Below are 144179 nucleotides of genomic sequence, written 5' to 3' on the forward strand. Positions count from 1 at the left end.
GGTTATCCATGGGGTGCTGTGGGCCATCAGCAGCAGCAGAATTGTATCAACCACAATCTGCAACCTCATGGCCCGGAATATCCCCCACTCTACTGTTGCCACCAAGCCAGGGGAGCAACCCTGGCTCAATGAAGAGTGCAGGAGAGCATGCCAGGAACAACATCAGGCAGACCGAAAAATGAGGTGTCAACCTGGTGAAGCTAGAACACAGGATTACTTGCATGCCTAAGCATAAGCAGCAAGTGATAGAAGAGCTAAGCGAATCCACAACAAATGCATCAGAGCTAAGCTCTGTAGTCCTGCCACATTCAGCTATGAATGATGTTGAACAATCAAACAACTCACTGGAGGAGGAGGCTCCACAAGTATCCCCATCCTCAATGGTGGAGGAGCCCAGCACATATATGCAAAAGACAAGGCTGAGACAGTCACATCAATCTTCAGTCAGAAGTGCTGAGTGGACGATCCATCTCGGCCTCCTCCGGAGGTCGCCAGCATCACAGGTGTCAGTCTTCTGCCAATGTGATTTACTTCACAAGCATGGCGGCACAGTGGTTAGCACTGCTGCCTCACAGCTCCAGAGACCCAGGTTCAATTCCAGCCTTGGGACACTGTCTGTGTGGAGTTTGTACTTTCTCTCTATGCCTGCGTGGCTTTCCTCCGGGTTCTCCGGTTTCCTCCCACAGTCCAAAAATGTGCAGGTTCGGTGGATTGGCCGTGCTAAATTCCTCTTAGTGTCCAAAGGTTACTGGGCTATGGGGATAGGGTGGAGGTGTGGGCTTAAGTAGGGTACTCTTTCAAGGGCTGGTGTGGACTCGATGGGCCAAATGGCCTCGTTCTGCGCTTTAAATTCTATGATATCAAGAAATGGCTGAAGGCACTGGATACTGCAGAGGCTATGGGTCCTGGCAATATCTCAGCAATAGTACTGAAGATTTGTGCTCCAGAACTTGCCACACCCCTGGCCAAGCTGTTCCAGGACAGCTACAACACTGGCATCTACCCGGCAATGTGGAAAATTGCCCAGGTGTGTCCTCTACACAAGAAATAGGACAAATCCAACCTGGCCAATTGCCGCCCTATCAGTCCGCTCTCCATCATCAGCAAAGTGATGGAAGGAGTCATCAACAGTGCTATCAAGCGGCACTTACTCAGCAATGGATTCCGCCAGGGTCACTCAACTCCTGACCTCATTACAGCCTTGCTTCAACCATGGACAAAAGAGCTGAATGCCACAGGTGAGGTGAGAGTGACTGCCTTTGATATCAAGGCAGCATTTGACTAAATGTGGCATTAAGTCCATTTTGTGCTGCTGCAAAATAAATTAAGTTACCAAAAACAAAAGAAATACTGTATAAGTTGAAGGGAAAACATTGCAGGAGTATGGGGAAAGACTAGGGGAGTGGGACCATCTAGGAGCCAGTACAAGCATGATCTGCCAAATGGCTTCCTTCAGCGCTGTGCTGTGTTTTATACGGAAAATTTCTGGCGTTTTTATTTGGTGCATTTCATTTCTGGCCATTTAATTTTTTCCTGAAAACCAAAAATAAGTAATCTTGCAGCAATTAAACACAAAATCAAAAGTATCAGTAAACACCTCGCAAAGGTGTGCAAAAGCCGAATACTTCAGGTCTGAAAATCTGGAAAAGAAAACCCAGGACTGGATTTGCAACGCCCCCCCCCCCCCCCCCCCCCCCACCTCCGTCCTGTCTGGCCGCATGTTCTACGGCACTGGGGGCAGCCCGCCATTTGCCGTTGGTGGGTTTTCCCGGTCCCATCGCTCTAATGGGTTTCCTGTCGTTCGCATTCCTCGGCAGTAGGGAATTGCCGTCGGTGGGACTGAAAGATCTCGCCGGCCAGAGCAGCTGGAAAATCTTGACCAGTGGGTCTGGCAGTATCGTGGAAAGACAAATTGAGTTAAGATGTCAGGTCGATGAACGTTCATCAGAGCACTCCCAAAGGTATCTGCTGGAATTCTGGGCCCGGAACTTCATGTTAGCTTCTGAATGGAGACCTCGGGTGCGAGGTTTCATTTGCTGAAGGATATTCGTGATCTAGTCGGGTATTGTGCTAACCCTCACGAGGCCCCCCGGGGGATACCCTCATCGATCTCCTCCCACGGGCAACATGGAATACCAGCTTCCCCAGTCATGGGCGGAGGCTCAGCCATCTGGGGCTCGTTACCAGGCTATGTAAAAGCCGGCCCGGGCAGGGAACGGCGTTTTGGTAGTCCCGACGGGGACTGATTGTGTGTACGTCACCGTGGCGGCTGTCATAATATCCACTCATGTATATAATGAGATGCAGACAGGCAGTGATTGACACACAGGATAACCAATGAACACACATGACACATAACAATCAATCAACCAATCACCAGACAGGACACCACCAGTATAAAGCACACAGGGCATTAAGACTCTCTCTCTCTCTACAGGACACAGCTACTGTGATAGAAAGAGTGCACAAGCCAGTGAGCACTATCACCATGAGGTAGAGAGTTAGTCTGGTCAAGCCAGTAGGAGGTTATCAGTTAGATTGATGGAGTGTCAACTCACAGCAGACTATGTACAGCAATCAGGAAGTTCAATAAAACAGTGTTGGACCATCTCCTGTGTCAGAAGTCTGTTTCTAGTTTCACTGCATCCAGTTGCAGTCAACGTTGAACCAACTTACTTAACACATCATGGTACCAGAGTGCTATTAATCCTAACGAACCTACCTCGAGTGCATCTGCAACGACCAGCAAGCAGCCATCCAGCGGCATGGAAAGGATCCAGCCTCCTTCGCAACTCCGGATCTCCGGCAACCTCGGCGGCAACTGGAAAGTCTTCAAACTTACTTAACACATCAGCGGCCATGTTTTATAACTACAGTAACACTTGCGTCTATTCAGCTACAAGGGTGTCCTGGGTCTTCATAGATATGTTTAACAATTTTGTCAGGTTCCATGGCCATTTGCCTGGTGGTGACACACAAATTAGTAGGTTTATTAAATTCAGTTTTGTAATTTGCCTGATTGGGATTTGAAGGTTGGAACTTGTTGATTCTTAACAATAAGGATTATTATTGGTATAATATCCTAATCATTATTTGATATTTTACCAACTGGAAAAATATATTTGGATTATTGAATGAGCTGTGAATGTACATTTGAACCAAAACCGTACCTAATGGATAAAAGATTGAAGGGAAGGTGTCTGAAGCAAGATTGTGCAAATTGTACCTGGTTCCCTTGATTTAAGGAGCTTGGTGCTAATCCGATGTTATGCCCAGTGGGATCAGCTCAGTAAAATACGACTGACCCACTTTGGACCATTATAGCCGGCCCCAAAACCTTTAGGATTTATTGGCCTTGTACCACGTCCACATTCTTGAAGCTTATGTAGCTATGTGTAACAGTTAATGCTAGGACGTTCCTTAAAACCTACCTCTTTGAATAGGCATTTGGGCGGCAGACCTCAGAATGCTTGACATGGATCAGTGTCAATTTTTTTTTTATCACTCTCCTGTGAAGTATCTTGGGGACATTTTACTACATTATCCAGTGCTACATACTATTAAATATAAGTGATTGTTTGCGCCTGAATTTTAATCCTCAAGGCTTGTAGTGGGAGTTGGGAAAATTACCGGCCCGGCCCACCCACCTCAGGAGACAGTGCCCACAAAGGCGGGATCTTTATGGCCAGGGAGGGGAGAGGGTTGCAACGTGGCCAATGCAGCTGGGGTCAAGCAGTTGTTTGAAGGCAGCCACAGGGGCTCCTGTGTGTGGAGACAGGCTGTTAAAAAGGCTCACTGCAGCGCTGTGAGTCTTCATCCCAGTTTGAAATAGAAACACAAAGGCACTCCAGCCCTCCCCTCTTGCAACCCCTCACCCTCATCATCCATCATGGACCCTCATGTCCCTAATAATAATTATTGTCACAAGTAGGCTTACATTAATACTGCAATGAAGTTACTGTGAAAAGCCCCCAGTCGCTACATTCCGGTGCATGGAGGGAGAATTCAGAATCTAACAGCATGTCTTTTGGGACTTGTGGGAGGAAATCGGAGCTTCCGGAGGAAACCCACGCAGACACGGGGAGAACGTGCAGACTCCGCACAGATAGTGGCCCAAGCCGAGAATCGAACCTGGGACCCTGGTGCTGTGAAGAAACAGTGCTAACCACTGTGCTACAGTGCGACCCTAATGCCTAGCTATGGCACTTCCATGTCCATTGATCCACTGTACACTGTATAGAACCAATGAGCCCTATTTATGACAGTAGGATGTGTAAAAAGATTTTTTAAAGTAATTTCTACTATGTTGAAAAAAGGCACCTCACAAGAGAGCAATAGAAATATCAATCATTAAAGTATCAATAACAGAAACTGGAAGCCTTCAAAACCATTTAAAGAAATAAATAAATTTAGCGTACCCAATTCATTTTTTTCCAATTAAGGGGCAATTTAGCGTGGCCAACCACCTAGCCTGCACATCTTTGGGTTGTGGGGGCAAAACCCACGCAAACACGGGGAAAATGGGCAAACTCCACACGGACAGTGACCCAGAGCCGGAATCGAACCTGGGCCTCGGCGCCGTGAGGCAGCAGGGCTAACCCACTGTGCCACATCTTTCCTGACATCTCTTAGGTGCACCCAGCTAAGGGGTTGGCTCCTGGGTGTCAGGGGTTATCCACTGCAGTCATGGCAGATGACGCCCATCCAGAGGCCAAAGACAGACACGTGAACCCACTATAACGATGCCCATGCCGCGATCGGGTGTGTAATCGAGCGGTGCTTCGACATGCTAAAGATGTGGTTCAGGTGTCTGGAGGGACCCTCTGGTACAGCGCTAGGTGAGTCTCCCACATCGTGATGGCCTGCTGCGTCCACCACATCATGCAACAGAGGGCTGAAGGAGGAGAGATTGCGGTGTTCCGGCACCATCCCTGCGGCAGTCATCGGCATGGGCCACATCACCCTCTGCACCTGGCTCAGGTCAAGCAGCACCCGGACAATGCCAGCGACACCCTCAGCCATGCCCACTGTGACTGGGCCATGCTCTGAAATGCCGCTGCAATGTCCAGGTGGCCCTGGTACATGGCTACCTGTGGCAGGGCAGCTCTGACTTGTGCCGTTACCACTTCCTATACAGAGTGGCCCAGGCCTTGGACAGTCTGGCCGATACCTTTGCCCCAAACCTCCACCTTGGACGCCACCCTTGCAGTGTTGGCATGGGCAGCACAAATACTCGGCACCTCCTCCTGCCCCTGCAGGCAGTTGGGCTCCTCCACTGCACCTGCAGACGCCGGATGGTTGTTGACAACCTCTCATCTAATCCTTGGTCCTGTGACTGCATCTCCACTATCAATGGGACAACCCTTTCCAGAAGCCCAAAACCAGTGCAGACGGCAGAGAGTCCCTGGGATTGGGCCACCCTCCGATCGTCCGCCCCTCGGGGGTTCCTAACTCCACCTGATGTACCGCAGCACGTGTGTGGTGTGCACCAGATAGTGCCCCGGAGCCTCTTCGCTAAAATGTCTCTTCGATGGTGGAGGGTGTTGGAGACAGGTATGTCGGGAAGTCAGTGCCGTCCCCGGGGTGTCGTGGGCTGTGGTTCGAGGGGGTCTCGTCGCTGTTCGTTTCCACTTCCTCCCAGCAATCCGCTCGAGTTTGGGGTTGGGGGCGCACAGCGTTAGGAAGTCGGACACATGCAGCACAGGGGTGGGTAGTGGGTGGCCTCCGTGGTGGCCGGGGCACCCGGCCATGGTGGCTGGTATGGGTGCTGGCATGTGGTGGAGGGTGGGGTGTGTACCCACCTTCATCCCAGAGTACTTCAGGAAGTGGCCTTAGAAATAGTAGATCCATTGGTGGTCATTTTCCAAAATTCTTTGGAATGGTTCCTATAGGTTGGAGGGAAGTCAATGTAACCCCACTATTCAAAAAGGGAGGTGGAGAGAAAACAGGGAACTCTAGACCAGTGAGCCTAACGTCGGTAAGTAAATAAACAAATAAATAATCGCTTATTGTCACAAGTAGGCTTCAATGAAGTTACTGTAAAAAGCCCCAAGTCGCCACTTGGCACCTGTTCGGGGAGGCCGGTACGGGAATTAAACCTGCGCTGCTGGTATTGTTCTGCATTGCAAGCCAGCGATTTAGCCCACTGTGCTAAACCAGCCCCTGTAGGGAAGTTGCTGGAGTCCATTATCAAGGATTTCATAGCACAGTATTTAGAAAGCAGTGGTATAATCAATCAAAGTCAGCATGGATTTACAACAGAAAAATCATGCTTGACAAATCCACTAGAATTCTTTGAAGATTTTGTTCTTTTCTCGACAGATATATGAACGGGCGGGGAACAGAGGGAAGTAGATCCTTGGAAAATAAGCGATAGGTTTAGAGGCTGGTTTAGCACACTGGGCTAAATCGCTGGCTTTGAAAGCAGACCAAGGCAGGCCAGCAGCACGGTTCAATTCCCGTACCAGCCTCCCCGAACAGGTGCCGGAATGTGGTGGCTTTTCACAGTAACTTCATTTGAAGCCTACTTGTGACAATAAGCGATTTTCATTTTTCATTTCAGATAAAGGATCTGGATCGGCACAGGCTGGGAGGGCCGAGTGGCCTGTTCCTTGGTCTGCTATGTAACTAGTAGAATTGACCAAGGAGAACCGGTGGATGTGGTTTATTTAGACTTTCAGAAGGCTTTCAATAAGGTCTCACATAGCAGATTACTATGTAAAGTTAAAGCACATGGGATTGGGGGTAGTGTCTTGAGATGGATAGAAAGCTGGTTAGCAGACAGGAAGCAAAAAGTAGGAATAAATGGGTCTTCTGAATGGCAGGCAGCATTGACTACTGGGGTACCCACAGGGTTCTGTGCTAGGACCTCAACTGTTCACATTATATATTAATGATTTGGACGAGGGAACTAAATGTATTATCTCCAAATTTGCAGATGATGCAAAGTTGGGTGGGAAGGTGAGCTGTGAGGTGGATGCAGAGATGCTTCAGCGGGATTTGGACAGGCTGAGAGAGTGGGCATATGCATGGCAGATGCAGTATAATGTGGATAAATATGAGGTTATCTGCTTCGGTAGCAAAAATAGGAAGGCATGTTATTATTTAGTTGTGTGTAAATTGAGAGAGGTGGATACTCAGCGAGACCTTGGTGTCCTCGTACATCAGTCACTGAAAGCAAGTGCACAGGTACAGCAGGCAGTATACAAGGTAAATGGTATGTTGGCCTTCATAGCAAGAGTATTTGAGTATAAGAATAGAGATGTTGTACTGCAATTGTATACGGCATTGTTGAGGCCACACCTGGAGTATTGTGTGCAGATTTGGGGTCCTTATCTATTTATTATAAATTTAGAATACCCAATCCATTTTTTCCAATTAAGAGGCAATTTAGCATGGCCAATTCACCTACCCTGCACATCTTTGGGTTGTGGGGTGAAACCCACGTAAACATGGGGAGAATGAGCTAACTCCACACGGACAGTGACCCAGAGCCAGGAAAGAACCTGGGACCTTAGCACCATGAGGTAGCAGTGCTAACCACTGCACCACCATGCTGCCCCCTGGTGTCCTTATCTGAGGAAGGATGTCCTTTCTCTGGAGGGAGTGAAGCGAAGGTTTACCAGGCTGGTTCCTGGGATGGTGGGACTTCCATATGAGGGGAGACAAAGTCAGTTAGGATTACATTCACTGGAGTTTAGAAGAGTGAAAGGGGATCTTATAGAAACTTAAAGGATGTTTTCTAAGAGCAGCAGGGGAGTTGAGAGCAGCAGGGGAGTTCCCTCCAGTGTCCTGTCACTCAACCAGCATCACTAAAACAAGACATCACATTGTCTGTACAATATCTTATTGCTACATGTGGGATCAGCAAGGGCTGGTTTAGCTCAGTGGACTAGACAGCTGGTTTGTGATGCAGAATAAGGCCAGCAGCGTGGGTTCAATTCCCATACCAGCTTACCCAAACAGGTGCTGGAATGTGGCGACTAGGGGCTTTTCACAGTAACTTCATGCTTGTGACAATAAAAGGTTATATTACTATCTTGCTTTTTTTTTAAATGTGGGCTTCACTAGCTAGCACAGCATTTGCTGCCCAATCCCCAATTGCCTTTGAGAAGGTGGTGATGAGTTGCCTTCTGGACCGCTGCAGTCCATGTGGTGTAGATACACCCACAATGCTGTTAGGGAGCGAGTTCCAGGAATTTGACCCAGGCACAGTGAAGGAATGACAATATATTTGTAAAGTCAGGATGGTGAATGACTTGTAGGGGAACTTCCAGGTGGAGGTGTTCCCAGGTATCTGCTGCCTTGTCCTTCTAGATGGTAGTGGTCATGGGTTTGGAAGGTGCTGCCTGAGGAGCCTTGGTGAGTTCTTGCAGTGCATATTGTAGATGGTGCGCATGGCTGCCACTGTGCGTTGGTGGTGGAGGGAGTGAATGTTTGTGGAAGGGGTGCCAATCAACCGGACTGCTTTGTCCTGGATGGTGTCGAGCTTCGTGGATGTTGTTGGAGCTGCACTCATCCAGGCAAGTGGAGAGTATTCCATCACACTCCTGACTTGCGCCTTGTAGGTTGTGGACAGGCTTTGGGGGGTTCAGAAGGTGAGTTAGTCGCTGCATGATTTGTAGCCTCTCTTGTAGCCACAGTATTTATAAGACTACTGCAGTTCAGTTTCTGATTAATAGTAAGCCCCCAGGATGTTGATAGTGGAGGATTCAGTGATGGTAATGCCATTGAATGTCAAAGGTCTGTGTGCAAATTGGCTGCTATGTTTCCAATGTTAAAATGTGGTCACTATTGTATGAGTATTTCATTGGCAATGAAGCATCCTGGGGTCACAAAAGGAATATAATTGCAAGTCTAAGTAATAGTACAAAGCAAGTCATTTAAAACTATCCTTTTAGCAATGCCACCGCAGAGCTTCTTTCCAGAACTCAGCTTTTATACCCTGTATTAATTCACAGAAATGAATTAATTTAGATTTCTGTGGGTAATTGACCACCACAATCTGGTGTGACTCTAAATGCCCACCTGGCACGAGGTCCAAAGTGCTTTCAAACCCACATTTGGCCACAGCAGTATAGATCAGAATGCATAAAGTGCCTGGGATCCTCAGGCAGGTCATTCCCAATTCTTCATTGACTTTTAAAATAAATTTGGAGTACCCAATTATTTTTTTTCCCCCAATTAAGGGGCAATTTAGCGTGGCCAATCCACCTAACCTGCACATCTTTTCAGGTTGTGGGGGTGAGACCCCACGCAGACACGGGGAGAATGTGCAAACTCCAGTTACCCGGGATCGGGATTGTTACTGGAACTTTGTCAAGGTCCATAACCTTTGCAGTATCCAGGGCCTTGGCCGTTTCTTGACATCACATGGAGTGAATCGAATTAGCTGAAGTGTAGCATCTGCAATGCTGGGACCACAGGAGGCTAGGGTCGATCATTCACTCTTCACTTGTGGCTGAAAATGGTTGCAAATGCTTTAGCTTTGTCTTTTGCACTAACGTTCTAGGTGCTCCGGTCAATTCAAGATGGGTACTTTGGGGCCTCCTTCTTCTGCTAGTTGTTTAACTGTCCACCACCATTCATGACGGGATGTTGCAAGACTGCAAAGTTTTAAACTGATCCATTGGTTGTTGTAGCACAATCAATCACTCACGAGATGAGATGAGAAGGAGTCAAACGATGGCTTTATTATGCAGACTTGTTCCCCAGCAGCACAGTTACAGAATGCGGCTGCTGGGAGAACCTGGGCTCTTATACTCCGCCTTACTGGGTGGAGCCAGAAGACGGCTGATCCAATCGGGACCCAGCGTCTATCCACCAATAGCCTCTCGGCATCAAAGGGTACCGTAATACCCCTAATACACACCACCACATTCACCCCTTGTTAAAAAAGAACCCGGCGGGTGCAGTGGGCCGTATGGTGGTACGGGTTACAGAGTCGGTACTTAGGATGCCGCTAACACGGCGGCTATGCTCCGATATCAACTACCAGTACTATTTACAATGCCACTTTTACTGGGCAACTGAATTATTTACAGAGGCATTTCTTGCTTTGTTATACGGATTTGATGAGTCGAATGGGTGCCTCGCCGATCGTCTCAGCCCCGGTGGTGATGCAGGTGCTGGTTCGGGCACCGTCATCTCTGGGAGCGTAGCGATGCCTCTTCCTGCTCCACTACCCCTAGGCGGGGCCGGGGGAAGGACCGATCCACCCGGGAAGGGGGTGATTGGTGTTGGGGGGGGGGGGGGTGTGGAGCTCTGGAGGGGAAGGCTGTGGGGTGCGCCGGTGGGAGGGAGGGGGTGATTGGTGTTGGGGGGGGGTGGAGCTCCGGCGGGCGCCAGGTCCCACAGGGAGACCGTGTCCTGTCGGCCGTCAGGGTACGCCACGTAGGTGTATTGAGGGTTCGCGTGGAGGAGATGAACCCTCTCGACCAACGGGTCCGATTTGTGCGTCCGCACATGCTTTCAGAGCAGGATGGGTCCCGGGGCTGCCAGCCAGGTCGGAAGTGACGTTCCGGAGGAGGACTTCATAGGGAAGACAAGGAGGCGTTCGTGAGGCGTTTGATTGGTCAGAGCAGAGACCGGATTGAGGGCATCCGGGAGGACTTCCTGCCAGCGGGAAACTGGGAGACTTCTGGACCGTACGGCCAGCAGGACGGTCTTCCAGACCGTTCTGTTCTCCCTCTCTACCTGACCGTTCCCCCGGGGGTTGGAACTGGTCGTCCTGCTCGAGGCAATGCCTTTGCTGAACAGGAATTGACGCAGTTCGTCGTTCATGAAGAGGACCCCCAACGCTATGTATGTAGGCGGGGAAAGCGAACAGTGTAAAGATGGTGCCGAGGGCTCTAATGACCGTGGCCACAGTCATGTCGGGGCAGGGGATGGCGAAAGGGAACCGGGAGTATTTGTCAATCACGTTCAGGAAGTACGTGTTGCGATCGGTGGAAGGGAGGGGGCCTTTGAAGTCCAGACTGAGGCGCTCAAAGGGACGGGAAGCCTTTATCAGGTGCACTTTATCTGGCCTGTAGAAATGCGGCTTGCACTCTGCGCAGATTTAGCAGTTCCTGGTGACTGTCCTGACCTCCTCGATGGAGTAGGGCAGGTTGCGGGTCTTTACGCAGTGATAGAACCGAGTGACCCCCGGGTGGCAGAGGTCCTCGTGGAGGGTACGGAGATGGTCCACTTGTGCGTTGGCACGTGCCGCGGGATAGGGCATCGGAAGGCTCGTTCAGCTTTCTGGGACGATACAAGATCTCATAGTTATAGGTGGAGAGTTCTATCCTCCACCGCAAGATCTTGTCGTTCTTGATCTTGCCCCGCTGTGCATTATCGAACATGAAGGCAACCGACCGTTGGTCAGTGAGAAGAGTGAATCGCCTACCCCAGGTAATGCCGCCAATGTCGCACAGCTTCCACTGTGGCCTGGGCCTCCTTTTCCACTGAGGAGTGGCGGATTTCTGAAGCGTGGAGGGTGCGTGAAAAAAAAAGGCCACGGGTCTTCCCACTTGGTTGAGGGTGGCCGCCAGAGCTACGTCGGACGCGTTGCTCTCAACTTGGAAGGGAAGGGACTCGTTGATCGCATGCATCGTGGCCTTTGCGATATCCGCTTTGATGCGGCTGAAGGCCTGGCGAGCCTCTGTCGACAGGGGAAAGACCGTGGACTGAATTAGCGGACGGGCCTTGTCCGCGTAGTTGGGGACCCACTGGGCGTAATAAGAGAAAAAGCCCAGGCAGCGTTTCAGGGCCTTGGAGCAGTGAGGGAGGGGGAACTACATGAGGGGGCGCATGCGTTCAGGGTCTGGGCCTATAACTCCATTTCGCACTACGTAGCCGAGGATGGCTAGACGGTCGGTGCTAAACACGCATTTCTCCCTGTTGTATGTGAGATTCAGGGCGTTTGCGGTCTGGAGGAATTTGCGGAGGTTGGCATCGTGGCTGCAGATGGTGACGTTTTCGAGGTACGGAAACGTGGCCCGCAAACAGTACCGGTCAGCCATTCGGTCCATCTCCCGTTGGAAGACTGAGACCCCGTTAGTGACGCCGAATGGAACCCTTAAAATGTGATGAGCCGCCCATCTGCTTCAAAAGTAGTGTATTTGCAGTCGCTCGGGCGGATGGGGAGCTGGTGATAGGCGGACTTAAGGTCCACCGTGGAAAATACTTTGTACTGTGCAATCCGATTGACCATGTTGGATATGCGGGGAAGAGGGTACGCATCCAGCTGCGTGTACCTATTAATGGTTTGACTATAGTCTATGACCATCCTCTGCTTCTCCCCGGTCTTCTCCCCTGCTGGGTGGAGCCAGTAGGCGGCTGATCCAATCGGAACCCAGCATCTATCCACCAATAGCTTCTCGGCATCACAGGGTACCGTAATACCCCTCATACCACCACAATTGTTGTGTCATTTAGCTCTGTCCACCACGTACAGCGTGGCCCGGGGAGTTACAGCTCGCCTATTCTGAGAACTAGGTTTCAATTTCGTTTTTCTTCTGTTGCAGCTAAGTTGTCCGGTGTGGTGGTAATAGGGGTAATACGGTACACCAGGAATGCCGAGGAGCTAATGGAGGACAGATGCTGGATCCCGATTGGATCCTCCACCTACTGGGCTCCACCCAGATAGGAGGGGTATAAGAACCTGGGTTTAATCCCCGCAGCTGCATTCTGTGACTGAGCTGCTGGGGAACGAGTCTGAACAAGTCTGCTCAATAAAGCCTCGATTGAAGTTCTTTACGTCTCGCCTCGTGTGTGATCGATGGTGCTACATCTGGATGGAAATGGAAATTGAATACAGAAATTTTTGACCAATCTTGATGATTACATTTAAATCAATGCGGTAATAGGAGAGGGGGAGGGATTGCAGGGCAGGGGAGGGGGGTGGGCATTATTCAAAAATTATGACTGGTCCCAAACTCAAGAGGTGGGGACTTTCAGTGATTTCATGCTTCACATCCAAACAGAAACTTTGAATGGAACCAAAGTACAAACCTGTCAAATACCCTATCTCCATGGCGCAGACAGCTGCAAGGTCTATACTTAGCATCTGGTCTTCAACATTAAAAGGTAAAATGGCTCTCTGGCAGAGTGTTCATCTGTCTCTTTTGCTTAGAAGATGAATTGAAAGCTTTTCTGATCACCAAAGTTTCAGTGGATAGTAACATGAATGCATGGCAGACGTCAGTGGCCAACAAGAGTTCCCAAATCTAGTTGGTATTTTTTAATAAACTCATTAAGTTGAAAAGAGCACATCAAGAATCTAAACATCAATACTATTCCATCTCGGGCAGGATCACAAGATTAGGAATCTGTAAAGTGGCAATCTTAACCTTTAATACATTGCAGAGCTTTCCAGAAGAAAATTATCTTCTCGTCAAAACCATGTCAATCAGAAGCATGGCACTGCTTCATGAAATAAATCTCAACTTTTTATAATGGCGGCAGTAAGTTTGAGCTAAGCAGGTTAGGTGGATTGGGGGGGGGGGGGGTGAAAGCAGCCTTGTGCCTCTTTTTGTACTGTCACTTGAACTGTCTCACTCATTTCTTAGTACTGAGAATTCAGTGTGTTCGGACACAGTACTATGGCCAGAGCAATACAGAATTTTATAATTTCCTCCTCTGAACTGCATTCTATGGGTTTGGATGTCGTTGAACAACCTTAATCGCCATTGCTACGTTTAGCATCAAATTTACTAAACCTCTGGGTCGTTTCCAACTTCATCCTTATCCATTTAATTTGTGCATTCCATAAGACCACAAGACATAGGAGCAGATTCAATCGTGGCTGATATTTTCTCATCCCCATTCTCCTGCCTTCTCCCCAATTTATTTTTTTCTACCTGTGTCACATTTGACAATTGTTGACAATAAGTAGCACCCCCAATTGCTCTGCCCACTTGCCCAAATTATTCTATAGTTTCTGCGCTGCCTCCTTGCTTGGTATAATATGTAAATACTGAACATTCTGCATTGAGTTTTCTGAATGCAGGTCATTGATGAAAATTTAAAATATTGATTTCCCCTTACTAAGCCTCAAGGGACACCCACTCAGTAACCCCCCCCCTTACTCTGACATAACTCTTCATGAGTACCCTGTTTCTTGCCTCTCGTCATGAGGTTCCCAAAACTCAAGATGGAGCGAGAAAGAAAAATGCATTACTTGCCAAGTTCCAATTTTGTAAGAATGCCACAGTGACATCCTTCGACGGGAGTAAAATAGATTATGATCATTTAAAATAACCAGACAGCAACAAAAGCTCTGCTTAGTTCAGGTGGCTGAACTGCAGACAACCCAGGAACTAAACTGCTCAGAACAGTTGATGGACATTAGATGCAACGATTACTACAACAATCAGAAGTGGGCAATGTATCATTCTATTACACTAATTTGCTTTTCACATGTGCAAAGCCACTTAGAGTGGAGGCACAGAAACAACGCAGAACGGTGAAAGCTGACTGGAGTTTGGCGGCTGGATTAACGTACAAAAGTTCAGTTTATTTGCTGACTGCATGTCCAGTTTTATTCCATTCAAGAAATAAAAAACCTTAAGTGTTACATATATAAGATGCATCCACCACTACTAACGTCTAGGCATGCAGCTACAAGATAATACTTTCAATGTTAGACAAGGTGAAGCAACATCAGACACAACATTGACTAAAATCCAGCTGAGTCTCATCATAGAGAAGAACTTTAAAGCCTTTATAATTAAAACAAATCTAGTTGCGCTTTCCCCATGAGAAATATTGGCGTCACAAAACTATAACAAAGGTGAGCAATTTATAAGCGCCCATGGGATCGATTCTGGAACCGGTGATGTTCTGTAGGAGACTGGTACGATATGGTTGATATGTACCTTGTCTCAGTGCTTTTTGCTGCTCTTTGGTATTCAGGAAAGATCAGTTTAGTGAACATTTGACATGCTCTTTCTCCAAAATTATAGTTCAATGCATTTACAACCAATGTTGAGTCAGAGATTCATTTAATTTAGTGTTGAAGAGTTGGAAAATTCAAGTAAGAAAGTACTGGAACACGAGGAGGTTGTTTCTCTCATGAAGCCTCCTCACCTCGGATATAATCTATTCTACCATTGAACGGGAGCCAATCCCTTAAAGTAAACTCTGTACAAATACTGCCCGATCTTCAAAGGTAATTAAGCAAAACACCCGAGGTGTATCATTGTCACATCATTCAATTCAAGCCTGCCAGATAACAAGCCCCCCACTCAATTCACTCCTCAAATTCATTCTTCCAAGGGTGGCATGGTGGCACAGTGGTTAGCACTGCTGCCTCACGGCAACGAGCACCTGGGTCACTGTCCGTGTGGAGTTTGCACATTCTCCCCCGTGTCTGCGTGGGTCTCACCCCCCACAACCCAAAGATGTGCAAGGTAAGTGGATTGGCCATGCTAAATTGCCCCTTTATTGGAAAAAACGTCTTAAAAATTAATTCTTCCATCCCATCGCTGGCTTATCTGTGCAGGTCCTTGGGTTTCAGTGAAATTATTTACCGGCCTGCGCCAAATCACTATAGGCATCTAGAGGACTGGTCCCAATGATTCAAAGCAGCGCTGCTCCTTGCCAATCTCACTCTGCTTACTGTAACTGGCGTTTTAATCTGTGAAGCTGGGAAGGGGTTTATACAGATCTCTAGAAGCCTTAAATGAATGATATATGAAGTTTTTTAAATAAATACAGTCACAAACATAGGAGATCATCCAAATACTGATCAGTAAACAGTAAATATATTAATAGAGTTACCTCTCTGTTAATACCACCAGAAAAATAAACGCATGGTATGTTGATCCACTCTCAAAACCACGCATGGGGGCTGTGGGTGGTGGAATGAAAAATTTACAGCAAGATCTGTTTGCAGCAACCCTCTGTTCACACTAACAGGAAGTGACACAATTTATTCACATGCAAAGAGTGGGCATGTGGTGAAATGAGACTTAAAATCATCACACAGATAAGCCTCAAGATCAATCTCACTGTAATAGAAGCACTGATCTGACAATCTTGTCAAGCGTGCGGAATTTTGTCGACTTAGTGCGGGACCACGCAAGCCAGACAGGACTTTGAGGTCTTGCCTCTTTTTCTTTCTTTTTTTTTTACAACCCCCACACCCCACCATGCCCAATGTAAGAAAAACATAACATTTGGAAAAACAAATCAAAATGAAGAGTTGGTGTTTCTTTGGACAACTGTATGTATCTCTGGAAGTTGAAATCTAACTCACTAATGGTTCCATCAGTATTCTCATACGAAAGTGCTGTGAAGGAGCAAAACACAGCCTAGTGCCCGACTACTATGCATCATCTCCAAACACATCATTCTGTTTGCGCTTCATGTTCTCAAAGTCGAAGTCTGTGCCTGTCATTCGCTTGTAAATGCTTTTTATGTCGTCACAAGTTGTCTCAAAATGGGTAGTGGCATCGTAAGAACTTGAGATAAAAATCTGTAAGTAAAATCCAAGAACAAACATTTAGAGGAAGCATTCTTTGGTATTCCCCTCCTCTCCCCACCCCAAGTTCTCTTTTTATAATACAAGTTGTACTCCAGCTTCATGCTCTAGATTCCAAAGTTCAGACAGCAACCTGGCTCGTAAGCCAACAGTGAAATATGTGCATTAACACATTCCGGCACCTGTTCGGGGAGGCTGGTACAGGAATTGAACCATGCTGGCTGGAATTGAACCTTGGTCTGCTTTAAAAGCCAGCGGTTTAGCCTTGTGCTAAACCAGCCCCGTGTGAATAACGTGGAAGTACCTTTCCACGAGGAAAAGTCTGACCTGTAGTCCGCACTTCTGCTAGAAAACGTCATAAAATGCTGCTGTGAAGAGTCTTGATCATCAATTCACAGCTAATCTTTCAAAATTTGCTTAAATCTTGTTTTCAAAGTATTTTGCATGACTTAAATCAGTTTCCTTTTAACAGCAGGCCATTAGAGAGCTGCAAATTTTCCTCCTTAAAGGATATTAATGAACCAGACAGGTCTCCACGACAATTGGCGATGGTTTAATTAGACTTTTAATTCCGGATTTTTATTGGATTAAAATTTCACCATCTGCCCTGGTGGGATTTGAATCGTTTCTCAGAGCATTACCCTGGATCTCTGGTCTAGCGACAATACCATTGTGCCACAGCCTCCTGCTGTGCAGCCATATTTTGTTTTGATTTAATATCCTATCATGGCCACAATTTGAAGCAAGGTTTTTCATGGATGAGGTGGCACGGTAGCGCAGTGGTTAGCACTGCTGCCTCACCCCGCTGAGGACCTGGGAAGCTGTGCTCCGAAAGCTAGCAATTCCAAAAAAAACTGTTGGACTTTAACCTGGTGTTGTAAGACTTCTTACTGTCCTCAGTGGTAATAAGAGTCGGATTGCCACTCTGCTCCAAGCTTTTTTTTTGAAAACCGGAAATCGTTTTGGATCCTATCCCGTCCGACCTTGCAATTCAGGCTGGGCGAGGTCGAGGCAGAGCATCATGTCCCTGGGTCTGGTGTCAAACAGCAGCAGGTCAAGCCCCCTTTTTATGACACTAGTTGTCATAAATCAGATAGGTTTAAAGGTCCAGATGAGTTTAAATGTTCTTGAGTGGCCATGGAGAACGTAAGGGTATAAGGTAAGTAGGACTTGGGGTGAGTCTGGGTTTGTGCAATGGTCACCCAGACCCTCTAACATTTTCGGAGTAACTATTGTTCGAACCCAGTCAGAACCATCCGAGCTTTGTGATGTAAATCGCATTTTTGGATGGTTCCCAGTGCAGGCCAATGGCCCAGGAGAAGTTTGTGCTTTTGGGCAATTGCTGTGCAAATCTGACTTCTGAACTTTCGAAAGGATTTCCCCAACGTATCTTTGGGGTAACCCCTCCCCCAATACAACACCATGGAGCTTGGAAGTTACGGCCCATTACTGAAAGCATGTGGCCAGATATCCCAGTGAACTGTCAACTGACAGTTCTAGTTCCAAAATTGACAGTCTCCCTGTCTCATCTGAACAATTTTTGATGGATATTGGCTGGATATATTAAAATCCTTTTGGCAGATAAACACAATGCCATTCATGTAATTATCAGTCCGTACCTGACTTGTTTTTCCATCATCCGTTGGTTTGTACAAATCACTGATTGAAACAAACCTGGAAAAGCGGACAAGACAAGTTTTCACTATTTAATTAAGAAATAAAACTTTAGGAGACCAGAATGTACAAGAAATAAAAACAGAAAAAGCTGGAACAACTCAGCACATCAGGCAGCACCTGAGGAGAGAAAAGCAGAGTTAACAGGTGGTGCCCCCCCCCCCACCGGATTGGCCATGCTAAATTGCCCCTTAATTGGAAAAAATGAATTGGGTACTTTAAATTTATAGAAAAAAAAAGATGAATGGCCTGATTCTGTACTATATATACTGTGATGCTTTGGAAAAGTGACCTTAAGTATGCATTCATCCTCATATGTATCAAATAATTATATATATATATATATATATATGATATAGAAAGTATCTTACGATTTGTCAATTGGCTCTAGGAGCTCTAATGCTGGCTGAACCTCCTTCTCGGGACTATTCGTCTCCACAGTGGTGCTGACAATGGCAATATATTTTCCTTCTGCTGCCACATTGTGTGTGTAGGACATGATGCAAACATAGATGTCTGAAAGAATAATTTATTTGTTTACATGTTTCAAGAAAACAAGCTCAGCAAAATTGCATCATTAGCACTCCCCAATGGCTGTGGTCACCCCTTTCTGCCTTCCCTTTTGTACGATTTACCACTCTGCTGGAGCACAAATCTCCCGGAGCTGGCAGTCCTGCGACTCGATCAAGTGGCCAATCCTCATGTGTGAGGATAGGGAAGGAGCAATGTGTGGCTGTTCAACTGTGGTGAAGGTGGCATGGGTGGAAGGACTAAATATGCTGTTCTTGTCCAAAATCCACTCACACCAACATTCTAGCATGGGTGGCTGAAAAGCCATCAGGAAAGAACCCCGTCGCTATATTTAACCTTTGCTAACCTGGGCCACAAGTCAGTTTTGGAACCCAGCCTTTCCTTGGCAGAGATCAGTTACTTCAACAAAGTCAGGTCATTGTGGCACACAAAGAGGCCATTCAGCCAACCACAGAAGATAGTAGGCACCCTGCAATGTATTCCGTCAAAGGAAGTTTTCGCTGCACTTTTTTTTTGAGGTTTCTTTTTTAAAATTTAGTGTACCCAATTCATTTTTTCCAATTAAGGGGCAATTTAGCGTGACCAATCCACCTAGCCTGCACATCTTTGGGTTGTGGGGGTGAAACCCATGCAAACACGGGGAGAATCTGCTAATTCCACACGGACTGTGAGCCAGAGCTGGGATCAAACCTGGGACCTCGGCGCCATGAGACTACAGGGCTAACCCACTGCGCCACCGTGCTGCCCTTGCTGCACTTTCAACGATGTTGATACTCGTTTAACATCCATTTGTGGTGCCAATATCTCTACCTGATCGACACAATTCCCTCTCCCTCATACAAGATTTAATGCATGTTACTTTAAAAATCATGCGCATTACCCGACTTCCTGTTGACTTGCATCTGTGGAATGATGATCTGGCAGGAATTACAATCATTCGTGCTTTTGATTGGATGGCTGAGGATGCAGATAACCCTTATGACCTTCCCAACCTTCTTTACCTTGCTGGGTACATAGCTGGGATCACAAATCAGCTGCTTGCAACGAGCTGTCTGCAAATGTAAAAGAAAAAAAACATAAAGACCTGAATTAATGATTTGCCAGTTAGTGGTCCACAAATAGGCCGCGAACCAGTTGCCCCAATAAACAAACATTAAGTTTTCATGAAAAGGTTACAAGAGGGGGCGGCATGGTCGCACAGTGGTTAGCACTGCTGCTTCACAGCGCTAGGGACCCGAGTTAGATTCCCGGCTTGGGTCACTGTCTGTGCGGAGTCTGCACGTTCTCCTCGTGTCTGCGTGGGTTTCTTGTGGGTGCTCTGGTTTCCTCCCACAAGTCCCGAAAGACATGCTTGTTAGGAGAATTGGACATTCTGAATTCTCCCTCAGTGTACCCGAACAGGCGCCGCAGTGTGGCGACTAGGAGATTTTCACATTGCAGTGTTAATGTAAGCTTACTTGTGACACGAATAAAGGTTATTATTATATGAAACAAGAAAAAACTAAACATTATTTGAGGATGATCCGACAGTGCTTTTCACCCCACAATCAAAAATTAAAAGAATGTAAATCCCACCTCCCTGAAAAGGAGTGATTCAACCCGGCACAGGATTGTTTGCCACAGAACAGGACACACTAAGTAAAAAAATAAAATACCGCAAATGCTGGAAATCTGAAATACAAAGAGAAAATGCTGGAAGTATGCAGCGAATCAGACATCTGTGCAATGAGAAACAGAGTTCATGTTTCAGGTATGTGACCTTATTTCAGAACTGGGACAAATTAGAAATGTTTTAAGTTGAAGGTGGAGGGTGGAAATATAGAATGCATGTTCATTGTTTGCGATTTCACCATTTGCGAAGTTTCTGTGACAATGCAAGTTCATTCGATAGGTTGCAGCCATGCTAAAACCTGTATAAAGGACCAAAGACAATGAAAACTATGTTTTTAATGAACTTGAAGATGAACTTACTGGCAAAATTGTTTTTGTTTTATTTATTTTCGACGGTAGTCAATACTTCATGGACACCTTCGTTTTTTATGTGCAAATTTCATTTAGGCGTTTTTTTTTCTTTTTACCGCATTTTCTAAAGTCGGTTTCTACTTTTTAATTTTTAAAACCGCGGATTAGCCAACATCTGGGCAAGGTGTACAAAGACTTTTACGCAGATAAGTGAATTTCCGGAAAAGCAAGTTCAACGATAGGCTGGAAGTCAGGAGAGATTAAATGGCAAAAGATGGGAGTTGCGCAGGGTCAAAGGAAATGGTCGTGGGACAAGCAAACCAATAAAAGATCTGTTTTGAGGAGGTATGAATGGTAGTCTAAGGAACAGCCGGCATCCAAAAGAAATATTGCAGGAAAAGCAAGGCGAAAACCAAAATCCGTGAAGATAAAAAGGGCACAAAATGAGTACAGAGATAACTGCCATATCTAATTGAAGTCAACGTCGAAAGCGAAGTTGCAGAGTGTTTAATTGAAAGGTAAGACGCTGTCACCAAGCTGACGTTGAATTTTATTGTTCTCTGCGTCTATCGAAGGGGTCAGCATGAGAGAAAGGGGCCAAATTAAAATGACGAATGATCAGAAGCTAAATCATGCTTTCAATTTAGTATTCTGTATTCGCTGTTCAAGTTATAATAATAATCTTTATTGTCACAAGTAGGCTTACATCAACACTGCAATGAAGTCACTGTGAAAATCCCCTAGTCGCCACATTCCGGCGCCTGTTCGTGTACACAGAGGGAGAATTCAGAATGTCGAATTCACCTAACAAGCACGTCTTTCGGGACTTGTGGGAGGAAACCGGAGCACCCGGAGGAAACCCATGCAGATACAGGGAGAACGTGCAGACTCCACACAGACAGTGGTCCAAGCTGGGAATCGAACCTGGGACCCTGGAGCTGTGAAGCAACAGTGCTAATCATTGTGCTAATGATTTGCTTGGCACTGCAGAGACTAAACACAGATTGGCTGACTGCCTTATGAAACACATCTACTCAAGTCTGCGTAAACCTGCGTTTCCAGTTACCGCCCTTCCCCCTTTCGCTTGTTTCACATTTCAAATTCTTCCCAGATGCTTTTAGAATGAGAAAGTGGAGGCGATCTCCTCTGGAAGCAACAGAAGCAGACTGTTGATTCATTCAAATGCCAATTAGCTAGATTTTTCTGTTGAATATTTCCATGCGGTCCATGACAATTTGAAACATCTTTGCAATTTTCTACATTTACAACGGTGACCACAGTTCAAAAATATTTAAATGACTGTAAAATACTCTGGGACGTTTCAAGGTAGTAAAGATGCTACAGGCTGTTCCACAGGGCACATGCAACTTGCTCAGGAGGAACAGATAACTTGGACCTATGGTTCCCAAAGCTCTCCACCATTGAGGATTTTACTTACCACAGGTAAGACTCTGTTGTAGTCTAATTGATAGATAGATATCGATTGCTTTGAAGAGTGAACAGTTCAATTAATCATATTGTGCAACTAACAGAATGACAGAAGGCAACCAGATGGATCTAGATTTTTTTTATTGTCATCAATTTGACGAACTGGGTGGGGCTGGTTCAGCACAGTGGGCTAAACAGCTGGCTTGTAATGCAGAACAATACCAGCAGCGCGGATTCAATTCCCGTACCGGCCTCCCCGAGCAGGCACCGGAATGTGGCGACTAGGGGCTTTTCACAGTTACTTCATTGAAGGCTACTTGTGACAATAAGCGATTATTATTTATCTATCAAGTTGCCCGGAGGGGCGTACACCAGCAATAAACTGCGCTGTTGCGGTCAATCGAGGCACTTCAACCTAAGAAGAAACGATTGGGAGAGAAATAACAATCCATACGGCACTCGCACATTTTCTTGCAACAGAATCCTGGAAAAGATTCTCTGGAGAAGAGATCAATTTACAGCAGAGATTATTTTAAAAGGTTTGGGGTAAGATGCAGGTTTTAAAATGTTTGGAATTGCTTTTTAAAAAATGATAATCTACATGGTTAAAATAGTGAAGGGTGTGCTTGAAGTACAAACCAAAACTCGAGGCTTTACTCACTCCAGAGTGGGATTTGAACCGAAAACCTTCTGATTCAGAAGAGTGGTAGCACTCAGCCAATCCAGCTGTTAAGAACACCACTTTGTGTCAGCTCTCTGGGGTGATAAAGCCAATCACATTCTTCTTCTCTTCTGGTTTGCCTTCAAGCTTCACATCTCATGTTTTGCTCCAAATTCATTTTTTTTCTTTACTCATCTTGCATAGAGTTTATAGCAGAGAAACAAGCCATTTCACCCAACTGCTTTATACCCTGCTGTACATGAGTCTCCACCCACCTGACTTCATTTTAATCCTGCCCACATATCCTTCAATTATTTTCTTCCCCAAATGTTCTTATTTAGTTCCCCCTTCAAGACATCTATGCTATTCTGGAAGATTAGGTTGGTAAGATTTGATGAAGATGGAGGCTGGGAGGAAAAATATGTTTTTCACCACCTCAGGACATCCCAAAATGCCCCATAGCCGAGGAAGCATCCCAAAGTGTCATTACTGTTGTAGTATGGGAGGCTCATGAGGAGCATACGTAGGCAGTGTTGGGTTGAACAGTCTGTTTCTGTGTTGCATTCTATGTACTGGCCTCAACTACTCCCATGTGGTTTCACATTCTAACCACTCTGAGTAAAGAGGTTTCTCCAGAATTCCTTATTTTATTGGGTTTATTATTGACTCTTATGTTTATGATCCCAAAATCTTGCTAATCTTGTCTTTAACGAGTTCTTCGTTCCATACCGAGAATTTACATAGACTATATACATACAAGCCAGACTTACCTCTCCTTCTGACTTGACACCCACCACATGACCCTTCGCAAACACAATTTCATCCACCGATTTATTCAGCATGTAAGTGCCCCCATATATAGCGCTCAGCCTGGTAAAGAAAGCATGAGGAACAAAGAAGCATCAGAACCGAGACACCGGGCAATAGCTCACTCGTGTTGTCCAACAGACCAAGCACAGGATTATCCACAAACATCCGGATACCTAGCTCTATGGTCTCGGATGTTGTACCAATATCTGCATTGGATGGTACAACCTCCATTTTGCCCTACCATTTGACATCAGTGAATATCCAGCAATGAATAATGGCACGGAAATCTCCACATTCTGGCATTCTGGTTCCCTCTCAAGAGTTGCACGTCGAAGCACCTTGGACAATGTTGACTAGGTATGACTGGGCGAGGAATCCGCTACACAGAGCAGTACATAATTGACCGGATCAAGGTATTAAATTATCAAATACCACTAACTTTAAAAAAATAGAAGTGTCATACTCCTCGCAAGAATATTCTTGAAGTTGGACTCAAATATTATTAGAACAGTACATGGAAAACTTTCTAAGTTCATTAAAGTTGTTATACTAGACCCAGTCTGCTGAGCGCCAATACTTCTAGGTGCTAGAAGTGGAAGAGTTGTTCCAATCTGCAACAGAAAAACTCGACCAAAGAAAAGTTGAAGAAATATGAATGAGGCTATTATTTAAAATAAGACAAGCGAATTCTGCACTGTGGCTGGTGATGGAAGATCGGAGCAGACCGGTTTTGCCATTGAATTGCTTAATGTGGGAGCTGGCAGATCCCATTGCGAGCTGCAGCGACCACATCTGCAGTAAGTGTTGGCTGCTTGAAGAGCTCCGGCTCAGAGTTGATGAGCTGGAGTCTGAGCTTCAAACACTGAGGCACATCCGGGAGGGGGAGACTTACCTGGACACTGTGTTTCAGGAGGCAGTCACACCTGTCAGAGTAAGTAGTTTAAATACTGCCAGTGGCCAGGGACAGCAGGGTGTGACTGCAAGTCAGGCAGGTAAAGGGAACCAGCAGTCAGGAACTCAGGAGCCTCAGCCCTTGACTCTGTCCAACAGGTATGAGGCACTTGCTCCCTGTGTGGATGGCGAACAGGGCTGCAGGAAGGATGAGTCAGCTGACCAAGGCACCATGGTTCAGCAGGCCATTCAAGGGGAGGGAGTAAATAGGCAAGTTGTAGTTGTAGGGGATTCTATTATCAGGGAGATAGATAGTATCCTTTGTGAGCAGGATAAAGAGTCCCGCATGGTATGTTGCCTGCCCGGTGCTAGGGTGCAGGACATCTCTGACCGGCTTGAAAGGATACTGGAGAGGGAGGGGGAGGATCCAGTTGTTGTGGTCCATGTCGGTACCAACAACATAGGCAAGTCTAGGAAAGAGGACCTGTTTAGAGATTATAAAGAGCTAGGATTCAAATTAAAAAACAGGTCCTCAAGGGTCATAATCTCCGGATTACTGCCCGAGCCACGTGCAAATTGGCATAGGGAGGCAAGAATAAGGGAAGTTAACACGTGGCTGAAAGAGTGGTGTGGGAAAGAGGGGTTCCTTTTCATGGGTCACTGGCATCAGTTTTGGGACAGGGGGGACCTATACCGTTGGGATGGTCTCCACCTGAACCGAGCTGGGACCAGTGTTCTGGAGAAAAGAATAAATAGGGTGGTCAATAGGACTTTAAACTAAAGATTGGGGGGGGAAGGGAAGGTCAAGGAACCAAGAGATGAAGTAATCAGTGGGAAGCGTAGCTGCTTAGGAATACAAAAAAGCACGAAAAGACAAAACTCAGGAGAGGTTACGATAGTCCCCATCCCACAACATATGACACAGTGTATGGAAAGGCTCAGTAAACCAAGGTCCACCACACTAAGAAAACAAAAAGGGACGGTCAATAGAGAATTAAAGGTGCTATATTTAAATGCGCGCAGTGTACGGAACAAGGTAGATGAGCTTGTGGCCCAGATTGTGACTGGCAGGTATGATGTGGTAGGCATCACAGAGATGTGGTTGCAGGGGGTTCAGGACTGGCATTTAAACATCCAGGGATTCACAACCTATCGAAAAGACAGGGAGGTGGGCAGAGGGGGCGGGGTTGCCTTGTTAATTAGGAATGAAATTAAATCAATAGCATTAAATGACATAGGGTCAGATGATGTGGAGTCTGTGTGGGTAGAGTTGAGGAACCACAAAGGCAAAAAAACCATAATGGGAGTTATGTACAGGCCTCCTAACAGTGGTCAGGACCGGGGGCACAAAATGCACCACGAAATAGAAAGTGCATGTCAGAAAGGCAAGGTCACAGTGATCATGGGGGACTTCAATATGCAGGTGGACTGGGTAAATAATGCTGCCAGTGGACCTAAGGAAAGGGAATTCATTGAATGTTTACAGGAGGGCTTTTTGGAACAGCTTGTGATGGAGCCCACGAGGGAACAGGCCATTCTGGACTTAGTGTTATGTAATGAGCCAGACTTGATTAAAGATCTTAAAGTAAGGGAGCACTTAGGAGGCAGTGATCATAATATGGTAGAATTCAATCTCCAATTTGAAAGAAAGGTAGAATCAGATGTAAAGGTGTTACAGTTAAATAAAGGTAACTACAGGGGCATGAGGGAGGAACTGACGAAAATCGACTGGGAGCAGAGCCTAGTGGGAAAGACAGTAGAACAGCAATGGCAGGAGTTTCTGGGAGTAATTGAGGACACAGTACAGAGGTTCATCCCAAAGAAAAGAAAGGTTATCAGAGGGGGGATTAGGCAGCCATGGCTGACAAAGGAAGTTAGGGAATGCATCAAAGCAAAAGAGAAAGCCTATAATGTGGCAAAGAGTAGTGGGAAGTCAGAAGATTGGGAAGGCTACAAAAACAAACAGAGGATAACAAAAAGAGAAATAAGGAAAGAGAGGATCAAATATGAAGGTAGGCTAGCCAGTAACATTAGGAATGATAGTAAAAGTTTCTTTAAATACATTAAAAACAAACGGGAGGCAAAAGTTGACATTGGGCCGCTCCAAAATGACGCTGGTAATTTTGTGATGGGAGACAAGGAAATAGCTGAGGAACTAAATAAGTACTTTGCGTCAGTCTTCACAGTAGAAGACATGAGTAATATCCCAACAATTCCGGAGAGTCAGGGGGCAGAGTTGAATATGGTAGCCGTCACAAAGGAGAAAGTGCTAGCGAAACTAAGAGGTCTAAAAATTGATAAATCTCCGGGCCCAGATGGACTACATCCTAGAGTTCTAAAGGAGATAGCTGAAGAAATAGTGGAGGCGTTAGTTATGATCTTTCAAAAGTCACTGGAGTCAGGGAAAGTCCCAGAGGATTGGAAAATCACTGTTGTAACCCCCCTGTTCAAGAAGGGAACAAGGAAAAAGATGGAAAATTATAGGCCAATTAGCCTAACCTCGGTTGTTGGCAAGATTCTAGAATACATTGTTAAGGATGAGATTTCTAAATTCTTGGAAGTGCAGGGTCAGATTAGGACAAGTCAGCATGGATTTAGTAAGGGGAGGTCGTGCCTGACAAACCTGTTAGAGTTCTTTGAAGAGATAACAAATAGGTTAGACCAAGGAGAGCCAATGGATGTTATCTATCTTGACTTCCAAAAGGCCTTTGATAAGGTGCCTCACGGGAGACTGCTGAGTAAAATAAGGGCCCATGGTATTCGAGGCAAGGTACTAACATGGATTGACGATTGGCTGTCAGGCAGAAGGCAGAGAGTTGGGATAAAAGGTTCTTTTTCGGAATGGCAACCGGTGACGAGTGGTGTCCCGCAGGGTTCAGTGTTGGGGCCACAGCTGTTCTCTTTATATATTAACGATCTAGATGATGGGACTGGGGGCATTCTGGCTAAGTTTGCCGATGATACAAAGATAGGTGGAGGGGCAGGTCGTATGGAGGAGGTGGGGAGGCTGCAGAAAGATTTAGACAGTTTAGGAGAGTGGTCCAAGAAATGGCTGATGAAATTCAACGTAGGCAAGTGCGAGGTCTTGCACTTTGGAAAAAGGAATAGAGGCATGGACTATTTTCTAAACGGTGACAAAATTCATAATTGGGAAGTCCTAGTCCAGGATTTACCTCTAAAGGTAAACTTGCAGGTTGAGTCCGTAATTAAGAAAGCAAATGCAATGTTGTCATTCATCTCAAGAGGCTTGGAATATAAAAGCAGGGATGTACTTCTGAAGCTTTATAAAGCATTAGTTAGGCCCCATTTAGAATACTGTGAGCAATTTTGGGCCCCACACCTCAGGAAGGACATACTGGCACTGGAGCGGGTCCAGCGGAGATTCTCACGGATGATCCCAGGAATGGTAGGCCTAACATACGATGAACGTCTGAGGATCCTGGGATTATACACATTGGAGTTTAGGAGGTTGAGGGGAGATCTAACAGAAACTTACAAGATAATGAATGGCTTAGATAGGGTGGATGTAGGGAAGTTGTTTCCATTAGCAGGGGAGACTAGGACCCGGGGGCACAGCCTTAGAATAAAAGGGAGTCACTTTAGAACAGAGATGAGGAGAAATTTCTTCAGCCAGAGAGTGGTGGGTCTGTGGAATTCATTGCCACAGAGGGCGGTGTAGGACGGGACGTTGAGTGTCTTTAAGACAGAAGTTGATAAATTCTTGATTTCTCAAGGAATTAAGGGCTATGGAGAGAGAGAGCGGGTAAATGGAGTTGAAATCAGCCATGATTGAATGGTGGAGTGGACTCGATGGGCCGAATGGCCTTACTTCCGCTCCTATGTCTTATGGTCTTATGGATAGCAATCTTGTGGCTATAGGATTGGAGGGGGTTGGTAATACCATCCGGTGGCAGAAGCATGTAATTACAGGAGCGATGATCACAGTGCGGTGATGCCCATATAGAGGAATGAACAACTTGGGCAGCAAATCTAATGCATTATACAGAGGCGTCAGTTACCTAGCAAAGCCTTGTGGCAGCTCTCCAAGTCCATAGAGTGGATAGAGGTAGGGACTCTTGCTGTACCGTGCCAATGACTCACTGTACAATTTAATGCGATTGATGGCATCCAGACATGGTTGGTCCAAGTAACTGAGAACAATAAAGAACACGTCAGATACCTTTCCAAATCTCAAATATCCTTTCAAAAATCAAACAGTTTGCACCATTAATAAGTTGGTGGTTCAATGTAATATGTAGCAAGATACAAACAGACCAGAAGGATCCCAGGCACAGACCCAGAGCAGTGCAGACTTAAGTCAGTACGCTTTAATCGATGCTGAAGCTCCCACATCTTTGGTTGTTGGTTGAGGGAGAATGCTGGCCAGAACATTAGAACTCCCTGCTCTGGTAAGGAAAGTGCTGTTGGAGCGGAGCGGGTCGGGGTGGGGGGGGGGTTAGCCCTGCCGAACTTTACGCACTGTTACTGGGCGGCAAATGTAGCCACGATCAGGAAGTGGGTAGTGGGGGAGGGGTCAGTATGGGAGCGGGTGGAGGGAGTGTCAGTATGGGCTCCAATCTGTGGATGGGGGGTTTCGGAGGTGGCAGAGAGCAGATATTGAGAGGCTGGGGAATCTGTTTATCGACGGGAGCTTTCCTTGTTTGGAGGATTGAGGAGGAGAAGTTTGAATTGCCGGTGGGAATGTGTTTCGTTATCTGCAGGTGAGGGACTTTGTTCAAAGGCAGGTTTCGATCTCTCCGCTTCTACCGCCACAGGGGATACAGGATAAGGTAGTTTCAAAAACAGGGGTGGGGGGAGGGGAAGGTCTCGGATATTTAAATGAGCTTATGGAGTGGGAGGGAACCCAGATAGGGGAGGTGAAGCGCAAGTGGGAAGATGAGCTGGGTAAAGAGCGAGAGGCGGGTCTGTGGGAGGATGCTCTGAGTAGAGTCAACACGTCCTCTTCATGTGCTCGGATCAACCTGATACAATTCAAGATGGTTCACCGGGCACATATGATGGTGGCCCGGATGGGGTAGAGGACAGATGTGTGAGGTGTGTAGGAGGGCCCACAATTCATGTCCACATGTTTTGGGCATGTCTGAAGCTAAGGGGATTCTGGCAGGGATTTGCCGATGTCATGTCCACGGTTTTAAAGAGAAGGGTGGCACCGAGTCCAGAGGTGGCGATTTTTGGAGTGTCGGTAGACCCACGAGTCCAGGGGGCGAGAGAGGCTGACGTTTTGACCTTTGCCTCTTGGTACCCCGGAGACAGATCTTATTACAGTGGAGGGACTCGGAGCCCCCAAAATCAGGGGTATGGGTTAGCGACATGGCTGGGTTTCTCAGGCTTGAGAAAATGAGGTTCACCCTGAGAGGATCGATGTTAGGGTTCGTTCGGAGATGGCAGCCATTTAACGACTTCTTTGGGGAAAACAAAACTGTTAGCAGATACAATAAGGGGGGAGGAGTTAGTTTAGTTTAGGCGGGAGCAGCGAGAGGGGACGGAGGGATGTTGACTGGGTATGGTTGTTGGTTGGGGTGGTGTTACGTACTGAATTATGTTTACACATTTGCATTTGTATCTTTTGTTGTTATAAAACCATAAATGCCTTAATAAAATGTTTGTTAAAAAAAAAGAACTCCCTGCTCTGTAATATGTGTTGTGTGACCATTCACAACCATTGAAATAGGCAGACCACGCATTAGTTTAATGTCCTTCCGGTGGACAACGTGTTTCAGAAATGCATCACTGCGTCCAGTATGTCACGGGGAGGACAAGCCTATATTAGGTGTTCAAACTCCTGGTATAGAACTCCGGTTATTCATGAAAACCTGCCTTCTCAACCTTGCCCTTTACCAGAGGTGTGGTGACTTTCGGCTAAATCACCACCTGTTAGCTCTTCCCCTCACAGGGGAAAGCAGCCTATGGTCATCTGGGACTTTCACAGGGCTCAAACTTCTGGTACAGTGCTCAAACGTTCAGGCCTTCTCTCTCAGTACAATGTACATCAACAGTACATCACAATAATGAATTATCGTCACACTTGAACCATGTGAAACGTTTGCACAATTGCCATTGTCCATTATACTAAATTATACTAAAGGGCGACACGGTAGCACAGTGGTTAGCACTGTTGTTTCAGAGTGCCAGGGACCCGGGTTAGACTCTCGGCTTGGGTCACTGTCTGTGCAGAGTCTGCACGTTCTCCCCGTGTCTGCGTGGGTTTCCTCCGGGTGCTCTGGTTTCCTCCCACAAATCCCGAAAGACGTGCTTGTTAGGTGAATTGGACATTCTGAATTCTCCCCAGTGTACCCAAACAGTTGCCGGAATTTGGCGATTAGGGAATTTTCACAGTAACTTCATTGCAATGTTAATGTAAGCCTACTTGTGACACTAGTAAAGATTATCTCAGGAAAAAAGTCAGTTCCTCAAATTTAACTTTGTAGTCAGCATCGGCCAGAAGTAAGATCTTAACCAAAGAAGTTAGGAAAACAAAGGAAAGAGCAACCAAAAGAGTAGGAAGTGCTGCAGCAACTGTACAAGGCATCGGGGAGACCACACTTGGAGTACTGTGCACAGTTTTATCCCCCCTTATTTGAGGAGGGATGTAGTTGTATTAGAGGCAATTCAGAGGAGATTCACTAGATTGATTCCAGAGAGGAGGTAAAAGCAAATTACTGTGGATGCTGGAATCTGAAAACAAAGAGGAGGAAATGCTGGAAAATCTCAGCAGGTCTGGCAGCATCTGTAGGGAGAGAAAAGATCTAACGTTTCGAGTCCAGGTGCCCCTTTGTCAAAGCTAACAGAGAAAGTGGGAAATATTTATACTGTGGAGTGAGAATGAAAGATGAGTCATAGCCACAGAAACCCAGGGAAACCGGGTGCTAATGGCCACAGAAACCAAGGGGAAAGAGTGCTAATTGCAGTCCCCAGAGAGGACAAAAGATGTGAAAAGTCAAACAGCAGGGAAACTAACATCAGAGGATGATCTGTAGATGTGGGGGGAGGGGAAGGGGGAAGGATGGGGGTGGGGGGGGGGGGGGTTAAATATATATTAAGAAAGACAAGAGAGAAAGAAATGGTAAAAGGCAGTTAAAATGAAATGGGATGCAAACAAATGGCTCGAAGTGGGGTAAAGCTAATCATCTGAAGTTGTTGATTTTGATGTTGAGGCCAGAAGGCTGTAGTGTGCCTAACCGGAAGATGAGATGTTGTTCCTCCAATTTGTGTTGAGTTTCACTGGAACATTGCAGCAGACCAAGGACAGATATGTGGGCATGGGAGCAAGGTCTTGTGTTAAAATGGCAAGCAACAGGAAGGTCAGAACCCTGAATGCACACAGACTGAAGGTGCTGAGCAAAGCGATCACCCAGTCTGCGTTTGGTCTGTCCAATATAGAGACGACCACATTGGGAGCAGCAAATGCAATAGACCCGGAAATGAGGGGGTTGTCTTATGAAGAGAGTTTGAGCAGTTTAGGCTTATACTCTCTTAAGAGTTTAGAAGAATGAGAGAAAATCTTATTGAGGTAGATAGATGATAAAATGTATTGACAAAGCAGACATAGAGCAATATAGAACGTATTACGATCCCAAATCAGATCCCAGCAGTGGCGAGGATACTTGGCCGAAACCCCAATATTTTATTTTAATTTTGTAAGACTTTGAGGAAAGGTTACTTCGCTCCAGGAGTGATTGAACAAAGAAGCAGGGACTTGGTATTTGAAAACAGAACTTTATTACTAACACAGTATTAAAATCCTTAACCTCACATTCAAAAATAGCTTACAATTACCCCTTTAACAACACTACACAGTGAATACAACACCCTTACTTGTCATCTTTATTGCCATTTGAACAACAAGAAAATAGACCATCCCAGCTCTCAATCCACCCTAAATACCGATGGCACAGAAGAATACTAACTTCACAGAGTTATTCTTTGAGAAAGAGATCTTTTGACACTGCTTTACAGAACAGTTCTGACTCCAATCGAAACCCCTGCGGAAACTCTGGCTGAATGTCTTCAAAAGCTGTTACAACTGGCTTGTTTTGGCTCCCCTTTGTCCTTGGACAAGTCTGCACTGCTTTATATACAGTTAATCTCTTTTAACTAACCTCCAGTGAAAACAAACTGCCTTACTTGGTCGCCGCTTCAGCCAAATCAGAACTCAATTGAAAATGCTTGATGTCTTCACTCCACCCAGCAATTATATAATTTCACCAAGCTGAAATCTAAGTAACTCCCCAGGGAATCCCCTTAATCAAAACAAAATTGCATTAGCCAAGCTTTTACTTTTTTTTTTGCACCTCAGATTCCTAAAACCTTTGTTGTCTTTCAAACCAAGATTCTTTTTTAAAACTATGGCTTCAGCAGTCAAACACACTCTAACCCTGGCTTTTAATCCTTACTTCACCAAATACTTATAATCCTATGTAATACTTAAAATCCGACATTCATCACAAACGAGAGGTCACAGTTTTAGGATAAAGAGTGGTAGATTTAAAACTGCTAGTCTGCACGTTCTCCGTGTCTGCGTGGCTTTCCTCTGGGTACTCCGGATTTCTTCCACAGTCCAAAGATGGGCAGGTTAGGTGCATTGGTCATGCTAAATTGCCCTTTAGTGTCCAAAAAGGTTAGGTGGGGTTACTGGGTTAGGGTGGGTTACGGGGTTAGGGTGGAGGTGCAGGCTTGGGTAGGGATGCTCTTTCCAAGGGCAAGTGCAGACTCGATGGGCCGAATGGCCTCCTTCTGCACTGTAGATTCTACAGTTCTATGGGATGGTGGTGGCCATTCAGCTCATCCAAGCCAATTGAAGATTTGGTACAGTGTCTTGACCGTAAGACCACAGCCCTGACAGTAGACACTTGCGCCATCCTTCAAAGTGCTCATTATGTACGACACTAAAGCACCTCCCCAAATTGTAGAATCATAGTAATCAAGCACAGAAGGAAACCATTTGGCCAATAGTTAGTTTGTAGCATGGAACTTGAATGCTGCTGGAAAGATACCTTTTTTTTGGTTGAAATTTTCAACGTGCACTCATCAGGTCAGTTCGCAAGAATACCAATGTCAGAGGAAATAACAAATATATACTGTATCAGAAGAGAGTGCTGATTGATAGGCAAGTGGATTCTGATTGATAGAGGTGTTGCCATGGGGAATGCATTAGTTGATGATGACCAACAGTTAACTGCCAAGCATTGTGAGAAATGTAATACCAGACAGTTTGCTTCTGATTGGTCAAGGCATTGTCCTGAGGAATGAACCAGTGAATGGCTCTCAATTTCTTTGTTTAGCTGAAACAAAATCTTTTTGTCAGGGTCCTGTGTATTAATATGTAGCTTCCAGTACATGCAAATACACCACACTGTGAGCCCAATTTCATAATCTTATGCAGGTTATTAGCTTAATGCCTCGTACATTGAGGATTATTTAAGCAAATGTTGTCCAATCGTGACATCACATCTAATGTTGGACACTGTGTTTCGAGTTCTGCAAATATGGACTTTGAGGTACCGTCTGTAACTCGCCCATTGCAAACAGTGGAAGGGACATGCTATTTGGTATGAACCGCCAGTCTTTAGAACATATGGCCTATCTACCGAGCATCACACTGGCACTGAAATCCATATACCACATTACTCATTTGTGTGACAGGCAAAACATCCTTTTGGCTTGATGACAATATCCTGTTAGTGGTGAATATCACTCTTGTTGCCACTGCATAATGACAGCATGAAACAGCTACCTGTTGCTCCATTTCTTTATATACCTTGCCTTCCGGGGTAATCAGAGGTAGACTGGGCACTTTTCAGAGCTCAATGTGGCTGCCTTAGGCCCCTGGACCAACCTACAAAATGTCAACCAAACCAACCTGAAGTTGATGTTTCCTCTTATCCACTTCTTAATTATCATGCAACTACTTCTTTGTTCAAACCCAATACTTGTATTGTTCCCATCCTGTGCTCACTGTCCCAGCTGGCTCCTGGTCAAGCAACGTCTTGATTTTAAAATTCTCATCCCAATTTTAAAAATCCTCCAAGGTCTTTTCCCTCCCCATCTCGTCCAAACCCACAATCCCTGACCTCTAAGTCTAGCCTCTAGTGCATTCCCAAATTTAATTGCTCCACCATTGGTGGCCATGCACCAAGATACATCGGCCATACAGCTCTGGAATTCCCTCCCTACACCTGGCTTTACTCCTTGAAGATGCTTCGTATAAAACTACCTCTTTGACCAAGCTTTTGGCAATCTGGTGTAATATGTGGCTCAGTGTCATACTTCATTGTATAATGGTTGTGTGAATTGCCTTGGAATGTTTCATCGCACTAAAGATGCAGTTTAAGCTGTTTGTTGTACAATGTAGTGCATAAAGCTCAAAAAGTGACATACTCATCTGTTCTGTATAGAGCCAAAGCATGTCCTGTGAAATCAATGACATCTTGCCCAAGGTCAAATTTCTTGTAGACTTCTCGCATGGTGGTCTTTTTGGGCTCGATGCCGTGGTTTGTTTTCGGGTCATGCTCATCAAAGCCAACAACAAACATTAAAAATTTCCGGAAACGGCGTTTTTCAAACATGCCCATTAGATCTGAGGGGAAAAGGGAAAATTATGAATATTTATTGCCACCATTCACCTTTCCTCTCTCCCCTACACAATCATGTTGTTTGACAGCGTCCTGCTCCATTTATTGCACTTGCCATGCTTGGCTGAAGAACCCCCAGCTCATCTGTTCTCATGCTTTGAAACCCACCATTTAGTCTGGATAATATCTAATTGGTGCAGTATTCAGGGCTTGACCACCTGGCACCTATTCAAGATGCTAATAGCCCTTCAGGTATAGGCATTGAAAGCAGAAAAATGGTGTCACAAAGTAGTCAAACAACATGTCTCTAAAACCAGTTCACAGACACATCATTAGACGTGCATGCATTGTGGAAAGATGAAGGGAGACCAAATCATAACAATTCATAGGTTTCAGAAGTTTATTAAGAGCTGGGGTGTATCCAAATGAAGACAGTAAAAAAAAGGATCACGTCCGTTTTTTGCTCAGTTCTCAGCTGTCCGCCGGATCAAGTCATTTTCCTCAATTCACACAAAGTAAAGCTGATAGCACTATTCCCCAGTATCAAGTCATCAATTATTCCAGAAATAAATTAAAACGTTCTGATGAAAGGTCACAGATTTGCGATGTTAAGTCTGCTTCCCTCAGATATAGCCAGACCTGCTGAGTGTTTCTGGGTTTTTTTCAGGATTCCTTTATCCGCAGTGTTGGGTTTTAGAACAAAGACTCTGTTGCGCAGATTCCTTTTGATAGCCATATGGAATTCTGACGTGGACCAGATTCCATGGAAAATAAATATCCTGCCTTTCTCAAGACACTTTCAATGTTGAAATCCAGATCGATTGCACCATCTCCTCTTGTTTTCACATCAGTCCAAGGATTGACTTGCTGCAAACCCAAGCTTGGTGTTACCGAACCATACTCGCCTTTCCGCATTGCTGACCTAAATTACAGATACTAGTTTTTCACACTTATTGGTCAATGTTAAGACAACATTTGAAAAACACATTTCTGCTCATTTTCCAGGGGTGCAATTTTAATGTATGGGAAAGCGAAATTCAGACAGTAGCACTTGGAGCCAAGTAACATCAGACAGAGCAGCTTTTAAGTGACCAGAGGCATGGAAAAGGTAAACATTCAGCCTCAAATCAACTTGCAGGATAAAATAATTATGCAGTCATTTTTTGTAGCTGAGCGCACTTTACAAATCTTAACCCTCTCAAATTCCACCATAGTTGAAAGATAGAAAAAAAAAATCTCAAAACCTGCAAAACAACAGAGTGTGTGTCAAACAGTAAGTTATACTGATGATTTCTGTGTCTAAGATTTGCTGATCTTATACAAAAAACATCTGACCAGATGCAACGTAGTACTGGTAATTCACAGGCGATGAGCATGTAACGTGGAAATTATTTCTTACATGCAGACATTCAAGTCCGGAGATCCTTACACATTATCATATCTGACTGTAAGTAGAATAGCTACAGAAGTTTGAGGTTTTGGAGGGAAAATCAGTTCGGAGGGTGGGGTGAGCGAGGGAATGGGTGATGAAAATCACTTCACAAGTCCAAGAGCAAGCAGAAGACCTGGGCTCCCAGTCTCTGGTCTCAAAGTGGTTTGCAGCATCTAAAAATATCCAGAGCTAGGAGATGAGCTAGAGTGTTGCTTAGCCTGCACATGCACCTCCAGACTGCAAAAAACCAATGATCAAATAAACAACTCAATTAGAGGAAAAGGACATTTAAAAAGGCATGTTTCAGCATTTCAAATCATTTATGTGGACATATACAACAATTCAAACAGATTCACGTCTCAGCACTTCACTGAAGAGCCAACGCGATGACACATTCAGATCTCTGGATTTGGTTTGAACCCATGAGCTTGCGGCAACTGAGAGAAAAGTGTACTGGTCCCAAAATCAAGACCATCAATAGCATAGGCCACGGACATTTCAGTCCAAATGCATTAAAGTGCCACTGATACAATATCATCAGAGATGGGAATTAAATAATTTAAAATATTCAAGTAGAAACCTTCATAGGAAAATAAAACTAAATACCTGAGAAAAGAAATACAACCAAGATGATTACAATTCAGGTGTTTTTTTTACTCACCTGAAGCTAAAGCTTCAGTCTCTGTAGATGGAACTTTGTGGATTTTCCCTGCTTTGTACACAAAACTTCCTTCGACCACCTTGAAGTCGAGGTAACGGGTGACTTCTGTGTAAAGCAACATCTTAACAAGCTGGCCTGGAAGACAATTATCAACAGCCCTATTAAATATACACAATATCCCAGCAGCACACTGAAAATAAAAAAGCTAGGGCAGCACAGTGACGCAGCAAATACACAGTTATCACTGATGGAAAAGACAAGTTTATAGTAGATTGGTGTCATTAAAGGCAACTTAATCCTGCTAAATTTGAAACGGAAAAGGCAGGTTAATCATGGGTTTCTACGACTTTCTTCCCCATCACTTTGATATTACGGAGTATATCTTTAATTGTTTATCTTTCTAGGGGAGGCTCACCTTGGTGAAATAAACATGGTTTTCATTGGGAATGCTGCTGTCCTAGTAGGGCAGCATTAGAGGCAGCATAGAAGCAGAGTATGGTTAGAGCACAGGAGAAAGCCATTTGCACTATTGCGTCCGTGCCAGTGATCTGTGTCATGTGAGAGTACCTTTAAGAAATGGGTGTTTATGAAATGTACCTTTAAGAAATCGGTGTCTATCAGTGATGTCAGAGTGTGGGTGGAACTGGGCTGTCTGTCAGCTTCTAACTTTTGTTTTAGGCTGTTTGCTGCAGGGTGAGCTTTAGTTTCGTTTTTAGTGTTGGAGCTGAAGCCAGATCAGGTGTATTGTTGATCTCTCTGCCATGAAAAGACTATCTCTTGATCATTTGGTGAATTCAGAATTATAAATGTTCTCAGTAGTGAACGTAAACCTAATGTGCTTCTGCTAAAATGTGTTTATTTTGTCTTCTGGATGTTGTTTGGGAAGTTATTAAGGATTACTTAGTGTTGTATTCTTTGGGGGTTGTATTTGAATTGATGGTTGTTAAGATGTTCACTGTATGTTTTAAAAAGGTTAACTTGAGTTCATAGAATAAACATTGTTTTGCTTTAAAAAATACTTCTCCATTTCTGCTGTATCACACCTGGACAGTGGGTCGTGTGCTCCCCATACCACAATCTATTAAAAGTTGTGGGTCAGGTGAACTCCATGATACACTTTGGGGTTCTCTAAACCCTGGCCCATAACATCTGCAAGAGCAATTCAGCTGGTCCCACTCCCCAGTCTTTCGTCGATAGCCCTGAAAAATTGGCTCCAAAGAAGAGCTGCTGTTAGGGGCAAGCCAGTAGTTATTACACTGCAGTCAGGAATTGTCATCAACCAAAAGGGATTGAAAGTCACTTCTTTTTTTTTTTCAAATGCATATTATTCAAACTTGTATCAAAGTAGGTTACACCATATACACACCCCAGGAAACATTCTTCCCAACAATCATCTATACAGTTTGTACAGATTTTTCTCCTTTTTCACCCCCCCCCCCCCCCACCCCCCCCACGATGAACAGCTCCTCAAACACGATCACAAACATCCCCCACCTTTTCTCAAACTCCCCTGCTCAACACCTTAACTCATACTTTATCTTCTCTAACCGCAGGAAGTCATACAGGTCACGCAACCACGCTGCTACCCCCGGTTGCGATGCCGACCGCCAATGCAGCAAAATTCGTCGCCGTGCAATCAGAGAGGCGAAGACCAAGACATCGGCCTTCCTCTTCTCCATGAGCTCCTGCTTCTCTGAAACCCCAAATATCGCCACCAAAGGGTCCGGGTCCACTCCCCCCTCCACTATCCTGGCTAAGACCGCGAACTCTCCCACCCAGAATCTTCCCAATTTTCACAACCCCAAAACATGTGCGCATGATTCGCTGGCCCCCGCCCACACCTCTCACACTCATCTGCTACCCCATGAAAGAACCCACTCATTCTCGCCCGAGTCATATGCACCCTGTGCACCACCTTAAACTGTATCAGGCTCATCCTTGCACAAGAGGCGGTCCCGTTTACCCTTCGCAGTGCCTCACTCCATACTCCCCAATTGATCTCCATTCCCAACTCCGCTTCCCATTTCTCCTTGATCTTCACCACCCGCTCGCCTCCCTGTTCCCCCAGCTGAAAGTCACTCCCAGCATTCTCCTGCAACTTTCAAAAGCAAAACTGTGTGACCGTTAATATTTAAAAATAAATAAATTTAGAGTATCTAATTCATTTTTTCCAATTAAGGGGCAATTTAGCGTGGCCAATCCACCTAACCAGCACATCTTTGGGTTGCGGGGGCAAAACCCACGCAAACACGGGGCGAACGTGCAAACTCTACACGGACAGTGACCCAGAGCCGGGATCGAACCTGGGACCTCGGCGCCGTGAGGCAGCAGGGCTAATCCACTGCGCCACCGCAGATGTCAATAGCGGGGAAGGAAATATATTCTTTAAACATCTTTCTTGTGTTCAGCAGCACCTTCAACCACTCTCATAACGCATACCCTAGGCACAGAGTGAAATGCCAACCGTTCTCCAAATCTGGATGTCTTCTCCTATCATGAGATGACTACTGTCATCTCCTACACCATCCAAATTGTGGCCTTCATGTGAGATTATAGATAATATCGTGCAGTGTCCTCAATACGATAAAATTAGACTAATGTCGTGCATTTGAAAATTGGGTCTTCTAACACGTTAGTCTGGACAAAATTCGAGATACAGAAAGATAAACTACCATAGATTCATTTCCAGATGATGACATCCTTTAAGACATCCCAAATATAACATGTAAAATTAATTACTTTGAAATGCTGTATTAACATAATGGATCATTTTGCACACAGTACATTCCTATAAACAAACAATAAACTGACAAATGAATAGTAAATTATTACTCAGTGGTTTTAGCTGAGGAAGAACCACACCTGAAAAATTCTCTGCTTTTCAAATAGTGTCATCGGATTTTTAACATCCATCTGAATTGGCAGAAGCGGTCTTGGTTTAATATTTTAACCAAAACAGCAGCACTTCCTTGGGATTGTACTGGAGCATCAGCTTAAATGTGGGCTATGGGCAGCCTGTTGGCGCAGTGGTTAGTACTGCTGTCTCACAGCGCCGAGGACCCGGGTTCGATCCCTGTCCCGGGTCACTGTCCGTGGGGAGTTTGCACATTCTCCCCGTGCCTGGTTTCCCACCCCCACAACCCAAAGATGTGCAGGGTAGGTGGATTGGCCACACTAGTTGCCCCTTAATTGGGGAAAAAAATGAATTGGGTACTCTAAATTTATAAATAAAAGCTTCGATATGGGCTGACGTGCTGGTGTGGCACTTGATCCCTCAGACTCACAAACAAGTGTATATGACAGCAAAGTTACAAGTCTATCCTCATGGTTGGAATGATTTTTAATTCCAGCCGTGACTTTCCAGTTGCATGTATTTTAAAATAAAATATGCCATTCATTACCATTTGCCATAAGGAATTTAGGTATCAGATCTACATTCCAGTCCCTGCCTCTTCCCATCGATTCTGGAGGGCACCCGCCAACCTTGAACCTTTTAAACAGCTAAAGGAAAAGGAAAAGATATTTAGTCTCATTTTCTCAAGTGTATTTTTAAAATGACCCATAGCAGTGTTGCTTGCTTTTTTTTTTAATTCAGAGCCCCAAGCCCAACTTGAGATCCACTTCACTTGAAGAACCTGAAGAACTTGGACATATGTGGCATCTTCCATAACCTCAGATCATCCCAAAGAGCTTTACAGTTAACCAAATATTAACACTATTTTAATGTTAGAAATACAGCAACCAGCTTGGTGTACACATGGTCCCACAAACAGCAATTGTGATAATGATCAGTTTTTTGTGACACTGATTGAAGGATAATTGTTGGGCAAGACACTGGGAGAACTCCCTTGCTGCTCTTCAAACACGCACCATGTGATCTTTTATGCCCACCAAGAGGACAGACAGGGCTTTCATTTAACATCTCATCCAAATGATAGTGCAGGGCTCCATCAGTACAGTACTGCAGTGTCAGCCCAGATTCTGTGCTCTGGAGTGGTTCTTGAACCCACAGCTTTTGACTCAAGTGTGCCATAACTGACATCTCAGTGGACTGCAATTCGTAATAGCAATATCAAATTTCAATTGTACCATTGTGTGCTGAATGAAGACGGGGCACTTCCCAATGGAAGGGCAAAGAGAAATAACAGTTCTATAAGACACAGATTTGCTTTAGCAACACCTGTTCCAGTTGTCTGAATCACGGCCCTTGTAAAGTTCCACGGTTGGAAGGACTGACCATGTCATCACCCTGTAACATATAAAAATATGGGACGGCACGGTAGCACAGTGGTTAGCACTGTTGCTTCACAGCGCCAGGGGTCCCAGGTTCGATTCCCGACTTGGGTCACTATCTGTGTGGAGTCTGCACGTTCTCTCTGTGTCTGCGTGGGTTTCCTCCGGGTGCTCCGGTTTCCTCCCACAAGTCCCGAAAGATGCGCTTGTTAGGTGAATTGGACAGTCTGAATTTTCCCTGAGTACCCGAACAGGCACCGATATGTGGCGATTAGGGACTTTTCACAGTGACTTAATTGCAGTGTTAATGTTAGCCTACTTGTGACAATAAAGATTATGATTATTATTTAATAAAAATCTATAGGTGCAAATATCCTGTCTGCAGCAATGTTATCCCAGTTCTCAGTTGATATTGAAATGGGTATTTGGAAGTGATCCTACATTACGGGTTCACCCTGATGACTCTGCGGAGATGTATTGCATGTTGTGCAACTGAAGCACAGGCCGAGAGGATTTCCGCCCCTACTCTATGCCGAGTTAGTTGTCGGCTACTCTCAGGCAGCCAGATCATGTTTCAGCACCTCTTGGACATTGTATGCTTTACTCCACTGAGTCAGAAGTAGCAATTGCACCAATAGAAACAAAAAAATAAATCCTACAATTATATCTTGACCAAAAAACAAGAGAAATAAGCGCAACAGACTGCGATCAATGTACAAAGAACAAAGAAAAGTCCAGCACAGGAACAGGACCTTCGGCCTTCCAAGTCTGCGCCGACCATGCTGCCCGTCTAAGCTAAAATCTTCTACACTTCCGGGGTCCATATCCCTCTACGTCCATCCTATTCATGCATTTGTCAAGATGCCCCTTAAACGTCACTATCATCCCTGCTTCCACCACCTCCTCCGTCAGGGAGTTCCAGGCACCCACTACCCTGTGTAAAAAAACTTGCCTTGTACACCTCCTCTAAACCTTGCCCTTTGCATCTTAAACCTATGCCCCCTAGCAATTGACCCCTCTATCCTGGGAAAAAGTCTCTGACTATCCACTCTGTCTATGCCCCTCATAATTTTGCAGACCTCTATCAGGTTGCCCCTCAACCTCCTTCGTTCCAATGAGAACAAACCAAGTTTATTCAACCTCTCCTGATAGCTAATGCCCTCCATACCAGGCAACATCCTGGTAAATCTCTTCTGCACCCTCTCTAAAGCCTCCATATGCTTTTGGTAGTGCAGCGACCAGAATTGTTCACTATACTCCAAGTGTGGCCTAACTAAGGTTCTATATAGCTGCAACATGACTTGCCAATTTTTATACTCAATGCCCCGGCCAATGAAGGCAAGCATGCCGTATGCCTTCTTGACTACCTTCTCCACCTGTGTTGCCCCTTTCAGTGACCTGTAGACCTGTGCACCTAGATCTCTCTGACTGTCAATACTCTTTAGGGTTCTACCATTCACTGTATATTCCTTACCTGCATTAGACCTTCCAAAATGCATTACCTCACATTTGTCCGGATTAAACTCCATCTGCCATCTCTCCACCCAAGTCTCCAAACAATCTAAATCCTGCTGTATCCTCTGGCAGTCCTCATCGCTATCTGCAATTCCACCAACCTTTGTATCGTCCGCAAACTTACGAATCAGACCAGTTACATTTTCCTCCAAATCATTTATCTCTACTACGAACTGCAAATGTCCCAGCACTGATCCCTGCGGAACACCACTAGTAACAGCTCTCCAATCAGAAAAGCACCCTTCAATTGCTACTCTCTGCCTTCTATGACCTGGCCAGTTCTGTATCCATCTTACCAGCTCACCTCTGATCCCGTGTGACTTCACCTTTTGTACCAGTCTGCCATGACGGACCTTGTCAAAGGCCTTACTGAAGTCCATATAGACAATATCCACTGCCCTACCTGCATCAATCATCTTTGTGACCTCTTCGAAAAACTCGATCAAGTTCGTGAGACACAACCTCCCCTTCACAAAATAGTGCTGCCTCTCGCTAATACGTCCACTTGCTTCCAAATGGGAGTAGATCCTGTCTCAAAGAATTCTCTCCAGTAATTTCCCTACCATTGACATAAGGCTCACCGGCCTGTAGTTCCCTGGATTATCCTTGCTACACTTCTTAAACACAGGAACAATATTGGCTATTCTCCAGTCCCCCGGGACATCACCTCAAGACAGTGAGAATCCAAAGATTTCTGTCAAGGCCTCAGCAATTTCCTCTCTTGCCTGCTTCAGTATTCTGGGGTAGATCCCATCAGGCCCTGGGGACTTATCCACCTTAATATTTTTCAAGACGCCCAACACCTCATCTTTTTGGATCTCAATGCGACCCAGGCTATCTACACACTTCTCCAGACTCAACATCCACCAATTCCTTCTCTTTGGTGAATACTGATGCAAAGTATTCATTTAGTACCTCACCCATTTCCTCTGGCGCCACACATAGATTCCCGCCCCTGTCCTTCAGTGGGCCAACCCTTTCCCTGGCTACCCTCTTGCTTTTTATGTACGTGTAAAAAACCTTGGCATTTTCCTTAACCCTATTTGCCAATGACTTTTCGTGACCCCTTTTATCCCTCCTGACTCCTTGCTTAAGTTCCTTCCTACTTTCCTTATATTCCACACAGACTTTGTCTGTTCCCAGTCTTCTAGCCCTGCAAATGCCTCCTTTTTCCTTTTGAGGCCTACAATATCTCTCGTTATCCAGTTTCCAGAAATTTGCCATATTTATCCTTCTTCCTCACAGGAACATGTCGGTCCTGAATTCCTTTAAACTGACATTTGAAAGCCTCCCACAAGTCAGATGTTGATTTACCCTCAAACATCCGCCCCCAATCTATGTTCTTCAGTTCCCGCCTAATATTGCATAATTAGTCTTCCCCCAATTTAGCTCATTCACCCTTGGACCACTCTTATCCTTGTCCACCAGAATTTTAAAACTTACTGAATTGTGGTCACTGTTCCCGAAATGCTCACCTAATGAAACTTCTACCACCTGGCCGGGCTCATTCCCCAATACCAGTTCCAGTACAGCCCCTTCCCTAGCTGGACTATCTACATATTGTTTTAAGAAGCCCTCCTGGAGACTCCTTACAAACTCTGCCCCATCCAAGCCCCTAGCACTAAGTGAGTCCCAGTCAATATTGGGGAAGTTAAAGGCTCCCATCACAACAACCCTGTTGCTTTAATTCCTTTCCAAAATCTTAATACCTATCTGTTCCTCTATCTCCCGCTGGCTGTTGGGAGGTCTATAGTAAACCCCCAACATTGTGACTGCACCCTTCTTATTCCGGATTAGCACAGGGCTAAATCGCTGGCTTTGAAAGCAGACCAAGGCAGGCCAGCAGCACGGTTCGATTCCCGTAACAGCCTCCCCAAACAGGCGCCGGAATGTGGCGACTAGGGGCTTTTCACAGTAACTTCATTTGAAGCCTACTTGTGACAATAAGCGATTTTCATTTCATTTTCATTTTATCACTGCCCTCTGAGGTGTCCTCCGCAGTACAGCTGTGATATTCTCCCTAACCAGTAGCGCAACTCTTTCACCCCTTTTACATCCCCCTCTATCTCGCCTGAAACATCTAAATCCTGGAACGTTTAGCTGCCAATCCTGTCCTTCCCGCGATCAGGTCTCTGTAATGGCAACAACATCATAGTTCCAAATACTAATCCAAGCTCTAAGTTCATCTGCCTTACCTGTTATACGTCTTGCATTAAAACATATGCACTTCAAGCCACCAGTCCAGCTGTTTTCGGTAACATCTCCCTGTCTGCTGTTTCTCAGAGCCATACTGGCCCTATTTCCTAGTTCTCCCTCAATTTTTCCACCTTCTGACCTATAGCTCCGGTACCCACCCCCCTGGTATACGTGTTTAAACCCTCCCATGTGAGACTAGCAAACCTCGCAGCCAGGATATTTATGCCTTTCCAGTTTAGATGCAACCCGTCCTTCTTGTACAAGTCACAACTGCCCCGGAAGAGCTCCCAGTGGTCCAGATAACTGAAGTCCTCCCTCCTACACCAGCTGTTTCGCCACTTGTTTAGCTGCTCTATCTTCCTATTTCTAGCCTCACTGGCACGTGGCACAGGGAGTAATCCCGAGATTACAGCCCTCGAGGTCCTGTCTTTTAACTTTCTGCCAAGCTCCCTGAACTCCTGCTGCAGGAACTTATCCTTCTTCCTGCCTATGTCGTTAGTACCAATATGTACCACAACCTCTGCCTGTTTGCCCTCCCCCTTCAAGATGTCCGCTACCCGTCCTGAGACATCATGGACCCTGGCACCAGGAAGACAACTTACCACCCTGAAGTCTCTTTCACGTCCACAGAAGCGCCTATCTGTGCCTCTGACTACAGAGTTCCCTATGATTATTCCTCTTCTGCACTTTGACCCTCCCTGCCGAACATCCGAGCCAGCCGTGGTGCCACTGCTCTGGCTGCTGCTGCTGTTTTCCCCTGATAGGCTATTCCCCCCAACAGTATCCAAAGTGGTATACTTGTTCGAGAAGAGGACAACCACAGAGGATTGCTGCACTGACTGCCTGCCTCTTCTGGTGGTCACCCATCTCTTTGCCTGCACCTTGGGTGTGACCACATCTATATAACTGCTATGTATGACACTTTCCACCACCTGCATGCTCCTAAGTGCATCCAACTGCTGCTCCAACCGAACGATGCGGTCTGTGGGTTGGATGCACTTTCTGCAGATGTAGCCATCCGGGACGTTGGAAGCTTCCCAGACCTGCCACATCTCACAGTCAGAGCACTACACCCCTCTAATTGACATTGCATTAACTAATTAATAAATTTAAAAATATTTTTTTTTTTTTAAAAGTTACTATTAACTATATGTTTCCTAGCATTAGATTTCTACTATAAATGTAAATGCTAAATACTGTACTCTCCGGTCTCTGGCTTAGATACCCCTCTCAATAATGATTAAGTAATTAATTAATTAATTATGTTTAATTAGTTTAACAATGTTTAATTAGTTTACCTCATTAACATGCGCTACTTTGACACTGGGGTCCATTACATTAATGATCACTGACTGCCCAATGGAAAAAGAACAACTTCCTGTTCTCCTTTACTAAACCTTTAGTCACCAAGTTTCGAAAGTCAACAGAATCAGTGAATGACCTTGTTTAGAACACCTCACACTCACTTCAACAAAAATTCATAATTATAAAGCTCCCAAATATCCGATTGCATTTCACAGAAGCACTATAAAACAAAGTATGAAACATAGCCAAATAAGAACAGGTCAGATCATATGAAATAGGAGCAAGAACAGGCTACCTGGCCCACTGAGTCTGCACTGTCACAGATCACAGAGTTTTTACTGTAGAAGGAAGCCATTCGGCCCATCGAAACTGCACCGGCTCTTGGAAAGAGCACCCTACTGAAGCCCACACACACCACCCTATCCCCATAACCCAGTAACCTTTTTGGACACGAAGGGCAATTTATCATGGCCAATCCAGCTAACCTGCACATCTTTGGATTGTGGGAGGAAATCGGAGCACCCGGAGGAAACCCACGCACAGATGGGGAGAACGTACAGACTCCGCACAGACAGTCACCCAAGCCGGGAATCGAACCTGGGACCCTGGAGCTGTGAAGCAACTGTGCTAACCACAGTGCTACCGTGCTCCCCATTCCATAAGGTCATGGCTTGTCTGTTTGTAGCCTTAACACCACTGTTTAGGGGCTGTTTAGCACAGGGCTAAATCGCTGGCTTTGAAAGCAGACCAAGGCAGGCCAACAGCACGGTTCAATTCCCGTAACAGCTTCCCCGAACAGGGTCCAGAATGTGGCGACTAGGGGCTTTTCACAGTAACTTAATTGAAGCCTACTTGTGACAATAAACGATTTTCATTTCATTTCACTTTCCTGCCTGATCCCATCCCCTGGACTCCCCTGATTATATTTAGATTTCCAGGGCCAAGTTGCAAAACGGCCCAGACTTCACTGCTCTCTGGAGCCGAGAATGCCGAACACAAACAACCCTCAGAGAAGAAATTCCTCAGCTGTAAATCTCATCTCAGCTGTAAATCAGAAATACTTTGAAATTGTGCCCCCAGTTCTAGATTCCTCCACAAGAGGAAACATCCTCTCAGTATCTAGCCTGTCAAACCCCTCAATCTTCAATAAGATCACCTCTCAATCTTCTAAGCCCCATTGAGTACAGGCTCAACCTGCTCGAGATTTCCTCATGAGACAACTCAGTCAACCCAGGAATCTGCTTAATCAACCTTTTCTGAACTGCTTCCAATGCATGTATGTCCCTCCCTTAAAACAAGGAGACCAAAAGTGCATACAGTACTCTGGGTGCAGTCTCACCAATGCCCTGTAGTTGTAGCAAGGCTCCCCTACTTTTATACTCCGCCTCCCTTGCCTTCCTAATTATTTGCTGTGCCTGCATGCTCACATTTTATAGGTCGCTGTACCGCAGCATTCCACGGTATCTCCATTCAAATAATATTGTGCTTTTTTGATGCTTCCTGCCAAACCTGACAAACTCACATTTTTCCACATGATTTTCCATCTGTCAATTTTTTGCTCACTCACTTGACCTATCAATACCCCTTTGCAGATTATTTGTGTCCTCACAAACTTGTTTTCTCAACTATCTAAAACACCAGAAAATGTGGCTAGAATGGATACATTTTGTCCCTTCATCCAAGTCAAAAATAAGTTGTAAATATATGACCAAAGATTTGGTCTAAAAGGAAGGTTTTAAAGAGTAACTTAAAGGAAGAAAGCAAAGTCAGGAGGTGTAGAGAGGGAATTCCAGAGCTTGGGCCACAGGTACCTGAAGGCATGGCCACCAAAGGTGGAATAAGGGATCAGTTGGCTGGTTCGTGATGCGGAGCGACGTCAACAGTGCAGCTTCAATTCCCATACTGGCTGAGGTTATTTGTGAAGGCCCTGCCTTCTCAACCTTGCCTGAGGAGTGGTGACCCTCAGGTTAAGTCACCACCAGTCAGCTCTCTCTCTCAAACGGGAGAGCAGCCTATGGTCATCTGGGACTATGGAGACTTTCATTTTGTTGTAATTGGGAATGTACAAGAGACCATAATTCGAGGAGCACAACTATCTGGAAAATATCACAGAGATGGGGATGAGCAAAACCATGGGATGATTTGAAAACAAGGATAAAAATTTTAAAGTAAAGATATTGCTTGACTGGGAGACAATGGAAGTCAGTGAACACAGGGGTGATTAGGGAATGGGACTTGCTGCAAGTTAAGGCGCAGGCAGCGCGGGGGCAGGGGTTGGGGGGTAGGATGGGGGTAGACTACAATTCCCTATAAAAAACAAATCTTAGTTTTCATTCAGAAAATCCAAAGAGTATAAAGTTGAGAATGCATAAAACTAAACAAAATAACGGGCAGCACGGTAGCACAGTGATTAGCACAGTTGTTTCACTGCTCCAGGGTCACAGTTTCGATTCCCGGCTTGGGTCACTGTCTGTGCCAGAGTCTGCACGTTCTCCCCGTGTGTGCGTGGGTTTCCTCCGGGTGCTCCTGTTTCCTCCCACAGTCCAAAGATGTGCAGGTTATATATTTAGCCCTGCTAAATTGCCCTTAGAGTCCATAAAGGTTAGGTGGGGTTACTGGGTTCCGGGGATAGGTTACAAGTGTGGGCTTAAATGGGGTGCTCTTTCCAAGATCCAGTGCAGACTCGATGGGCCGAATGGCCTCCTTCTGCCCTCTAAATTCTATGAGTTTATGGAATCTAAAGTCGGATAAGGTCATTCAGGCTCATTCCTGCTTTTATTCATGGCCCATGCATGACTATTGTAATTAATTTGCCTGGCACATTTCCTGTTGGCTTTCTATCATCTCTTCCTTTTATGGGATGCTTAGTTATGGCACACGTGGAAGACGTTGTAGGATCCTGAATTGGATCTGGTTTGTTTTACTGTGATCCATTTGGCGAGCATGCTGACCTCACACGTTTATTTAACCTGTGGGAGAATTAAAGGGACACTGCCATGCTGAGAAACTGACCAGAATGTCATCTTGCTGGTGAGAAAAAGCAAAAATGGGGCAACAATGTGAACCGAGAGAGGTGGCTTTGCAAAGGCACAGTCACCTGAACTAGATAAACAAAGTTGGCATTTTAGGTCGGACTTTTCATTGGATCAGAAACGTTAGGATAAAGAAATCCCTTTGTCTAACTGACAGGAATTAGACTGTACTAAAATCATGAAACAGAAAGGGAGAGGATTCAAAAGTGTGCAGATATGCTAAATACTTTTGCAAGGAGGCAGCAAAAAGATGTGATTGTCAATGGAAATGGAAATCACTTTTTGTCACAAGTAGGCTTCAAATGAAGTTACTGTGAAAAGCCCCGAGTCGTCACATTCCGGCGCCTGTTCGGGGAGGCTGGTATGGGAATTGAACCGTGCTGCTGGCCTGCCTTGGTCTGCTTTCAAAGCCAGCGATTTAGCCCTGTGCTAAACCAGCCCCAACCCAATGATTATTACAATGTTGGAAAGTGTTGCATATTGTTGCAGCATTATCTGATATTGATCTTCCACAACATAAACCAATCTCGCAGTCACTATAGGAGCTGTGCAGGCAGTTGTTTAACCAGAGTGCCGAGTTGGATGATAATAGCACAAAAGATTATCTGCATTATGCCTGCCTTTTAAAAGACAAAAAGAGAAACAGCATCTCCTTACATCCTCCAAAGGGGTTATCGATGCGCTTTCTCCTCCATAATAAGAATTTCGGTCCATGTGGAGTACCTTCTTCCCATTCACAGACATGATACCAGACAAGATACATTCCTTTAAAACAAAACAGAGATAAGATCAAACTCCTGAAAAATGAGGGGTTAGGGAGAGCACACAAGACCACGAAAATGTGCATTTATCTAATGTTTTATCGTAGCCCCAGGTCACCACAAAGCACTCTGCATCCACTACTCGTTCATGTTCAAATCGATGAGGATGTTCATTCTTGGCTGGCAATTTATGCACAGCAAGATCCCAGGCAAATAGCAAGTTATAATAACAACCAGTTAATTCATTTTTACTCTAATACAGGATGAGGAATGAATGTTAATCAGGACACAATACGAAGCCTTGTGGAGAGGTGCAAAAAGGAAATGTTGGAGGCTATCTAGTTTGTGATGTGATTGGTTTGGTTAAACAATTAAATTGGGGGAGGGGGGAATTGACACATATCGAATTCTTCCTTGAATAGCGCAAGTAATATTTTAAGCCCATAGTCTTGGTTTAACATCTTGTCTAAAAGACAACTGATAAAGCACTGCACAGCATCAGCCTAGAATATGTGCTCAACCAAGTATGGGGCTTGATTCCATCAACATTCTTTATCTTATTTATTCTGTAGTGGAAGCCCATTCTCCATTGGCACATCTGCTTCCAACAAGTTCCTTTGTACCAATTACTTCCCTTCAATAATTCTCTAAGTGAAAGTCTGCCCAAGTTTTGAAGTGTAATAATATTAATAATCTTTATTATTGTCACAAGTAGGCTTACATTAACACTGCAATGAAGTTACTGTGAAAAGCCCATCGTCGTCACACTCCGGCGCCTGTTCGGGTACACAGAGGGAGAATTCAGAATGTCCAATTTATCTAACAAGCACATCTTTCGGGACTTGGTATAGGTTAGAGGAATCAAAAATGTGTGACTGGATGGGTACAGAGCTCATGCATTTTTGTCAGTCTTCCAGGAGAACCTCTCAGGCAGAGATGCAGTTGGACCTCATTTACATTACTGTAGTAGCGAGCTCAGAACTCGGCAACAAACTGCTCAATTGATTATTCACATTTCATTCAACTAAAAGCTGTCAAATCAATTGCCAGTGGTATCACTAGCTGACATTACAGAGTGCTGTGCACCAGATTGGACTGGAGCCCATAGTGTCACCGCACCACTCCCATTACATGATGAATTTTCAACCATGGTTATAGCCTTCAGTGGCGGTTCGGAAATTCCCATCTTGGTAGGAATGAGAAAGTTTGTGGGGGGAGGGGAGGGGCAGCATTCTATCTTATTAGCTGCTTACAAACAAGGGCTTTACGAGGTTCAAAAGGCCTACAAGAAAGGAAATACAAACATGCACTGGGTGAAACTAACACTAGTAACTAGCTTATTTGAGAATGGAGCCCAAATAACAGTTCTTGTTTATTCTGAATACACTTTGATAACAAATTCCACAATGTCAGGGCACGTTCACGACAATGAAGATGGCACATTGTTCAGTGGCGCTTTATGGTAACAAAAATAGGCACCATTAAGGACTCAATTCCATTCAGACAGGCTTTAACATCTCTGATGAAAGATGGAAGTTCAGACAATGATGAAATAAAACATCATCCTAGATTAGGTGCTCAATTCCTGGAGTGAGGCATAAAGCCACAATGTTCTAATTCAGAATCATGGGTGCTGCCAACAGTTCCTCTTCTAGACTCTTGACTTTGAACCAGTCCAAAAATGATAATAGAAGATAGGAGCAGGAGGAGGAGGCCTTAAGTCAGAACAAGACTGATTTTATCTCCTTGTTAAGAAAAATGGCAATCACTTCTTTCCTATCGGGTATTTTATTAAAAATTTTGGGCAATGCTGCAACAACCATGAAACATACAATGCAAATAAATGATTAAGAATTGCGAACGCAAAACAAACCAGGAAGCAGACTAACAACAGCCGGTGTCACTGTCTGGAATCTTTATGACAGCTGAAATAACTCTATCTAAATGCAGAGTCAGCAGTTAAAGAGACAACAGGTCCTACTACTGGTGTAAAGGGGACCATTTCCAACTGGTTTCCCAAGTGATGGGTTGAAATCAATGAAATGAAAACCAGGCAGTTGATCAGCAACAGCAGTTTTACAGCTGGGCAGTTGGAAGATCTACTCAAATCTGTTTCAGTTGGTTCTGATTACTTGGCTTGTGTACTCAGGTCATTTAGGTTCTCCCATTGGCCCAAAAACAATTATTTGGTCAAGTCGCTACATCTCTAAACATTCTGGGAGAAGCTGTTGGAGAAGTTGATGGAGAAGGATAGTGTGAGGTCGAGTTAGGAGTGTAGGTTGTATTAGTGAGAGATAATTAATTAATGTAACATAGATTCAATACTATTATTTTGTTAGCTGTTACTCAGTAGAGTGTGCGAACCATTTCAAGTAGTGTAAAATAATCGAGCTTTGGTTTAAACACAGCTTTATGTCCTTTGTAAACACTACGACTTTGGCTAACTTGGAGAACAATACAAGGAATATAACACCCACAATACATACAATGCGTTAGTCCTTCAAAGTACCACAACTTGGAATGGTATGACACAAGCTCACATTGACAGTGCCTTACATGGAGAGTTCCTGCCACAGTGAGGAGCCAAATGGATCTCGAGTACTTTGCTGCAGCAAACATGCAAACGTCAGCAATGCCAACATGACTCACTCGGCACACTTTACATGCTTTCATTTTTTTGTCAGTGTTCAATGGATGAGGTTTCCAGCTATGTTCTGAATAAACCACCAGCCTGGTCAATTGGCAAAAGAAAGATAGAATCATAGAATTGACAGTGCAGAAGGAGGCCATTCAGCCCATCTATTCAGTCTGCATCGGCCCTTCGAAAGAGCATCCTATTTAAGCATAATACAAAAAGATTGGAGGAGGGAATAAAATTAAATAATAAAGAACAGGTTTAAGATTTGATTAAAGTCAGCCCAATGATGCAGAAATTAAATCGGAACTGGCTTAATAGTAGATTTCAAATAGCTATAAAATTCTTCATTGGAAAATCCTCACCGTCTCAATTTGTAACATTTAAAAATATATTGCATTTGACATGTCTATAAATACTGTTGACATGCAAGGCCATTTTAGTTATAGAGATGGTGACCTGGGGCGACAGGAGCAGCTTAAAGTGGCTTAATTGTAACCATATATTTAGAAAAACCAGAACAGAGGCCCTGGGAAGCAGTACAAACACCAAGCTGATGTGATTGTGATGCAATCATGCACTTAATAACACCAGCTGTTTCGAGTGCTGACCTTTGCAACATGTTGAATGAAGAATGAACGAAAATCTGCTCCTATTACATCTTTTCTTTGGATGATATAAAACCGTATTGTACTGTATGACCGTATGAAATAGAATTTATCCCCCTTCTAATTTCCTCCTGTCCTAGGTTTCTGATTTCTGCTGGGGTACAGTTCCAAAGGCTGCAGATAGGTGCCCTCTGGCATCCTTTCCAAGTAAGCATTGTCCACGCAACTACTTTTCATCAAAGGTCACTGAACAGCTGATAAGTGACACATGGTGCAAAGTGGGTGGGGTCTGAAAATCATGTTCAAACCGTACACAGTATCCACCCTGATTTTTGCCCCCAATATCTTTCCTTCCCTAACCTTAAGGACAGAGGTGTGAACTGTAGCTCCCCCTCCTGCTTCCCCAGTTGAGAGTAGCTAACACAGCAGAGAGATGGCTGTATGATTTGTAGAACACCGTAAAATGAAGCCATCTACTCAGCCACTGGGGATAGCGCAAAACTTTTTCTTAAATGTCTCACCAATATTTTCAAAAGTAGACACATTGGCTGTCCAAAGGGATTACTTACACTTTACTATACTAGTTTTTAAAAATAAATTTAGAGTACACAATTAATTTATTTCCAATTAAGGGGCAATTTAGCGTGGCCAATCCACCTACCCTGCACATCTTTTGGGTTGTGGGGACGAAACCCACTCAAACACAGGGAGAATGTGCAAACTCCACACGGACAGTGACCCAGGGCCGGGATCGAACCTGGGACCTCGGCACCGAGAGGCAGCATTGCTATCCACTCTAATATATTGTTTTATAAGATTAGATAGAAGACAGCAGTTGTATAAACTAGTTACAGGGGTTACATACAAGTGGGAGTTTGAAACAAGTAGCAATCTAAGTTTTTTTTAATATTCGGGTGTCACTGGGCCAGCATTTCTAAAAAATATATATTTTTAAAATTCCAATTAAGGGGTAATTTAGCGTGGCCAATCCACCTACTCTGCACATCTTTGGGTTGTGGGGGTGAGACCCAAGCAGACACGGGGAGAATGTGCAAACTCCACACAAGGCAGTGATCCGGGGCCGGGATCGAACCCGGGTCCTCGGTGTCGTGAGGCAACAGTGCTAACCACTGCCCCACCATGCCACCCTGGACAGCATTTGTTGCCCATTCCTAATTGCCCTTGGCTTGCTTGGCCATTTCAGTGGGGGATTGGGCAGTTAAGAGTCTACCGCTTTGTGGGTCTGAAGTCACATGTAGACTGGGTTCGGATGGCAGATTTCCTTCCTTGAAGGACATTAGTGAACCAGATGGGTTTTGACGACAATCGGCAATGGTTTAATGTCATCATTAGACTTTTAATTCCAGATTTTTATAAAATTCAAATTTCATCATCCGTGGTGGGATTCAAACCTGGGACCCCAGAGCATTGCTCTGGGACTCTGAATTCCTCGTCCAGTGACAATCCCACGACGCCACCATCTCCCCATGCTGCAGTAACTAGTACCTGTGCCCAACTTAATCTGCACCGTTGCACGCATTCAAGAAACTCAATGTCAAATAGTTCAACTTGATTTCACATAAGTGGGGGGGGGGGGGGGGGGGGGGGGAAGAAACATTACATCTGAGGAGGGAGTTTAGGAGCTTGACATGGGATGCTGGCGCTGGAGTGGGGTGGGCACAGTACGAATCTCACAACACCAGGTTAAAGTCCGAGAGGAGACTGAAGGAGCTGCCGCTTAGGATGGTAGAGAGGAGCTTTCGCTACCTAGGAATACAGGTGGCTCGGAAATGGGAGGCACTACACAAGTTTAGCCTAACCCGGCTGGTAGAGCAAATGGAAGGGGACTTTAAAAGATGGGATATGCTCCCGCTATCGTTGGCGGGGAGGGTACAGACAGTGAAAATGACAGTCCTCCCCAGATTTCGGTTTGTTTTTCAGTGCCTCCCCATCTTCATCCCTAAGGCCTTTTTCAAGCGGGTGAACAAGATTATTTTGGGCTTTGTGTGGGCGAATAAAACCCCGCGAGTGAAGAAAATGTTGTTGGAGCGCAGTCGGGGGGAGGGTGGGTTGGCGCTGCCGAACTTCTGCAACTACTTCTGGGTGGCTAATATAGCGATGATTAGGGAGTGGGTAATGAGGGAGGGGTTGGCATGGGAGCGGATGGAGGCGGCATCATGCAAAGGCACCAGTTTGGGAGCTTTGGTAACGGCACCTCTGCCGTTTTCGCCGGCCCATTACTCCACTAGCCCGGTGGTGGTGGCGGCACTGAGGATCTGGGGGCAATGGAGGAGGTATAATAAGGTGGAGGGTGTGTCGGTCTGGACCCCGATTTGCAATAACCACAGGTTCGCACCGGGCAGGATAGATGGCGGGTTCCGGAGCTGGCAGAGAGCAGGAATTAGACGAATTGGGAGATCTATTCATAGATGGGAGTTTTCCCAGTCTGAAGGCGCTGGAGGATAAGTTCAAGCTGCCGCCGGGGAATGGTTTCAGATATTTACAAGTGCGGGACTTTCTGAGGAAACAGGTGTTGGCTTTTCCGCTGTTGCCGCCACGGGGGATACAGGATAGAGTAGTCTCTGGTACCTGGGTGGGGGAGGGGAAGGTGTCAGATGTCTATCAGGAGTTGTTGGAGGCAGAGGAAACCCCGGTGGAGGAGCTGAAAGGCAAGTGGGAGGAGGAATTAGGGGGAGAGTTAAAGGCGGGTCTGTGGGCGGATGCCCTAAGCAGGGTTAATTCCTCCTCATCATGTGCCAGGCTCAGTCTAATACAGTTTAAGGTGGTACACCAGGCACACATGACGGTGGCGAGGATGAGCAAGTTTTTCGGGGTAGAAGATAGATGTGCGAGGTGCGTGGGAACCCCAGCAAACCATGTGCACATGTTCTGGGCATGCCCGAAGCTCAGAGGGTTTTGGCAGGGGTTTGCAAAGGCAATGTCCACGATGCTAGAAACACGGGTGGTGCCGAGTCCAGAAGTAGCGATCTTTGGAGTGTCAGAAGATCCGGGAGTTCAGGGGGTGAAAGAGGCCGCGTCCTGGTCTTTGTCTCCCTAGTAGCCCGGAGACGGATCCTTTTAATGTGGAGGGACTCGAAGCCCCCCCCCCCCCCCCCCCCCCCCCCCGCCCCGCCACCCAGAGTGTGGCGACTTGGGTCAGTGACATGGCTGGGTTTCTCAGGCTGGAGAAAATAAAGTTTGCCTTGAGAAGGTCAATGCTGGGGTTCTCTCGGAGGTGGCAGCCGTTCGTCAACTTTCTCGGGGGAAATTAAATGTCGGCAGAAGCAGTATTCCGAATATTTTTTTTAAAAGATCATTCTTCGTGTTTCACCTGTAATTATCTTGCAATTGTGTCTCTCCAATATAAGCTGTGATTGTGAACCTGCCTCCACTTCATCTGATGAAGGAGCAGCACTCTGAAAGCTTGTGATTTCAAATAAACCTGTTGGACTTTAACCTGGTGTTGTGAGACATTTAAAACCGAGGTAAGGACAAAGTTCTTTTCTCAGGGGCTAGTAAATCTGTGGAATTATTTACCGCAGTGGGCTGCAGAGGGTGGTTCGTTCTGTATGTTCAGGCTGAGATAGACAGATTTTTCATCAGTAAAGGAATTAAACGTTATGGGAATAAGGCAGCAAAGTGGAGTTGAGGACTACATTAGATCAGCCATGATCTCATTGAATGGCAGAGCAGACTTGATGGGCTGAATGGACTATTTCTGCTCCTACAGTCTTATTGCACACATAAGAGGAAAGAGCACAATGTAAATCCGATGTTGAAAGTGAAACACAAAATGAGGATATCTAGATCGGTTAGTAGGTTCAACAGGTAATCGCGACTTAAGAGCAACAACGAAAGAAAATAGAAAACAACACAAACAACGTAATACAAGTCAGAGGAAGTCTAGCTCAAACGTTTGTATTCTGGTTATCCTGATTATCAACAAATCCTGGAGGAAGTTCAGGCTAATTCCTAACAGAGTTTTAATGTATGAGAAAAGAGTGCTAAATCTGGAAGCTTTACACCCAAGGTTTGGCATCTTACCCGAAAGACAGTATCTCAGACAATGCAGCATTGAGAGAGAGTCAGATTTTATTAAGTGCCGGGTCTTTTGAATAGGGCTACCATTCACAACCTTTGCCAAAACACAAGAGTGCTACCATTCAGCCAAGGTGTACACCAGTTCCATTCCAGTCCTGTCTGTATAACTTGGACATGTGTAAGTTGGTTGACACTTCTGCAGCAGTCAATACACCTGAAAAGTGCTCAATTGGTTGTGATAGTTTTAGGACATCCTCAGGACAAGATATAAACGATCATTTATTCTTCTCTCTTTCTGGCACTAAGTATAGAGTCAGACTCAAAGAGGTTAATGGACCAGTTTTATGCCCTTCTCATCCCCTGATCCAATACTTCCCTGTTTCACAAACCTTTCAGGCACCTTAGTATAACAGTGCGGATTAGGAATAATGTCTGCACTCCTCATGGAATTTGTTTTTTAATAAAAGAAAAACCTACATATCAAGGTAATGAAGGTTCATTCTCAAGATTGGAACATTTTCTACACCAGCAGCAGCTTCATGTACCTTTCCCAACAATCTGCCTCAAATGCTCCACATTTGAGAATGTGAAAAGCAGCCTTTAGTACAGTGTTTTTCAAACCTTTTTGCGCAGGACCCGACTTTACTATCTGGCCATCCTGCGGGACCCACGGCCCCCGACCTTCACGACCCACATTTTCACTTACCTTTAAGGTGAGCCTGCTTGGTCCTCACGATCTTATTCGTTTTGTTATTCAATGGTACATTTCTGCTCAGTACTTCAGCTGATGATTTAATATCTCACTGCAGCCGTTGGAAAAAAAATCAAGAGTTTGAACTCAAACCCGCCATGCTTAGTCTTCAAATGTCTTTGAAGTTTTGAGGGTTTTAAACTTTCATGTGCCAGTGCTTCCCTGCATATAACACACATGAACTCGGAATCCTGATTTGTAGTGGCAGAATTAATAACCCAAACCTCAAATAATCATCTTTATGCTGCTTTGTTCCTGTTTTCAGCTTCTTCTTCATGGGTTGTTCACCAGAGGTCCTGGAGCTCACACCAGCACTGCTGGCAGCTGCTAAATGCAGGAATCTCTCTCGCGCCCCGAACACGTAAAGTCAGCGTGGCCTGTCGCCGCTCCTTTAAAAAACAATCTGCTCCTGGGCCACCGTACTGACGTCAGGAGGTGGCGTTCTGACCTGCTGGGCTCAGGGACTGCGCACTGCTGAGGGGGTACGCATGCGCGCAACGACCGGCATTCTGAAAGCTGATCGCAGCCTGCATTTTTAAAAACCGGTCGATCCATTGGACACCCGAGAGTCGCGACCCTGGGTTTGAAAATGACTGCTCTAGTACACCAGTGCCAACTTCCACTGCACCTAACAACCTTACACCCAAGTAAAGTTACCAGGTTTTTAAAACAATAATTCACAAGTCATTTTTCTTGTCCATAAGGTGTTCGTACTATCAGTCTATTGAGCCAAGAATCAAGAGCAGGATGACACAAGTAACAAAACAATGTGTTACCAGTTTCAATGAACCCCTTGTCAAAATTTACTTGTGTCAGCGACTCCTCTACGTACTGACACGCAATAAGAATAACCAGTCCAAACTTCAGAAATACTTCACCATCATAGCAATTATTGAAAATCAACATATAGCAAAACAACAAATTTTTTAAATCTGAATTCTCAAGACATAGTGCGTTAAAGCTAGCACCAGAATTCTGTCTCGGTTACAGATTTTGTTCAGGTATCCAGTCTGAAAACCTGCAATCCTATACAAGGTTTTATTGTCACTGACTGATTTCTTTAGGTACTGCACATGGGGCATTATTGTCATGTTTAGCTGCCAGAGATGGGCCATTGCTCACCATCCCTGCAAGGAAGTGGTCTCAAGAGACTAATTAGAGGCTAATTATGATGCAAAATGTTGCAGATTGGCAGTACTCGTCTTCTCTTCATTTTCTCTGCAACTTCTTCACATAACCGTAAGGTCACAAAAAGCAAGAAGTAGATACTTAATTTTTCTATTTAAAAAAAAAAAATAGACCAAAGAAATCTCAACTCATAATGGATGGTTCACTGTCACTGTTCAGGGCCTTGGTGAGACCACGCCTGCAGCAGTGTGCAGTTTTAGTCTCCTAAGAAAGGATATACTTTCTATAACGGGTGCGCAGCAAAGGTTCACCAGACTGATTCCAGGAATGGCAGGATTGTTGTTGTGGATTGATTGGGTCGACTGGGCCTGTATTCACTGGAATACAATGAGAGGGAATCTAATTGAGACGTTTAAAAATCTGGCAGGGCAGAATAGACGAGATGCAGCAATGGTGTTTCCGCTGGCTTGAGGGTCTAGAACATGGGGTCAGTGTCTCAAGGTAGGCCATTTAGGACTGAGAGGAGGAGAAACATCTTCACTCAGAGGGTGGTGAATCTGTGGAATTTTCGATCACAGAGACTTGTGGGGGCCAAGTTGTATTTGAGGACGGGCGGCATGTGGCGCAGTGGTTAGCACTGGGACTGCGGCGCTGAGGACCTGGGGTCAAATCCCAGCCCTGGGTCACTGTCCGTGTGGAGTTTGCACATTCTCCCCGTGTCTGCGTGGGTTTCACCCCCACAACCCAAAGATGTGCAGGTAAGGTGGATTGGCCACGCTAAATTGCCCCTGAATTGGAAAAATAAAATAAATAATTGGGTATTCTAAAAAAAATTTTTTTTTTTTTTTTTTTTTTTAAGTTATTTTTAAAAAGTTGTATTTGAGGAAGTAGATAAACTCTAAAGGGGTCATGGGGTTATGGGGACAGTGCGAGAGTATGGCAGTGAGAAAGAGAATCAGCCAAGATCGTATTGAATGGCAGAGCAGGCTCAAATTGCAGAATGGCCTATTATCTATGTTTCGATTTAAAAAAGGGGAATAATAGATATTTTGAAATGTTTTAATATAATTGGGCCTCGGAGATCTTGTGGCACAGTGGATAGCATACGACCTCTGAGCCAGATGTTCCGAGTTCATGTCCCATCCCAGGACCTGATGGCCAAGAAAGGTGCGCTACTAAAATCTGGCAATGATCAGTCATGGTCTAATTCAATGGCGGAGCAGGTTTGATGGGCTGAATGGTCCATTCTTGGTTCCTATGTTTATAGGAAAGTCTGTCAACTGATCTCAAAATAGTCTCTTCAATCCCATTCTCCACTGTCAAACAAAACACATTGGGCTGGATTCTCCATTTCAGGGACTATGTCCCCACGCCGTCGTAGAAACTGTGGTCTTCCATGCCAGAAAAACTGGCGTAAAAGGCCCCATATTCTTAGCCCTGCAGGGGGCTAGCAGGGACCCGACGAGAATGTAGCAGCTTTAGCTGCAGATACGGGCCCCGCAATTACGGGGTCAGAGGCCGCGCAGGTGTACGGTCCAGCGGCCGCACCATGCTCCATGGCGGACTCAGACCGCGGAGCTGGACCTCCTAAATAGTGCCCCCGATCGGCCGCCCCCCCCCCCCGGACCCGGACCGCCCGCCCAAAATTAGCCCGGTCCCGTATGAGGAGCGCCCCCCGCCGCTCTCTTTACCGACCACATTATTCTTTCTCTCAGAAAATTCAGATTTAATTCAAGAATTTGAGCATTTCCAACAGTACTCAGTGTCTCACATGTAAAGCTGATTAGATCTTTGTGTCTTCGTTTTCTTTTAATTTTGCTGCATGTTCAATTACTGGGCTTCTTCCTATTTAAAATAAACACCAACCACTGTGTACACCTTTATAGGGTGGGAGACCTAACAAAGGTGTTAGTTTTCACAGGCGCTTCCAGAGGCAGCCATGCTTCAATTACATGAAGAGATAGAAGGCGTGATGTCTGACAGGTGACAGCTTGAGTATTCCTCCTTTTCATGCAGGCTCATAAAATGGCTGTGCACTCGCTACCCTTTAGGTCCAGAGGAAAAAGGAAGGAATGAAAATGTTAAGTACTTTTCAGTTTTGAGTGGGATGAATTTTATGTTCAATTCCCCTTCAAGTAATTTCTTTGGAACATAGGGTGGCACAGTGGTTAGCACTGCTGCCCCACAGCACCAGGGACCCGGGTTCAATTCCGGCCTTGGGTCACTGTCTTGGTGGAGTTTGTACATTCTCCCCGTGTCTCCGTGGGTTTCCTCCGGGTGCTCCAGTTTCCTCCCACAGTCCAAAGATGTGCAGGTTAGGTGGATTGGCCATGGAGGTTAGGTTATAGTTATGGGGTGACGTGGATAGGGCAGTGTGGACAGGGGAGTGGACATGGGTGGAGTGCTCATTCAAAGGGTCGGTGCAGACTCGATGGGCCGAATGGCTTCCTTCTGCACTGTAGGGATTCTATGACTCTATAATCTATAGTCCCAGAAAATAAGATCGTAACAAACTAACTGTTGTTCGCTATTTCACACAGAGCCCACAAACTTTCAGGCAAAAATCTACCAAACCGCACAAATAACTTGTCAGCGTTCAATAATCAACTGGCTGTACTGAGATTCCACAGTATTTCAACAGATTTAATTTCCGAAACTCTTTTTAACAGAAGCAATATCTCCAAGTTTCAACATGATTTAGTTACGTCACAATTAAAATGAGTGGTGCAAATTGACGTCGCCGGACAGTCCAACTGAGCACCAGTACACTGTATCACGCAATTAGAGAGACACAGACTCAGTTCTTCGTCCTGCAGATGACGATGTTCATTGGAGGCAAGCCTCTTCCTACAGATCACTCACTTCCCAGCCACCAGCTCAACGTACCTGCAAATTGTCATCACCATTAAATCACGACTATAAGTTTGTGCATAGGTTTTGATCTTGCCCTTGCCAAAAAGGCTTTTGAACAGCATTTTTAAAGTTCTCGAGTCTCGCACTGATATTCCAAAATCCACTTTGTGGAATTACAAGAATTGGAGGATGAAGGAAGTATGGCAATGGTTTTTTTTAGAAAACACTTTTCAGTCAGCGAATTTAACATTATAATCCACGGACCATATATAAGAACAAATCGATAAATCACTCATTACAAGTTGCAGGGGTAAAAAACGTTAGCCCACGTCAGACCAAATCTCCTGATGAAGCAGCTGGATTTGTGGAAGCGATGATATATTGGAAATTACATTACAGCTATCGTAAAACTTAAAATCTTGCGCACACTTCCTGGTTTTGGTTTTGCAGCCCCCTACCCCTACCCCTACCCCCACCCAGGGTGGCACTAAAACACCTCAGTAATGCATATCCAAACTTGGTAAATTTTCATCATGTGGCATGTGCAGGAAATCAAATTAAAAAGTGACTGGGTTATTTGAGCTGAGCATTCATTGCACAGAATTAAGATAATGGATAAAAGGGAGATGGTAAACTTTTTTTTTTTTAAACGAGTCGATAGATGCAAAAAAGTGGGCGAAAGTTTACTTTCTCCAACGCAAACATGCTGCACCCTCTGGAGTACAAAAGAATTTCAAAATATTTTTTTAAAAATTAAACATGAAGTACGCAAAAGTACTTCACAGAATAAGCATTTGGAAAAAAGTGACTGAGGCAGGAAATTAGTTTTAAAAAGCTTGAACAATGGGACAGTTTTGAAGGAAAAGTTTGAAAGGTTATTATGCATGTGATCAAGAAGGCTGAAAGACCATCACAATAGTGAGGCAAGTCAGAGGGTCAGAATATCTGGGGGAAAACATAGGACTGGAGGAGGTTGCACAGAGGAAGGAAGGCATGTAGGGGAGAATTTTAATTTGCAAGCAGTGTCAGACAGGGAGCTAATGTACATCAGCATTATGTGAGCAGTGCAACATGGTATGGGATATTTGGAGCAGCGATTTATCACAATATAGTTCTCCTCCTGTTTCCACATCATTGAGACAAAACAATTGTTGCAATGGCTGCCAACAGCAAGTGTCAGGGCAATTATTGGAACGCCAACGAACTGCATCACTGATGTTCAACTAATCATCGCCATTTCCATCTCAAAGAACTGTTTCTGGTTTTACCCAACCATGCCGAGACCACGATAACAAGGAGAGTCAATTCCCCGATAAGAAACTGAAGTTCCCCATTACAACCTGCCTTATAAATAACTCGTCAAGACCCATTATTCCTCGCATACACTGATTAATTGCAAAACAGCCATCAAATTCATGGCATAATGAATAATATATGGCCATAGATATAAAAGCGGTACCTTCACCCATGAGTCATTCCTGTATATTATTAACCCAAGACTAATGAGGCACTCAACATAAACATAATCCTATACTGTCAAGGCAGGCTCTCTGCAGATTCTTGTCATTTTTCAGTAATGCCTGATTTTCCAAATGGCTGAGCTGACCTGACAAGTGAAATGAGGTACTTAATATTGAGAAGTATTGCTTGTGAGGCATCACAAGTGACAGGTAACAGCGACTGCAGAGCTGCTAAAATACAGGACAATAACCTGCAATTGTCGGTGACTCGGCAGGGAGTGGCACATTTGAGGTTCTTTGGCAATCTGCACAGTAAAGACCTGGACATAAAGCAATTTGGGACATATATTCTGAGCAAAGGTTGGCTAAAAATAGTGTCAACTTTTAAGGCAAGTCAGGGCAGCACGGTGGCGCAGTGGGTTAGCACTGCGGCCTCACGGCGCCAAGGTCGCAGGTTCGATCCCGGCTCTGGGTCACTGTCCTTGTGGAGTTTGCACATTCTCCCCGTGTTTGCATGGGTTTTGCCCCCACAACCCAAACAAAATGTGCAAGCTAGGTGGATTGGCCACACTAAATTGCCCCTTAATTGTAAAAAATGAATTGAGTACTCAAAAAATTTTTTTAAAGCACTGCTACCTCACGGCACTGAGGACCTGGGTTCGATCCCCACCCTGGGTCACGGTCCTTGTGAAGTTTGTACATTCTCCCTGTGTCTGCGTGGGTCTCACCCCCACAACCCAAAAAGACGTGCAGGGTAGGTGGATTGGCCACGCTAAATTGCCCCTTAATTGGTACACTGAATTTATTTAAAAACTTTTTAAGGTCAGTTATCTGACTGGTGAATATACTGGATGACGAGCAGCCTTTAAAATATGGCATTGGCAGGTATTTGTCCATTTCAAAAGCCATGGCCAATTGATTTGCACCAAGGCGCTTGGCAAACTCTTTTGATCACTACAAGCCATCTGCCAGTTTAAGCATCTGCTCCCTCCACTGCCATGTGTATTATCTACATGTTGCATTGCAGGAAATCACCAAGGTTTCTTCAACAGCATCGCTGGAACTCTCAACCTTCAACACCAAGAAGGATAAAGGAAACAGATGTAGGGGAACACCACCACCTCCAGGTTTCCATCCTGACTTGGAAATATAATCGCCATTCCTTAGTCATTGCTGGGCTACAAATGTGAAAACCCCCACCCTAACAACGCTATAGGGGGTTAACATACAGACCAGTGTTTCATGATGGTAATTCACCACCCCCTTCTCAAGGGAATAGGGGGGATGTGCAATAAATACTTGCCTTACATGCAATTCCCTTATCTTGGGATTAAGATTTTAAAGGAGTGTATTTTCAGCATTTTCTGTTCTTATTTTAAGACAACATTTTATTGAAAATAAAACTTAAACAAGAAGATTATAGATACAGAGCAGCAAAGGAACTTGGTGATTGAGACCTAGGTGGCTGGAAGAGAGGGTAGTGACAGTTATCCGATTGTGCAGATCGGATTACGTCAGGAGCTGTGACTGACAGCTAAACCTCACAGATTGAATTTCTGCTTGAATCTCACCCTCAAGCAGGCGGCTTACTATCACTGCAGAATTTCTATTGATTTTTTTTCCTTCAGAACTATCGCACAGCAGGAACAGGGATTGTAGCTACAAGTGGCCTTGTACAGTGGAATAGGGTCACAAAGATCATCATGACACAGCAACAGGTGCTACGTGGCATTAGCTGATCTGAATTCAAATAGTAATACCAAGGTTTTCCTTTCAACTGGAACAAAGCCAAATTTCCACGAGGCATGCCATCAGTCAAGCTGGCCATTCAGGGAAAACGGATGCGATTGCTCACCACCAGGTAACATCCCAAAATTTGACTTATTCAGTCATCACAACACAATGGCCATAGCTCTAAGGATTGGGTCAAAATCCCCAAAACACTCTTGTAAATTCTGAGCGCTGCCCTGTGCCGTACACAGTACAACTTTGCACAAATATACTTACAGTTATCTGCAGCGATATGTCCATTCTCTACTCAGTTCCTGTGGCACTCTGCATTATACCTTCTCATATATTCTTTACTTATACGTAATGACAATACTGCACTGTTATGGCAGAAAATATGCTGCAAGATTAAAATTTATTGCACAAATTGCAGTATTTTGGTCCTCTTTGATGCAACATTATTTTTGACCAATTCCATTCAAACAAAGAACTGCACTGAATTAATTTTAATTTGCTTTTAACATCCTTTATTAAATACATCGGGATTTTATCAAAGTGCTGATTAAATTACTTTGTTGAAAGTTGAATTTTGACTTGTTCTAATATTTTTACAGGTGCACTGTTCCTGTGTTGACTGCATCCTGAGTCACCTGATCTCGAACAACAATGAGTCAGAGTACAGAAGGAAGATAGAGAACCTGGTGCCTTGGTGTAACGACAACAATCTCACCCTCAATGACAGCAAAACTAAGGAGCTGGTCAGGAAGCGAAGTATCGTCCACCGCATCAATGGTGGCGAGGTGGAGATTGTTGACAGCTTCAAATTCCTAGGTTTGCACATCTCCAACGAACTGTCCTGGTCAACCCGGGTCGACGCTACCATCAAGAAAGCAGAACAGCACTGAGACTTCCTCAGGAAACTAAGGAAATTCGGCATGTCCACAGTGACTCTTACCAATTTTTACAAATGCACCATAGAAAGCATCCGATCTGGCTGCATCACAGCCTGGTATGGCAACTGCTCGGCCCAAGACCATAAGAAACTACAGAGTCGTGAACACAGCCCAGTCTATCACGTGAACCTGCCTCCCATCCAATGACTCTGTCTACACCTCCCACTGACTTGGGAAAACGGACAGCATAATCAAAGACCCCTCCCACCTGGGTTATTCTCTCTTCCACTTCTTCCATCGGGCAGGAGATACAAAGGTCTGAGAGCACGCACTAACAGATTCAAAAACAGCTTCTTCCCCGCTGTTATCAGACTCCTGAATGACTCTTGCATGGACTGATCAGATCTCTACACACATCTTCTCTACTGAGTAGTACTGCACTCCGTATGCTTCACCCAATGCCTGTGTCTATATATTTACATTGTGTATTTATGAATGGCCCATGTTTTTTTCATGTATGGAATGATCTGCCTAGAACAATACTTTTCACTGTACCTCGGTACACGTGACAATAAAACAAATCCAAATCAATTATTTATTCCACATCTTCTTCCCTCCTTTCACTAACCACACACAATAACAGGCCCGTGTTATTGAGTCAGTTGGCAGTCCCATGATGGGAAGCACCAGACGAGAGATCTTACTTCACCTGAACTCCACACAGAATGAAGGGGGTCACTGGAAGACCAGCCACACTCCCTGGCACAGCTACGCTGCCAACAACTGTATCACAACCCGAATACCCGAGATCAGCTAGTGTAACACGGAGCAGGATTAGTATTTGGCACCTTTTGTTACAAGTGAGTCCATACAAAAATAGGCTGCAGTCATTAAGCCATCAGGAAGTATTTTGTGAGTTTATACAGGAGACAATCAAAACTCAGTGACATAATCATAATACCCATTATATGTAACACAAGAAACATTCTTCTGAGCCTAAAAAAATCAACTGACAAAGCCACCTTATGGCTCAGAGGGCAAATATACCAGGCGATGTGACAGTCAGAAATGTTTTGGGTTTAATCCCTGCTCTGTGATGCATTAGCCAATCTCAACCAGAGTGATAGAACTCGGGAGGGGAACTGGCCAGCGAACTTCCCATTTTTCAAATCAGAGCAAAGCCTTCTATAGCTGTACAGTCCACCAATACTGCATAAGAACACAAGAACTCGGAGCAGGAGTAATCTGGCTCCTTGAGCCTGCTCCGCCATTCAATAAGGTCATGTCTGATCTTTTTGTGGACTCAGCTCCACTTACCCGCCCGCTCATTGTAATCTTTTCTTCCTTTACTATTCAGAAATCTATCTATCTTTGCCTTAAAAACATTTAATGAAGGAGCCTCAACTGCTTCACTGGGCAGGGAATTCCACAGATTTACAACATTCTGGGTGAAGAGGTTCCTCCTCAACTCAGTCCTAAATCTGCTCCACCCTTATTTTGAGGCTATGCCCCCGAGTTCTAGTTTCAGTGGAAACAACCCCCCTGCTTCTCTCTTATCTATTCCCTTCACAATTTTATGTTTCTGTAAGACCCTCCCCCTCATTCTTCTAAATTCCAATGAATATAGTCCCAGTCTACTTAGTCTCTCCTCTTAAGCTAATCCTCTCAACTCCGGAATCAACCTAGTGAATCTCCTCTGCACACCCTCCAGTGCCAGTACGTCCTTTCTCAGGTAAGGAGACCAAAACTGTACACAGTACTCCAGGTGTGGCCTCACCAGCACCCTATACAGCTGCAACATAACATATCTGTTTTTAAACTCCTTACTCTAATAATGAAGGACAACATTCCATTTGCCTTCTTAATTACCTACTGCACCTGCAAACCAACGTTTTGTGATTCATGCACAAGGACGCCCAGGTCCCTCTGCACGGCAGCATGCTGCTTCCTACCAAAATGGATGATTCCACATTTATCAACATTGAACTCCATCTACCAGACCCTTGCCCACTTACTTAAAATATCTATACCCCTCTGCAGACTTTCAGTGTCCTCTGCACACTTGGCTCGACCACTCATCTTAGTGTCATCTGGGAACTTTGACACATCACACTTGGTCCTCTAGATCATCTATGTAAATTGTGAACAATTGCGGACCCGACACTAATCCCTGAGGCACACCACTAGCCACTGATCGCCAACCAGAAAAACACCCATTTATTCCCCACTCTTTGCTTTCTGTCAGTTAACCAATCCTCTATCCATGATAACACATTACCCGTAATGCTATGCGCCTTTATCTTATGCAGCAGCCTTTTGTACGTCATCTTGTTGAATGCCTTCTGGAAATTCAGATACAGGACATCCACCAGTACACTACATCCACCAGTTCCCCACTCTCCACCGCGCTCATAATGTCCTCAAAGCATTCCACTAATTCGTCAAACATGACATGCCTTTCATGAACCCATGCTGTGTCTGCCCAATGGGACAATTTCTATCCCGATGTCTCGCTATTTTTTCCTCAACGATAGATTCAAGCATCTTCCCCACTACAGAAGTTAAGCTAGCAGGCCTATGGTTACCTGCCTTTTGTCCATCTCCTTTATTAAACAATGGCATCACATTTGCTGTTTTCCAATCTGCTGGAACTGCCCCAGAGTCCAGTGAATTTTGGTAAATTACCACGAGCGCATGTACTATTTCCCCTACCACCTCTTTTAGTACCCTGGGATGCATTCCATCGGGCCAGGAGACTTATCTACCTTTAGCCCCATTAGCTTTCCCAACACTTACCTCCTAAGTGACAATGATCATTTCTAGGTCCTCACCTGCCATAGTCTCCTTGCCAACAACTATTGGCATGTTATTTGTGTCTTCCACTGTGAAGACTGACACAAAATACCTGTTCAATGCCTCAGCCATTTCCTCGTTTTCCATTATTAAATCCCTCTTCTCATCCTCTAAAGGACCAATGTCTACCTTAGCTGCTCTTTTTCGTTTTACATATTTGTCGAAGCTTTTGCTTTCTGTTTTTATATTTTGAGCTAGTTTGCTCTCATAATCTATCTTACTTTTCTTGATAGCTTTTTTCGTGGCTTTCTGTTGACCTTTAAAGATTTCCCAATCCTCTAGTTTCCCACTAATCTTTGCTACTTTGTATGCCTTTTCTTTCAATTTGATACCCTCCTTTATTTCCTTAGAACACATCTGCTCATCTGCTACCCCATGAAAGAACCCACTCATTCTCGCCAGAGCCATATGCACCCTGTGCACCACCTTAAACTGTACCCGGCTCATCCTTGCACAAGATGAGGTCCCGTTTACCCTTCACAGTGCCTCACTCCATGCTCCCCAATTGATCCCCATTCCCAACTCCGCTTCCTATTTCTCCTTGATCTTCACCACCCGCACGCCTCCCTGCTCTCCAGTCACTTATATATATCCCCAATTCTTCCCTCCACTTCCACATCCGGAAGCAGCAGTCGCTCCAGCAGGGTGTATCCCGGCAATCTAGGGAACCCCTTCCAGACTTTTTGTGCAAAGTCCCTCACCTGCAGATATCTGAACTCACCACCACTCGGCAGCTCTACCCTCAGCTCCTCCAGACTGGCGAACCCTTCCTCCAAATACAGATCCCTCACCTTGACCAGCCCCACTTCCCTCCACCTCCTGCATACACTATCCATCCCCCCCCCCCCCGGCTCAAACCCATGATTCTCGGACAGCAGCGTTAGCACCGACATCCCTTCCACCCTAAAATTCCTCCACAGCTGATTGCATATCTTCACCGTGGACTGCACCACTGGGCTCCCTGAATACCTACTCGGAGCCATTGGCAATGCTGCTGTCCTTCCCCAACTTCATACCCCTGATACTATCCAGCACCTCCCTCAGCCCCAGGGGCTCCTCCAACGCCTGCCTCTTTGCTTCCTCCACCTGGGGAAATTCGAACTCGTCCAGAAACCACCCCATGTCCCCCTCCTCGCCTCCTGGGTCTGCCTCATAAAGTCCCTGGTAATACTCTCTAAATGCCTCATTTATCTTCCCTGGCTCTGACACCACATCCCCAGCCCCAGCCCGGATCTTCAATATTTCCCTGGACGCAACTCGCCTCCGCAGCTGGTGCGCCAGCATGCGGCTCGACTTCTCCCCATACTCGTATTGCACCCCTCTTGCCCTACGCAGTTACCATACCGCCCTCCCCGTTGTAAGCCTGTCAGATTGCCCCTGCAACTTTTTCCTCCTCGCCAATCCCTCCACGGTGGGCACCCTCGAATATTCCCTGTCCACCTCCACTATCTCACTCACTCGATGGTCATGTTCCGCCCTCCTTTCCTTATTCGTACAAACCGTAAATGAGATAATTTCTCCCCGGACCACTGCCTTCAGTGCTTCCCCAAAAATGCCCACCGACACCTCCCCATTCTGATTTAACTCCACATAATCCCTAGTCACCAACCGCACCTTATCACAAAAACCTCCATCCGCCAACAACCCCGAGTCAAACCTCCACCCCGGCCTCTGCTCTCGTCCCGTACTGAACCGCATATCCAGCCAGTGGGGTGCATGGTTCGAGATAACTATCCTCGCATACTCTGCCCCCTCCACCCCAACCAAAATCTCCCGACTCACTACAAAGTAATCAATCCTCAAATACACCTTATGGACGTGTGAAAAGAAGGAATACTCCCTTCCCCCTGGATTCTGAAAGCGCCATGGATCCACCATACCCATCCTCTCCATAAACCCCCCCCAGCTCCCTTGCCATTCGTACCCTACCCATCGACCTGGGGCTCGATCTATCCACCCTCGGCTCCAGGACACAGTTAAAATCTCTTCCCATGATCAACTAGTACGTGGCCAAATCCGGGATTGCTGACAGCAACCCCCTCATAATACCCACATCATCCCAATTTGGAGCATACACATTTACCAACACTACCGGTGCCCCTTCCAATACCCACTCACAATCATATATCTCCCACCTGGATCCCTCACCTCCTTTGCACTTACGAAGCCCATTTTTTTGCTCATTAAAATCGCCACACCCCTCAATTTCAAATCAAACCCCGAGTGAAAAACCTGCCCGACCCACCTCTTCCTGAACCGAACCTAGTCCTTCACACGGAGGTGTGTCTCCGGCAAAAAGACAACCCCCGCTTTCAAGCTCCTGAGGTGCGCGAACACCCACGACCTTTTAACCGGCCCATTTAGTCCCCGGATGTTCCATGTTACCAACCTTGCTCGCTTGCGCCTCCAGTCCCCTCTACCGCCAGTCATCTTCCCCACTTATCTCCTGCCCCTTTAATTCCACGCTGTACCTAACCCATCACAGATGGCCCCTTTCTTCGCCCTTGACCATGTCATCTCTCACCCCCCCCCCCCCCCACCCCCCACCCCCCCCCGCTTTTGTTCCAGTCATCATGGATGCACATATCATGCATTTAACATAAAGGTGGGAAGGAATCAGTTGAAAGCAGTCACATGTTCCTTACGCAAGGGAACAGACTCCAGAAACATTAACTGTTTGAAACGCCATTTAAATCAGCAGGCCAAATATCCCACCCAGCATTTGTCTAAGCAAAGAAACCTTAAAGGCAAGCCTCTTGGAGCACTTTTTCATAAAAATATTACAGTTTGCAGATCAAATTCACTTAAAGAGAGGAGTCCCGACTTTAATTAAAAAACTAACATCTGTACTGAGCGCAATATGCATTTCATGAATATCTAACAGGTACATGATGCTATCTTTTTTTCTTTCCTCTCTGTTGCTGGAGACAACAATGAAAGGAACTTGCATGGATTAGCTTTATGCTGACAAAAAGGTACCTGAAGCATTTCACAGAAATACTGGGGGGGGGGGGGGGGGGGGGGGGGTGTTAGAAAACAACGTTGTGGCAAAAGAGGATGTATTAGAACCGGTCAATCAACAGCTTGCTCAAAGAAATAGGTTTAAGTGTTTTATGGGGCGGCAGGGGAGTTATGGGGGGGCCAGAGCAGATATGGGGTAGCAGGGGTAAGGGAGTGATGGCCAAACCGGCCATTGTGCTCATGCAATACATGTGATTAGTAGATTTATAAGCAGGTGAACAATCTATTTTCACAATATTTCACTCGCTCATCAGCGATTCAAAATTGTTTCCAATCTGCTTTTTAAATTTAATCCCAGATTCTCCCAAGCATTAGATTCCAGCTCCTGTAATGGAACGCTTTAAAGGGAGCTTAAAAAACCTGATTCGAAAAGAAAATTCTACTGAATTACAGGATTAACTTTGGAAACATCGGCACAGGTAAAAATCAGTCCCCGATTACAACAGGAACAGAAATAATTTAGGATTCAGGGCTCTGCTGACTGAAGAAAAATATCAAGTGGAATTGACTCTGTACCGCCGAGTCTCTTAAACTTCCAGTGCATTTCTATAAATATTCCATCATTCTAACTCCACTTAGAAACACCTTTACAAAATAGAAAGAAAAGGCTTATCGGCTGTGATTTGCTTTCCTGTCCCCAACAATAATTTCAAACTTTGCAGTTTAATTCTGAAAGGCAAAATTATCACAAAATCTATGTAGCAGAACCTCTTCAGCTGGGCAAGGCTGGAGGCAAGTATACAGGTCATGTATATTTGCAAAAAGACTATATATTTTTTTTGTTTGCAATATTCTTGATGGTTTTCTCCAGGTCAGGTAGCAGCTGCCCTGGTCAACCAACCATTCAAACTCCATCCCCTCCACCCCATCTCTCTCAGATGACATATTAATAGCCAGTCATCTTAATTGCTGGCAGAGGCTCACCTTCAGCCCAGTCCCCAGGACAATCACATCATATTCTTCATCCATGGTGGCTGCACCAACGTTTGTTGACTGTTTTAAATCAGAGGGATGGTGTTTGTTGTGGTTGAGAAGGAGCTGAACTGAGCCTCTTCCCCCAGTGACAGGTTGGAGCTGATCACCGCATTACCCACCTTCTCCCCAACGCCCAACACAGTGTCCATCCGCCCCCGGGCAATAGTGCACTCCCTCTTCTCGAGGAAACCAAAACAAGTTGAAAGATGCAACCAGCCTTCACCGTGAAGATCGTCGCCTCACGGGGGTGGTTTGAAAGTCCGGCAATGGGGGCCCGAGGTCGCCATCGGGCTGCCCCGCAACATCTTCCTTCCATTCCACCCGCGCAGCAGTGAAAGTAGTGCCGGGCTGGTCCCCTCCCGTCAACGGCCAGCAGGCTGGCCGGCCGCCGGCATCCCGCAGTGCGCGTGCGCCACGCCCGCCGGCCTTCTGGGAACTGTAGTCCAGCTAGGGGGTCGGAGTCTGCGCACTGGACAATTCCGCGGTGCAGCATGGGCTATGTAGTTCCCAGGGGGGGTGTGATGCTCCCTCGAGAACAGCATGAGTCCATGGCAGCCCGGTGGCGTAGTGGTTAGCACTGCTGCTTCCCAGCGCCGAGGTCCCGGGTTCGATCCCAGCTCGGGGTCACTGCCCGTGTGGAGTTTGCACAGTCTCCCCGTCTTATCATAGAATCATAGAATTTATAGTGCAGAAAGAGGCCATTCGGCCTATCGAGTCTGCACCGGCTCTTTGAAAGAGCACCCTACCCAAGCCCACACCCTATCCCCATAACCCAGTAACCCCACCCAACACTAGGGGCAATTTTGGACACCAAGGGCAATTTAGCATGGCCAATCCACCTAACCTGCACATCTTTGGACTGTGGGAGGAATCCGGAGCACCCGGAGGAAACCCACGCATACACGGGAAGAATGTGCAGACTCCGCACAGACAGTGACCCAAGCCAGGAATCGAACTTGGGACCCTGGAGCTGTGAAGCAATTGTGCTAACCACCATGCTACCGTGCTGCCCTTTCACCCACACAACCCAAAGATGTACAGGTTAAGTTGATTGGCCGCGCTAAATTGCCCCTTAATTGGAAAAAAATCGCGGATTGGGTCACTGTCTGTGCGGAGTCTGCACGTTCTCCCTGTGTCTGCGTGGGTTACCTCCGGGTGCTCCGGTTTCCTCCCACAAGTCCCGAAAGACGTGCTGTTTGGTGAATTGGACATTCTGAATTCTCGCTCTGTGTTCCCGAACAGGCGCCGGAATGTGGCGACTAGGGGCTTTTCACAGTAACCTCATTGCAGTGTTAATGTAAGCCTACTTGTGACAATAATAAGGATTATTATAATTATTATAGAAGGGGGGTCACATGTAAGGTAGCTGGAGTCCTTGGTTTTTGGTTCTTTTCACCCGATTCCCAAGGGTGGACAAATTTGTCCCATGTGAGAGTCTTTTGGGTGAGGATGTCAAAAACCGTAAAAAAGAATATTGGGAAGAAAGGTGTGAGCAGTAACCCTTCTGAGAAGCTGCGCAAGGTGCGAAGTCCTGCGAGATCGAAGATAGTGGAGGCAGGCTCATCAGGTGCGGCCGCACCTATTACAGTGGACAAGCTGATGAAGGTAATAGCTGTCGAATTTGGAAGACAATTCGGCAAGCATTTCGAGTGGCAAGGGAGAGAAATAATGGAGACCTTCAAAAAATTGGTGGATGATGCATTGATCCCAATAAAGGAGGATTTGGAGATGACATTGGAGACAGTGCAGGAACATGGTGAGGTGTTGAAGGGGGTGGAGGAGACACTGTAGCGACATAGCGATCAGTTGGCCTTGCTGGATGCTGAACTGGGGAGGGTGGAGGACAGGAACAAGGGCCTGAGCGGTAAGGTTGAGTACCTGGAGAGTAGGTCGATGCAACAGAACCTCAGGATCTTGGGGTTGCCTGAGGGGGTGGAGGGTCTGAGGCCGACTGAATATTTTGAGGTGATGTTTATGAAGTTGATAGTGGAGGAGGATCAGGTCTCCCCATCGAGCTTGATTGGGCCCATAGGGCAAAACTACAGGCGAATGATCCACCACGGCGGTGATAGCACGTGTTCACAGCTAGCAGAAGAAGGAGAGGGTTCTGAAGTGAGCCAAGGAGAATTGGGAGGTTCTTTGGGAAGGCAGCAGTATTCGAATATACCAAGATGTTGTGGCAGGATTGGCAAGGAGGCGGGCGGCCTTTAACAAGGTGAAGTCAGAGTTTTTCAAGAATGGTGTACAGTTTGGTGTGGTGTACCCGACGAGGCTGAGGGTTACGCATAATGCCAAGGACCATTTCTTCAAGACAGTTCTGACATGATAAATAGGAGCAGGAGGAGGCCACTCGACTCGTCGAGGCTGCTCCACCATTTCGAAAGGTGAAAGAAATTCCTCCAAATCTTCACCTTAAATGGGAGACCCCTTATTTTGAAAAAGTGTCCCTTAGTTCTAAATTCCACCACAAGAGGAAACATCCTCGCACCATTCCCCTGTCAAACCCCCACCCCCTCAGAATCTTACATATGCCAATAGGATCACCTCACATTCTTGTAAACTCCAAAAATGTAGGCACCACCTGCTCAACCTATTCTCATTAGATTTTCAGTTCTTTGTCTGAAGGCACGGGGATTGAACCCCATGCCATTGGCACCAATCTAATCCAACTGCACTCCCACCCCCAAGACCTCCACCTTAAACAATTATTGATTTATAAACATTAGAAAATCCACAAAGTAAAGTTGAATTTCCCCTTTGGGCCTTCATTTCATGCAAATTAGGCAATATTGGCCATACCATAACCGAACCTTTAGGCTCTTGTCCCACTGCTCTTTTGGTCTAAGTACATGCTGCCAAGTGTTTACTCAGATTTTCAATCTGGGCTACCCTGGTCGAGTGGCCCCTTTAAGGGGTGAGCCTTCACGGTCCTCGTAAACCCCGACAAATGGAGAACAAAACACAGGGTCCTGGGAGCAGGGGCCCAGGCAGAGTGCACCCCAGAGCCAGAGAGTGTAGGCCTATTTTGTGACTCTGTGCTAGTTGCTTGTTGCTGATAAACCCTTGTTTTGTTGCATACTGGACAACTCCCTTGCATTACCTTGAGTCACCATATTGGCGACGAGTGTAAACCGGGTCGATCGCTAATCCTCAACAGTTTGAAATTGGAAGGGGAAGGGAGACGCCTCCAAAACTCGAACAGAAAAATCAGGAAGCGCGTCGGCATCATCAAACAGTGAGTTAAAATGCCAATGATTAGGAACCTAGACCCATTCGACCAGGAAGCCAAAGACTGGAACCAGTTCATCGAGCGGCTCTGCTACCTTTTTACAGCGGACAATGTAACGGGGGTGGGGGGGTAAGCAGAAGGTTATCCTGTACCGTGGGTCCCAGACATATCCCTCATAAGGAATTTGATGTCCTTGGAGGCTCTCAACACAAAAACATTTGACCAGTTAATGACGCTTGTGAGGGAGCAATTCAACCCCAGGCCCTCGATCACCTTACAGCGATACAAGTTCAACTCCACTGCCAGAGACCATCTCTGCCTTTGTTGCAAGACTCCGCCAAATGGCTGAGCACTGCGAGTTCAGCACAGCGCTCAATGATACGCTGCGCGATGGTTTAGTCTGCGTATTAACAACATAAGTGTGCAAAAGATGCTTTTTGCTGAAATGAAGATTACATTAGGCAAGGCGATCGAGAGTCATCTGGCACGGTGCAGTGGTTAGCACTGCTGCATCACGGCAGTTCAATCCTGGCTCCGGCTCACTGTCTGTGCGGAGTTTGCACATTCTCCCACTTCTGCGTGGGTCTCACCCCCACAAAGATGTGCAGGGTAGGTGGATTGGTCACACTACATTGCCCCTTAATTGGAAAAAAATAATTGGGTACTCTAAATTTATTTTAAAAAAGAGATTGATCAGGTAACCAAATGTGGCAAGAGGGGCACATCCAAGCGTGCAAGAGGGGGAAGTGAACCAGTTGTGGGACGATATGGCTGCAAGGCGCAGCCGGGTCGACAAGCACAGAAGAAAGTTAGCCACAATCCTTGGAACAGGATCGAAGTGAGCGACCTGGAAAGAAAACGGTCATCAACCCAAAAGATTTGATGATTGCTAGTGGTGTGGCAGAGACGACCCCCCCAAGAAACGTGCCTCTGCCGACAGTTTATTTGCTTCTGCTGTAATAGGAAGGGTCATGTCCAGGCACGTCAATTAAGACAAAACAAGTCATGACTCCAGGGTAGTGGGTGCCTGGAACTCGCTACCGGAAGAGGTGGTGGAAGCAGGGACGATAGTGACATTTAAGGGGCAACTTGACAAATACATGAATAGGAATGGGAATAGAGGGATACGGACCCAGGAAGTGTAGAAGATTGTAGTTTAGTCGGGCAGCATGGTCGGCACGGGCTTGGAGGGCCGAAGGGCCTGTTCCTGTGCTGTACATTTCTTTGTTCTTTGTTCTTTGAACAAAGTGGAGAGGAATTATTTAAATTTAAATTTTAAATTTTACATGAATTTGCATAAAACAGGCAATGCAAAAGGACAGCTACAGGGTGCCAAGGTATAACAGGTACAGCCCAAAACAACAGTCGCTACAGAGTGAGGAACATTAAGATCGGGTGAATCAAAGACAAGATCTCCAATAGGTTCCTCCCATGGATAAACGACCTGTCTGCCCCCAAACAGGATACAGGCAACAATTTAGACCAACATCACAAGCATAGTTTGAAAACAGAATGACCAGAAGAAGAAAATAATACCCAAGAACTGCAGTACTAAGGGGAAATCGACTAACTCTTACAGCGCTTTTTGGACCCAGAACTAGACCAGGACGGGTCGCAAAATCCTGATACTGGGCTTTGACGTCCCGTATCATAGAGCTAAACATTCAGATGAATTAACTTAATCACTTGCAGTCATCGTCTACCAGTGAGCACCGGGCGGGAATCCTCTCAAAAGCAGCTGTGCCACCAAAGACAAGGCCCCACCTCAACTCCTTCCAGCTGCCACACATCAACCAGGATTAAACCCTTTCATCTTGATTCAATAGAGCTGAAACTTTGACTGACAACTCTTGGTAATTTACATAAACCATGCAGACCAAGAAAAGACAAAAACAAAGGATGTGCACAAAGATTTTAAAAAAGAGTGAAAGATGGGCACAGTCGCTCCCGCGCTCACATCACGTGATCCTTATGGAGAGGAATTCTGATGGAGAACGTTGCAGTGATCTCTGTATGTGCAGGTACACAAGGGGTTAATGTGTAATCAGCAGCACCACATGATCATCAGAGGGCCGGACCAACAGGGGTATAAAAAGCAACCACATTGTGTCTCCCGCAGTCTCTCTCTCTTGGGTGCACTGTGACCAGGATAATATCAGAATAGTTCAGATGGCTAGTGGAGTTACGTATAGTTATTGTAGTTAGATCTTGTTAACCTTATCACTAGTATCAAAGTTAAAGTAAAGAACTCATGCACTCGTTGTTATAGTTACTCAATAAACCTTTGTTGTTACTGGACGAGTTTGAGTCTTCTTCATCGAGATTCAGAAGATCTCATCATTAACCAAGGATTGAGTAGCACGGGTTACACAGGTAACAAAACAGAAGTGACATGTAATGATTAGACATTGTGACAGTAAGCCAGCCCCACTCCAATTGCTCTTGAGAAAACACCAACGATGTCCCTGGAAAGAGCAACAAGCCCAAATCTTCCATCAGGTCAAGCAGGTCTTACAGTCATCAGTCTATTGGTTCATTTTGACTCGGGTAAACCAATCATTTTAACTTGTGATGCATCACCACATGGGATAGGGGCAGTACCGTCCCATAAAATGGAAGACGGCGCCGAGCGGCCAATTGCCTTTGCCTCCAGAACCCTCTCAGGGCCTGAACATAAATCATTGCAGATTGAGAAAGAAGGCCTTGCCGTAATCTATGGCGCAAAAATTTTCACCTGTACACCCGTGGGTGACTCTTTACAATAATAACTGACCACAAACCATTGTTGGGCCTCCTCCAGGAAGATAAGCCAAAACCCCAATTGCCTCCGCCAGGGTGCAATGATGGGCCTTGTTTCCAGCAGCCTCCAATTACATCTTTCAGCATAGGCCAGGCACCCAAATTTCAAAGAGTCTGGCACCGCCGCCGGTGTCCCAAGAAACTGTCTTGGCATTAAACGTCCTTGACACTTTGCCAGTATAATCAGGACCCATAGGAAATTGCATAAAATACGACCCATTCTTATCCAAAGTGAAGCACATGATTTTAACCGCAAGGCACCTTGATAAATCTGACTAGTTAAGGCTTTACTCATAAGGGTGAATTCACCTGCGAAGATGGACTCATTCTCTGGGGTTCTCAAGTGGTGGTACCAGCCCCCCCACCCCACCCCCTAGCAAGAGAGCCGCTTTTGCAGGAATTACACAGTGCTCATCTGAGCCAGATGAAAATGAAAATGCTAGCTCGATGTTACACTTGGTAGCCCAGGCCAGATAAACATATTAAAAACATGGTGCACCAGTGCAACCCCTGCCAGGTACAACAGACATTGCCACCCACATCCAATATCGACCTTGGTAATCGCCTGGTCGCCCATGGACAAGGTACATTTGGACTTTGCAGGCCCTTTTTTGGACAGAATGTTCCTTGTCTTTCAGAATGGTTGACCGTCCAGGCGATGGGGGCGACATTCTCAGCAGCCACGATAAAGACCTTATACCGATTTTTACCACCCATGGTTCCCCTGAATCAATGGTGCATGACAATGCTACTGCCTTCACTGGAGAGGAGTTTCAACACCTTAATGGTACCTGCCGTACTAGAACAGCCCCCATCACCCTGCATCAAATGGGTTAGCAGAGAAAGCTATGCAGATGTTCAAGACTGCCATGAAGACGCAATCCAACAGACCACCATGCCAGGCCTACCAGAGAACCGTGGTTCTCAAAAAAGGGATAGGCTATTTAAAGTGGATGACCTGGTTCTCATCAGAATTTTGCCTCAGGCCCACTTTGGCTGTCAAGCTAGATTGTATCAAAGTCAGACCCAGTCTTGTATGTGGTGGATAAAGTCAGGCCCAGTCTTGTATGTGCTGGATAAAGGCAGGCCCAGTCTTGTATGTGGTGTGCTTGTAATGTAGGACAGTGCGGAATCAAGTCAACATGTGAGAAACTTGCGGACCACAACCCCTAAGTTGGAACAGTTGGGGAGCCAGCAGGTTCTGCCAGTGTCCCTGTGATGGATCCAGAGCAGAGGGAACCTAGAAGCTGGGAGGTGGCGATACCAGCGGCCCAGGTGGGAGCTGAAGAGGGAAATGCTCCTGCAGAAGCGGTTGAATCTCCGGGACCGTCTTCAACAGATGGCAACAACGCTACCTCAGAGGTGGAGTAGCTGATTGGGGGACTGAGGAGGCCTACAAGGTGCTGAAGATCCTCTGACAGATTGACTTTGGGGTGTACTCTCTTCCTTTGTGTATCCTGACCTTATTCATTGTATATAGTGACTGCATATCACCTGTTCTGTAAATATGCTATTTAGGGACTTCAGGGGGGATGAATGTAGTGGCTGCTGAACTTGTGACGTTACTTCATCTTCCTTTGTAGCTGTGGTTGCTGTTTGATGCTCTTCATGTATCGTGGTGTCTTTATCTTGTTGTTGTTCCGTATGCTGCACTGTATGTTCTTCAGCTGTTTTAGGACTGTTGCATGCTTCTTCTGGTGGTTGCATTTCAATGGTTGGAGACTTTTCGTGGATTCATCGTCAAAACTCTTTGTGGAGGGACTTCCGGTGATGGCGGGCGGGAGGCGGCCGCACAATGGAGAGCCCCCGCTCGGGAACGGCAATTTCGGGGCTTTAAGCCCAGTCCCAGGGTCCGCGGAGGCGGCAGAAGAAGGGAGAAGGCACGGAGGAGGCACTGAGAAGACACAGGAGGAAAAAAAAGAACAAAGAAAAATGTCGAGGGTGAGCAGAAAAACGGCAGATAAAAACCCAGCTGGAGGTCCGTCGGGGAGTGGAAAGGTCACCGCGGAATCACCAGGAAAAATGGAGGCTGGAGCACCAGGGAAGGCCGCACTGCTTACGGCTGAAGAAATAACCAAGGTGATGGCTGCGGAATTTGAAAAGCAGTTGGCGCAGATTGCGAAATGCATGGAGACGGTGAGGAAGGAGATGAGGGAGGCTTTGAGTGTGCTGGTGGAGGAGGCGGTTTCCCCGGTGAGGATGGAGGTGGCGAGCGCAGTGGCGGAGGTGCGAGAGCAAGGGGGGGCACTGAAGGAAGTGAAGGAGATGTTATTGCAGCACGGTGATCAACTTGCCTCGATGGGGAAAGAGATGCGGAAGGTGATGGATACTAACAAGGATCTGCGAGGAAAAATGGAAGACCTGGAAAATAGATCCAGGCGACAGAACTTGAGGATTGTGGGGTGCCCGAAGGAGTTGAAGGACCGAAGCCGACTGAGTATTTTGCCGCGATGCTGGCAAAACTACTGGGGGAGGACCCCTCCCGATATGAACTGGATCAGGCTCATCGGTCATGGAGGCCTGTACCAAAGGCGAGTGAGCCGCCAAGGGCAGTGACTCAGTGCTTCCGTAAGTACAGGGTGAAGGAGAAGGTCCTGAGCTGGGCCAAGCAGAAGCGGGTGGTGCAGTGGGCTGGAGCTGGTATATGTGTATACCAGGACTTTACGGTGGAGCTGGCAAGGAGGCGGGCTGCCTTCAACCGGGTGAAGAGGGCACTGTACATTACAAGGTGCGGTGCGGCATTGTATATCCAGCGAAGCTGAGGGTGACTTACAAGCTCAGGGACTTTTATTTTGGAACGGCGGAAGCAGCGGAGGAGTTTGCGAAAGCAGAAGGACTGTGGCAGAGCTGACAAACTGAGGAATGGCCATGTGCCGATGTAACCTCATGGGAGCTGTGTAAGATTAAGGGTGACTACGGGTAATCCCTGATTTATTTTTGTCATTTGTTTATGTAAACATGCGGGTTGAGGTTTGGGGGTTGGTGGGTAGATGGGACCGTTGTTGTTATTATGGGGACTGACATAGCTTGCTGATTATTGTTTATTGTTGATGGATGTAAATGTGGGAGAAAATGTGAAAATGGAGAATAAAAAAAATTTTTAAAAACAAAAACCCTCTGTGGATTTGGCCTGAAATCTCTCCTTTGCCTCCTTTTTTTTGAAAGAGTGGTTGCCTCTCTACGTCTGGAGTAACGGACTCTTTCACCGATTGGAACTGAAGCATTCTACACTATGTGCAGTTTGTTTGCTTCCTGCAATGTGTACAGACGTTCACTCTCCTGCACTGTGTGCAGTTTCGTACCACTGCCTCAATACCTCTAATGATACCCAGCCAATTGACTGTGTCTTTGGCTCATTTCTTACATTTTGTTTTTCCCGTGTGCCCTTCATGGATTTTACACAGAACCACTGGTCTTAATGGGTTCAGAATTACTATTCTCTTATTTCTGAGCACAAATCCATCTGCATCACTTAACTCTGCTCTTGCGTTGTAGAAACAGGGGCAGGATTCTCTGGGCCATCCTTCATGGGGATATTATCTCACCATCTGAAAGACCGCGTCCCTGGTGATTTCTTCTTTAATTTTGACATAACCGATACAGGTTGTCCAGTCTGTAGGTTCTTCTATGCGCTTAACCACGCCCAAAGCTGCCATCCTCTCCAGCTCAGCCTTCAATCTGTCTCTCTGAGTAAGTGGTGTTGAAAATTTCAATTGCTTGGGGACCAACTACAGTGAGCAGCAAAGCAATACACCTCTCGTCAGGCTGCACCTGCAAACCAAGGGCTGCAACATAGACTTTGAACTGCTGCTTAAACACCCGCCAATTCTCGTCTACGTTATCGCTAATCCCAAGCTGTTGAGGTGCCTTGATACTTTCCATCTTGGGCTTCGAAGTTTTACCGCACGTTGAGCATCAGTTGCCAGTAGCTTATCAGGTTAGTAGAAAAAGTTTATTTTCTTATTGTACCGACTTCTTATTCGTAGTTATATTTAATTGTTTGGATTTTTGAAGAATCTTCTTGTTCTTAGTCGATCACCACTCTTGGTACCATGTCATGTTCTGTAGACTGGCCGATATGAATGATGCTCTACGAAGCATCTAGTTTAAATAATTTATTCTGAAACAACTGCGTGGTAAAGATAACTGGAATAAATAAATAGCAAACTATGAACACTAACTATTATAGAGAGCTACTGCAAAATAAGTCAATCCGCCATGTCACGTGAGAGTACCCTTTAAGAAATGGGTGTTTAAGAAGTGTACCTTTAAGAAATGGAGCTGCTCATGTTACTGGAGTGATGTCAGAATGTGGGCGGAGCTGAGCTCCACTTCTGCTTTTTGAGTTTAAGTTTGAGAAAAGCTTGGTTGTGTCTGTGAGCTGCACTGCTGTTAATCTCTCCCACGCAAAGACTATCTATGGATCATTTGGGTGAACTCAGAATTGTAAAAAAGATCTATAAATCTAATGAGCTCCTGTTTGAAGGTTTGTTAAGTCTTTTGGATGGTAAAAGGACAGCATACAGATTATTTAGTGTTGTATTCTTGGGGGGGGTTGTATTTGATTTACTGGTTGCTAAGATGTTCACTGTTTGTTTTAGAAAGGTTAACTTGAGTTCATAGAATAAACATTGTTTTGTTTTAAAAACCACTGGTCCATTTTATGCTGTACCATACCTGTAGAGTAAACCGTGTGCTCCCCATACCACAATCTATCAAAAGTTGTGGGTCAGGTGAATCCATGATACATTTTGGGGTTCTCTAAAGCCTGGCCCAAAGCAGCCAACACGACTTACTCCCAACTACTTTGAGGCACAGAGCCGCATGGTAGATTTATACTGCCATCTGCTGGTCGGAGGTCGTGTATATTTGACTTTGTCTATATATATGTTTCTGGAGCCTACCTCTTCATTCACCTAAGGAAGCAGTGCTCCGAAAGCTAGTGATTCGAAACGTACCTGTTGGACTTTAACCTGGTATTATAAGACATCTTACTGTGTATATTATATACAGAATTGCTTTATGCATATCATCACAGTTTAGAACACAAGAATAGTTATATGTACAATTCAAATAATGCGAAATTTATTTTTAAAAACCCAATTGCATGATGAATAGTTCCTAAAATGTCTTTGTGAAATTTCTGAGACATCAATGAATGCAATCAGAGTTCTTCTTGAAGAAAACGTAATTATCACTGCTTTCTCGAACCTCAGAGGCAGATAATATTATTATTATTATTATAGGCAGGTACAATTATGTTATCTGGAAAAATCCAGTGTTGTCTTTATGGATCAATGGAAAGAGGAAATAAAGGATAGAATCAGCCAAGCACTGTGGAAGAATTTGCTGCAGCCTGAGCTACGTCGGCCGGGGGCGCTGTTTGGCGGTTGCACCCCGGTTGTGAGTGAGCGGGGGTGTGTCGCACGGAAAGGTGGCCGATGTAGGGCGAAGGCCGGCGATCGGTGATTGCGGGCCTCCGGGAGGGCCTTCTGAGGCGGCTTGAGCTCGGGGAAAATGTCGGCGGACAAGGATTCGGCGCCGCGGCAGCGGGCTGTCAACCCCGTCAAGAATTTCTTCGCCGGCGGCTTCGGCGGGGTGTGCCTGGTGTTCGCCGGGCACCCGCTGGACACCATCAAGGTGAGGGGGCGGCGGGGAGCTGCCAGGTGTACCTGGCGCTGTCCACCTGGGCAGGGGTGGGGGAGGGGAGACTGTGACTGTCAACCTGCAGCTACACAGGCATTGACAACACATTGTCAATTTGCACATTATAGCTTATGCACCGTCTACTTCATTTTGTCTACTTTTTAAAAATCTCTTCTTGTATATTCTGCACTCAAAATTTGTATTGTCTTTACATCCTGCATTTCTTTTTTTTTAAAATGTATTTTATTACAAACTTGTAATCTGGGGCTGAACAGCTGGCTTGGAATGCAGAACAAGGCCAGCAGCGCGGGTTCAATTCCCGTACCAGCCTCCCCGAACAGGCGCCGGAATGTGGCGACTAGGGGCTTTTCACCGTAACTTCATTGAAGCCTCCTTGTGACAATAAGCGATTGTTATTACATAAGTCAAAACAGGTTAATATTCTGCATTTCTATTTATTTTTCATTTTAAAAGCCCCTATAACGTATATTTTGCACTTCTCTCTTTCCCCGGCACAGCGGTTAGCACTGCCGCTTCGCAGCTCCAGGGGCCTGGGTTCAATTCCGGCCTCTGGTCACTGTCTGCGTGGGTTCTTCACGTTCTTCCCGTGTCTACGTGGCTTTCCTCCGGGTGCTCCGGTTTCCTCCCACAGTCGGATGATGTGCAGGTTAGGTGGATCAGCCATGCTAAATTGCCCTTGGGTGGGGTTACGGGGATAGGGTGGAGGCATGAGCTTAAGTAAGGTGCTCTTTACAGGGTCTGGTGCAGACTTGATGGGCTGAATAGCTTCCTTTTGCACTGTAAGGATTCTATGATTTTTAAAATGTTACGCATAATGTATATTCTGCATTTCTATTTCTAATTTTTAAATTTTATGCATAATGCACAAAATGGTTCACTCTTAAGTCTCACTCAGTTCAGGAACAATTAGGGATGGGCAACAAATGCTGACCCAGCACCCTTGAATTAATTTTAAAAAAGTATATTCTGCATTTCTATTATTTTTTCATTTTCAAACTTTACCCATAATGTATGTTCTGTATTTCCCTATTTACATTTTAATTTTCATGCATAATTTCAGCACGGTAGAATTGTGGTTAGCACAATTGCTTCACAGCTCCAGGGTCCCAGGTTCGATTCCCGGCTTGGGTCACTGTCTGTGCGGAGTTTGCACGTTCTCTCCGTGTGTGCGTGGGTTTCCTCCGGGTGCTCTGGTTTCCTCCCACAGTCCAAAGATGTGCAGGTTAGGTGGATTGGCCAAGCTAAATTGCCCTTAGTGTCCAAAATTGCCCTTAGTGTTGGGTGGGGTTACTGGGTTATGGGGATAGGGTGGAAGTGTGGACCTTGGGTAGGGTGCTCTTTCCAAGAGCCAGTGCAGACTCGATGGGCCGAATGGCCTCCTTCTGCACTGTAAATTCTATGATTAGAATCATAGGAGGCCATTAGGCCATTTGAGTTTGCACCAACCCTCCGAAAGAGCACCCTACTTAGACCCACTCCCCAGCCCTATCCCCATAACCTAACCGTTGGACACTAAGGAGCAATTTATCATGGCCAATCCACCTAAACTGCACCATCTTTGACTGTGGGAGGAAACCGGAGCACCCGGAGGAAACCCATGCAGACACGGGGAGAACGTGCAAACTCCACACAGTTGCCATAGGTCAGAATCAAACCTGGGTCCCTGGTGCTGTGAAGCAGCAGTGCTAACCACTGAGCCAGCATGCGGCCCAAATGTTGGATTTTTCTGGTGTCTTTGAGAATCACATTATCAGATCCTGTGAAAATTCCCAAATCGCCACACTCCGGTGCCTGTTCGGGCACACATGGAGAATTCAGAATGTTCAATTCACCTAACAAGCACGTCTTTCTAGACTTGTGGGAGGAAACTCACGCAGACATAGTTAGAACGTGCAGATTCCACACAGGCAGTGACCCAAGACAGGAATCGAACCTGGGACCCTGGCGCTGTGAAGCAACAGTGCTAACCATTGTGCTACCATTTATAGCAGAGGTTAAATGGAGTGCCTCCTACATCTTCAGCTCCAACTTCAGAAGGACCAGAAAGCACAGAAAGTTATTTTTCTCTGTTTGAAGCTGGATGGAAATGACTCGAGTGAAAAAAGGAACAATTATAGCCAATTATTGCAACAAATTAGGATTCTCTTTGTGTTTTTTGACCCTTTTCTGATTTGCTGACGGGCTACTACTTTTTACGGTTACCTAAATTACCACTGAAGTGAAATAAATCGCTTTCTTCTTGTGCTTGCTGTTTAGGTGCGGTTACAGACACAACCGAGGACTCTCCCTGGTCAGTCACCCAGGTTCACTGGGACCTTTGACTGCTTCTACAAGACACTAGTTGGAGAGGTAACACATGTACTACTTGTTAAGTAAGAAAATTTCACGTATCCTAAGAAAATGCTGGAAATATTTAGCAGGTTATGCAGCACCTGTTGAGAGAAACAAAGTTAAGGATTCAAGTCAATGTCTAGTTATCAAAATTGGAAAAAACCTGGAGATTTCACAGTTTTAAGCAAGTACAGATGCAGGGAAGTCGAGCAGAGGTGAAAAGATAGACTTGCATTTATATGGTACCTTTCAAGACCTCCGGCTGTTCCAAACTGCTTTACAATAATGAAGTATTTTTGAAGTGCAGTCACTGTGCGAATGCAGGAAACGTGGTGGCCAGTGTGTGGACAGCAAGCTCCCACAAACAGCAATCTGATAATGTCCACATCATCTGCTTTATGGTGTCAATTGAGAGATAAATATTGGCCAGGACAGCAGGCGTGAGACCCTGCTCTTCTTTGAAATAATGTCTTGGGATTTTTTTACACCGCCTGAGAAGGTAGACTGGGCTCCAGTTCAATATCTTGGCTGAAATATTTTACATTTGATAGTGCAGCTCTTCCTCATGTACTGCATTGAAGTGTCAGCCTAGAGGGGCCTTTGAGAGGGCGGAAGGCAGGAGTTTTTAAATGATAAAAGCGATAATGGTGAAAAGCAAATGGTAATGGGACACGTTAAGAAACAAAATGTGAGTGTAGACGAGGTGTGAATGGCAAGACCAGAAACATTACCAGCACCTGCTGTGTTTTTTTTTTAAAGTATGCGATCAGTAGTTATAATCTGAAATTATTGAACTCAGTGAGTCTGGATGATTGTATAATGCCTAATATTAGATCCCCTTGATCTTTCATTTGAGCTTCGTTACAGGAATGTAGCCGGTGACAGAGTGGGACTGGCAAGTATTCCGAAACTCAGAGTCACACTTGTGTTCAGCAAAGCAACCACCCAACCTAAGTTGATCTGATCAAATGTTGACCATTGAGACACAACCCCTTCATCAGAACTGCAAGATATCACAAATGAGCAGCTTGGGGTAAAAAAATATAATCCGAGGAGAAGGAAAAGGATGAGCTACAATGTAATGAGGTGGAGAACAGTAGATGGTTAAATCGGTGGCACAGTGGTTAGCACTGCTGCCTCACAGCGTCAGGGACCCGGGTTCAATTCCGGCCTTGGATGACTGAGTTTGTACATTCTCCCCGTGTCTGCGTGGGTTTCCTCCGGGTGCTTCGGTCTCCCCCCACAGTCCAAAGATGTGCAGGTTACGTGGATTGGCTGTGATAAATTGCCCCTTGGTGTTCAGGGATGTGCAGGTGAGGTTACGGGGATTGGATGGGGGAGTGGACATGGGTAGGGTGCTCGTTTGGAGGGTTGGTGCAGACCCGATGGGCCGAATGGCCTCCTTCTGCGCTGTAGGGATTCCATGAAAAGACAAGTGATCAGTGTTAAACTCAAAGAGAAACTATGAGACAATAAAAGACATATACAAAACTCAGCAAATGTTAGGATAGTTACATGGGGTAGGCTGTGGAATAAATCCCCCATCCACGATCCTCGCATTATATCTTGCATTGGCAGAGATGTGGGAAGCAAGCCTGAAGTCTACTGTTTTGACAAGAGGAGGTATGTCTCTTTGGAGGATTGAGCTAAAATTCTGTATCTTGCCATCTTGTGTTCTGAAAAAGACTTGTTTAAAAACCAAATGTAAGTTGGCAGGATTGCATTTATTGTTCATCCCTGTGTCACGTCAGAGGAATGGTGGCTTTCCTTTCTCGAGAGACAATTTGGGTTGCTTTCCCAAGATATTTTTGCAAGTCCATTATTTGGTTGGCAATTGGTTTCCTTGGCAAAGGGGTGAGCAGTAAAGGCGGATTTGCTAACGTTGCTTACAGACCAAAAACAATAAGAAAAAACACTAACCTAGTGTACCCCACCCCTGAATGTGGTGACTAGGGGCTTTTCACAGTAACTTCATTGAAGCCTACTCGTGACAATAAGCGATTTTCATTTCATTTCAGTAAGGCAATTGCTGATCAATAGACTTTCTCAAGATGGTTTCGATGGTGCATCCTATACCAAGTATCCCATTGCTGTCCTACAGTGGTTAGCACTGCTGCCTCAGCGCCAGGAACCCGGATTCGATAACGACTTTAGGTGACTGTCGGTGTGTAGTTTACACGTTCTCCCCATGTCTACATAGTAGGTTTCCTCCAGGCGCTGATGTGCAGGTTAGATGCATTAGCCATCCTAAATTGCCCCTTAGTGTCCAGAAAGTTAGATGGGGTTGTGGCGATGGGGCAGGGGAATGGGCATGGAAGGGTGCTCTTTCAAAGGGTCAGTGCAGACTCGATGGGCCGAAGGGCCTCCTACACTGTCGGGATTGAAGGGTTTTGGATTAAAGATGGGAGCACTATATAGAAAGCGTTGTAAGAATGATTTCTGCATTTTCAGTTCAGTTACTAATTTGAGCTTTGAAGAGGTGGGGGACCTTGGGCTGCAGCTGAGAGTTGGAGGGAGTCTCTGAATTTGATGGGAATGTCCTCTTGTGCCTCGCAGGCAATGATCAGCGTTGATTGGAATCGAGGGGAAGGCTGTTCCTGCACGCCCCTCAGCTACAATATCTCAAACGCAGTCAGATTGAGGAAGAAGATGGAGCTGGATTTACATGGAGCTAAAATTTTCAAATTGATAACATTCAATGGCAACAATTATTTCTGTTTACAAAGCCAAGATTAATCTTTGTTTTTAAACAGTGTTTTTTTTTTAAAAAAAGGCGAATTCTAAAGATGAACTGACTGTCCCCAATTTTTGTGCTGTGATTCTTTTTTTAAAACTCTGGCCTTTTGTACCAGTGCCAATATTCTTCTGTTGTTGCTCTCTTGCACAAGATTGTGAAAGCAAACGACGAGAATGTAGGTGAGAGGTTAAACATTGCTCAGCAAGAATGGTGGTATGTTTGTGCTGAGTCTGTAGCTTGCAGGAGCTGACTGGGGAAGCAACAATTTTATCAAGGAGTATGGTGGGGGTGAAAGACTTTGAAAACAAATTGGGAGGGGGGGGGGAAAACAGACCATTGAGAAAAAAAAATTAACAGGCTAGATGATCAAAGGATTGTAAAAAAAAAACACAGCGCGAGGAGGAGTCCATTCAGTCCTCGAGATTGTTGGTGGTTCAGTTAATTTGTGGCCAATTTGTACTTTAGTTGAATTTACCCAGCTTTCCTATCAGGGTATATCAAGAATAATCTCGCAGTGCTAAAATTAAAATTACAAAAATAAAGAGCCCAAACCTAATGTGTTAAAATGGCTTGGTGGTGCAGTAGTTAGCACTGCTGCCTCGTGGCGCCGAGGACCCGGGGTTGCTCCCGGCCCAGGGGTCTCTGTCCGTGTGGAGTTTGCACCTTGTAGGGCAGCACGGTGGTGCAGTGGTTAGCACTGCTGCCTCACAGCGCTGAGGTCCCAGGTTCGATCCCGGCGGTGTGGAGTTTGCACATTCTCCCCCTGTTTGCGTGGGTTTCGCCCCCACAACCCAAAGATGTGGAGGGTGGGTGGATTGGCCACTTTAAAATTCCCACTTAATTGGAAAAGAAATGAACTGGGTACTCTAAATTTGTATTTAAAAATATTCGGTGATCCCGCTTCCACACCTTCTGAGGCAACCCCTCATTTAAAAACTCTCATTAAATACGACAAATGCAATATGAAGCCCATCTGGGTAAAATTGCAATGAAATGATGTTTCCCTCTATATGTTGTCCCTCTCATAGACCTATATCTCAAAGCAAGCTACAAAGCGAAAATCTGGGCACAAAGAAGAGGGTACTTTAGTATTGTATTGGAGAATCAGACTCGATTTTTGTGTTCAAATCCTGGCGTGGGACTTAAACCCAAGAGTTCTTACTACTGAACCACGGCTAACACGAGAATAGAGAATTGACACTAATCTCAAAATTAAATGAACTGACGCGGGCACAGTTTGGTTGGAGAATATTTCCTAGAACAGTTATCACAAGGTTGTGAAGGGATTTGAAGATAGAGTTTTGAAATAGATATGCTGCCCTCTGCCTGCGTGGGTTTCACCCCCACAACCCAAAGATGTGCAGGTGAAGTCAATTGACCATGCTAAATTGCCCCTTAATTGGGAAAACAATAATTGGGCATTCTAAATTTTTTATAAAAGAAAAAGATATGCTGGAACCCAAGGAACCAGTGAAACTTGGTGAGATTCGGGGTGTTTGTGTGGGATTGAACTCGAGACCTCAGGGCTTTGGATAAGTTTTAAAAGTTCTCCATATCCCTTTAACCCGTTTTTTAAAATCAGAAAAGAATCTGCCTCCTTCTTGAAACCATTTAATGACTCAGATTCCACCGCACTATGAGGCAGCGAGTTCCACAAATTCACCACCCTCTGCGAGAAATAGTTCCTCCTCATCTCAGTTCTAAATCTACCGCTTCTCGACCTATATCTGTGACTTCTCGTTCTGGATAGCCCTGCAAGGGGGAACATTTGACCTACGTTGACTTTATCAATCCCTTTTAGTATTTTATACAACTCATCCTTGTAAACTCAAATGAAGGTAGGGAGGTCAGTTAGAATATTATTTGGCAAATTAATCAGAGGGAAACACAATTTGGCTAATAATCTGAGGTAGTTAAACCTGGAGCTGATGCATTTATACACAATACATTGCTGTTTATATGCCTGTAACGAATGAAAGATGTTTGTCAGATACAGAAATTCCTACACCGGAAAAATGAAAAATTGTGAGTGAGGGAACGTGAGAATTTGGAAGAGCGATGTTGACGGGTTAAAGTGATATGGGCAACAGGTGGGGAGATGGGTTTGAGACCAGGAAGAGATCAGCTACGATCAAATTGAATGGTGGAGCACGCTCGAAGGGCTGAATTGCCTACTTCTGCTCCTAATTCATATGTTCTGTGTTCCATAATTTCAATGAATTTTGTTACAACTGGGATGGGAGGAGTGCACAATTTCCAACAACTCTGCAGGCTGCAACAAAAGTGTAAATGTTCAAGGTACTCACCACCATAGTGGCCAATTGTTTACTTTTGTTATTTCAGGCAAGGTGCAGAAACTGATTAATTTGTAATCCAGAAGTGCACTACACTGAATTCCAGGCGAGGCAGGGAGGGAACAAGTGGGTAATCTTCTCCTTTTCAGTTTATTCCCAAAACTGAGTCCAAAACACCAGTTCAAAACAGAAGCTCCTCTCAGTCAAGCAGTTTCCAGAGAATCACCAAGGCTTCACTGCCTCCAAAAGCAGTAGTTTTTTTTCCCCCAGCAATTAAAGTTCAAATAAACCAATAGTTCTTATCTCCTCAGGTGCCTTCCTGGTCAGTTAGCTGAAGTCACGTGATTTCCGATGTGCGCAAGTGCAGTCTGGGGGTTGCCACTGCGACGAGGTGATCTCGCTCCATAACTGGTTGCTGGAGGGATATTTGAAGATCAGGAATTAAAAGCTGAATCATCAAACCAAACCTCAGGTCAAAACATGACAGTCCAGTCCCTCGATTAATCAGAACCTGAATGGGATTAGAAGGGGAGGATTTTCAGTCAGGAAACTGAAACCAAACATCACATCAGGATTTGACGGAGTCGTCCAATTTATCGTAACCTGAATATCATTGGATTTTGACCATGGAAGGAAAAAGCACTGTTCACAGTAGGGAGAAACTGTACACGTGTTGTGTGTGGGGCAGCATGGTAGCACAGTGGTTAGCACTGTTGCTTCACAGCGCCAGGGGCTCGTGTTTGACTCCCGGCTTGGATCATTGTCTGTGTGGAGTCTGCACGTTCTCCCCGTGCCTGCGTGGGTTTCCTCCGGGTGCTCCAGTTTCCTCCCACAAGTCCTGAAAGTCGTGCTTATTAGGTGAACTGGACATTCTGAATTCTCCCTCCGTGTACCCGAACAGACGCCGGAATGCGGTGACGAGGGGATTTTCACAGTAACTTCATTGCAGTGTTAATGTGAGCCTACTTGTGACACTAATAAAAATTATTATTATTTGAAAAGGCAGCTTGCTCACAGTTCAAAATGAACTTATAACCCTTTAAAGAAAAAAGGTCAGTTCCCAAACAAGTGTGTAAATAATTCAATGTCCTTCCAATTTTAACATTGTTCTCTGAGAGATGTATTCATACCAACTTGAACTGATTTCAATGAGATCTCAAGATGAGCTCGTGAAACTTGCCTATCTTGTTTAATTGGGGTAAAGTTGCGCTGACCTTCAAACTTGTGCTGTGCTTGAAAAGAGCATTTTAAACTGGTTAATACGAGGTTGAAGCACCGATATTTGCCACCTGGTGACAATCGCTTGGGTCCCATTTGATGTAAGATATATAAACGTCATACAACATTGAAGTGTTTTGGCTTAAGTGTGATTTTACTCCCCTCTAACTTTATAATTCCATTAATATGGTGAATATAGCATCTGTGTAGAGAAGATGGTGAGGAAGTGACTTCGGAAGCTCATTCCACACCCTACTGATAGAACCTCGAACTACGCCATCATAGGCAGCTGTTTACATTCATGATTTCCATTATAAATGTTTAAAGGGTCATTCAATTGTCACGGACAGAATATATGTGCTCCCTTACTGCCTGTGATAGTTACGTTCATCCTAAGTAAATCATTTCAGTGGTAAGCTTTTGAGAGGTGAAAAAAAAGTTATTGATTCTCACACACTTACCCCAAATTTAATTGCAACATCCCACATGCTTGTTCTCTGACCCACAAACATTAGATAGATAGAATGACGCACGACAGATTTATAGTTATCTCAGTCTCTGATTTATGAATTCCAGTCTTCCATGTTGCAAGCTTGTTTTCTTCAATTAAGTTGATGCTTTCAAGTTGAAGTGAGGATCTTGTAAAGCAAAGAGTTCACGGCAGGTTGTGAGGTTTTTTTTTCGCAGTTGCATTTCTAAGTGGTTCGTTCTCAGGTGAACTTGAACCGGAACAGGTTTTTCATTTGCTGCCTGATGTCACGCAGCTTTTTCCAAGTCTGATAGACAGATTGACCTGATGGCTTCTGTGGTTCCCACCGTAAACTACTTCTAGCAGTCCAAGGAAACATGACTTTCCTATCATGTGACCTTTCACAAGTACAACGTCCTTTCCAAATAAAGGTGATGTTCATGTTTATTCCACAACCTGTGTTGTGGTTTCACACCTTTTTGAATTTTACTCTGACTGGTTCAGATGGGGACAAAATCCGATTACACTGGAAGGTTGATAATGTCCATTCACTTCCATCTGTCGCTAATGGCATTTCAACCTCCCTTTTATCCAGCATAAAGTAACGAGGTAGGTGGTCTGAGATTTCTATCATCTTATTTGTGTTCATCCATTCATTAACATGTCCTGTACGCAAGAAACATGACAAATCCAACCCGGCCATCTATTCTCCATCATCAACAAAGTGATGGAAGGGGTCATCAACAGTGCTGTCAAGCGGCACTTGCTCAGAATAATCTCATGGATACTCAGTTTGGGTTCCACAAGGGTCACTCAACTCCTGACCTCATTACAGCCTTGGTTCAAACATAGACAAAGGAGCTGAATTCCGAAGAGTGACTGTCCTTGACGTCAAGGCAGCATTTGACAAGAGTATCGCATCAAGGAGCCCTAGAAAAACTGGAGTCAATGGGAATCAAGGGGCAACCTCTCTGCTGGCTGGAGTCATACCTGGCACAAAGGAAGATGGTTGTGGTGGTTGGGGGTCAATCATCTCAGCTCCAGGACATCACTGCAGGAGTTCCTCAGGGTAGTGTCCTGGGCCCAACCTTCTTCAGTTGCTTCATCAATGACCTTCCTTCCGTTTTTAAGGTCACAAGTGGGGATACTCGCAGGTGACTGCACGATGTTCACTATTCACGACTGCTCAGATACTGAAGCAGTCCATGTCCAAATGAAGTAAGACCTGGACAATATCAAGGCTTGGGCTGACAAGTGGCAAGTTACATTCACACCACACAAGTGACCATCTCTAACAAGAGCGGGCCTAACCATTGCCCTTTGACATTCAGTGGCATTGCCATTGCTGAATCCCCACTGTCAACATCTTGAGGGGTTACCATTGATCTGAAACTGAACTGGACTAGCCACATTAATACTGTGGCTACCAGGGCAGGTCCATCACCTACAAGGCACAAGTCAGGAGTGTAATGGAATTCTCTCCACTTGCCTGGATGAGTGCAGCTCCAACAACACTCATGAAGCTCAACACCAACCAGAACAAAGCACCCCTTCCACAACCATTCACTCCCTCTACCACTGATGAACAGTGGCAGCCGTGTGCACCATCTACAAGATGCATTGCAGTAACTCGCCAAACTCTGTGGGTAGCATCTTTCAAACCCATGACCACTACCATCTAGAAGGACAAGGGCAGCTGATATCTGGAAACCCCACCATCTGAAGGTTCCCCTCGAAGTCACTGACCATCCTGGAAATGGAAATATATCGCTGCTCCTTCACTGTCACTGGGGCAAAATCCGGGAATTCCCTCCCTAACAGCACTGTTGGTGTACCTACACATTCGGGTCTGCAGCGGTTCGAGAAGGTAGCTCACTACCACGTTCTGAAGGGTAACTAGGGATCGGCAGTAACCTGCGACACCCACTTCCTGTAAAATGAATTTTTTAAAAAACAGGTATTTAAATTCCCAAGATGCGTTGTGAATGTCCATATTTAATTCGGACCAAAGAATAATCATATTGATCTCACAACGCTAGCTCTGTACCTCTCTCCACAGATGCTGCTAAGTCTGCTGAGCTTTTCGAGCACTTTCTGTTTTACATTCAGACCTCCAGCATCCGTAGTAATTTGCTGTGGGTATTCACGTGAGACTGGGTATTGTCTGTAGCTCAAATGGCAAACGTCATGTGATATGCAGCAGCAATTTCAATTTGTTTGTGTTGCGTTTGCTTGATGACATCCCTATTGGGCATGACACAATATCAAATCTTGATATAAAAATGTGACCAAAAGTCATATATCTTGTAAATATCGTGAGAGATGTCTGTTGGCAACTATGCAGATTTACTGTTTATATTTAATAATTCAATAAAATGTTTATTTAAAAAAAAAAAACCAATGCAGACCCTCCTTAGGAAAATTCCTGGAGAATCATTTTGAGTGACTTATGGAATTTTTTGGCTTCAAATGAAGTTGCTGTGTTCTGTTAATTGAACTCTGTGATGTGCTCCTTTAGGGTATCCGGGGTTTATACAAGGGAATGGCTGCACCGATTATTGGCGTCGCACCTATGTTTGCTGTGTGTTTCTTTGGCTTTGGCCTGGGTAAGAAACTGCAACAGAAGAATCCCGACGATGTCCTCACGTGAGTAACCTTTGAGACTGGAGCAGGAGGCCCTCAGTTACTTCTTGCTTTCTACAAGTATTACAAAATATTATTACCAAATCCAGGAACCTCTTCAATAATAAACTTCCCTGGGAGGCATCCGGGCACTGAAAGGCAAAACAGTGAAGGAACTTAGACTGATGCACCAAAGTCTGTTCGGTGCACAAAATAATGATATCCCAGAGATAATGACTTAACAGAATTGGGAGAGATTGAACTCCAGGGAGAGGAAACTAGCAAAATGGTAAACTATCTGCTGGGTAACAGCACAGTCCAAACAGCGAAACAGTAGATTCAGAGGTTCACTCAGTAAATTGGGTATTGTAGCAGGTTAGAGGAGGCTTCATGTTACATACCAGGGTTCTAATTTATTCACATTCTGGATCACGTGTTAGCCTCCATCCCAACACTACAAGCCAGGATCTCAGTCTCACTGCCTTGCTACCTGCCAGGAGTCAAGATCACCATACTTAATGCTAGATAAATCCAGAAATATGTATGGCATATGTTGTGCTGTCCAACAAACGAGGCGAGAGAGAGGTCCGTGGGTAGAGAATATGCACTCATTTTTAAAAATGTAATTTGTTGAGTGCGCTTTCTTTCTTCCCCTCTGTTTTCATTCCCAGGCGACCGTCTTTACCCATGTGTCCAGAGTGGTCTTTTATACGATGCCTACAATGAAGGGAATAGACACCGTAACACCTCAGTAAGGTGTTGGGAGAGTGAGGTCAAACTGAGCCTTTGTGCATCACTGACCTGTGTTTCTACTGTCTTGCTGTCCACTATTCTATCAGGTCGGTTACCTCCTGGGAGGATTATTGTTGACCAAGGTTCCTGTTCTTGATCACTGTCGTGATGGCTGTGGAAGTGGGATGAAAACAAGATCGGTCATGCCACCCCTATCAGTTGAATAACCTCAAATGTGAAGACTGGGCACTGAAGTCAACTGCTGCAAAGTTGTGGTTGGGATTTTGTGGCCGGAGGACACGGCACTTCTGTGTTCCTGAATCTTCCTTTGCAGAATAGGAAGAACTGAGTGGATACAGGAGTTTCCCTAAAGCTGCTGGGGCCAAATTTACTTACAGTGGGGGGTCTTTGCTCACTTCTTGAACAGAAAAATCAGCAGGATATTTAGTACAAAGAAAGGAGAAGGTTAGCTTTCACACCTTGTTGTTGGAGCCCATCAAATAGCCTGGGAAATAATTGAACACTGGGTAAATTAAATTGTCTTGGTTGGACCAATTGTGGAAATGTTGGAGCGCCTCTGGCCTCCCTCTCTTTTTGAAAAATAATTTTATTAAGAAAATGTTTCATCATAACAAGGCAAAACCATAACGTATTACAAATACAACTCCCTGCCTATCCACCCTCCCAACCCCACCCACACAAAGAAAACAAAACATAACCAAACCCCCCCCCCCTAACAACTGACAGTCACTTGATCCTTGAAAAAGGAAATTAATGGCTGCTTTCTCGAGTAGAACCTTTCTACCGACCCCCTCAAGTTGTACTTGACCTTCTCTCGATCTAAAAATTCATAATCACTCAACCAGGCCGAGACACTCTCCTCCGGGCTATCAACGAGGCGAAGACGAAGACATCTCCCTTCAACACCGAGTCCAAGACCCCAAAAATGGCCACAAGCGGACAAGGCACCAGTTCAATCCCCAAAATCCCTGACATGGTGCTGAAGAAGGAGACCCAAATGCTTACATGTTTAGGACATGACCGGAACATGTGCGGATGGTTCGCCAGTCCCCTGAGAACACTGCTTGCATCTATTCCCCACCCCCGAGGAAAAAGAACACTTATCCGAACCCTGGTCAGGGGTGCCCTGTGCACCACTTTGAACTGAATCAAGCTGAACCTAGCACACGAGGAGGTGGAATTGATCCCCCACCCCCAAAAAAAAAAAATCAATCAGCGAAAGGACTCTATCCAAAAGAGAGGCCGAAGATGCCACGGGAAAGGAAGGAATTTCCTTGCGCTAGAAGTCGAGGGCCTGATAAAAGCTAAATATCTTATGCTTCGGGCGTTGGAACGTATCCACAGCTCCTCAAAACTGGTGAACGCCCCTCTAGAAATGTGTCTACAAACCTCTCCAGTCCCTCTCTCCCCCATGACCCAAACAACCAGGCCAACCTCGCTGGCACAGAGAGATGGTTTCTGTGGTTTCTGCAGGTCGGCGCTAACATCAACATGGTGCCCAGCTTAAAATGTTGCCTGAACTGCCGCCAAATCCTCAGAGTGGCCACCACTACCAGACTTGAAGTACCTTTTACAGGGGAAGACGGAAGCAGAACAGTAACCAAGGCGCTCAAACCAGTGTCATTACAAGAGCTCCCTTCCATCTGTCCCATATGGAATCTGGGTACCTGTTACTTTTTCAATGTTCGCAGCCCAATAGTAAAATAACAAATTCGGTAACACTAGGCCCCCCCATTTGCCTCTCCCTCTGCAGAAATGACCTACGAATCCGTGGAGTCTTGCCTGCTCAAATAAAGGAAGATGTCATTTTATTAACTGTAACAAAGAAAGTCTGGGGAAGAGAAATTGGGAGAGGTGAAACAAAAATAAAAACCTCGCAAGGACAATCATTTTTCCCGTCTGACTCCTGCTTGCCATGGACAGAGGGAGATTGTCCCATCGACAAGTCAGACTTAACCCCATTCCACGGGTGGCGTAGTGGTTAGCACTGCTGCATCACGGCGCTGAGGATCCGGGTTAGATCCTGGCCCCGGGTCACTGTCCGTGGGGGGTTTGTACATTCTCCCCGTGTTTGCATGAGTCTCACCCACAACCCTAAGATGTGCAGGCTAGGTGGATTGGCCATGCTAAATTGCCCCTTCATTGGAAAAAAAATAATTGGGTACTCTAAATTTATTTTTTAAAAAAGACTTAACCCTATTCACCAAACTAGCAAAATTTAGTTTATTGTGTGAGGCCTAATCATGGGCCACCCGGATTCCCAGATAACGAAAGCCGCACCTGGACAGGCAAAAAGGCAACATCCTCAGATCCACTCCCCTCCCTGGGGGATTCACCAGAAAGTATTCGCTTTTGTCCAGATTCAACTTCAACTCCAAGAAGGAGCCAAAACTCCTCAGTAGCTTCGTTATCCCCTCCACATTATATCAAGAAGCAATTATCTGCATACAAGGACACCCTGTGCTCCCTCCCTCCCCGTTCTAATGACCTCCACACTCTCGCCAGAGGCTCGCGGGGGACAATGGCCAACCCTGCCTCATACCCCTATTCAACTGGAAATAGGGTTGAACTCGGGGCATTCGTATGGACACTTTCAGTGAGGACCCTGTACAGAAGATGGGTCCAAGATATATACTTGGGTCCAAACCTGAACCTCCCCAGAATCTCAAATAGGTACCCCCACTCCACCCTCAAATTGCGTTTGCAACTTCTTCTTACTTGCCAACCACTCTGGGAAGAGACCAGATCAGGAATAGAAGCCAGCAATTTGTTGATAAAAGCTGTATCGTCGCAGTTCAGTGCATGCAAATTAACACAGGAGAATCCGCCAACAACCCACTAACTATCACATACCTCCTGTTTGGGTCCACCAATATTTTAACAGCTGAGAAAGATACCGGTTTGTTGATCAAAACTGCAGACTCCGAGCCCAGCATCAGAACCCAAATGGAATACGTGCCCCATCCAAGTCTTCCGTAGGTTTATCTGGTCCCTGATCTGCAAATGGGTCTCCTGCAAGACACCACCTCAGCATTCAAACTCTTCAGATGCACAAACACCTTGAACGTTTTACTGGGCCCTTCAATCCCCTTACATTCCCAAGCGACCAGCCAGACAGGGGGTCCTCTATCATTCTATCGCCCCCGCACCCCCCCCCTCCATTCAGAGTCAGCCATTCCCACCATGTGGCGTAACCCAGCAACTACCCAGTGAGCACAGCACCCCACCCCCCCATCAAAACAGAACAAAGAAAAAGTTATAGTCCCTGCCAGAGGACTAACCTCCCCTCCCCCTCCACTCACCCCACCTCCCACCAATGCCACACCCAAATACACCAGCAAACAGCAACAAAAGCCCCCCTCCCACCACCCCTAACCCTGAATAAAATGAAAACAAAAATCCTACGCTCATAATTAAAAACTCCCCTAAATTAATGAGCTGCAATTACCCCTACCACTCTACTCCTGTTAGCTAACTCTAAAGCTCTTCCAACTTCTTCCATCGGGCAGGAGATGCAGAAGTCTGAGAACACGCACGAACAGACTCAAAAACAGCTTCTTCCCCACTGTCACCAGACTCCTAAATGACCCTCTTATGGACTGACTTCATTAACACTACACCCTGTATGCTTCATCCAATGCCAGTGCTTATGTAGTTACATTGTATATGTTGTGTTGCCCTATTATGTATTTTCTTTTATTCCCTTTTCTTCTCATGTACTTAATGATCTGTTGAGCTGCTCCCAGAAAAATACTTTTCACTGTACCTCGGTACACGTGACAATAAACAAATCCAATCCAATCCAGCTAGCAGGGTGGCCCCCGCTCAGTGGAAGAACAAAAAAAATGACCACCACCCCAACCAGCCGTCCACCTACACCATCCCAGAAACGATCAAGAAAAATACAAACTCCAAACTTGCCCAGTAAACCCCCCAGCAAATCCCCAAAATCACATGCTCTCTCCCAATTTAGAGACCTCATAATAAATACAGTTAACAATTAGGTTTCCCCCCAGCTCATACTTCTTCACAAACTCATCTGCCTCCTCCAGCACATCAAAATAGTTATCTTTTGAGTCGTAAGTCACTTGTAGCCGTGCAGGATTTACCCCCCAAATTGAACACCATTTCTGTACAATGCAGCCTTGGCCTTGTTGAACGCCCTACACGTTTCTGCCAGTTCTGCTCCCACACCCAACACTGCAATGAAGTGAAAATCCCCGAGTCGCCACACTCCGTCGCCTGTTCAGGTTCACTGAGGGAGAATTCAGAATGTCCAATTCACCTAACAAGCACTTCTTTCGGGACTTGTGGGAGGAAACCGGAGCACCTGGAGGAAACCCATGCAGACATGGGGGAGAACGTGCAGACTCCGCATAGACAGTGATCCAACCGGGAATCGAACCCGGGTCCCTGATTGTGTGAAGCAACAGTGGTGACCACTGTGCTATACTGCCCTGTTGGCGTGGCGCTCATTTAAAGTCCTGATGGTCCTTCGCCCACCTCAGGACTCATTCCTTCTCTTGGTAGCTATGGAAACTTACAATGATCGCCTGTATCGGGCTTTTGCCTGAGTGACCAGTGAGCCCGATCCAGCTCGGGAAGGGATGTCGCTCCACACTCCCTCACCATCATCTCAAACAACTGCGCCATGTATTCCATAGGATTCTGGCCATCCAGACCCCCACGATTCTCAGGTTCTGCTTTCTGGAGCGATTCTCCAGATTGCCCACTTTGGCCCTCAGCGCTTTGTTATCACCGGCCACCGGTGCCATGTCCACTTCCGGGGAGACGATCATGTCACTCTGCCGAGAGAGAGAGAGAGAGCCACCTCCACACCCTGTGTCACTGCGCCTTTACCATCTGGTCCGTTTTTGCCAAGGCAGCATGAATGGGGGCCCTTCCATTGCTTTTCCGAGGTCCCGGGAGACAGCTTGCCATAATGTCTCAAGTTCTGCAGCCAGGATGCCTGTCAACACTCAGCCATTAGTGGGGTGGCCAGAGTCTCAGCAGGACCCTTCGCCATCTTTTCAACATAAGAGGCTTCGGAGTCCAACGGCGATTCTTCGTTTGTCTGCTGCCTTGTTTTATACTTTTTAGGCATTCCCTTTACGTGGACACCTTATCCCATCGATCTAATAAAGTTTCACCCAAACCACCCCCAAAACCAGGCCAAAAGGGCCAAAAACAAAGTGAGTCAGCTGGTGTGCGACGACTCTACATGCTGCCACCGGCAGTCTCCTCGTGTCTTAAGGAAACTATATTTCCAATTGAACAGTTTGATGAACATTAGATGAGCAAGCACTCACTGAAAAGTAACAAGAATAGGAGACATCACATGGGATTTACTCACGAATGGTAACTTGCAAATTTTGCTGTTCTGATGCGTTGCTAAGCAGCAGTGGACTGTCCCATGCGTTGCTAAGCAGCAGTGGACTGTCCCATGCGTTGCTAAGCAGCAGTGGACTGTCCCATGCGTTGCTAAGCAGCAGTGGGCTGTCCGATGCGTTGCTAAGCAGCAGTGGGCTGTCCGATGCGTTGCTAAGCAGCAGTGGGCTGTCATTGGGTTTGCAGAAGAGCTGCATGAAAGATTATCAAATGTCTGCTGCATTGGTGAGCCTTTAAGAAGCTTTTGTCTCCATGCTCCCCACTCCCCCATTCAAGAAGCTGCCGCGCACAAATAGTGCTTTGCGGACAAACATAATTTTTAAGCTCATTATTCCTGATCATACAAGAACATAACACTTTAGAAGATAGAACTATACAGTGCAGTACAGGCCCTTCGGCCCACGATGTTGTGCCGAACTAGTCTGAAACTAAGATCAAAGCAACCTACTCCCAATCATTCTAGTGCACTCCATATGCCTATCCAATAACCGCTTGAAAGTTCCTAAAGTGATCAACTCCACTACCGTTCCATGCCCCAACCACTCTGAGTAAAGAACCTACCTCTGACATCCCTCCTATATCTTCCACCATGAACCTTATAGTTATGCCCCCTTGTAACAGCTACATCCACCCGAGGAAAAAGTCGCTGAATGTCCACTCTTATCTATCCCTCTCATCATCTTATACACCTCAATTAAGTCACCTCTCATCCTCTTTTGCACCCTTTCCAGTGCTTCCACATTCTTCCTATAATGAGGTGACCAGAACTGCACACAATACTCCAAATGTGGTCTAACCAAGGTCTTGTACAGTTGCAGCATAACCTCACGGCTCCTGAGCTCAATCCCCCTGTTAATAAATGCTAACACACTATAGGCTTTCTTCACGGCTCTAGCTACTTGGGTGGCAACTTTCAGAGATCTATGGACATGAACTCCGAGATCTCTCTGCTCCTCCACATTGTTCAGAACCCTGCCGTTAACCCTGTAATTCGCATTCAAATTTGTCCTACCAAAATGAATCACCTCACATTTATCAGGGTTAAACTCCATCTGCCAATTTTCAGCCCAGCTCTGCATCCTATCAATGTCTCTTTGCAGCCTACAACAGCCCTCCACATTATCCACTACTCCACCAATCTTGGTGTCATCAGCAAATTTACTAACCCAATCTTCAACTCCATCATCCAAGTCATTGATAAAAATCACAAATAGCAGAGGACCCAGCACTGATCCCTGTGGTACGCTGCTGGTGACTGGGCTCCAGGATGAAAATTTACCATCTACCACCACCCTCTGTCTTCTATGTGATAGCCAGTTACTGATCCAAACGACCAAATTTCCCTCTGTGCCATGTCTCCTTACTTTCTGCATGAGCTGACCATGGGGCACCTTATCAAATGCCTTACTAAAATCCATGTATACGACATCAACTGCTCTACTTCATCTATGTACTTAGTTACCTCGTCAAAGAATACAATCAAACTTGTGAGGCAAGACTTACCCCTCACAAATCCGTGCTGACTATCCTGGATTAAGCTGTATCTTTCCAAATGATCATAAATCCTATCCCTCAGGACCCTTTCCAATAATTTACCTATGACCGAAGTGAGACTGACCGGCCTATAATTCCCAGGGTTATACTTATTCCCTTTCTTGAACAAGGGGACAACATTCGCCTCTCTCCAGTCTTCTGGCACTATTCCTGTTGACAGTGAGGACATAAAGACCAAAGCCAAAGGCTCTGCAGTCTCATTGTGGGGGCAAAACCCTAAGAGTGTAAGATAATTCATGTTGCCTGCAGATATTAACAGGCAAATCATTTTTTTTGTTAACATTTGTTTCCAGTTGCGTTGCACAAGTTCTTTTTTCAGTGTCTCCCACCCTGACCTAAAACTGTTTCTTCTCCTCCCTCCTGAAAATGTTTTCTTGCCAGTAAGGCATTCATTACCCAACCAGTTACTCCTAAAAATAATGGTTAAAAAGAATGTTGTTTTTTATGGGATGGGAATTAAACGTACATTGTTTATTAATGATTACACAAGTACCTGTTCAGAGCGTCATTTTCAGTACAGAGTGTTCCAAAAATCCTTCTCCTGTGTAATTGTTTTACTGGCATCTGTTGAGGGCTCTGAGCAAGTGTGAGCTTTGTGCTGGCTTTTGGCAGTCTGCAAGAAGTGACCTGTAAGCAAGGCCTGTTTTGCGAGAGCCCCTGTTTTCATAGTTTATAACTGTTATTGTCAAACTCCGTTACTTATTTATATGAAAAAGTTCCCTCTTTTAAACAATGCATTTGACTACCTTCTTTGGTCTCCAGGTACCACAATACCCAAGGGCACATTTACGATAACAAAAGTTGCCAGAGAATTAAGACATTACAATCCCCAAGCTCAAGGGGCTGATCATGCCTTGTTGAATTCTTAAGAATCTGTTCTAATCACCCTTGTCTAAACCTTTATTTCAGTCTGTGTAGTGGGGAAAATTGTACAGCTATTCGACTATAATGTACTTCACCCTCACGCTCATGAGAGACCAGATGAAGAATCTTGGAGTTAGAAACAGGCCTTTATTACAGTTATAACCTGGCTGGTGGCGTATGCAGCTAGCACACCGGACAGCTCTGCTTCCCGCGCAGTACAGACAGTTATACTTCACATTAAGTTACAGAAATTAGCATATACAATCACTTGTTACTAGTTATCTATGTCGAATCATGACTATTGATTAGGTTTACGTCATGCATAGAAACATACTTAGAACATAGAAGCAGGAGGAGGCCACTCGCAGCCTGCTCCACCATTTATTATGATCATGGTTGATCATCAAGTTTAATACCCTGATCTCCCCCCCCCCCATCCCTTGATCCCTATAACCCCAAGAGCTATATCTAATTCCGTTTTTAAATTACACAATGTTTTGGCCTCAACTACTTTTTGTGGTAGTGAGTTCCACACATTCACCAATTTCTGGGTGAAGAAATTTCTCCTCGCCTCAGTCCTAAAAGGTTTACCCCTTTTACCCTTTATCCTCAAAGTATGACCCCAATTATACACTCCCCCACCATTGGGAACATTCTTTCTGAATCTACCCTGTCTAATCCTGTTAGAATTTGATCAATTTCTATGAGGTCCCCTCTCCCTCTTCTGAACTTCAATGAATATAATCCTAACCGACTTAGTCTCTCCTCAAATGGCAGTCCCACCATCCCAGGAATCAGCCTTTGCTGCACTCCCATAGCAAGAACATCCTTCCTCAGATAAGGACACCAAAACTGCACACAATACTCCCAACTGTGGCCTCACCAACGCCCTATACAATTGCAGTAAAACATCCCTATGCTGTCATCAAATACTCTTGCTATGAAGTCCAACATACCATTTACCTTGTATACTGCCTGCTGTACCTGTGCACTTGCTTTCAGTGACTGATGTACGAGGACACCAAGGTCTCGCTGAGTATCCACCTCTCTCAATTTACACCCAATTCAAATAATAAACTTTGTCCTTATTTTTGCTACCGAAGCGGATAACCTCACTATTATCCAAATTACACTGTATCTGCCATGCATGTGTCCACTCACTCAGCTTGTCCAAATCCCGCTCGGGCATCTCTGCATCCTCCTCCCAGCTCACCCTCTGACCCAATTTTGTATCATCTGCAAATTTTGAGATAATACATTTAGTTCCCTCGTCCGAATCAGTAATATAATGTGAACAGTTGGGGTCCTAGCACAGATCCCTGCGATACCCCGCTAGTCACGGCCTGCCAAACAGAAAAAAAAACATTTATTCCAACTTTTTGCTTCCTGTCTGCTAACCAGCTTTCTATCCATCTCAAGACACTACCCCCAATCCCATGTGCTTTAACTTTACATAGTAATCTGCTATGTGAGACCTTGTTGAAAACCTGCTGAAAGTCTAAATAGACCACATCTACCGGTTCTCCTTGGTTAACTCGACTAATTACATCTTCAAAGAATTCTGGTTGATTTGTCAAGCATGATTCCCCTTTCGTAAATCCATGCTGACTTTGTCAGATTACACCACTGCTTTCCAAATGCTGTGCAATGAAATCCTTCATAATGGACTCCTGCAACTTCCCTACTACCGATGTTGCGCTCATTGGTCGATAGTTCCTTGTTTTCTTTCTCCCTCTCTTTTTGAATAGCGGGGTTATATTAGCTACCCTCCAATCTGAGGACACCATTCCACAGCCCAAAGAATTTTGGAAAATGACACCCAATGGATCTATTATTTCTGGGACTACTGGGATGAAGATGAAGATTATCAGGCCTAGGTTATTTATCCGCGTTCAATCCCATTAAATATCCCCAAACCATTTCTCTACTAATACTGATTTCCTTCAGTTCCTCACTGAAACTAGTGTTTCTCAGAACTTCTGGTGCATTATTCGTGTCTTCCTTTGAGAAGACGGAAGCAAAGTACGAATTTAGTTCATCAGCAATTTCTTTGTTCCCCGTTATGAATTTCCCCGTATCTGACTGTTACCGGCCATCATTCATTTTTCTCAATCTTTTTCTCTTTCCATGCGTATAGAAACGTTTACAGTCAGTTTTATGTTCCCGCCAGCTTACTTTCATATATATTTTCCCTTCTTAATCAATCCCTTGGTCTGCCTTTGCTGAATTTTAAACTGTTCCCAATCCTAATGACAATTGCTTTTTCTTGCTAATTTGTACGCCACTTCTTTGATTCCAGTGCTATCGCTAATTTCCCTTGTAAGCTATGGTTTGGCCGCAGTTCCCTTTCTACTCTTACGCCAAATAGGAATCAACAACTTTTGGAGTTCACCTATTCGTTCCTTGCATGCCTGCCATTGGTAAAATATTGTAGCATGCTGCTGTGCAGAGGGACCTGGACGTCCTTGTGCATGAATCGCAAAACATTGGTTTGCAGGTGCAGCAGGTAATTACGAAGGCAAATGGAATGCTGTCCTTCATTGCTAGAGTAAGGAGTTTAAAAACAGGGAGGTTATGTTGCAGCTGTATAGGGTGCTGGTGAGGCCACACCTAGAGTACTGTGTACAGTCTTGGTCTCCTTACTTGAGAAAGGATGTACTGGCATTGGAGGGTGTGCAGAGGAGATTCACTAGGTTGATTCTGGAGTTGAGAGGATTGACTTATGAGGACAGACTGAGTAGACTGGGACTATACTCATTGGAATTTAGAAGAATGAGTGGGGATCTTATAGAAACATTTAAAATTATGAAGGGAATAGATAAGATAGAAGCAGGGAGGTTGTTTCCACTGACGGGTGAAACTAAAACTAGGGGGCATAGCCTCAAAATAAGAGGAAGCAGATTTAGGACTGAGTTGAGGAGAAACTTCTTCACCCAAAGGGTTGTGAATCTGTGGAATTCCCTGCCCAGTGAAGCAGTTGAGGCTACCTCGTTAAATGTTTTTAAGAAAAAGGTAGATAGATTCTTGAACAGCAAAGGAATTAAGGGTTATGATGAGTGGGCGGGAAAGTGGAGCCGAGTCCACAAAAAGATCAGCCATGATCTTCTTGAATGGCGGAGCAGGCTCGAGGGGCCAGATGGCCGTCTCCTGCTCCGTACGTTGACGTATGGAGTTCTTCTTGCCTGTCCACTGTCCTTCCTTTCAGTAATGTTTCCCAGTCTATCATAGCCAACCCGTGCCTCATACCATTATAGTTACCTTTGTTGAGATTCACGACCCTGGTCTCAGAATCAACTACCTCACTATCCGCCTTGATCAAGAATTCTATCATATTATGGAATCATGCATTGTATGTGAGAATACTTAACCATACAGATCAAAGGTTTGCATGCTTAATTAAACTGCCCATTCAGTACATGGGCAGCACGGTAGTGCAAGTGCATAGCACTGTGGCTTCACAGCGCCAGGGTCCCAGGTTCGGTTCCCCGCTGGGTCACTGTCTGTGCGGAGTCTGCACATTCTCCCCCGTGTCTGCGTGGGTTTCCTCCGGGTGCTCCGGTTTCCTCCCACAGTCCAAAGACTTGCAGGTTAGGTGGATTGGCCATTATAAATTGCCCTTAGTGACCAAAAAGGTTAGGAGGGGTTATTGGGTTACGGGGGTAGTGTGGAAGTGAGGGCATAAGTGGGTCGGTGCAGACTCGATGGCCCGAATGGCCTCCTTCTGCACTGTATGTTCAATGCTCTAAAGGCAGTATGTTGCCTTGCAATTAATGATATCTGGCGTGTGGCCCCTCCCTGCCATTATCGGCAGACATCCTGGAGTCAGAGCAAATGGTAGACTGTCCCACATTGTTATACAGACCTTGAGAGTTAACACCTGGCTAATTCCTGCCTGAGAGTTGGCCCCACTGACAGATTATCTCCTTGTGGTGTCTTTTTACAAATTGGCCGTTTGTCTCTCAAAGTCAGAACTGAAGATTTTAACTTCTCCTGTAGAGTTTTTAAGCTGACTGCAGTGTGATATCTAATACCTAAAACATCTCCACCATCTCCACATCGTGCCCTCTTTCAGTCTGCTTATATAACATCATCCATTTGCCGCAGAGACTTGGGTTTTAACTTAAATCAACCTTTACCTTGGCTGAACTGTCAATCATGCCAAACTGGTGACAGTTGAAGGGAACATTTCATTATCTGAAGCTGTAGCTTCTCGACTTAATGGTCAAAACCTGTCCCCAGATATCTTAAGCTCTTGAGGCTGAGTGAACAAGGGCAGTTTGTGGCCTTGAACCCAAAGAGAGACCAAAAGAGAAAATGCTGGAAAATCTCAGCAGGTCTGGCAGCATCTGTAAGGAGAGAAAAGAGCTAATGTTTAGGATCCAGGTGACCCTTTGTCAAAGCCTTTACTGAATCGCCTGATCAGCTAAGACACTTTGTCTTTCATTTTGCTGCAAATTGAACAGAAAATCTCCGGCCTTCCGACCAATACTTCGCAGGCAACAAAGGCTGCTGAGTGATTCAACCAAATAACCATTTTTCAGGTGAAAGACTGGATTTAACAGACTCTTTGGCCATGATCCTATTCTTACCCAACACGAGCTTCATGACACGGAAGCCAATAGTAGCATACCTGACACCCAGTCTGATATCAGCTCACCAAACACCGAATACACACACAGCCATTGTCATCCGAACTGTCTAGGAAGAGCATGCTGTCTGCCTTTCTCTATCTTTGGAAAGCTCAGTGATATTCCAACCCAAGTTCGGAGTGACGGTGGGTTTCCCGTTTCTGTTTTACTGTACAGGTATCCGCAATTGTTTGCTGCAGGGATGCTGTCTGGGGTTTTCACCACTGCGATCATGGCACCGGGAGAGAGAATCAAATGTCTTCTACAGGTAGGAATTTGTTGTTAGTTAAAGAAGCACTCCCAAAGTGAAGGCCAAGAATGGTTTATCCCTTGCCTTATAGTAACGTTAATTTTAAACAATATTCGAGAGGCTGGTTGAAATGTGATCTTCGTTGATTAAACCCCAGTTATGAGGACTCTCTTCCGTCCTCCCCGCAACTTCCTTTGCTCCTCTGTGAATGATGGGTGGGCGGGATGGATGCATTATTCGAGTTGAGAAATACAAGGTTTTTATTTGGATAGAGCGCAACAAGCAGAGGAAAAAAAATGAAGTTTTAAAATCTCAAAATACAACATGACACGCTACAGCAGCAGCCCGCATTTATTTATGACGTTTAATGCTGTGGAACATCCCAAGATGCTTAATGCAAGCTGCATCAATGAAAGCATTGAGTCACAAGAGGGATGATATTCAAAAGTTTGATCAAGCGAGGGAATTTGAGAACTTAGGACCAAGATGGCTGAAAGAGTGGATGCCAGTGGTGGAGCGATTAAAATTGGGGGGGTGCAAGAGGCCAGAATTAGAATGGGGGCAGTGATCTTAGAAGGCTTGTAGGGCTGGAGGAGGCTTCACAGATCGGGAGGGGTAAGACTCTGGAGGAATTTTGGACGAGGGTTCTAAAATTGAGGTACTGTCAGATCAGGAGCCAATGCAGGTCAGCAAGCACGGGGGAGTGATGGGTGAACATTTTGATTTGATTTGATTTATTATTGTTGCATGTATTAGTATACAGTGAAAAGTATTGTTTCCTGCATGCTGTACAGACAACGCATACCGTACATAGGGAAGGAAGGAGAGACTGCAGAATATAACGTTACAGTTATAGCAAGGTGTAGAGAAAGGATCAACTTAATACGAGATATTTAGAGTGAGATTTAGATTGAAACAAGATTTAGAGTGAATTGAGACACTGGAAGCTGAGTTTTGAATCGATCAGGCTTATGTCGGGTGAAAGGCTGGTGAGGGGCGTATTGGAATAATCAAGTCTATAGTTAGCAAAGACACAATGAAGGTTTCAGCAACAAATGAGTTGAAGCAGGGTCAGAATTGAGCAGATAAAAGCAAATTACTGCGGATGCTGGAATCTGAAACGAAAGAGAAAATGCTGGAAAATCTCAGCAGGTCTGGCAGCATCTGTAGGGAGAGAAAAGAGCTAACGTTTCGAGTCCGATGACTAATTGTCAGAATTGAGCAGTCTTCGTGATTATGTAGCTAGGCGGTTGGAAACTGATATTTTGTGGTTCAATACAATTACCAAGCTTGTGAACAGATTTAATCAGCTCGGGGCGACAACCTGGCCAAAGAACCATGTTTGTGACGGGGACCAACAGCAATGGCTTTACTCTTCCAAATATTTGGGGTGTCCATGTGGCTTGGCTATTTGTTGAACTGTGGTGTCACAAGGAGCAGCAGCGTAGCCTAGACCAGTCTTGTCCTCATAATTCCAAATCGGGATGAGGAGTCAGTACTCTGGCTAACTTGCTCCTCACCCGCTGAGTGACATTGGAGGCCCATTGTTGATCCATTGGCAACTGGGACAGATCAGCAAAGAAACATGGGGCAATTTGGACTGTGCTGTTCACATTCAGCATCTCCGGCAATGCAGGGAGCCCAAAAATCAACCAAGCATTCAAATAATTGGTAGATATTCTCCCATTTATTTTCAAGAACACAATACTGATCGGTAATGTTCTGTGGTCCTTCTTCTGGTCTAGTTTCCTCGGGATTAAGCTTTTCTTGGTTTATTTTTAAACACTGTTTTTGTAACAATTTTTCAGATTCAGGCAAGTACTGGTGAAAGCAAGTATGCTGGCCCTTTGGATTGTGCTAAGCAGATCTACTCAACGTCTGGCATTCGCGGCCTCTACAAGGGGACAGCCCTCACTCTTATGAGAGGTACACTAACTGAACATCATTGGCCTTTTTCTATGTAACTGTCGAGTGATCTTGACTTCTACCCTTGGTATTTTGACTGCAGTCAACCACACACTTTGTGCTCAATTGAAATTGTAACGGAAAATGTTTTTGAGAGGAGTTTGTTGGTGTATGCAGTCATCTAGATTACTCCCACCTGTTGTTTGGCTCTTTCACTAACTGATGCATTCCTGGTCTGGTAGCTGCGTCCTCCATGACTTTGGCAACTTGGTCATTGGTTTTGTTCCTGTCGAGTTACTCTTTGAAACTGGAATCCAGAGTGCCTATGCTTGCATCAGTGATATTTTAATTGGTGATGGGCTAATGCTTGCGGTGCAAGGCTTAATCAAAGGTTGAAAGAGATGGATTGAAGGGTGAGATGAATTAAGAAGTAGGAGCTTGATGATGTCGCGGTTGGGTATTGCAAACCTTTCTGTTATTGGAGGAAGGGAGGAGTGGAATGCTTCATCACATCTTGGATTGCAAGGAAATCTAAAATATTTATATGATCTTTTCAAATTTGGATTGTTCCATCTAGGTTTTGCTTATTTCAGAAGTCTATGGCGAAACATTCAACTAATAATAATAATCTTTATTAGTGTCACAAGTCAGCTTACATTAACACTGCAATGAAGTTACTGTGAAAAGCCCCTAGTCGCCACACTCCGGCGCCTGTTCAGGTACACAGAGGGAGAATTCAGAATGTCCAATTCACCTAACAAGCTCATCTTTCGGGATTTGTGGGAGGAAACCGGAGCACCCGGAGGAAACCCACGCAGACACGGGGCGAACGTGCAGACTCTGCACAGATAGTGACCCAAGTGGGAATTGAACCTGGGACTCTGGCGCTGTGAAGCAACAGTGCTAACCACTGTGCTACCATGCCGCACAAGAGGCTTGGGGACAAACTGTTTACACCCTTCGGGAAACCATTAATTACCAAATTGTTTACACTTGTTCTGTGATGAGTCCATTGAATCCACAGCGATTTTATAACTGGTTAACAAGGATTTATCTTGTATCGGGCCTAGAGGAGCTAAAAGATTTTCTTTTGCTCATGTTTCCTGTTGGTTGCTGACATTATCACTATATGGATTCCGGCTGACCATTGGAATGTTAATTTTGGAGGCAGGTTCTGTAAATTTCAGTCCTGTTGTCTTTGAAACCATACTGGATATTAGTCAGTATGATCCAGATACAATGTCATGTTGGTTTTCTGCCTTGCAAGTCTGAACTTTAAAGGATATCAGAGATAAATTTCAGGAAATCTGCTCCCAATCCAGCAATTCTTCTGAGGCCATGTGAATAAAAGCTGAGGATTCCGTAAAACGCCATGTTTTTTGTGATGTAATATCTATTCTTAGTGCGAAATTTAGGGAAGGATTTCATTGGGGTACAGCTATCTGACTTACTGTCTTTTGCTAATTTAAAAAAAAAACTTGTTCTGTAATTTTCAGCCCAAGAGATGAGAAGAAGGTTTGTGATGTGTCAGTTAACTCAACAGAAAGATAGTTTCCATTCTTCTCGTGGGCAACACGACAATGATATTGTGCTTGTAATCACACTTAAGGGTTTTTTTTAAATTTAGAGTTCCAATTATTTTTTTTCCAATTAAGGGGCAATTTAGCATGGCCAATCCTGCACAACTTTGGGTTGTGAGGGTGAGACCCATGCAGATACGGGTAGAATGTGCAAACTCCACACGGACAGTGATCCGTGGCTGGGATTGAACCTGGAGCGGGATTCTCTGACCCCCCCCCCCCACCCCCCCCCAGCCGGGTCGGAGAATCACCGGGGGGCGGTGTGAATCCTGCCCCCGCCGGCAACCGAATTCTCCGACACCGGAGATTTGGCGGGGGCGGGAATTGCGCCGCACCGGTCGCGACCCCCCCCCCCCCCCCCCGGCGATTCTCCGGCCCGCGATGAGCCGAAGTCCCGCTGCGGTAATGCCAGTCCCGCCGAGGTGAATTAAACCCTTAATTGGTCCCTTACCGGCGGGACCAGGCGGTGCGAGCGGGCTCCGGGGTCCTGGGGGGGGCGGGGGGGGGGGGGTGCGTGAGGCGATCTGTCCCTGCGGGTTGCCCCCATGGTGGCCTGGCCTGCAATCGGGGCCCACCGATCCGCGGGCAGGCCTGTGCCGTAGGGGCACTCTTTTACTACGCGTCGGCCGTGTAGGTCTCCGCGATGGCCGACGCGTAGGTGACCCCCCCCCCCCCCCCCCCTGCGCATGCACAGAGTTGACGTCAGCAGCCGCTGATGCTCCCGCGCATGCGCGGACTCCGCCGGCCAGCGGAGTCCCTTCGGCCCCGGCTGGTGTGGCGCCAAAGGCCTCCCACGCCAGCCAGTGGGACGGCAACCACTCCGGCATGGGCCTAGCCCCTAAAGGTGAGGGCTTGGCCCCTAAAGGTGGGGAGAAATCCGCATCTTTGGGGCGGCCCGACACCAGAATGGTTCACGCCACTCCACCCCGCCGGGACCCCCCGCCCCGCCGGGTAGGGGAGAATCCCGCCCCATGGTCCTCGGCGCTGTGAGGCCGCAGTGCTAACCACTGCACCACCATGCCGCGCCAAAATGATGAAGTATTTGAATGAAAATAAAGTCTGGTTCCACTGGGGCTCAAACCCAGGACCTTCTGCGTGTAAAGCAAACGTGATAACCACTGCACTATGGAACCAGAGGTGTAATCACACTTAAGTTGTAGGAAGCAGGAACCCTCTGGTCCTTGGCTTGGAATGTAAGAGTACAGCTGAGTAAATCCAGGAACTGGAACAATGAGTTCTGGAGTTCAGAAATCCGAAGATTAAATCATTTAGAGTGGCATTTAATGGGACGAGTCCTTCAACTTTTATTTCCACTCTTTGTCACCTTTTTTTACCTTTTTCTCTTTATCAACATGACTGAGGTCATTGCTACTTTGAGACTGCCTCTCCCAACCTTGATTTCAACACAGTTCAGGATGTAGGAAAGAAGAACTCTGTGTTGAGCAGGAGTATTTGGAGCTTGCATGGAACAAGGGAGAAAAGTTGAAAGGAGTGCTAGGAGTGTCAATCAAGGTAATTGATGGGCGAAGAGGGATGTTGCAGGATATAAATGTGTGAGGGATTGTTAAAATGTTCAGGGCGGTGAGCCCTTGTCTTTCTATTTTAGCTTTATGAATATTTACTTTTAATTTTCAACCATTCTTTTTGTTTTATTAGATCTCCCTGCAAGTGGAATGTACTTCATGACTTATGAGTGGCTAAAGTGTGTACTTACTCCTGAGGGACAGAGGTCAGTAGCTCCATAATAAATGTCTATTGAAGACCGAGTTTAATTGTGGGTAGCAATACTCCCTCGAGAAAGAAACTCGGGTTATTCTCGCCATGCTACTTTCTTTGCTTGGACGCGGTTAAGTAAATTTCGACGTTCTTAATGTTCCTGAGGAACAGACAGAAGTGGCACAATGATGAGTGCAGCCTCAGGTTGCACCACAGACTGTCAACAATTCTCTGCATGTGCAAACTTTCTCCATATAACCTACGGAGTCCCTGCTGGTATGTTGTAATGGGGTCAAAGAATAACAAGGGATATTTTGCTCTCCTGTTTTTTTCCCGACATTACAACCGTGAATACTTTATAAACTACCTCGTTGGGAAGGGAGCGAAAGGCGAGCCACCCTATACTACTGTTAGATATTTAGCCACAACTGTTTATGGATTAGAATAAGTAGAGGCCTGTGGTCTGGTGGTCAATCTCCCCTTGTGCATTGATAGGAAACAAAGAAACACTTGTGTCTATATAGTGCTTTTCATGAGCACCGGGCATATTAAAGCACCTTATACCAGCAAGGTACTCCCTTGAAGTGCAGTCATTGTTGTAGTTCAGGAAAAGTGGTAGCTAATGTGAGCACAGCAAGATCCCACAAATAAAAACGTAGTAATGACCAGAATCTATTTTTGTGTCATTGATTTGAGGGATAAGCATTAGCCAGGATTACTCTTCTGTTCTTCAAAATTGTGCCATGGGATTTGTACATCCATCTGCGAGGGCAACTGGGACCTTGATTTAACATCTCTGAAGTGCAATATACTCCCTTCAGTTCTGCACACCACTATCAACCTAGAATTGTGTGCTGAAGTTCTGAGTTCATCTTGAACCTCGGACCTTGTGGGTGAGAGTGATGCCCTCTGAGCTATGGCTGACAAAAGCGATGTAGTCCTATCAGAGAGTAGGATCCAGATTTGGTAATCTCTTCATTGAAGAGGGTTTCCCGAGTGTGGAGAGATTAGAGGAGGAGTTTGAGTTACTGGGTGGGAATGGATTTCGGTACCTACAGGTTCGGGAGTTTGTCCGGAGGCAGGTTCCAAGCTTCCCTCGCCTCCCTCTAAGGGGACTGCAGGAAAAGGTGATGTTAAAAACAGGGGTTGGGGAGGGGAGGGTCTCAGAAATATACAAGGAATTGATGAAGTGGAAAGGGGTCCCAATTGGGGAGGTGAAGAGGAAGTGGGTGGAAGAGCTGGATTGGTTTGGATTGGATTTGTTTATTGTCACGTGTACCGAGGTACAGTGAAAAGTATTTTTCTGCGAGCAGCTCAACAGATCGTTAAGTACATGGGAATAAAAGAAAATACATAATAGGGAACACAAGGTACGCAATATAGCTACATAAGCACCGGCATCGGATGAAGCATACAGGGTGTAGTGTTAATGAGGTCAGTCCATAAGAGGGTCACTTAGGAGTCTGGTGACAGCGGGGAAGAAGCTGTTTTTGAGTCTGTTCGTGCGTGTTCTCAGACTTCTGTATCTCCTGCCCGATGGAAGAAGTTGGAAGAGTGAGTAAGCCGGGTGGGAGGGATCTTTGATTATGCTGCCCGCTTTCCCCAGGCAGCGGGAGGTGTAGATGGAGTCAATGGATGGGAGGCGGGTTCGGGTGATGGACTGGGCGGTGTTCACGACTCTCTGAAGTTTCTTGCGGTCCTGGGCTGAGCAGTTGCCATACCAGGCTGTGATGCAGCCAGATAGGATGCTTTCTATGGTGCATTTGTAAAAGTTGGTAAGGGTTAATGTGGACAATGTGGTTGATGTTGGGATGGGGAGTTGGAAGTCAGACTATGGGAAAAGGCCTTCAGGAGAGTTGATGCATCCTCGTCGCGTGCCAGGCTTAGCCTGATCCAGTTCAAGATGGTCCATAGGGCTCACATGACTGTGGCTGAATGAGTAGGCTGTTTGAGGAGGTGGAGGACAGATGTGGGAGGTGTGGGGGAAGTTGGGCGAATCATGTATACATGTTTTGGGCATGTCCGAAGCTGAGGGGATTCTAGCAGGGATTTGCGGACGTCATGTCAGAGGTCCTGTAAGGGAGGGTTACTCCGAGTCCAGAGATGGCAATATTTGGGGTGTCGGAAGATCCGGGACCCCAGGAGGGGAGAGAGGCCGACGTTTTGGCCTTTGCCTCTCTGGTGGCCCGGAGATGGATTTTGCTGGGATGGAGGGACTCGGAGCCTCCAAAGTCAGGGGTGTGGGTCAGCGACATGGCAGGGTTTCTCAGGCTAGAGAAGATTAAGTTCGCCTTGAGAGGCTCAATTCAGGGGTTCGCTCGGAGGTGGCAGCCGTTCATCGACTTCTTTAAGAACAACTGACCGTCAGCAGGGGGGGGGGGGTGGGGGGGGGGGGGGTGGGGGTGGAGGTGAAAGGGAGGCATGGCATTGTAGAATAAAGATTGGGAATCTAATATACGAGCAGTCAAGAGGTAGGGCGGGGGGGGAAGTTGGGTCTGTTATTGTGATATTGTTGTGTGTATCGGACCGCTCTGTTGTCTAGAATGTTTAAATATTAAAATTATAAATGCTTCAATAAAATGTTTTCTAAAAACAAAAATCAGAGACTAGGATCCTCAATCTCTGAACAAAGGAAATTAATAAATGTACGAGGGGCAAATTAACTATGGCAGATTAGGAAACCATGTTAACAGGTATGACAGTAGACAGACATTGTCTCGCATTTAGAGAGGTAATACATAGTTTGCAACAAAAATCTTCCAACCATGCCTGACAAAATAAATCGAGGGTTGCATTCGATCAAAGGAAGAGGTGCATAAAGTTGTCCAAAAAAAAGTAAGACTCAGAATTGGGAGTATTTTCGAATTCTGCAATGCAGGACCAAGAAAAGATTAAAGAAGGAAAATAGAAGTGAGAAACATAAAAACAGAAGAGTAATCCTGGTCAATATTTATCCCCCAAATCAACGTCACAAGAATAAATTCTGATCACTGCCATGGTTCTGTTCGTGGGATCTTGCGGTGTGCAAATTGGCTACTGAACTGCCATTGGTGTGTGAAAAGGAAAAGATTAGCAAAAACAAATGAGGGTCCATTATAAGCAGAGTCAGGAGAATTGATAACGGCGAGAAAGAATATTGCAGAGAAACTGAAATACTTTGTGTCTGTCTGCACTGTGGAAAATACCAAACATCTCTCAGTAATCAAGGATAATTAAGAGAATAGTGTAAAGGAATTGCAAGATATTAACATTAGTAAAAAGACAGGACTAGAGAAATTAGTGGGACAAGTAGATAAAACGTAGATAACCCCCCTGGACCTGATGATCTACATCCCAGCGTGTTGAAAGAGGAGGCTGCATTGGTGATCATCTTTCTAAATTCATTAGACTGGAACGTTTCCTGCAGATTAGGTGGTGGCAAATGTAACTCCACTATTTAAGAAATGAGCGGGAGAGAAAACCGGGAATTACGGACCTGTTGGCCTCCGACACCAGTGGCAGGGAAGATGCTAAAAGCTACAGTAAAAGGATGTGATAACAACACACTTAGAAAATAATGGTAGGATTGCGCAGTCAACGTGGATCTATGAGAGGGAATCATGTTTTTTTAAAATAGATTTAGAGTACCCAATTCATTTTTTCCAATTAAGGGGCAGTTTAGCGTGGCCAATCCACCTACTCTGCACATCTTTGGGTTGTGGGGGCGAAACCCACGCAAACACTGGGAGAATGTGCAAACTCCACACGGGACAGTGACCCAGAGCCGGGATCGAACCTGGGATCTCGGCGCTGTGAGACTGCAGTGCTACCACTGCGCCACCGTGCTGCCCAGGGAATCATGTATCGGGGCTGGTTTAGCACAGGGCTAAATCACTGGCTTTGAAAGCAGACTTAGGCAGGCCAGCAGCATGGTTCAATTCCCGTACCAGCCTCCCCGAACAGGCGCCGGAATGTGGCGACTAGGGGCTTTTCACAGTAACTTCATTTGAAGCCTACTTGTGACAATAAGCGGTTTTCATTTTCTATTTTCTATGTTTAACAAACCTGTTGGGAGTCTTTTGAGGATGGAACGAGCAGAATAGATAAAGGAGAACCATTAGATGTGGTATATTTAGCTTTTGGCAAGATCCTACACGAGAGGCTAGTAAGTAAAATTAGAGCACATGGAATTGGGAGTAATAGACTGGCATGGATTTTGAACTGGTTAACAGACAGAAAACAAAAAGGAAGAATAAATGGGTCATTTTCAGGTTGGCAGGCTGTGACTAGTGAGGTACAGGATCAGTGCTTGGGCTTTGGCTATTCACAACCTATATCAATGATTTGGACATGGGGATTAAGTGTAATTTGATGACACAAAACTGGGCGGAAGTGACTGTGAGTTGTGAGGAGGTGCAAAGACCCTTTAAGGGGATTTGGAGAGGATAAATGAGTGGGCAGAAATCTGGCAGATGGAATATAAAGTGGAGAAATGTGAGGCTATCCACTTTGGTGGAGAAAGCAAAATTAAATGATGAGAGGCAGGGAAGTGTTGAACTTGGGTATCCTTGTTCATGAGTCACTAAAAGCTAACATGTAGGCAGAACAAACAATGAAGAAGGCAAACGATGGTATGTTGGCCTTTATTATAAGAGGATTTGAATATAGGAGTAAAGATGTCTTACTGCAATAATAGTCTTGGTGAGATTGCACCTGGAGTATTGTGTGCAGTTTTGGTCTCTAAGGAAAGATTATACTTATCATACAGTGAGAGTGCAACAAAGGTTCATCAAATTAATTCCTAGGATCATGGGTTTGTCCACTGAGGAAAGGTTAAATGGCCTCGACCTTTATTCTTTGGAGTTTAAAAGAATGAGAGGTGATGTCATTCAAACAAACAAAATTCTTCCAGGGCTTGACAAGTCAGATGCAGGAAGGATGTCAATCATTGAGTAATGTTCAAAACAACACTGAGATCAATAGGTTTCTCCATATCAAACATATCAATAGATGGGGATCAGGGAAAATGGTATTAAGGTGGAAGCTCAGCCATGGTCTCATTTGTGTGGTGGAGGGGGCTCGAAGGGCTGAATGGCCTACTGCTGTTCCTATTTCCTCTGATCTCCTGGAGGAAATGGAAATAGAGCTGAAGCAGCAGCATTTTCAGGAATTTGGTTCCATAAATCACTTTTTTCTCCTCCCTTTACTGTAGTGTGACTGATCTGAGTGTCCCTCGAATCCTGTTTGCTGGTGGAATGGCCGGAATCTTCAACTGGGCAGTTGCAATTCCCGCAGATGTGTTGAAGTCCAGATTCCAGACAGGTCAGTTTATTCTTCTGATCACTTTGAGTCTTTGACCTGGCTTGGGGGATAGGGTTTGGGTAAAGTGTGTGTAAATGCCAGCAGGAACAGTAAGCATATAACCCAGAGAATTCTGGGTTCAACTACCGTTCTGTAACCTTGTCTGATCTGAGGCCAGGATGGTGATATTTGCCTTGAGTGTCTTTGCTCGAGGGATGGCAAGAGTAATTGGCCATGGCTCCGATTCCGAATCATACTGAAGTGGTGTCTGCTGATAGTTATGTGCCTGTGTGTGAACCTGAGGACTGGATTGCCCATGGCAATGCGTGGTCGCATCATTTGTAGCCCATTCGTGCCTGGGCTCGCACATGAGGAATGGCCCTTTGAGGAAACACTTGTTGGGACCTGTAAAACTCCACGTGACTTTGAGATTGGAGGAAATAAAGCCATTTGGTGATTTTGTGTCATTTAGTGGTATTCAAGATTTACTAGAAAGATGCGCAGATAGGGTGTGATGAAGTATGGAGGCCGTGGTATAGTGGCATTGAGTACTACTCTGGGGACCTGGGTTCGAATCCCAGCAGATGGTGAAATTAGAACTCAATACAAATCTGTAAGTAAAAATCTAATGGTGAGATCATTGTCGATTGAACCATCTAGTTCACTGATGTCCATTTAAGGAATGAAATCTGTTGCCCTTGCTCGGACCTACAGATTTGTCGTTGGCTCCTAACTGCCCTCTGAAATGGCCACTCTGTTCAAAGACAACCTATCCATAAATGCTGGGACAGCCTCTGACATCTACATCCCATGAATTAAAAAAAAGTAAGGTTGTTGAAAACTTTAGCGAAGCAAGAACACAGACAAACACCAGTCGGACTGAATGCATTTGCAGTACAGAAAACAGGCCGACATAATTCTGATAAATAACCAGTTTAATTATGTTCCTCAAATCCTAGCGCCAGAAGGGATGTATCCCAATGGATTCCGAGATGTTCTTCGAGATCTGATCAAGGAAGAAGGTATTGGCTCGTTGTACAAAGGCTTCACTGCTGTCATGATTCGAGCTTTCCCGGCCAATGCGGTAAGGACTAGTAGTAATTATCATTTCAACTGAGCTGGGTCATTACCTCTGAGTCAACAATGAAGGGAGATGTGCAACACTTGCAGAGTGGGGAATATATATCCTGCTTAACTGTTTTTTACAGTAATGTTTTTTAACTCCAGAATTATGTTCTGGTTGGTATAAATTTTAGGAATATTTAATTGGCTGCAGTCAGTAGAACCTGCGTAGCAGGGTTATCCCAAGCCATTTGTTTTGGGTTGATCTCCACAATCCTGGGTTAAGGGGCTGGTTTAGCTCACTGGGCTAAACAGCTGGTTTGTAATGCAGAACAAGGCAGCAGCGCAGGTACAATTTCCCTACCGGCCTCTCTGAACAGGCGCCAGAATGTGGCGACTCGGGGCTTATCACAGTAACTTCATTGAAGCCTACTTGGGACAATAAGCGATTACTATTCTTATTATTATTATTGGAGTTTGGATATTCAACCAATCTTCAAGCTCACAACTTTCTACTAAACGCTGATGGAGGTATGCAGACCTGCTTGTTAGTTGAAGATATGACAGGACTTCTGTTACTCTTCTGTTAGCCCAGGCTAACAGGCTGACAGCCGCCATTAAGGCCGCTGCCTGAAATGTGACCATTGGGGTGAAACTCGCTGCCAAGGAAGTCAACTTTCAAGGGTGGGGACAATTGATGTTTGTTTTAAAATTAAACTCAACTCATAGCCCCACTGAACAGGACGAGATTGTACCTCCGTTTTACAAGGCAGTCAGTTCTCAGACCGATCTGTGCTGTAGGAAGGTGATGAGGGTGACCACCTCTCAGCTGGAGGGATAGACGGTCACACCACCCAGGGAAGAGCAACACTGACCCAGACCTGAAAGCAGGTGTGTTGCTGCCTTTGCCAAATCAGTGACTACCATTCACAAGTAATCTTGAGAAATTACTTCCTCTGATGTGGGGGAAAAAGGGGACAGAATCTTAAAATTCAAGGAAGGCCGCTCCACTCAGGCAGGAACTCTGAAAAACACTTTTAATACAGAGGGCCCAAAATCTGGAATGGCCTCCCCAAAAATGACTGGGAACTGGGTGTCATTTGGAGCTTTCAGAATTACGATTGCTGGATTCCTGTTGGAAGAGTATCAACCATGATGGAGCTAAGGCAGATAAATGGAGTTGAGGAAGCACATCAGCCATGATCTCGTTGAATGGCCGAGCAGGTTCGGGGGTTTAAATCATAGAATTTTCATAGAATTTACAGTGCAGAAGGAGGCCATTTGGCCCATCGAGTCTGCACCGGCTCTTGGAAAGAGCACCCTACCCAAACTCACACATCCACCCTATACCCATAACCCAGTAACTCCACCCAACACTAAGGACAATTTAGCATGGCCAATCCATGCCGTCTCCTGTTCCTGCGTCCCTACTCTTGAAGACCTTTCATCTTCATAGATATTCACAGATATTGTGAAAGGCAGAGTTAACTACTCAGAAGAGAACAATAGACTTGGCGCAGCAATTATTCTCATCGGTGTGAAGCAACAGAAATAATGTTCCAGTAAACCTACCGTGGGCAGCACGGTAGCACAGTGGGTAGCATTGCTGCTTCACAGCTCCAGGGTCCCAGGTTCGATTCCCAGCTTGGATCACTGTCTGTGCGGAGTCTACACGTTCTTCCTGTATCTGCGTGGGTTTCCTCTGGGTGCTCCGGTTTCCTCCCACAAGTCCCGAAAGACGCGCTGTTAGGTAATTTGGACATTCTGAATTCTCCCTCTGTGTACCCGAACAGGCGCCGGAGTGTGGCGACTAGGGGCTTTTCACAGTAACTTCATTGCAGTGTTAATGTAAGCCTACTTGTGACAATAAAATTATTATTAAATAGAGAAGCCCAACAATAGGCAACCAGAAGTGTGGTGGATTCTTGAATACTATTTTAAAAGAGTTTTGGGTTTTGTTCAATCATGAGGCCAAATTTCCAAAAAGAAATTGTTGACCTTTTCGTTGTGTTCCTTTTCCTATTTCTTTTTCAGGCCTGTTTCCTTGGCTTTGAGGTTGCCATGAAGTTTCTGAACTGGCTGCTACCTGGCGTATGAAAGAGGGCCATTAGTGGATTAATGTTGAAATTCTGTAATCGCTTACCAGAAGACCTTTCAACACACTAAATCAGGAATGGGATTTAATTATCTAACAGTTGCTGCATTAAAATGTTATCATAGTAATTTTATGAAGAAATATATTTACACTTGCCTTAACAATGTTCAACAGATGACTGTGGGTTCTATTTGAAACCCTGACATTCGGCCAGTTTTGAGCCATAATTTATAAAAGGATGCAGTAGGCATGGGAAGAAGGCAATTATGGATCCAATTGCATTGAGCTGGCGGAAAAAGTGGTTCTTGGTGATCATAGCCTCATTACCTCAGGGCCTTAATTGTACTGATGTCGACTCATTATTCCCCACTGCAATACCAAAATGCAATTAACTAAATGCTAGACTTGCACAGTATCTGAAGGGGAAGATGGGTTAATACCTTGAGTATGTCTGTTCAGTGATTAATCCTTATCTTGGGTACAACTTCTTAAGGATGAAACAAATTAATTGAAGCGGGATTGACCTGAATATCCTTTGGCACAAATCGGCTTTATTGGGGGATACAAACTTTCGCGAGCAAGGAAAGGTTTTAGAGATTTGCATTGGGAGAGATGCAATGCAACACCGCATGGTCTGCAACGGTTCAAAAAGGCACTGCTCACCTTTAAAAGCCAGGGCTAAAGAGCTGGCTTTGAAAGCAGACCAAGGCAGGCCAGCAGCACGGTTCAATTCCCGTACCAGCCTCCCCAAACAGGCGCTGGAATGTGGCGACTAGGGGCTTTTCACAGTAACTTTATTTGAAGCCTACTTGTGACAATAAGCGATTTTCATTTCTTTTGTTTTTTACCTTCTCAACAGCGGTGAGGGATGCTGCTGATTCAGCTGTGTGGATTCAAACTGACCATCCATCACACCAGTGGACAAGGGGCATTACTGTACTGAATAATTTAAATATTTTTAATTTTCTGCTGGATTTAACCACTTATTTAACATTTTAAACACCATTGTCTCAGTGTCTAAACATACTTGTGCGCACCATTGAGGTACTTGAATTTAGATTTTCCATTGGGTCCATCTAGAGCTTTGGCAGCGAAGCAGATTCCTCGGATTTACATTTGGCTTGGGAACGCTGGTGGGGTCTGATATCGGGGTTTCAGCTGTGCAATTGGGTAGTTGAGAATGGAAGCCAGTTGCCTTCTCTGAGGTAGAGGGGGAAATCAGCACCTCACTCATTGTCATTGTGCGTCAATGCCTGCGGCTTGGCACCTCAGTCACTCCACTTGAGGCTGAGAATGGCAGCTTGCTGGTATGACTGGCTGACAGATGGCAGAAACATTGTGGTGAAAATACAGAACGTGGCTTCAATTGGCATTGGGGGGGGGGGGGGGGTGCAGATTTTACAAAGAATCCCAAAGGACTGGTGTTGCAAATTTAACTCCTAACCTTGCAAAGACAGAGACTGATCTTGTGGCTCCAATAATTGGATGCTGGCAGTTTACTGAGCCCCTTGCTCACCAAGGAATCAGACAGAGCTGAACTACATGCTGTGTTCAACCAAGTCCACGTGTGTGAACACTGTCCAGCAGGACTGACTGGACAGTGACTGAGACAAGGAACCCTGGCTTATCATCTCGAGCCTGAGGAGCATCGAGGTGATGTGTTCCATATCCACCACTTCCACCACTGCTGTGCGGATGTGTTTGGAGACACTATTTCCTGACCTTACCTCTGCAATGTTGTGTCTTTACGATGAAGCTTTACTGCAGGGTTGTTGGTACTTGATGCTCTGCTGAATCCTGAATGAATTTTTTTTTTGATTACAAAAAAATGTTGCATTCCTTTTAGGAAACACAGGCCTTACTTATATCACTTCAGTATATGCTGAGATTTAATTCCCTTTATTGCGACGCATTAATGAAACCATTTGAAACTGTGGCACATCAATGCGATTGTTATGGATTGATTGCAGCTATTTAATCTGTGCCTTCTGTTTTAAGTTCTGGCCATAATTTACTAACGGCATATGCTTAACACGGGGGGGATTAATGAGAGTTTCTGGATCGCAGCTGTTGGGCCAAATGATAGGTTTGGTCTCAATAATGAAATTTAAATCATCAGCATTAAACATAGAAAATAGAAGGAGGAGGAGGCCCTTCAAGCCTTGTCCGCCATTCATTCTGACCATGGTTGATCATCCAACTGAATAGCCTTAACTCACCTTTCACCCCTCGCCCCCCACCCCCTCCCCGGGCCATTTCCTTTGATTCCCCTTGCCCCAACTGCTATATCTAACTGCTTGAAATTACACAACGTTTTGGCCTCAACAACTTCCTGTGGTAACGAATTGCACAGGCTCACCACTCTGGGTGAAGAGATTTCTTCCCATCTCTGCCCTAAATCTTCTATCCTGTTTCCTCAGACTGTGACCCCTGGTTCTGGACACCCCCACCATCGGGAACATCCTTCTTACATCTACTCAGTCTAGTCCTTTTGGACTTGGATAGGTTTCTATGAGATCCCCCCCTCATTATTCTGAACTCCAGCGAATACAATCTGAAAGGACTCGATCTCTCCTCATATGCCGGTCCCGCCATCCCAGGAATCAGTCTGCTAAACCTTTGCTGCACTCCCTCTATAGCTAGGGTATCCTTCCGCAGATAAGGAGACCAGAACTGCACACGATATTCCAGATGCGGCCTCACCAAGGCCCTGTTTAATTGAAGCAAAACCCATCCCTGACCCTGTACTTAATCCTCTCGCTGTGAAGGCCAACATACCATTTGCCTTATTTACTGCCTGCTGCACCTGCGTGCTCACCTTCAGTGACTGGTATACGAGGACACCCAGGTCTCATTGCACATTCCCCTCTCCTAATTTATGGACTTTCAGATAATAGTTTGCCTTCCCGTTTTTGCTACCAAAATGGATAACCTTGCACTTCTCCAAATTATACAATTACTGTCCAGGCTAAGATTAAAACCAGTGGAGAAGATGATTTAGCAATGGGGCTGTAAAGCAATCACAGGAATGGGAGTTTCTTTGCTGAGCTGTTGAAGAAATCTGACTCGAAGCAATAGGATTCCCAGGCTTTTGACTGATGTTTTGGAGATCAGGTTCTCTCATCCTATCCACTTGGTTTCATGGAGACAAACACTGCAAAAGCAGTGACCTTGGAAAACACCCATTTCTGTAAAGCCCCTGTGAACATTTGCATTGTATATTTAAATGCATAGTGCATGTAAATGAAAAATGCAGCTACCAATGCAATTAACCCAGCATTAGGGAGTCTTTGTGCTTGCAAACCTTGTGTAGATTTTGTTTGGACGAGGCAGTTTGATTTTAGCGTCTCCTGTTGGATCAATATACCTCAGTTGCCCTCCAATCTATTGTGCAGAATTGCAGCTGTTTACAGCCACCTGATGAATGTGACATTGTTATTACCTTTTGGAGAAGAAGGAATTGCCTGGGTGCCTCCTCCCCCCCCCCCAACCACACACACTGCTCTAGAGTTACGCACTTATATCCCAACACAATCCGTGACCAGGCGACCTCCTCCCGGGGTATATGGTTGTAGAGTTGGCCACTGCCAGATGTCTGAAAATGGTTTTCCACCCAGCTGATGAATCGCAAAGCTGCGCCCGGCCATCAGGTGTGAAATACAGCAACATGGAATTGTGCAGATGTGAAATAATGAATAGGGCTGTTTTGCAGCAGGATAGACTCTGATCTTTTACCTCTAATGCCTAGATTTACATTTAATGCAAATGGCTGAACAGGTCTTGGGTGAAATGGGTTCAGGTGGGTACTTATAAATAAAAGCACAAAATAATAGCACAAAACTCCAGCTATTTCAGTACTACATTGCAACTCTGACTCGAGCTTTAGTACTGAGGGAGTGCCAAATGAGTGGAAGTGCCATCAGTCAGATAAGATATCAAACAAGGCCCCGTCTGCCTTCTCAGGTACACATAGATCCCAAAGGCACTTTTAGGCACTTTTAATGTTGTGTCCTCACCTACGTTTTTCCCTCTGTTTCCACCACAAAAATAGAATATTTGGTCATGAATCTGCTGTGTATTCCCACATTATGTCAGTGACTATGTTTCAAAAAGTCCTGGGGGGAGGGGGGAATGAAAGGTGCTATGCAAATGCAATTTATTTTAACTGACCAGGTACCTGTAAATAAATATAGATTCATGGGACTGGTCATATTTTATCAGTAATTTTTAATGTTTTATAACTGAAGCAAGTTATACTGTTATCTGTACGAATCTACTTGATTGGATCTATGTTTAATCTTCAATGACTTAAATCCCAATTTAAGTCCAATGTGTTCAAAAGATCTCCCCGGAATTATCTGTTTTAAAAGCTAATGCAGACCTGTCGGATTGTTTTGTTGACAAATCAATCTCCTCGATGGTGAATAAATAAATCAATATTCTGCTTTTGTTTAATATCCTTTGCACCCAAATAAACCTGGTTTCAGTGCATCTAAATGTGTCTTCTGATTAACCATTTCCTTGTTTTAAAAGCTTAAAGGTAAACGACCAAAACTATACCAATTTAGGGTTTTCAATTTGCTTGTTTGGATGTCGTAATAGCTCCAGAGTGGGTGCGAGCTATTTGATCTGTGCATCATATAACTTGGGTGAAACTTCGCAAAAGCCCACCAGTGCAGAGCAATATGACTGAAGATTTTCATTTTAAATATTTTTATTCTCCTTTTTCGCATATTCTCCCAAATTTGCACCCACCAACAATAAACAATAAACAGTAACGAATGTGATGTCAATTTCCCATATCAACAACAACAATCCCATCCTCACACCAACCCCCAAACAACTCTCGCATGTTAACATAAACAAATAACAAAAAGGAATCAGGAATCACCCATAGTCACCATTAACACACACAGTCGTCGTCGTCCCCCCACCACTAATGTTCAATGTTATCGAATTCTTGAACGTGCATAATGAATAATGCCCATGAATTGTAGAACCCCTCCACCCTTCCCCTCAGTTGAAACTTAATCTTCTCAAGAGTCAAGAATTCCAACAGATCCCCCCGCCACTCCAGGGCACAGGGTGGAGAGATTGCTCTCCATTCCAACAGGATCCGCCTTCGGGCGATCAATGAGGCGAAGGCTACAACATCTGCATAAGCACCCGTTTCCAACCCCGGCTGGTCCGACACCCCAAATATGGCCTCCCGAGGGCCTGGGTCCAGTTTCACGTGCACCACTTTAGAGATTACCCTAAAAACCTCCTTCCAGTAATCCTCCAGCTTTGGATAGACCAAAACATATGAACGTGATTTGCGGGGGGCCCCCCTGCAACGTTTGCACACACCTTCTACCCCCTCGAAGAGCTGGCTCATCCTCGCCCTTGTGAGGTGTGCTCGATATACCACTTTCTTGCGCACGAGGTGGAGGCGTTCAGTCTCCAACCACCTCACACCAGAACCCCTCCTCCTCCATAGGTAGTAAAACAGGGACAGAATTAAAAGGCAGTAAGGGGGAAAGTGTAAGGCAGAGAAGCCATAGTCAAAAATCAAAAAGGGCGACAGTACAAGGTACAGTGACTGAGGGGAGCTCAGTGAATAGGACCAGGAATACTAAAAGAAATAAAACAGGAAGTGAAAACATTAATGGTAAGCGACGTGGCAGGTTGTTACATGAAGATATGGGTTCGACGACAAGGAAAATTAGGAGAAAGGTTAAGAGGAAATATAACTTAGGAGAGGTTACTGATCGAGGTGTTAAGATTCAGAACAGAGGTAAAAAAAGCCAACATAAGTGTACTTTACCTGAATGCTCGTAGTATTCGGAATAAGGTAAATGAGTTGATGGCGCAAATCATCGTGAATGACTATGATTTAGTGGCCATTACTGAAACATGGTTAAAGGATGGTCACGACTGGGAGTTAAATATCCGAGGGTATCAAACTTTTTGGAAGGACAAAGTGGATGGTAAGGGAGGTGGTGTAGCTCTGTTATTTAAGGATGACATCCGGGCAACAGCAAGGGATGACATCGGTGCTACGGAGGATAAGGTTGAATCCATTTGGGTGGAAATCAGGAATAGTAAGGCGAAAAAGTCACTGATAGGAGTAATCTATAGGCCACCAAATAGTAACATTATGGTGGGGCAGGCAATAAACAAAGAAATAACAGATGCATGTAGAAATGGTACAGCAGTTACCATGGGGGATTTTAATCTACATGTTGATTGGTTTAACCAGGTCGGTCAAGGCAGCCTTGAGGAGGAGTTTATAGAATGTATCCGCGATAGTTTCCTAGAACAGTATGTAATGGAACCTACGAGGGAACAAGCGGTCCTAGATCTGGTCCTGTGTAATGAGACAGGATTGATTCAGGATCTCATAGTTAGGGATCCTCTCGGAAGGAGCGATCACAATATGGTGGAATTTAAAATACAGATGGAGGGTGAGAAGGTAAAATCAAGCACTAGTGTTTTGTGCTTAAACAAAGGAGATTACAATGGGATGAGAGAAGAACTAGCGAAGGTAGCCTGGGAGCAAAGACTTTATAGTGAAACAGTTGAGGAACAGTGGAGAACCTTCCAAGTGATTTTTCACAGTGCTCAGCAAAGTTTTATACCAACAAAAAGGAAGGACGGTAAAAAGAGGGAAAATCGACCGTGGATATCTAAGGAAATAAGGGAGAGTATCAAACTGAAGGAAAAAACATACAAAGTAGCAAAGATCAGTGGGAAACTAGAGGACTGGGAAATCTTTAGGGGGCAACGGAAAGCTACTAAAAAAGCTATAAAGAAGAGTAAGATAAGATTATGAGAGTAAACTTGCTCAGGATATAAAAACAAATAGTAAAAGTTTCTACAAATATATAAAACAAAAAAGAGTGGCTAAGGTAAATATTGGTCCTTTAGAGGATGAGAAGGGAGATTCAATAATGGGAGATGAGGAAATGGCTGAGGAACTGAACAGGTTTTTTGGGTCGGTCTTCATAGTGGAAGACACAAATAACATGCCAGTGACTGATGGAAATGAGGCTATGACAGGTGAGGAACTTGAGAGGATTGTTATCACCAAGGAGATAGTGATGGGCAAGCTAATGGGGCTAAAGGTAGACAAGTCTCCTGGACCTGATGGAATGCATCCCAGAGTGCTTAAAGAGATGGCTAGGGAAATCGCAAATGCCCTAGTGATAATTTACCAAAATTCACTAGACTCTGGGGTAGTCCCGGCAGATTGGAAATTAGCAAACGTGACACCACTGTTTAAAAAAGGAGGTAGGCAGAAAGCGGGTAATTATAGACCAGTGAGCTTAACTTTGGTAGTAGGGAGGATGCTGGAATCTATCATCAAGGAAGAAATAGCGAGGCATCTGGATGGAAATTGGACGCAGCATGGGTTCATAAAGGGCAGGTCGTGCCTAACTAATTTAGTGGAATTTTTTGAGGACATTAACAGCGCGGTAGATAACGGGGAGCCAATGGATGTGGTATATCTGGATTTCCAGAAAGCCTTTGACAAGGTGCCACACAAAAGGTTACTGCGTAAGATAAAGATGCATGGCATTAAGGGGAAAGTAGTAGCATGGATAGAGGATTGGTTAGTTAATAGAAAGCAAAGAGTGGGGATTAATGGGTGTTTCTCTGGTTGGCAATCAGTAGCTAGTGGTGTCCCTCAGGAATCAGTGTTGGGCCCACAACTGTTCACAATTTACATAGATGATTTGGAGTTGGGGACCAAGAGCAATGTGTCCAAGTTTGCAGACGACACTAAGATAAGTGGTAAAGCAAAAAGTGCAGAGGATACTGGAAGTCTGCAGAGGGATTTGAATAGGCTAAGTGAATGGGCTAGGGTCTGGCAGATGGAATACAATGTTGACAAATGTGAGATTATCCATTTTGGTAGGAATAACAGCAAAAGGGATTATTATTTAAATGATAAAATATTAAAACATGCTGCTGTGCAGAGAGACCTGGGTGTGCTAGTGCATGAGTCGCAAAAAGTTGGTTTACAGGTGCAACAGGTGATTAAGCAGGCAAATGGAATTTTGTCTTTCATTGCTAGAGGGATGGAGTTTAAGACTAGGGAGGTTATGCTGCAATTGTATAAGGTGTTAGTGAGGCCACATCTGGAGTATTGTGTTCAGTTTTGGTCTCCTTACTTGAGAAAGGACGTACTGGCACTGGAGAGTGTGCAGAGGAGATTCACTAGGTTAATCCCAGAGCAGAAGGGATTGGATTACGAGGAGAGGTTGAGTAGACTGGGACTGTACTCATTGGAATTTAGAAGGATGAGGGGGGATCTTATAGAAACATATAAGATTATGAAGGGAATAGATAGGATAGATGCGGGCAGGTTGTTTCCACTGGCGGGTGAAAGCAGAACTAGGGGCCTCAAAATAAGGGGAAGTAGATTTAGGACTGAGTTTAGGAGGAACTTCTTCACCCAAAGGGTTGTGAATCTGTGGAATTCCTTGCCCAGTGAAGCAGTAGAGGCTCCTTCATTAAATGTTTTTAAGACAAAGATAGATAGATAGTTTTTTGAAGAATAAAGGGATTAAGGGTTATGGTGTTCGGGCCGGAAAGTGGAGCTGAGTCCACAAAAGATCAGCCATGATCTCATTGAATGGTGGAGCAGGCTCGAGGGGCCAGATGGCCTACTCCTGCTCCTAGTTCTTATGTTCTTATACCCTCTCCCAACTCTTCCTCACACTTTGCTTTGATCCTTTCCAGCAGTCCCTTCTCCTCTTCCAAAATAGCCTTGTAATCCGCCGTCACTACCCCCTCCTCCAGTCCTCCTTTCGTCAGCAACTCCTCCAGCAATGTGGAGGCCGGCTCCACCGGGAATCATAGACTTTTTACAGTGCAGAAGGAGGCCATTTGGCCCATCGAGTCTGCACCGGCTCTTGGAAAGAGCACCCTACCCAAGGTCAACACCTCCACCCTACCCCCACAACCCAGCAACCCCACCCAACACTAAGGCCAATTTTGGACACTAAGGGCAATTTATCATGGCCAATCCACCTAACCTGCACATCTTTGGACTGTGGGAGGAAACCGGAGCACCCGGAGGAAACCCACGCACACACGGGGAGGATATGCAGACTCCGCAAAGACAGTGACCCAAGCCGGAATCGAACCTGGGACCCTGGAGCTGTGAAGCAATTGTGCTATCCACAATGCTACCGTGCTGCCTGTAGCACTGGGAAGCTCTGTATCTCCTTCCTGGCAAAATCTCGAACCTGCATGTATCTAAACATTTCCTCCTGCTCCAGCCCATACTTCGCTCCCAGCTCCTTCAATCCTGCAAACCGATCTCCAAGAAACAAATCTTTTAATGTCTTAATTCCCTTCTCCCATTTAGAACTGACTTTTATGCCAAATTATTCAATCAGCATCTACGGGCCATGTCTATTTACCCTCCCAAGTGATCGTGGACCTTCTTATTGAACCACTCCACTGAACAGTTTAACACAACAGAGTGACTTGTTAGGCCACTTCAGACGCCAACCATGGTGTGGGACTGGTGTCACATAAATGCTAGACTGGGTAAGGATGGCAGGATTCATTGCCTAAAAGGGGAAGCTGTTGTTTTTGTTTAATATTTTTTTATTCTCCTTTTTCACATTTCTCCCAAATTTTCACCCAACAATAAACAATAATTCATAACGAATGCAATGGCAATCCCCATATCAATAACAACGATCCCATCATCCCACCAAACCCCAGACATTGGCCCGCATGTTAACAGAGACAAAAGACAAAAAGGAATCTGGTATCACCCATAGACACCATTAACACATACAGTCCAATTGCCAGGATACACCCTGCTGGGACGACTGCTGCTTCCGGATGTGGAAGGGGAGGGAAGAATTGGGGATATATATAAGTGGCTGGGGGAGCAGGGAGGCGAGCAGGTGGTGAAGTTCAAGGAGAAATAGGAAGCGGAGTTGGGAATGGAGATCAATTGGGGAATATGGAGTGAGGCACTGCGAAGGGTAAACGGGACCTCCTCTTGTGCAAGGATGCGCCTGATGCAGTTTAAGGTGGTGCACAGGGTGCATATGACTCGGGCGAGAATGAGTGGGTTCTTTCAGGGGATAGCAGATGAGTGGGAGAGGTGTGGGCGGGGGCCAGCGAATCATGTGCACATGTTTTGGCGTGAAAAATTCTGGGCAGAAGTGTTTGCGGTCTTTGCCAGGATAGTGGAGGAGGGTGTGGACCAGAACCCTTTGGTGGCGATATTTGGGGTTTCAGAGAAGCCGGAGCTCATGGAGAGGAGGAAGGCTGATGTCTTGGTCTTCGCCTCTCTGATTGCATGGTGACGAATTTTGCTGGAGTGGCGGTTGGCATTGCCACCGGGGGTAGCAGCGTGGTTGGGTGACCTGTACGACTTCCTGCGAAGATAAAGTATGAGTTATGGGGCTCAGCAGGGGAGTTTGAGAAAAGGTGGGGGATGTTTGTGACCATATCTGAGGATCTGTTCTGTTCGTCCTCGGGGGGGGGGGGGGGGGGGGGGGGGGGGTGGAAAAGGAGAAAAATCTGAACAAACTGTATAGTTGACTGTTGGGAAGAATGTTTCCCGGGGTGTTTATTTGTTGTAACCTACTTTGATACAAGTTTGAATAAAATGCGTTTTAAAAAAAACGCATACAGTCCCCCTCCCCCCAACCCTCCCAGCCCCCCCCCCCCACCCCCCATTACATAGAACATAGAACGATACAGCGCAGTACAGGCCCTTCGGCCCACGATGTTGCACCGAAACAAAAGCCATCTAACCTACACTATGCCATTATCATCCATATGCTTATCCAATAAACTTTTAAATGCCCTCAATGTTGGTGAGTTCACTACTGTTGCAGGTAGGGCATTCCACGGCCTCACCACTCTTTGCGTAAAGAACCTACCTCTGACCTCTGTCCTATCTCTATTACCCCTCAGTTTAAAGCTATGTCCCCTCGTGCCAGCCATTTCCATCCGCGGGAGAAGGCTCTCACTGTCCACCCTATCTAACCCCCTGATCATTTTGTATGCCTCTATTAAGTCTCCTCTTAACCTTTTTCTCTCCAACGAAAACAACCTCAAGTCCATCAGCCTTTCCTCATAAGATTTTCCCTCCATACCAGGCAACATCCTGGTAAATCCCCTCTGCACCCGCTCCAAAGCCTCCACGTCCTTCCTCTCATGCAGTGACCAGAACTGTACGCAATACTCCAAATGCGGCCGTACCAGAGCTTTGTACAGCTGCAACATGACCTCATGACTCCGGAACTCAATCCCTCTACCAATAAAGGCCAACACTCCATAGGCCTTCTTCACAACCCTATCAACCTGGGTGGCAACTTTCAGGGATCTATGTACATGGACACCTAGATCCCTCTGCTCATCCACACTTCCAAGAACTTTACCATTAGCCAAATATTCCGCATTCCTGTTATTCCTTCCAAAGTGAATCACCTCACACTTCTCTACATTAAACTCCATTTGCCACCTCTCAGCCCAGCTCTGCAGCTCATCTATGTCCCTCTGTAACCTGCTACATCCTTCCACACTGTCGACAACACCACCGACTTTAGTGTCGTCTGCAAATTTACTCACCCACCCTTCTGCGCCCTCCTCTAGGTCATTGATAAAAATGACAAACAGCAACGGCCCCAGAACAGATCACTTGTAACTGAACTCCATTCTGAACATTTCCCATCAACCACCATCCTCTGTCTTCTTTCAGCTAGCCAATTTCTGATCCACATCTCTAAATCACCCTCAATCCCCAGCCTCCGTATTTTCTGCAATAGCCTACCGTGGGGAACCTTATCAAACGCTTTACTGAAATCCATATACACCACATCAACTGCTCTCCCCTCGTCTACCTGTTCAGTCACCTTCTCAAAGAACTCGATAAGGTTTGTGAGGCCTGACCTACCCTTCACAAAGCCATGCTGACTATTCCTGATCATATTATTCCTATCTAGATGATTATAAATCTTGTCTCTTGTAATCCCCTCCAAGACTTTACCCACTACAGACGTGAGGCTCACCTTAATGTTCAATGTGATCCAATTCTCGAAAGCGCATATTGAATGAAGCCCATGAATTGTAGAACCCCTCCATCCTTCCCCTCAGTTCAAATTTGACCTTTTTGAGTGTTAAGAATTCCAGCAGGTCCCCCCGCCACGCCAAGGCACAGGGATCTGCCTTCAGGTGATCATGAGGCGAAGGCTATAAATCTGCATCCACACCCGTTTCCAACCCCGGCTGGTCCGACATCCCGAATATGGCTTCCCGAGGGCCCGGGTCCAGTTTCACGTGCACCACTTTAGAGATTAGCCTAAACACCTTCCAGTAATCCTCCAGCTTTGGACAGGACCAAAACAAATGAACGTGGTTAGCGGGGCCTCCCCCGCAACGTTCACACACATCTTCTACCCCCTCAAAGAGCCGGCTCATCCTCACCCTTGTGAGGTGCGCTCCATCCACCACCTTCAGCTGTATCAGCCCCCACCTCGCACACGAGGTGGAGGCGTTCTCCCTCCGGAGCACCTCACACCAGAACCCCTCCTCCATACCCTCTCCCAACTCTTCCTCAGTGTGGGATAGAGGGAAATTTGGTCGATTGGATCAGTAACCAGCGGTGTAGCACAGGGATCAGTGCTGGGTCCTCTGCTATTTGTGATTTTTATCAATGACTTGGAGGAGGGGGCAGAAGGCTGGGTCAGTAAATTTGCTGATGACACCAAGATTAGTGGAGTAGCGGATGAGGTGGAGGGCTGTTGTAGGCTGCAGAGACATTGATAGGATGCAGAGCTGGGCCGAAAAATGGCAGATGGAGTTTAATCCTGATAAGTGCGACGTGATTCATTTTGGTCAAAAAAATTTGAATGTAGATTACAGGGTCAACGGCAGGGTTCTGAGGAATGTGGAGGAACAGAGAGATCTTGGGGGTCATGTCCACAGATCTGTGAAGGTTGCCACTCAAGTGGATAGAGCCGTGAAGAAGGCCTATAGTGTGTTAGCGTTTATTAACAGAGGGCTTAAGTTTAAGAGCCGTGGGATTATGCTGCAACTGTACATGACCCTGGTGAGACCACATTTGGAATATTGTGTGCAGTTCTGGTCACCTCACTATGGGAAGGATGTGGAAGAATTGGAAAGGAGATTTACCAGGATGCTGCCTGGTCTGGAGGATAGGTCTTATGAGGAAAGGTTGAGAGAGCTAGGGCTTTTCTCTTTGGAGCGGAGGAGGATGAGAGGCGACTTAATAGAGGTTTATAAGATGATGAGGGGGGTAGATAGAGTGGACGTTCAGAGACTATTTCATCGGGTGGATGTAGCTGTTACAAGGGGGCATAACTATAAGGCTCATGGTGGAATATATAGGAGGGATGTCAGAGGTAGGTTCTTTACTCAGTGAGTGGTTAGGGTGTGGAATGGACTGCCTGCTGTGATAGTGGAGTCGGACAGTTTAGGAACTTTCAAGCGGTTATTGGATAGGCACATGGTGCATACCACAATGACAGGGAGTGGGACAGCTTGATCTTGGTTTTGGACAAAGCTCGGCACAACATTGAGGGCCAAAGGGCCTGTTCTGTGCTGTACAGTTCTATGTTCTATGATTTCAAGCGCTCTCTCCCACCCTGGTTAAATACACGTCTGTTAGAGATTTTCTCTCTCCCGGCAATTTATACTTGTCGTCATTTCACAATCTCTGAAGTATCAGGGGGAATTAACAAATTAAACTGTGTTTGTAGTTTCCTCTTAAACAACAGAATTTCCAGTGAACTTTGCATGGTAGCATGTACAGTGTTCTGGTAAGATATTAGGAATTTGTTGACTCTTCCTGATAATGTCCTGGTCCTTCGAAGCGTTGATAGAATGCATTAATGGTTTCACAAAATGTTCAGCCAATCCATTTTTTGCTGGATGACACGGAGCTGACCTGATGTGGTGTACACTATTCCCTTTCAAGAAGTCCTCAAACTCCTTTGATTATCAACCTTATAATGTGTTGTATTTATTTAATTTGGATGTTGTTTGGGGAAAGGCGAAGTCTTAAGTAGTTCAGGGATCATAGATATATTTTGGAACAAGGGGTACGTTCGAAATAAAGTATGTGTGTGTTTAGTGATTCATATACTTAATTGTCTTTGAGTACTGTTCATGTGTATTTCTCTTTTCTCTTAACCTGTTTGACTTTCATAACTGTTATACGTTATATGGGCTGGTTATTCTCACTGGGGTTCCTCGCACCATTGTGATGAATGTAGGAAATTGTTATATCTTATATTTTACTGTTATAAAGTGCGTCTACTAAAGCAGTATTTAAGGTGTCATACAAAGTGAGTTAATTATTGATTCTAACCATTTACTTGCTCACCTATAAATGGATAATGGAATATTGTTTATATTTGGACAGTCCCTGGGGTGTAGATAATTTGAGGGGCAATGTTTAGTCCTGGCTAAGCAGGTCGTGGGACATCTTAGTGAGATACAAATGATGTCATTAATGGAAGTAGCCAGGTCTGTTGTACCTTTGGCCGTTTTGCTATAGGATTTGAGTCTGATAAGATTTTCAAGTTGTTCCTGAAAAGGTCTCTCTCCAAAGTCTCTGCACCGAGGAAAGCAAGAAGAACGATTTTATTAACTTTATTTATAAGTGGCATTTGAACTGTATTGGGGGTTGCTTGGTTGGAATATTTATAGTGAAGGTGTAGGACATAAGTTAAAGTTTTTCCTTGTATTTAAGAACTGTTTAACTGTTAATTGTAAAGTTTTTTTTCTAATAATGTGTCAAAATTAAAGTTTGTTTTACCATAAAACATACCTACTGGTCAGTGTAATTAGTCCTGGGGTGAAGTATTCTTTTCACACAGTGTTACAAATTGCAGATTGTTTGGGGTCTGATGTGTATCCTAATACAATTCCAACAACAAGACAATACACCCCCACGAACCAGTATTTCAAGTTGGGAGACCCTTGCAGATACCATCAGTGTGGTTTGTGACCAATACTGTCTTTAACTTTATTTTTAGTTTATCACAAATGATGGGCCCTTCCCTTAGAATATTTCTTTCACATTGGAATGTGTTTGTTTGTATATTGAGAAATATCCTTTGAAATGTCTGTCACTAAACATCTGCTGATCTATCCTTTCAGTACAGTTGCCAGTTCACTCGAGCTAGCTCCATTTTCATCCCCTCATAGTTGCCCTTACTTAAATTTAAAATACTAGTCTCAGATGCACTCTTGTCTTCCTCAAACTGAATGTAAAATCAGGGGTGCCTTCACGATGAGGTTATCAATTAATCCTATCTCATTTGGTCGAATACCGGACCAGACGCCAGCTTTTGTTAGAATACCGGATACCCAAACAATGTTTCTATTTGTAAAACTGTGAGGAAGGGATAATTCACCCCAGGAGTGACGACTCTGACTAAATGGTTTCTTTTATGTTGAAACAAACTTTAATTTAAACACAGAATTAACCACGTTAACGTCAAAGAAATAGTATTACAATTATCAGTCAAGCAGTTCTTAAATAAAAGGAAAAACTTTAATTTACTATCTAGACCTGCCACTAATTCCAATTAAGCAACCCCATACAGTTCAAATACCACTTATAAATAAAGTTAACAAATCAGGTTACTTGCTTATCTGTGTAGATACTTTTAAAAAACTTTTTCTGAGTTACAAAGCCAGGGCTCAGAGTGTGGATAGGGCCGAACCCCTAATCCAGCTCCTTGCCTGCTCCAAAAACCAATTCAAATTCAAATTGAACCCAATTCATGGTCCCCACAAGAGAGACATACCAGATCTGAGCCAAAAGGCAGAGCAGATACCCTTTCGAGAGCAGATCCAGTGCGCCTCTGTCTTGTCAGATTGGAATCCTGTGGCAAACTGCTGTTCAACTTAAAAGCTTATAACTGACTGTAAAACTACAGATGGACCTGGCTCCTCCCATTAATTACATCATTTGGATCCCACTAAGTTCCATGACCTGCTTAGTTAGGACTAAGTACAACCTCTCATAAATGATCAACACTTCAAGAAACCATCCAAAATATAAACAATGTTCCACAAGCACAAACAATCTGCCCTTTAACATCCAACTGGTGAATCACAAAGAAGCAGACCTCCAGGAAGAACAACAGCCTACACCTGGAAGCCCGTATCTGCTGGAAATTTTCCTATCACTGGCTGCAGAACCAGCCTAGTCTCTGTGTACTTACTTCACCCTGTGGTGTCAGCACCAGCAGTAAATCAAACTGCAATTCTGGCCTTCAGATAGCTAAACTCGAACTCCTACATATTTTTCTATCCCACCCCTCCGCAACTCCCTTTACTCTGTGTATGTGTGTGAGGTGGAGTAGGAAGTTGTGAACATTCCACCCCCTGGGATTTGAATGTGAAATAAACTAACCTTCTGCCTTAATCATAACATGAGTTCTCTGCGAGTTATACGTAAATTGTATCGCGTTTGGGAAAACCTGCCACCGCATACTTTAAAAATAATTCAAAACGCCTTCTGCTCACAGACAGGAGGTGAGAGTAAATAAGTAGAGTGTGTGCATACCTCGCTCCCGTCCATAACATTCTCTTGAATTCCTCCAATCTCGCCCTTGGCCCGCCTCTCTTCACTGGGAAGGAGTGGGCTGCACACTAGTGAAGGTTTCTAACTCTGGCTGGACATATTACTGGACCATCACATGACCATCTGCATCCAGCCGTCCCACCTCAAACACTTCCCGTGGGCTGTCCAACAAGTACATCCTCATGCCTCCTGCCTTCCCAGGCCAATTGTAAAGGAAAAATAGTTCATTTGTTCAAAGGATGATTCTTTTTTTTTAACTTTAAAAAATATATTTTTTTTAAGAGTACCCAATTAATGTTTTCCAATTAAGGGGCAATTTAGCGTGGCCAATCCACCTACCCTGCACATCTTTGGGTTGTGGGGGCGAAAGCCGCGCAGACACGGGGAGAATGTGCAAACTCCACACGGACAGTGACCCAGGGCCGGGATTCGAACCCGGACCTCGGCGCTGTGTGGCAGCAGTGCTAACCACTGCGCCACTATTCCGCCCGCATGGATGATTCTTAACTGTCAGTCAGAGATCCATTCTTCCCACATCCTATATTTTTCTATGTTCAGAATTATATGTGAAAAACGCCATTTTTAAATGGCCCTGTAATTTCTGGGGATTCCTGCGGGAGGAATTCAGGGATTCTCTTTCCAATTCAACTTCTCCTTAACCCTCAAGACCTCAACGCTCCTCCAGTTTTGGTCTCTTGAGCATCCCTGCTTTAAATCAGTGCACCACTGGTGGTGTTGCTTTCAGCTGTCAAGGTCCCAAGCTATTACCATCCTTCTTAAGCCACACTGCCTCTCACCCTCACTTTCTGCCTTTGATGTTCCTTAAAAAGCTGCCTCTTTGAGCAAGATGTTGGCCACCTGCCCTAATATTCCCTTATGTGGCTTTGATTCACTTATCATTTGATGCTGCTCCCTGCCAGTGTCTTGGGATGTTTTATCGCATTCGTAAATGCAAGTCATTGTTGCTGACCATAACTGGGAAATGTTTACATCTTTGACATGGCCGTGGACCCACTGAGAGTTCAGTAACATCAGCCCATCAGAGCGGCTTTTGGCAGCAGAGATCGGGAGACTTTGGAGCTGCACAGCTAACTTCCACTGGTACATTCAACTGTGCAGTCCAATATTGCAACACTTGAGTTCTCACTAAAACCCACAGGGTTATTAAACTCTGACACTTGTTACAGACGTACGGCGCAATGGTTCGAATGAAACGGCAGCCCTGTGGCTGTGATACAATTGACTTGATTCGGAATTTGGATTGTCTTCCGGTTCTTTTGACTCAGGAATTCTAACCTTTCCTTTGGGTTAATTGTTCCACTAGGTGCCAGTAAAGAGCTACAAAAAAGCAGCGAGCGAGAAGGAAAATGTCTCAGTTTCTGAAACCCAGAGATACACATAAGATCCAGGTGAACAAACAGGGAGCAAGGTATTTTCATATTGGTAAATGACAGCCCATGTATCTTCCTATTAGCAAGTAATTGTACAAGTTGAGCTGCTGTGGAGTTGCGTCATGACCACATTCTACAAGAAAAACCTCTTCCCTCCTGTAATAATCTCACTGTATCTGTTTCACAGTGTTTCTATCTCCTAGTCTGGCTCCCTTCCCGCTGTTCCCCGCATATTTGTTTTCTTTCTTCATATTACCAAATTAAACTCTTCACCCTCCAGCACCTTCTCCTTTCATTTCAGCTTAACTTGCACTCTCCCTGGATACCTCTTGCAAGATGCTCTTTGACTCGTTGTCGTGTTGGGTGCTCTGCTACACAGATGAACCAACACGGTTGCAGATGGTACAACTCTGTTTTATTACTTTCAATAACAACATCTGTAAACTTGTTACTGTGGTTCGTTCATTACCCTTTAACCTGTGGACCCAGCCCTAACACTATCTTGGAGAGGCACTCAACACATGGTGAATGTCTGAGTGGCTTGCTGTGAGCTCTGTGCCCTGAGCTGTCTCCTGCTGGAATGAGCGGGAACTGTGGTGTTCCCCGTTTTATCGTGTGTGTGCCCTTGCTTGTGATTGGCTGTGATGTTGCGTGTGTGTTGATTGGTCCGTTGATCTGTCCATCAGTGTGTATGTGTGTTTGCACCATGATGTTTATCTGAATATCATGACATCCCCCCTTTTTTTACAAAAATATGTGCCTGTGTGTTAATAAATATTGATGTGTACTGAGTGCAGCTGAATGTGTGTGTGCAATATCTACAACATGTACATGAGGCTAAACTATATACATAGGAAGGTGTCAGGTGCAACATAGCAATGAGGTTGCACCATAAACAAAACAAGTGTAAACATCAAGCATCAAAACAAATTCCAGTAACAACAAAAAGAGAAACATATTAACATTGCGGCAGAAAACTTTAGTGAGTCCAATGTTCAAATAGGCTCATAAGTCCAACCTAGTAGGTGGGCGACGAATTTGGGTTGACCGCCTCAAGGGTGGGTCAGGATCCACTGGCTGAGGAATGGGCCTGGCCACAGGCGACAGAGGAATGGGCATGGTGGCAGGAAGCTCCACAAAGTCAACATCAGGAACAACAGGAGGGTGTGGCACCGGCGTATGATCATGTAGCGAGCACGGAAGCAGGCGAAGAGCCCGGCGATTGCGCCTGCGAATGGAGCCATCAGGCATGAGAACAAGGAACGAGCGGGGAGCCATGCGCCGGAGAACTTCGGCAGTTGCCGACCAGCCACCCTCTGGTAGGTGGATGCAGACGTTGTCTCCAGGCGCCAAGGCAGGAAGATCAGTTGCCCAAGTGTCATGTGCCACCTTCTGCTGAGCACACTGCTGTCGCATTCCTTTGCCGTACTGGAGCATAGTCAGGTGTAGGAACAAGAATGGATGGCACAGTGGTCCTGAGGGCGCGACCCATCAACAGCTCGGCTGGTGAGAGGCCAGTGGCTAGTGGGGCCGAGCGATAGGCCAGCAGGGCTAAACAGAAGTCAGATCCGGCATCAGCAGCCTTGCAGAGGAGCCGCTTGACGATATGAACGCCCTTTTCCGCCTTGCCATTGGACTGGGGATGCAGAGGGCTGGACGTCACGTGTGTGAAGCCATACGAAGCAGCAAAAGAAGACCATTCTTGGCTTGCAAAACAGGGCCCATTGTCCGATATGACAGTAATCGGAATGCCGTGGCAAGCGAAGGTGTCTTTGCAGGCCCTGATGACAGCGGACAATGTCAAATCGTGCAGGCGTATGACCTCTGGATAATTCGAAAAGTAATCTATGATGATGACGTAGTCCCTGCCAAGCGCATGAAAGAGGTCCACACCCACCTTCGCCCAGGGGGACGTCACCAACTCATGGGGCTGAAGCGTCTCAGGGGGTTGCAATGTCAGTTAGAGGGGTGCTGTGCTCTGACTGTGAGATGTGGCAGGTCCGGGAGGCTTCCAGCGTCCCGGATGGCTCCATCTGCAGAAAGTGCACCCAACTGGAGCTCCTCACAGACCGCATGGTTCGGTTGGAGCAGCAATTGGATGCACTTAGGAGCATGCAGGTGGCGGAAAGCGTCATAGATCGCAGTTATGTAAATGTGGTCACACCCAAGGTGCAGGCAGAGAAATGGGTGACCACCAGAAAGGGCAGGCAGTCAGTGCAGGAATCCCCTGTGGTTGTCCCCATCTCGAACAGGTATACCCCTTTGGATACTGTCGGGGGGGATAGCCTATCAGGGGAAAACAGCAGCAGCCAGAGCAGTGGCACCACGGCTGGCTCTGATGTTCAGAAGGGAGGGTCAAAGCGCAGAAGAGTAATAGTAATAGGGGACTCGATAGTCAGGGGCACAGATAGGCGCTTCTGTGGACGTGAAAGAGACTCCAGGATGGTATGTTGCCTCCCTGGTGCCAGGGTCCAGGATGTCTCTGAACGGGTAGAGGGGATCCTGAAGGGGGAGGGCAAACAGGCAGAGGTCGTTGTACATATTGGTAGTAACGACATAGGCAGGAAGGGGCATGAGGTCCTGCAGCAGGAGTTCAGGGAGCTAGGCAGAAAGTTAAAAGACAGGACCTCGAGGGTTGTAATCTCGGGATTACTCCCTGTGCCACGTGCC

At 45.4% G+C, this 144179-nt stretch overlaps 2 protein-coding genes, 1 long non-coding RNA gene and 1 other non-coding gene across 5 annotated transcripts; 2 read left to right on the forward strand and 2 right to left on the reverse strand.

The window, feature by feature from the left end:
• Positions 1 to 14495: 14495 nt before the first annotated feature.
• LOC140388579 (rab GDP dissociation inhibitor beta-like) lies at positions 14496 to 73394 on the reverse strand. Of its 2 annotated transcripts, none has more exons than XM_072473001.1 (11): positions 73215 to 73394; positions 50046 to 50153; positions 40509 to 40608; positions 37108 to 37242; positions 34821 to 35019; positions 28442 to 28573; positions 23492 to 23591; positions 19551 to 19722; positions 18511 to 18655; positions 18085 to 18139; positions 14496 to 16459 (listed from the first exon to the last, which is right to left on the reverse strand). In XM_072473001.1, exons 1-11 carry the CDS (start codon positions 73242 to 73244, stop codon positions 16310 to 16312), a joined length of 1326 nt encoding a protein of 441 aa, XP_072329102.1. In that variant the 5' UTR covers positions 73245 to 73394; the 3' UTR covers positions 14496 to 16309. The 2 variants fall into 2 exon arrangements, with proteins under 2 accessions (XP_072329102.1, XP_072329101.1); XM_072473000.1 differs by lacking the exon at positions 73215 to 73394 and adding an exon at positions 73045 to 73208.
• LOC140388580 (uncharacterized) lies at positions 21774 to 66777 on the forward strand. The gene is made up of 3 exons (XR_011934224.1): positions 21774 to 22075; positions 65254 to 65486; positions 65968 to 66777. It is a non-coding gene; the product is annotated as an uncharacterized lncRNA (long non-coding RNA).
• An 11124-nt stretch (positions 73395 to 84518) lies between the features above and the next one.
• On the forward strand, positions 84519 to 128033 carry LOC140388581 (mitochondrial carnitine/acylcarnitine carrier protein-like). The gene is made up of 9 exons (XM_072473002.1): positions 84519 to 84763; positions 87047 to 87139; positions 96358 to 96485; positions 109826 to 109916; positions 111707 to 111824; positions 115040 to 115112; positions 120291 to 120400; positions 121339 to 121463; positions 123476 to 128033. The coding sequence occupies exons 1-9, from the start codon at positions 84641 to 84643 to the stop codon at positions 123536 to 123538; spliced, it is 924 nt and encodes a 307-aa protein (XP_072329103.1). The 5' UTR covers positions 84519 to 84640; the 3' UTR covers positions 123539 to 128033.
• Positions 114444 to 114516, reverse strand: trnav-uac (transfer RNA valine (anticodon UAC)). The gene has a single exon. It is a non-coding gene; the product is annotated as a tRNA-Val (tRNA).
• Positions 128034 to 144179: the final 16146 nt, after the last annotated feature.

The sequence above is a fragment of the Scyliorhinus torazame genome, chromosome 13, assembly GCF_047496885.1.
Source record: "Scyliorhinus torazame isolate Kashiwa2021f chromosome 13, sScyTor2.1, whole genome shotgun sequence".
In the NCBI taxonomy this organism is placed as follows: domain Eukaryota; kingdom Metazoa; phylum Chordata; class Chondrichthyes; order Carcharhiniformes; family Scyliorhinidae; genus Scyliorhinus; species Scyliorhinus torazame.

Excerpts from the sequence above, each read along its gene's own strand:
- LOC140388581 (XM_072473002.1), top strand. The coding sequence starts at position 84,641 with ATGTCGGCGGACAAGGATTCGGCGCCGCGGCAGCGGGCTGTCAACCCC. Across the intron at positions 109,917-111,706 it reads GAATCAAATGTCTTCTACAG|ATTCAGGCAAGTACTGGTGA; the intron begins GTAGGAATTTGT and ends ACAATTTTTCAG. Across the intron at positions 121,464-123,475 it reads GAGCTTTCCCGGCCAATGCG|GCCTGTTTCCTTGGCTTTGA; the intron begins GTAAGGACTAGT and ends TTTCTTTTTCAG.
- LOC140388579 (XM_072473000.1), bottom strand. The coding sequence starts at position 73,089 with ATGGATGAAGAATATGATGTGATTGTCCTGGGGACTGGGCTGAAG. Across the intron at positions 50,154-73,044 it reads TCCTGGGGACTGGGCTGAAG|GAATGTATCTTGTCTGGTAT; the intron begins GTGAGCCTCTGC and ends TTTGTTTTAAAG. Across the intron at positions 18,140-18,510 it reads CTAGAGCCAATTGACAAATC|GTTTGTTTCAATCAGTGATT; the intron begins GTAAGATACTTT and ends CCGCTTTTCCAG.